Source organism: Ciconia boyciana, chromosome 18, assembly GCF_034638445.1.
Source record: "Ciconia boyciana chromosome 18, ASM3463844v1, whole genome shotgun sequence".
Taxonomy (NCBI): Eukaryota; Metazoa; Chordata; class Aves; order Ciconiiformes; family Ciconiidae; genus Ciconia; species Ciconia boyciana.
Genome location: NC_132951.1, coordinates 5821608 through 5960165, shown reverse-complemented (window position 1 = coordinate 5960165; position 138558 = coordinate 5821608). Strand labels below are relative to the sequence as shown.

The following is a 138558-nucleotide window of genomic DNA, read 5'->3' as shown; positions in this document are numbered from 1 at the left end:
CTTTCAGCCTCCGGCACAGGAAGCTGGTGGCCATCTCTGGGACAGGCAGGAGAGTTTGTGGCCACCAGTCCTGACTTGGCACATGGATATGCGTGGGCTCCCCTGCACCCTGATGTGTGCAGCGGCTCCTTGCCCCAGCCCGAGCTCCCTGAGCCTCGGGGCTTGCTTCCCAGTCTCTGCTTTTCTCCTGGCTCTTCCCCAGCTCCTCTGCAGACCCTGCTGGACCCCACGCTCGGGTTTCCAGTGGAGTCTTGTCCAGTCCCCGTGACTGCCCTGCTTGTGTCTGTCTCCTGTTAACACATCCAAGGCCGTAACGTTGCACCAAGCTCGTCTTCACCCCTGGTCCTTGCGTCCCTTCCCGAGCCGGAGCATCCCTCCGCAAATGTACCCTTATTCCTGCATGGTTCGTATATCTTGCCATGCCAAAAAGTGCCATTTGGTGCCTGGCACGTTGCTGTCAGACCTTTCCCGTAGCCGCCGGGCCCCGTTCTTGTCCCAGCTGCAGACCTTTTTATCGCTACCTTAATGCTTTCACTTGGGTTATGGAGGAAAAGTCCAACTGGCCCCTGCAGCCCCCCGGGACACAGCCCAGGACGAGTCCTCGCTCATGAGCTCCACCGAGTAATTGGTTTTTTTAACCCACGTAGTGCGTCCCTGCCAGCCTGCTCGTCTTGCTCAGTCCCAAGTCAGATGTCTTGTAGGTTTTCCAGCGTGGTTACCTGGGGAGCTTATTAAATAAGATATCGAATGAGTTGGACAAGACCTGTGTTTACCTGCATGCTGTTGATTGGCGTTAATTAGATTATCCTTCTTTAAATCTCTCTTCTCTGCGAGGTTTCAGCCATGCCGTTACAGTGCATCGGACTCAGAGCGGATCGATAATCCTGAGCGCCCGTGGCCATGCCCTGTCAGATGTCAGGGAGGAACCCAAAATATCCATAGGCTTGCAAAGGCAACAGGCACCGGGTAGCTCTCTGAATGCCAGCGGCACATGTCAGAATGTCGAGATCAGGCGATACCTGCACCTATGACTCTGACTCTGATTTTCCTGTGGGATGCGAGCCTGCGGCGGGCTCCCGGAGCTGAGGTCTGGGGGGGCCAGAGGTGGCTGGGGACCCGTAGGTGATGTGACCGTCCCGCACGCTCCTCTCTCCTCTCCAGGCTCCTTCGCCTGGAGTCCCTGGCACGGTACGAGCTGCAGTTTGGGCTCTGTGGGAGGCGGGTGAACACATCGTTCAGAGGACAGCACAGCTGGGAGAGCATCCCAGGGTCCTGGAGCTGTCACCCTCAGCCGCCTGCACACCCGCGCGGTGTCCCCATCCCATGGCACACCTGGCTTGGGGACACATCACACCTTCCCGAGCAGGAAAGGGGAGCCAACCAGCCCCGGTTATTTTCTGGATTTTTTTTTTTTCCCCCTAAGCAGAATTTGGCTGATTAAAAGGCCTGTCTGGGAAAAGCACGCGCTCCCTCGGCATGATTCCCTATGGCAGCGAGTTTCCTCCATCCCAGCTGGAGGGACCCCCCGGGCTCCCCCGGCCCAGCCGCCCCCTCCCCTCGCGCGGGGCCGTGTGGGGCAGGGGCTGTTTATTGACACAGCGTCGAGCTCCCTTCCTCTCCCAGAGGAAACTGCTCCGGGAGGCGACGGCCCTGACCTCGCTGTTTTAGTAGATGTGCCCCCCGGGACCGTGCTGTCTGGGAACCGGCGCCTGCTGGGTGTCCCCGCCTCGGGGTGCAGGGCAGGGGCACGCCCGCTGTCACCAGCCCAGAGGGGTCCCAGAGGGAGGTGAATTTGGGGAGAGGCACAGGGGAGCGTGGCAGAGGTGGGACAGCCCGGTTGCAAGGCCTTCTTGGCCCTCATCATCTCCGAGTGGGCTGCGAGCGGGTCTGTCTCCCTCCCCGGGTGCTCGGCCGGGTGCTCCCCGCATCCCTGATGGGAGACAGCTGCTTTTCCCAGCACCGGTAGCCGGGTTGCCTCGGCTCCCCCACAGGAAAGTCACAGCACATATGCGACAGTATTCATATGGGCCCAATTAAAGGCTTGTTTTCCTAGTCCCGGAATAACCCTTCTAACATTCCCAACTCATTATCTTTTCAAATAAAGCCAAAACCTTGCAGCTAATTGTTTTGTGCTGTCAGGAACGGTGCTGTTATGGAGCAATCCAGTCTTTGAGCTGGTCCTTCATCTCTGGCAATTAAGCGGTTCTGATGTTCACTTTGGTGTTTTCTTTCCCCCCTTTTTGCTAATTCTTTCAAGCGCTTTCAGAGCTGTGCCGGCTGCCCCGGCGATTGGCAGCCTCTCTTTGTCTTTATCCCAGCAAAGACGGCAGCGATGCCGGGTCCCGGCACGTGGCTCCCTGGGAAGGGACCGGCCTTGACCTTTTCCACCTCCCCATCCTTGTGGCACTGCTGCCCCGGGGATGCTGCTCAGCGCCGTGGGCCTGACTCTTCCCCACTGGCTGCTGGTTAGAGCCTGGCTTTGCAGCGGCTCCTCAGCCGTGCAACCCGCCCGGTGCATCCGTGCAAGGGGTGGGTGGCTGCACTGGGGCGAGAGCCAGTTTGGGGCTGATGCGGTTTGGGCTGCAGCAAGGTGGAGCGGGTTAAGGGCGGCTGGACGGGGATTTCTGCTTTGCATGAAAACGCTCCTCTTTTAGCTGTGGCGGGGAGAGGGGGACGGTGCCCACGGGGGGAGCAGCGGGATGCTGGCAGCCATGCAGGACGGGGCACCGGGATAATTTCAGCCCTGGTGCAGGCTGTGGTGCACATTGGGAAGCCGGGAGAGGGTGACAGCATGGCGGGTCTGTCCCCAGGCAAAGCCTATGAGATCACCTACGTGCGGCTGAAGTTTCATACCAGTCGCCCCGAGAGCTTCGCCATCTACAAGCGCAGCCGTGCCGAGGGGCCCTGGGTGCCCTTCCAGTACTACAGCGCGTCCTGCGAGAAGACCTACGGGAAGCGGCAGCGGCACTACCTGCGGCCGGGGGAGGACGAGCAAGTGGCCTTCTGCACCGACGAATTCAGCGACATCTCCCCGCTGAGCGGGGGCAACGTGGCCTTCTCCACCCTCGAGGGACGGCCCAGCGCCTACAATTTCGACGGGAGCCCCGCGCTGCAGGTGCTGTCAGGGCGGGAGCGGGGTGGGTGCATGGTGCCCCAGGACCGGGTGCGCTGATGCAGCCGGGGTAAAAGTGCCTGTGATGCCCTGCACCCCCATAGGAAAAGGTGCAGGATGCGTCCCGGTCGGGGTGGGGAGCTGGTGGCCCAGACCCCTCGCCAAGGCGCCCTCCCCGTGTCCCCTGCAGGAGTGGGTGACCGTCACCGACCTGCTCATCTCTTTGAACCGGCTCAACACATTCGGGGATGACATCTTCAAGGACCCCAAGGTGCTGCAGTCGTACTACTACGCCATCTCTGACTTCTCTGTTGGCGGCAGGTGAGGGGCAGCTGCATCAGGGGGAGGGCAGGAGGGGGGGACCTTCCCGGGGCCACGGGGCTGGGGCAGCTGCTCCCCACCTCGGTCTTGCTTTTGGGGCAAACCACTCAGATGTCGCTTCCTCCATCTGTAAACTGGAGCTGGCAGTGCAGCGACGGGTGATGAAACCTGGAGCCCTTTGAGTTGTGCACAAAGGAGGTCTTTTCCCCACAAGCCCTCTCCATTTGCCACCAGCTGTATTTGCTTTGCCCCCTCCCAGCTCCATGGCTTTTAATGGGACTGGGGCTCGTGTTGCTTCTCCTGTGGCCCTGCTTGGTCCCTGGGCACAGCAAAAGAGGGGTCCTGGGGGGCCAGCAGAGAGATGCCCCGAGGCCACGGAGGCTGGCGGAGGAGCTTGGAGTCGGCACGGCCACGGCCCGAGGAGCTGGAGCAGCTGCTGGCGGGACGGGGGAGCTGATGTGGGACAGAGACGTAGGTGGCACCCACTCGGTGCTGCCCGTGGGCTGTGCCGCCCGTGCCCTTCCCGGGCTGGGGGGAGTGGGCGATATCTCCACCCTGGTGAGAGCTGCTTCCCCCCGGGCAGCGGGGCCAGGGCTGCTCCCAGCCGGCCGGCAGCCCCCGTCACTGTCATCTCACAGCCCCGGGCCCCAGCAGCTGGAGCTGGTTAGCATCTCACACGGGCCACCCTCAGCGCGTGACCTCCCAGATGGCTGGGCCAGGAGCGCCTCGGGGACACAGCGGGCGGCCTCGATGCCGGCACAGCCCGAGCCGCTTTCTGCCCCGCTCCTTGCCCCATGGCCGCCCCAGGCGGGCCCGCCCGCCGACGGGGCCGCATGCTGCACAGCCCGGGCACCGTCCCGCTGCCAGCTGCTGCCCATGCCGGTGCTCAGAGAGGCTCCTCTGCGCACCGGGGTCTTGCTGCAGGTGCAAATGCAACGGCCACGCCAGTGAGTGCGTACTGGACGAGGCCGGGCAGCTGGTCTGCGTGTGCCAGCACAACACAGCCGGCACCGACTGCGAGCGCTGCCAGCCCTTCTACCAAGACCGGCCCTGGGCTCGCGGCACCGCCGAGGCCGCCAACGAGTGTCTCCGTGAGTATCGCCTGGGCTGGCTCCGTGGTCACGGTGTGCGGCCGGCCCCGATGGGCTGCGCTGGCGCTGCATCGGCTGGTCCAGCAGCTCCTGCCCTTCCTGCACGGGTGGGAAGTGCCTGCTCCATTTTGCAAGGCTGCTCCAGGCAGGGAGGGAGGATTTACATCCCAGGGCCCCCCTTCACAGCGTCACCCCGAGGATCCCCTGACATTTCCTTACCCCATGAGTGCAGCCGTCTGCTCCGTGCACGGTGCTGCACCCACCTCCACTCCCAATGGCAGAGGCACTGCTGAAAGCTCACGCAGCTGAGCCAAGCAGCCCCCCTGGCTCATCCAGCCCCCCGGGAGGTTGCTTTAACCCCTGGGTGAGCCCTGTGCCTCCCAGGTGCCACTGAGCTGCAGCCGACCACCCTTCCTGCCCCCCGCAGCTTGCAACTGCAGCGGCCGCTCAGACGAGTGCTTCTACGACCGGGAGCTGTACCGCCACAGCGGGCACGGGGGCCACTGCCGTAACTGCCGCGACAACACGGCCGGGCCCCACTGCGAGCGCTGCCGGCAGAACCACTACCGCTGGGAGCAGCAGGCGGCCTGCCAGCCCTGCCACTGCCACCCCGCAGGTGCGTGGGGCTGTGCCGAGCCAGGTTCTGGTGCAAAACCCCTGCCCTATCCAGGGCTCAGCTGGGAGGGATGGTTTTGGTCAGTTCTCCCTTGCCTGGGGTCTCCCCATCTCCCCCCGTGTCTCTCCCCGGCTGGGGCAGAGCCTCAGGGCTGGCCGGGGTCCCTGCAGGCTCCCTGCAACCCCAGTGCGACAGCTCGGGGACCTGCCTCTGCAAGGCCAACGTGACGGGCTGGAAGTGCGAGCGCTGCAAGGACGGCTACCACAGCCTCAGCGAAGGCGGCTGCAGGTGAGGAGGAGCCCGGCCCCAGGCAGGAGCAGCGGGATGGGACTGGGGCTCACCTCGCGCCTTTGTCTCGCCCCATCCAGACCCTGTGCCTGCGACCCCGCCGGCAGCGTGGGCACCTGCGACCCCAACACGGGGCATTGCACCTGCAAGGAAAGGGTGGAGGGGCACTTGTGCAACAGGTGAGCGCCCTGGGACGGGGATGAGACCACGGCCCCTTTCCAGACTGGGATCAATGCCAGGGCTCGGTGGTCGGTGCAGGGCAGGCGTCTTCGCTCCCGCCGGGCATCGCTGCTTCCCCAGCCCCTACGCGTGACCCCTCGCAGGGGCTTTGCCATGGGAATCCTGCAGGGTCGCTCCCTGCAGAGGCCCTGGCTGGCGAGGCCGTGGGGCTGCATCCCTCTGGACCGCTGGGACTGGGCTCACTCAGAGCTGCCACCAGTGTCCCCCCTGGGATGCTGCTGTGGTCCCCCACAGCTCTGCCTGCCCCATGCCGTGTGCTCCTGTTTCTTCCCCATGCCCAGGTGCCAGCCAGGCTGGTTTAACCTGCAGCCCCACAACCCTGCTGGCTGCACCAGCTGCTTCTGCCACGGCCACTCCACCGCCTGCGCGGCGGCAGACGGCTACGAGGTGACCCACATCCGCTCCGACTTCAGCCGAGGTACCGACCCCCCGGCCCCAGGTGAAACGGAGGGCACAGCCGCACCAACTCCAGCCAAAAAACTACGGCAGTTTGGGAAGGCTGGGGCTGAGCATCCTGCTCTGGGGCTGAGCATCCCCTTTTGGGGCTGACTGGTGGTGATGGCTGAGGGCGATTTCTCCGGCTTGCCTCTGTTTTGCTGTTAAACCTCTGCTTTTGCCCCCAGCTCTGTGGGAACGGGCTCTCCCTGGCTCCCCGTGGCATCCCTCCATGCCGACCCGCTCCCGTTGGCGCAGGGAGGGCTGCAGGGCCAGGCACGGCCGTCCCACCACACCGGGGACTGCAGGAGCACTAAAAATCAGCTCACAAAGACAAAAACTAAAAGGATGGAGCTGGTGGGAACTTTCCCCCTTATTCCCTCCTCTCCCCATCCTCGGCTGGGACGGGGCAGCGCAGATGGGGGCTGGGGGAGCGGGATGGGGTGCTCTTACCCAGCTGCAGCCAGGGCCGTGCATGGCAGGGCTGGGTGTGTGCGGGATGTTTGGGGAAACCCTGCCATCTGCCGCACAGCCCGACGTGTGCAGCCCCGGCTGCGGGCACTCTGCGGGCCCCGCTGCAGCCCCTGCTCGCTGGGACCCCCGCCTGCACCCCGGCAGGGTACGGGCACCCATCGCGGGCAGCCCGGCTCTCCGCCTTGCCTAGGGTGCACATGCCAGCGAGCAGATGGAGGCGAAGACGCCAGGCGCGGGTTTATCCTGATTGCCTTTAAACCACGCTGCCAATTGCTGTACTGCCGTAATGGCCTTGAAATGGAGCCAGGCTTGAAACCATGTCTTTTTTTCTGCCCTTCATGCAGCCAGTTTGGGGCTGCTCCTTTAGGGACAGATATTGCAGAGCCCTGGGCTGGGTTGCAAGAGGCTCAGCGTGGCCAGGCAGCGCGGGGCAGGGTGCAGCCACCCACCCTCCTACAGCCCCGCTCCTCAAAGCGCTCCCCAATCTGCAGCTGAGCTGGATCAGCTGGAAGTTTCCTGTGCTGGGTGAAAGAGCCCAAATTTGGGATGATTTGATAATCGAGTGCAGCCCACTCGATAGCCAGGGAGAGATTTCCAAGTGTTTGTCCTGTGGGTGCCCTGGGCTGGAAGAAATAACTAACCCTGGGGATTGGGGGGGAGTTTGATTTCCGAAGGAAACCAACTTAATGCAATTACACCCCGTCTCTCCCTGGTCTTCCTGCGCTCTCCAGCCCACAGTAATGTTGGAACCGCAGCACAGGCAGGGGGGCAAAAGTTTAAAGATAATAATTTCCTCCAAATCTAAGAAAATAAACAGACGGGGGGGCGGCGAGGGCCACTTTCCAGCGTGTGAGAGCTCGAGTGGAGCAGGGTACAAAGCGCTGGTCCCTTACAAGACCCTGGAGAGTCTCGGGAGGAGGGACAGAGCCCCCGAAAGCAGCACCCCGCTCTTGCTGGGCTGGCGGGGACTCGCTGCTCCCTTTCCCTGTGCACTGCTGCTGTGTGCCATCACGCAGGGCTGGAGGGCTGGGCTGCCGCAGCTCCGGGCTCCGTGGACCTGACTCTGCGTTGGGCTGATGGGGAGATTGTCACCGAGTGGGATGGAGAGGAGCCGGTGGATTTTCTTGCACCAGGTATTGTGTGTGGCAGGTCCCTGGGGTCCTGCTCTGCCGTGGGGACCCCCTGGTGCTCTCGTGGGACATCTCACTGCTATGCCGGTGCCTGAGGCGGTAGGCTCCATCCCGGAGCTGAGCGTGTTTCAATAACACGAGGCAGTGGGGGGGATTGGAGCGGTGGACCAGGACCCTGGGAGGGCAGGCTGGAGCTGGCACTGCTCTAGGAGGGTGACCGTGGCTCCCGGTGATGCTGGTGGGAACAGGACCATGCTGGGATTCCCAGCAGAGTTGGTGCATCCATATCCTACACATTTTCCTTCTCTTTCTCCTTGCAGAGAAGTTTCTGCAGAACCAGCGTCTCAGTTACGGGCAGCTCCTGTCCCTGCTGCTGGGAGTGGAGGGGAACGGGACGGGGATGGAGACCGGGGTGCCTCTGCTCCAGATCCAGCTGGTGCTGGAGGGCGAGGGGATGGAGTTCACCATGTCCAACAGCGAGAGCCAGCTCCAGCGTGGAAAGCAGGCTGTCACCTTCAGGTACCTGTCACAGCGCTTTGGGGAACCTCAGCTGGGTTTGGGACACAAGGTGTTTGATGCTGCCCTGTGCTGTGGGGTTCAGCCTTGCTCCCTGCCCCCCTCGGGGATTGAACTGTGGCCCCATCGCTGTGCCCGGGTCCCAGCTGGGGAGCCGAGCTGTCCTGCAGCATGCGGCTGTCAGGCTGGCCCTGTCCTTCCTCCCAACAGGCTGCACGAGGTAGAGGAGGGTGCAGAGCCTTCGCTGTCGGCCTTCAGCTTCCAGCGCCTGCTCTCTAACCTGACTGCCCTCCGCCTCCGCGTGAGCCGCGGCCCTGTGCAAGGTGGGTGGCTCCATGCAACGTCCCCATGGGGACCAAGCTTGGATGGAGCTGAGGACATTGAAGCAGCATCAGGCTCTCGGGGACGAGAGGCATTGCAGGGGGTGTGTTGGGGCAGGGTCTGGCTCCTCTCTGTGAACACTCCTGGGCTCCCCAGGAGGTATTTTGGGGTCTTCTACGTCTGTCTGGAGCATTTCCAGGCAGGACGGAGAGAGCAGGGCCAGGGGATGTGCCATCCCATTCTCACGCTGCTCTCCCTTCTCGCAGGCAGGCTGTCCCTGAGCGAGGTCCAGCTCACGTCCGCTCGCCCCGGGCCGGGGGCACGGGCGGGCTGGGTGGAGGAGTGCACGTGTCCCCCGGGCTACGCTGGGCAGTTCTGCCAGTCCTGCGCACCCGGCTTCAAGCGGGAGATCCCCTTCGGCGGCCCCTTCGTCAGCTGCGTGCCCTGCGCCTGCAACCAGCACGGGGACTGCCACCCCCTCACAGGTGCGCACCCCCCGGCCCCTCTGCTTGCCCCATCGCTGCGTGCATGGGTGACAAATTAATGTCTTTGCTTGTTTCTGAGCGATGCTGGAAACCATCCGTGAGGTTGTGGTACCCAAAACTTGCAAGTTGAATTGCTTGGCTGGTTATAAGGACTGGGTTCATAACCGTAGAGACAGAGATAATTAGCGAACTGCAAGAACGGTGGTAATTTATAATAAGAGGGCCATCTTTCATGGTACTTTATGATCTTAAAGGAGGAGAAAGGAAAGGTGCTGGTCCTCTGGGCAGGGGAGGCAGGGGTCAGGTCAGGAGAGAGGCAGAGGGTTTTGCCTGCCTCGCAGGCAGCATCGCTGCCCGAGGAGCGGAGCAGGACTGGGCACAGCCCACAGCCCTGGCGCCTGCAAACCGGGGGTGAACCTGAGCAGAGAAACAAGTAAAAGAGCCTGAAAATACAGCGGTGCCAGGCTTGTGGGAAGGCACCAGAGGAGCCGTCTCTCATGCTGCCAGCCAAGCCCTGGTCTGCCTCCAGATCCAGCTCAGAGGTGCGTGACTGCAGCAGGGACTGTGGCTTGAAGGGAGGAAAAAGCAACAGCAAAGCCTTCAGGGCAGCGTGGCTGTGTCTGGGGTGGTTCACGGGGTGTTGGCTCTCCTCTCTCCTGCCAGGCAAAGTGTCTGGATAGCTTTGGCTGGGGAAGAGGAGCAGGATTGCAAACCGCTGCCCTGCAGCTTGAGGTGGCTGTGTGAATCCAGCACCAGCCTCGCTGCTGTCAGCCCCGGGGAAAGGCAGATCAGAGCTGTGAGGGGCTCATGAGATGCTGCCTTGCTCCCTGTCCACCCCTGCAGAGAGCAGCAGCTCCCATCGGCGCTGAAAAGAGCTTGGAAATAAGATGATGCATTTGGTACCCGGACGGAGCCCCTGGGGCTCCTCGCTGGCCGGCTCCCCTCGGTGAGGAGCGACAGTAGCGTATGGCCGGGATGGAAAGGGCTGGAAGGGACGCTGTGCTCAGCAAGTGCCCCTGCCCTGCCAGCGGAAATGCGGCAGCCGCTCTGCACACTCGCCTCTCCTCTCGCAGAGCCAGGGCTGGTGCTGCCGACTGCGCAATCCCCAGGGACAAGGCTTTTGATGTCCTGGCCCGGGTGCTGCCAGCCCGAGCCAGCCCACACACTTCGTTTATTTTTCCACTTCTTCCTGCCACCCACTTTTCCTTTCTTTTCCATCGTCCGGCTCCGCCTGGATGTGGGGAAAATGGAAAAACGCCCGTTCTCTCTTGCACAATCTGCCTGGTATGACCCGACCCCACAAATCATGGGGAAAAATCCTCCCCGTGGCTCCTTCTCTCTCTCCAGTCGAGCAGATCATCTGCCTGGAGGTGGGGGGTTCCTTGAGCATCCTTCCTCCTCCTCCTCCTCCCAGCTGATTTCGGAAGGCCGTGACTCACCGGCTCGGCTCGCAAGGAGACGCTCGCACCCCGCTGCTTGTGTTTTCCATGACAGGCTGGAAACGACACGCCTCGTCGCTGAGAAATGTGTTGTCGATTATCGCAGGCGCCGACAGACTCCGTGCATGTTGACGGTGCTGCCTGCGTGTGCCAGCACCGCCTCATCCCCACGCTGCGGGGGAGCGCGGGGCTGGCACTGGGGCCCCAGCGTCCTCTCCAAAACCTTCTCTCTTGAGCAAGGACGGGGCAGGGAGGGAAAATGTTCCGAGTCCTGGTTGGGGATGTGCAATCCCAGCGTGATCCCTTGGCTGGAGCTGTGCGTCCCTCTGCACCCGTGATGTGCCATGCTCAGCACTTGGCTTTCCATCCTTCCCACGGTCCCTGCTGTTATTCGGGGCTGGGTTTTTGCAGACCCTCAGCTCTGTTTTCCTCCTCACAGGGCACTGCCAGTGCTTGCACAATACAGAAGGTCCCTTCTGCGAGCGCTGCAGCCCCGGGTTTTACGGCAACCCCTTCGTAGGGCGCTTTGATGACTGCAAGCCATGCCCCTGCCCCGGCCACTCGCCCTGCACCGAGGTGCCCAGCAGTGGGGAGGTGGTCTGCACCCACTGCCCTCCGGGGCAGAGAGGTGAGGCTGGGGGTGGGTGGGCGAGGGGGCCACGGGCAGCACCGGCACGGCCGGACCCTCCCCACCTTTTTGCCTTCCCCAGGAAAACGCTGCGAGCTCTGTGACGATGGGTTTTTTGGGGACCCCCTTGGCCAGAGGGGCCCCGTGCATCCCTGCGTCCCCTGCCAGTGTCACGGGAACGTGGATCTCAACGCTGTGGGGAACTGCGATCCCGTGTCCGGCCGGTGCCTGCGCTGCCTGTACAACACGACGGGCGAGCACTGCGAGAGGTGTCAGCCAGGCTTCTACGGGGACGCGCTGGCTCCCGACCCTGCTGGGAAGTGTGCGCGTACGTACAGCCCCGGGGGCTGGCCCTGCTCCCCTGGGTCTCGCTGCAGCCAAAATCCTCCCAGCAGTGGAGGCAGAGGGTGGAAAGAGGATGCCCAGTGGGTTTAGGGGCTGATTGATGGGCTGGGTTGGCCCCAAATGCTCAGGAATGGCCTTTGCCCCCTCTCTCCACTGCTGTCCTTCCCTGGAGATATCCTGGTCTGCAGGGTCTCAGCCTCTTGGAGTCCTGTTTGACGGGGGGGGGGGACGTGGCTCTCCACATTGTGGGGGGCTCAGCCCCGGTGACCCATTCCTGCCGTCCCATCTGCCAGCCCCATGCCGGGATGTAAGCGATATTTTGTCTCCCATAGCTTGTGATTGCAACCCAGACGGCTCAGCCCCGGGGCTGGAGGGCTGCGATCCCAGCACGGGCCAGTGCCGCTGCCTCCCGCACGTGACGGGCAGAGCCTGCGGGCTCTGCCAGCCTGGCTACTATGGCCTGCAGCCTGCTGTGGGGTGCAAGAGGTATGTGGGGCACGGCGTGGGGCTGCGAGGGGACAGCTGTGGCTCTGCGTCCCCGGCTTTGGTCTCTGCTCTTTGCACCCATTGCTCGCTCATCGCCCTCCACCTCTCGGTGCCAGCTGCGAGTGCCACCCGACGGGGTCGCAGGAGAGCAGGTGCCACGCGCTGACGGGACAGTGCTCCTGCCAGCCGGGCGTTGCGGGGAAGCAATGTGACCGATGCCACCATGGCTTCTTCGGCTTCTCTGCCAGGGGCTGCCGAGGTAACGGGGACAGGGACAGCGCCTCGGTCCCCAAACCGGGGCTGGCAGCTGCAGCATGATGCCTTTCTGCCACTGTTGCAGCCTGCAACTGCTCCCCGCTGGGCTCCGTCACCCCGCAGTGCCACGAGAACAGCACCTGCCTCTGCCGCCCCGGCTTCGTGGGCTACAAGTGTGACCGGTGCCAGGCCAACTTCTTCCCCGATCCGTCGAGCTCCCGCTGCCAGCAGTGCCCTGCCTGCTATGGGCTGGTGAAGGACGAGGTACGGCCCGTGCCCTGCCGAGGGGGGCACAGCACCCCGGCCCCCACGCTGCCTCACTGTCCCCCCGTGTCTCGCCCGCAGGCTGACCAGCTAAAGGCCAGGCTGCAGGAGATGGAGGAAAGGCTGCAAAACCCAGGCTGTGACGCCCACCCAGGCCAGTCCCCCATGCTGGGAGATGCACCCCGGGGAGACGGGCTGCCCAGCCCTCACCTCCTGCAAGGTTTGGGGGACACCCCTTCCCTGCACCATGGGGGGAGCCCCAGGTCACCTCTCTGCGGACCCTCTGCTCCCGCAGGGTGCTGTGGACATGCTGGGTGGGTGTAAGGAGATCCCAGGTCAGCGCTGGGCTCAGCACGGGTGTGGGGTGACCAAGATGGGGAGGGCAGCCGCGGGGGCCATGCCTTTTTGCACAGGACAGAGCACCACAGGGATGCTTGCACCCATGAGGTTTTGGAGCAGCTGGTGATAGGCATTACCGGGGGCTGAGCATTGACACACGGGGTGCCCTTTGGGTGCTGCACCCCTGGGTCCCTCCTGAGCATCCGGGAGGGACTGTCTTCCGCTTTCATTAGCAGGCAGAATAGGGGGTGCTGGGCCATGGGGCAGCCCCACAGGCAAGTGGGGAGCCCCGAGCACCTCCGTGGGCAACGAGCAGCTGCTTGTGCTGCCCACAGGTGCCCGGGCTGCCCTCTCGGCGCAGGTGGGGCAGCTGGCAGGGGCGCTGGGCACCGCACGGGGCCGTCTCAGCAACGCCAGCCAGGCCACCGGCTGCTCCGGCCACGGACCCCCCAAGACCTGCATCCTGCTGTCAGAGATCGGGGCTGTGCTGCAGTCGGCGCAGCGGGAGATCCTGCACGCTGCGGACACCCTGGCTACCACGGTGCGGGCTCCCACCGGCCCCGGGCTCCTGAGGGGGCTGGTCGCCATCCTGGGAGGCAGTGGGATGTGCAGGACTGGTGGGGTGGGATGTGACCAGCACCGCGGGTGAGTGGGAAAGCCGAGGGTCCACGTGGGTATAGCCCTTCTTGCAGCTAAGTCAAGAGGAGCTATTTCCCTTGCTCGCTCCTGTTTGCAAACCTCCTCCAGCCCTTCGGGAGGTTCTCATTGGTGCTGGGCTGGGGGGCTCCAGGGGTCCCTGCTCCCCTCCGGGGCCTCACTGCTGCTGCTTGTGTTTCAAGGAGATTCCCCAGGAAATCCCTCAGCAGCCCACAAATTGGAGCCGCCGGGCGCTGGAGGCACGGGAGCTGGCCGAGAGGTACACCTGCAAGTCCCGCACCACGGGCTGTATCAGCCAGGACAGCCGCTGTGCTGGGACCCTCCTTCCCTTCCTGGCTCTCTGCTCGTGGCTGGCAGTGATGGATGGAGATGTGGGAGCCCTGAGCCTGGGCTTCGTGGTCCCAAATTGCAGAGGGTCCGCATGAGCCTGACCCTGTCTGATCCCGGCATGCGCAGGCAGAGGAGGCTGCCTGCCCGGCTGGGGCTGTGGGATGGCCACTCCTTTCCCAGGAGGCTGATCCTAATATCATCTCTCTGCGTGTCCTTGTCCCTGCAGCCACGAGGACACCGTGGCACAGGTGGAGGCGGTGGTCAGGAGAGCACTGCATGCCTCCAATGCCAGCTCCAAGTTCCTGCAGAACCTGCTGGAGGGGAACGCGACGCAGGAGGTGCAGCGTGAGCTGGAGGCCGGGTGAGGGGCTGGCAGACATGGGGGGCTGGCAGCAAGGCGGGGGCTGGCAAGGCACCGCAGCCCCTTGTCTCTGGCCAGATCCCTGTTACAGGACTCGGTCATGGTGGTTTAGCACCTGCCCAACAGGGACATGACTGAGTCCCGTCAAACTCATTGCACCACAGTGTTGCAAAGCAGACAGCCAGGGTGCTCTGTGCTGGAGGTGTTTCGTGCCCTTTCACCCAGTGTTTCCCCGTACATCCGTATCCGGGGCCAGGTCCCAAGCCATCATCTCCAGCCTTTGAGGGACTGGAGGGCCCCGGGTGACTGTGGCGTCCTGTCCACGTAGGTACGAGGAAATCCAGCGGGCGCGGGAGGAGCTGGGCGCTGGCGTGGCAGAAGCCAGGAGAGCTTTCGCAGCCGTGCAGCAGGCAAACACAGACATGGCCGAGAAACTTCGGCAGGTGGCTGCACTGGGGCAGGTGAGCAGCGTCCAAGCTACGGCTCCTGCTTGCATCCCTACTCCTAGCTTTACTCGTTGGGCAGCGCTGCCTCCCGAGCTGGGAGATGCTCTCATGGAGCCTTTGGCATCCCTGACCCTGCAGCAGGCACTGCTGGCGCAGGCTGGAGCCCTGGCACAGGACCTGGCGGCGCTGGAGCAGGCAGCGGAGGCACAGGAGCCATCGGCTCGGCAGGCCGTCGAGGCGTCCCGCGCTCTGGCAGCCACATTGCGCCAGGAGCTGCAGAGGACTCGCGGCTTCAAGCAGGTAATTGCTGCTGGCTTGCGTGGGGTGGCCCTTCAAAATAAATGATGGGGACCCCCTGTTCCAGACAGAGCTGTCGGTGTGCCAGGTGCATCCCTCTCCTGCCTCCCACCCAGGGCACAGGGGGGTGGGTGAGTCCCAGCCCCTGTGCTCCAGCGACCGGAGGGGCCGTGCCTGCAGCCAGGGGGTTGGGAGCAGTTGCTCTGGGAGACATCTCCCCTCGGGCTCCCGGATCTCCCAAAGAGCTCGCCCGCCAAGCGGGAGCAGGCTGGGTCCCACATTTCCCAGCTGGGTGCAGCTCTTTGCCCCAGCCTCACTCCTGCTCTCCTCTGCCCAGCTGCGGGACCGGGCTGGCTCTGCCCACAGCACAGCCACCTCGGCCGTCTCACATGGAAAAGCCGTGCTCTCTGATGCAGAGTCTCTCCTGGCCAGCTTGGAAGGTAAAAGGCACCGGCCAGAGCATCTCTGGCCACAGCTCAGCTCTCACCACTCTGGCTCTGGATGCCAAAGGGAGAAAGAGCCAGTTCGGTGACAGCCAGGTTGTCCCCGCAGGCATGACGAAGGTGCTGGGGCATCGGAAGGGCCAGGCTGCCCTGAGCAGGAGGATGACACTTGTGCGGGACAGGGCGATGGTGGAGGCCCAGAGGAAGATTAAACAGGCAGAGAAGACGCTGGGGAGCTCCTTGTCCATCTCCACCGCAGCCGGGAGGATGGCTGGGGAGGCTGAGCAAGTCTCTGGGGAGAGTGCCAAGGTCTGAGCGGAGCGATGTGGGGTGCGGGGAGCCTGTGCCGGGCTGCGGGGCACAGCCAGGCTGGCAACCATCACAGGCAGAGCCCAGCCTGTTGCAGGCAGGGCCACAGGGCTCCCAAATACAGCTTCTGCTGCCCCTCCAGCACAGCCCACCCTTGTCTGTGAGCAGACTGGAGGCATGCACCCGATCAGGGCCCCAGCCTGGGACCCAGCCGTGGTCACCCTGCATGTCGCCAGGTGACTGTCCCCATCTCCGTCCCTTTGCAGAGGGCACACGCTGTGCTGCAGGAGAGCAAGCAGGCCCGCAAGCACACCAGCCAGCTTGCCACGCGTGCCAATGAGACCCGGCGGGAGATCTCCCGGCAGGAGCATGTGGCTGAGAAGCTCAGGGGGGACCTGGAGGAAGCACACCAGGTGAGTCGGGTCCCCTCAGACAGCTTGTGTACTCCAGAGCCTGGAATGGGCTTTGCCCACGGCCCAGAGCATAGGGAGCAACCAACCTTTTGGGCTCCACTGTACAGGGAATCCCTTGGGGCTGTTCCTGGGATCCCCTCCCCTCTCCTGTCCAGCCACGGGTCAATGATGTCCCTGATCTGGGTGTCTGTCTGTGTTGGAAGGTGGGGACAGAGGTGAGTGAGATGGCAAAAAGTCTCCAGGAAGCCCGGGGCTCGCTCATCTCGGACATCGAGACCCTGAACGACCTGCTGAGCAGTCTAGGTGAGACCCGGATGGGAGCAGGGTGCAGGCTCCCAGGGAAGGGCCAGGCCGTTGGGGGCTGGGGCTCTCCTGCTCGCTGGTGCTGGCTCTCCTGCTCGCTGGCCATCAGGGCTGAGCTGGGTGCCCTTCGGCTGAGATCGCTCAGGGTCTTAGCAAAGCTTCTTGAGGGCTCATGTCTCAAGTAAAGCCCTTGTGCAGAATGAATTGGGGCTTGCTGAATGTGTGTGCTCATGCCTGGTGTGGGGACACTGATCTCTCTTGGCGTCTCCAGGAGGAGCAGGGCTGGGTCAAGGGCTCAGTCCCTTTGGAGCGGAGGGAGGTGCTGGGCTGGGTTCACTCCTTGCTGCTGGTTGGTTTTGCTCCAGCTTCTCCTGCTTTGATCATCTGGGTATATTTCTGAGGACTCCTGCGTCCGAGAAGTTTTGCAAAGGGGTGGAAATCATCACCCATCTGTAAGAGAGAGCCATGCGCAGGCCCTCCCTGGAGCCACAGTCCTATTTGCTTATCTGTGATCACTGGGAAGCTGCAATGCCTCCATGCCCCGCTGCACCCACTCCCTCCAGTTTACCGGGTGCTGAGGGTCTGAGCCTCTGGAGCATGTCAGAGCCTCTCCTGCCCGGCTCTCTGCCTCTGATCCATGTCCTCTCCCCTTGCCCAGGCAACCTGGAGCAGGCGGCGCAGGTGGAGGCTGTGCTGAGCGCCGGGCGGCTGCAGCTGGAGCGGCTGTGGCTGCGCCTGGCTGCGTCGGGTGCCCTGGCCGGCCAGCTCAGCCTGCTGCGGCAGGAGGCAGCGCGGCAGCAAGAGAAGATCCAGGCGTTTGAGAGCGACTTGGCCGAGATCCGGGCTGACAAGCAGAACCTGGAGGACATTTTGCGGAGCCTCCCTGAGGGCTGCTCGAAGTGGCAGTGACAGGTCCCTGGCCACTGCCCCATTACCTCCGTGTCCCCCCCCATAGGGAATGGCAGAGCGAAGGACACCCTGCGTTCACCAGCATCAGTCCCTCCTGCTGCTCTTCACACTGCCCTCCGTACAACATCACACCCCAGGTCCTTATCTGCACCACTTCAGGCTCAGCATCCACTCTGTGTCATGACTTCAGCCACCAGCTCTGTCCTTGGGACAAGGGGACAACCAGCTACCAGGGACCACCGATGTTTCTGTGCAGGATATGGAGCCATCACAGGGTTTGTCTCTCACCATGGAGTGAACGAAGAATCATTGCAGATCTCCTCCGTGCTAGACACGTCCCTCCATCCCTCCTTCCCCACTGCAGCACAGCATACCGGGGAGGGACAGCTTATCAAGTAGGTACGCACCAAAGCTATAACACCCAGCAGTCCCTCCTGCCCCAGGAGATGCGAAAGGCTGTTGCACACGTGCTGGAAGCTGGTCCTGCTGCACAGCACCCTACAGTGCGATGCTCATGTGCTACAATCACAGAGGTGCACAGATGAATCCCGGTGAAGCCAGGCAGGGAGCTGCTCACCGGAGGGCATGCAGCTTGCCTGCTTCCCAGGAAAAGGGAGTTGGCACCAGGGAGGGCTAAACTGGGGCCAAGCAGAAGCAAAGCTGGACCCTTAGGCAGCTCCTGGCAGGCAGGTGGGGCATCCTCTGCCTGCTGCAGGGTAAGAGCAGCTCTGCTCTTGCCGTTCCCCTGCTCCAGGGTAGTGCAAGGTTGCTGCTGCCCACAGCTCTGGTCTTTGTGTCCTGTCCCAGCTCCGCGTGGCTTACTGGATGTCACCAGGTCTGGCTCTAAACCAGCCCAACTGCCAGCAGTCCCAGGGGCTGGGTGGCATAGCAATGCACCGGGCAGGGAGGTGGGAGAGCTGACACTTGCAGATGCATCACCCACAGCCCCACATCAGCACCCACACACCCTCCCCACTGGAGAGGAGCTGGCTGGTGGCACCAGGCTTTGCAGCCAGCGCGGGCTGGACGGGGAGCAGCTGGACACAGCCAGCCCCTGCCAGTGTCACTCCCACTGCGTGGCAGAGGTCGGTGGCTGTATCGCCTTTAAAGGAAAGGCATGTGCGTTCACCCCGTGCTCCCATGCGGGCTGGTCTGTGGGGCCACGCCAGCAGCAGAGCCAGGTCCTTGTTCAGCCCACCCTGCACTGGCTGTGCCGTGACTCCCGGTAGCAGTTGAAATCAATCCCATAAGACCAGAGACGAGTCCCCAGGCTGGAGCCCACTTCACTTTTTAACCTGTTTTTAACCTGTTTTTTTAACCTGTGTTCTTCTGCTCAAAGTGCTGGAAATCAGGTTTGCTAAAGTCTTTTGTGATGCTGTATGTAAAACTGCTGCCACAGACATTGGGTCGCCCCAGGGTTGTCTCCGGTGGGTCCAGTGGTTTGGAAGGGACACAGGATTTTCCTACCGTGAACAAACCCATCTCCCTCCTAATTCTGCATGAAAGCTGCCTAAGGAGTGGGGTGCCAGAGCTGCAGCGCTGCAGGAGTGTAATGGCAGGGGCTCCCCTCTCGCTGCCCAAGGACAGCTCTGCAAAAGCAAATCCATGTAGCAGTGAGAGCACAGCGTGATTTGGCTTGGCTGAGAGGCAGGGAGCCACAGCCACTTACCATCTCCCTGGGAAGACAATTATACATCTCCAATCAACACACAAATTTGCTGCTGTTACAGAAATGTCAAGCCTCTGCCTTGTGCCTGCTGCTGAAGATGTGGTTCATCCTCCCTCCCGCTCTCCCTGGAACTCTGTTTTTTTAGCTGGTGACACCTGCCTACAGCTGTATCCATTAAAAATTCTTAATATAATACATAGCTGCCCATCCGCCTGAGTGCGTGGCAGCAGGAGGGGCACACGCCGTACCTGCACTTTCTGCTTTCTCAAAGAGCAGGGGTAGCTGCACCCTGGGCTGAAATGCGGCTGGCTCTGGGGGGACGTGGGGCAACTGCCTGACATTTCCTACTAAAAACCACTTTAGTACAGGTCTTTAAAAAAAGACGTCTAGCTGAGATTGCAGGGGGAGTGAGGGGGCTGAGAGCAACCGCCCACATTAGATCCTGGCCAGGACACGCAGCAGCTTGGTCGTGCCTGTCCTGCCGTAGATGCCTTTTCCTGCTGCTCGTGCTCCAGGGCTTATCCGGCACCGACCTGCAAGCGGCCGTGCTTTATCACACCACGCACTTGCTCCCAAACAGCACCTTGCAACCGTGCCACCGGAATCAGGGCTCGGTACCCGAGCGGCGGTGCGGGGGGGGGGGGGGTGTGCAGCTGCCCCGGGGTGGCTCCGGAGCGGCTCCCGGGGGTGCCCCGGACCTGCGGGGGCCGCAGCCGCTGTGCAGGGCGGACTGTCCGTCCCTTCCCATCCGGCCGCCTCCCTCCCGGCCGGGGCTCGGCCGCTGGAAGCTGACCGGCACCGCTGCCGCTGCGCTGCTTCCCCACCTTGCTCGGGACCTTGCAGGTCTCCAGCAAGAGCCTGCCGAGCGGCTGCACCCCGCGGGTACCAGGCTTCCCCCCCCCCTCCGCCCCCGGAGGAGCAGCCCGGAGCGCGGCGGGCGCCCTCAGCCGCCCGTTCTCGGCGACGGGGCGGGGAAGGGGTTAACGGCGGGGGCGGAGGGCCCGCACCGCCCGCCCGGCACGGCCCGGCCCGGCCCGGCCCTGCCCGCCGCTACTTAAGGCGGCGGCGGGCGCAGGGCGGCTCCGTGAGATGGCGGCTCCGCGCCGGCCGAGCGGCGGGGGGCTGCGGCGGGCCCCGCAGGACGGGCGGCTGGAGGAGATCAACAAGGTGGGGCTGGGGCCGCCCCCCCCGACCACACCCGACCCGACCCGTGCGGGGGCAGCCCCGGGGGGACCGGGCGGAGGGCTCCGAGGGGCGGAGGTGCGGGATGGGGGCGGCCGTGCCGGGGCTGACCCGCGCCCGGCGGGGATGGGGGCTGCGGCGGTGCCGGGCGGGGGAGAGGAGGGAGAAGGCAGGGGCAGGTGGAGCTGTGCCCCCCTCGGGGGGGGATCCCCCTCGAGCAGGCAGGCGGTGGCTCTGCGCGGGGTTTGCTCTCCAGCCCCTCCGCCCCGGTGGTGCCCTCGCAGGCGGCTCCCCCCCACCCCCCGCCTCCAGCGCCCCGCAGCCCGGTCCGGGAGGGCCGGTCCGGGAGGGCCGCCGTGTGCCGGTGGGTGCTCGGTGGCCGGCTGCCATGAAAGTCCCTTTGGGAACGTGCTCCAGCAAGAATAGGAGCTATTGTTCTCCCGGAGGACTTCAGCCTCCCCTCTGCTGTATCCAGCGCTTCAATCTCTCCTCCCAGGAGCGAGGAGTTTCTGCTGCTCAGAAGAGCTGACTCAAGCCTTTCTAGTTTTTAATTGCAGCAAGTGAATGGGGAGCCCAGAACCGTTGGATGTCTCGTAAGCCTTGGGCAGGGGGAATGGCAGCTCCTGGATTAGTGCAGAAGTACTCTAGGCTGCGTGCCCTTCGTGCCGGGGTCAGGCAAGGTCCTCTCCCCGGAGCTTCGGGCTTGCCCCGTCCCGTGCGTGGCATGGCCTGCGGGAACAGCTCTGTTGGCATCCCTCCTGGCCAAGAGCGGTTCTGAGGGTGAAAAGAAGGTTTTAACCTTGAAACAATCAACGATGTGATTTCTAGAGTAATTTCTAGGTGGGTTTGGTGGTCACTTGCTGATATAGCCGGTGGCCCCTTGGTGTTACAGGTGGAGAAATCAGAGCTGCGCAAGGTGAGAGCCTGGAGGAGACAGTGGGCTTGCCTTGCTCTCGCATTAACTGGGCAGTGAAAAGTGCCAATATGTTTCTCCAGGCAGGGGTGAGACAGCGGAGGTGAAGTTTACGTAGGTCACTGGAGAGGGAATTACGTGATTAGAAACCAGGAGGTGCTGTGGAATAAGAGTAGAAAAAGAGGTGCTGTGGCATAAGGTGTAGAATAAGAGCACTTGGCTGAAAAGGAGCATTTGAAACCTGCTGTTGGAAGGCAGGCACGACACGCCTTGTGCCAAGGAGGTGTGTAAGTGGGTCTGACACGATCCCCCATAGCCAAGGTGGTGTTGACCCTTAGGTTGGGGAGGAAGGGAGCGTGTTGTACCTATTGCTGCGGTTTCTGCTGCTTCAGAGCTGTCCTCCTGCATCACTCGGGCACAGCGTGGATAGGTGATCCTTCAGCTGTAGGACTGAGTCTGGGAAGCTGTGCTTCCTGGGTCACTGCTGGTGTGCCACTGCTGTGCCCCACGGCTGGGGGTTCTTCCTCCCACGCAGGGGACAGGTTCCTATCTGTCCTCTAAGTAGCCATCACTTTGGGCAGGCTTTTTCTCTGGGTGAGGTTTGGATGACAAAAATGAAACAAGCTACATAACTTCCTGCTGATGGAGGTGGGAGCTACTTGTTTGTGTCCTTGCTGCCCTGTGTGTTGGCTCAGTGCTAGGAGAAGGGATTTAAGCAGCTAGAAATCAAGTTGCAGATAGCATGGGTAGCGGCTGCCCATGGATCCTGAGCAGCCGTTGTGCTGTAGCGGCTCTGAACAGCAAACCCCATGCTGCTGTGCTTTGCTTGCTCTGCCAGCTCTGCGTGGCAGCGGTGGGGGAGTTTGCTGTGTGCGGGCACACAGCGAAGCGGCTCACACCTCCCTATGACACAGAGCTGATCTGTAAACCTGGGCTGATACTGTGGCTGGAGCCAGGGAGGGGGTTTCCCAAGCCCTGAAGAGCCCCAGGGCTGCAAACCAGTGAAGTGCTCCTAATAAAACCTATCAGGCCAAATTCCTATCAGGCTTAATCTCATTGTCTCATCCTAACACTGAGCTCCCTCCCAGCCCTGTTTTCCTGGATGATTCCTACCCCAGAGCTCTCACTGGGATAAGGGTTTTTGGCAGGCAATGTCCTGAGTGCACATGTGCTGCTGAAGGACAGCTGAGTCCTACTATTGAATTCTCTCTTCCAGCCTGAAATGCTCCTCTGGGATCCCCTCTTGGCTGTTTCCCTCTTCCTGGGGAATGGCAATCACATTGTTCAGCCTCGTGCATCAAGGTGGCAAGTCTAATCCAGCACAGATTAGTTTCAATCTAGTTTTACCCTCTAATGCGCTGGGCTGTGGGGAAGGAATTCAGCCTGCCGGAGAGCAGGTGCCTGCTTCTCCCATCCAGGGCAGGCACGAGCATCCCTCGGCCCCTTCCCAGCCCCAGCAGGCAGGGTGGCTGGCATCGAGCACTTAAACAGCCCAGTGAGAGCTTGGTCTGCCAGTTGGAGCCACCTTTTTGGGGAGCGAGGAAGGATCTGGCTTTGCTCAGGCTGTCTTGCAGGTAGATGGGATTTTGTGGCTGAATTTATTGGCTTAGAGAAGTCTCTCTGCCCAAGAAAGGCTGTTCAGGACAGGAGCGGGGGAAAGGCTGGGGCTTATTTTTAAGCAGTTCTTATTAATAGAACATGCCCCTTAAAATGGGAGCTATAGCAAAGAGCTCTAGGAGGAACTTCAGCCACTTGGGCTGAGTCTGAGTCACTGGCCCTGGGGACTGAATTCCTGTGTGCTATTGTGAGTGTTTGCCTTATCACAGTCACAGCCCGGCTCGCATACAATGTGGAGGGTGGAATACCTTTGAAATATGCTCTCCTGTTGCTTCCTTTGGTCTGGAGCAGAGCTGTGATGCTGGTGGGCTGTCCAGTTCCCCTCCAGTTGAAATGCAAGGGGACTGGGTCCTAGGTGTGTGCCCAGTGTCACCCATCCTGCTCTCATACCATGCTGCCGGGGGCTGTTGGACCTCTGGGCACATGTCCCTCAGCTATGATGTATGGATATAGCATTCCCTTCAGTCTTCACCATTTCTGTGCCGCGTCTTGCTCCTGGAGAAATACTGCGCTCTGCTCTTGCGTCCCCTGTCCTGCTGATACGTGGAAGCTGTCTGTTGCTCCTGCAGGGCAGGAATGAAGCTGTGACCTGGTGGCCAGGAGGTGCTCTGGCCCTGTTTTGGTTCTCAGTGATATTTGGCAAGTTCCTTCTACAGAGGCGGTTCAGTGGCAATGGCAGTAGGTAACACTACTCTGCTCTCTGCTGCTGGCTGAGCCCAGGTCTCAAAGCTGAATTGGGCCCTTTGTGTTGGGCTGGCAAATGATACCCCTGGGTAGAAATAACTGAGATAAATAAAATTGAGTTGGCAAAGGAGAACGAAAGAAGGAACAGGAACATTGCTTTTCACCACAGCTCTCAATTTGAGTTGGTGTCCATGGTGATAAGGGAAGTCTGTGTCACGCTACTTCAGTGGGCATGATCGCTGGTGTCCCATCTGGAGTTTGTGAGATGGGAGGAGGGGTGACAGTCACTTCTGTCCTAGTGGGCTTCCTACAAAACCTTAGGTCAGCTGCACAGAAAGGACTCGCCAAAGTGGTAGTTAACTGGCAGTGAAGGTTTGAGGCATTTGGACTCCCTGGGCAGGTCCAGGCTCCTCTGTCCCAGCGAGGAAGGAGGGAGCGACTCCAGGGGTGGGGGCTGGAGGGGCCCGGAGCACGTGCTGCAGGGCTAGGGTGGCAGGCAGCGATTGAGCCTGGAAGGCTCGGGGCTGGCTGTGGCAGCAGGAACCAGGCATCGGCTTGGAGCTGCAGTGCTGCCAGAGCTGGCCCAGCAGCCAGACTGGCACAGCTCATCGCACCTGGGGACAGCTGGTTTTAATCTTCCTTCTGGAAGAAAGGAGAACATGCTCTGGAGGCTGGAGGGCATTTGGGTTACTGATGGCTGTGTGGACCTCCTGCAGTCCTGATGCCCTAGTGTCTGCAGATGGGGCTGCTTTGAGGGGGGGTGCATGTCTCATTAATCACAAATGATGCTGCCCCAGTATTACCAGTGCCGGAGATCCTAGTCTCTTGGGGACCCACTCCTGCCTTCCTTGTGAGCATGGGTAACAGTGGTGGGGAACACATGCCCAGAGTAGGGAACAGCCTCAGCCCTCTATCCACTCTAACCCCTGGAGGGGTTTTATCCTGGGCAGGCCATGCATAAGCTGTGCAGATGTTAATGATTTCGGCACTGAAGAATGTGGTGGTGTTGCTGAACACAGACCGAGTCATTAAGCTGTGCTGGGCTTGCTGGAGCTAGGCGGTGTGGGAGGGTAGAGACAGGAGCAAGACCCTGCTGCTCACAGCTGCAGGGGGGTGTTGCTGGCAGGGCATAGCAGTAGAGCTGGCTGTGCAAGTTGTGGTCTGTTCTCTTGGGTACCTGAAGGTTTTTGAGGTGGGACTAGGGACAAGTGACCAGAACTGACCCAGGATTTCCTCTCCAGCCTGAACAGGGTAGGGAGAAAAATGGATAGGCAATTTGAGAGAGTGAGAACCTGTTCCTTACCCCAAAATACCTGTTCTCTCTTGGGTGCGTGATGTTCTGCAAACTTTGCCTGTTCTATTTCCTAGCCCTCAGAGTTTATCCAAGAGTTTGAAGTCTGAGATCAGAGTGCTTTTTGTAAGGAATAGGAGACCTTGCTGGGAATAGGTGTCTGATCGATGTGCTGTGCATGCTTAAGCAGAGATCTGGGGAGCTGAAACCTTGGGTGAGCAAGAAGTTTCATGGAGTTATTCCAAAGGCACATGGGGTCCAGTCCTCCCTCAAGCTGTTGGTGGGAAATGTGAGACGCCAGAGGCATTCCCCTTGCACCGGAATGTTAATGACAAGGTGTGGAGCGATTCAAGCCTCCTGGCACTATTGCTCAGATGTGGCTCTCTGGGAATTGCATAGGTCTTCTGGGTAATGCTGCATTCTCTAGGGTGTTTTTCTTTATATCTTTAACCTTGGGGATACTCTTTTTTTTTCCTGTTTTAGGAATTTCTCTGTGACCCAAAGTTCAGTGATGAAGAAGATCTGGAGGAGAAGTTGGCAGTGTTCAAAGGTGAGAACTGGAGGGTTTCTGTGTCCTGTTTCAGCCTATTTGCTCTGAATAGATTATTTTCCTCAGCACTTGGATCTTACCAGCCTGAGATTCTCTGCCAAGTGACTGAGCTGGGATGGATGCCTCCCCCTTGCTTGTGGGACTCAGTGAAACTCCCCAGAGAGGTGGTTTTCCCATACGAGCCTTTGTGCTTCCCTCACTTGCAGGGCAGGGACATGTCACCCTGCAGACATCCTGCCTGGCGGCTGCTATTGCTGCAAAACCTGCTGCGTGGGCAAAACCCCGGGGAGCAGCAGAGGAGGACGGTTTCTGTCTAGATACCTAGACAAGCTAGCTGATATAATGGATGATGCAGTAGCTGGACTCTTTTTTTTTTTTTTCAGTCAGTAGGAGGACCTCTTCCCACAGAGCAGAGGTCTTGGCTGCTTCCTGAAGGAGCTGGGGCCTTTCTCTCCCCAAAAGTTTCTTCAGTCTGATCTGGTCCTTTTTGAGCCCCTTGGTACCAGAAGCAACAGCAGTAATGTGTCTCTAGTCCTGGCCAAAGCCTGTCTAACTCCAGAGGGTCAGCAGATCTGGGGCTTAGGTTTGAGCTGTTTGCTGGGATGGGGGATGGAGAAAAAGCCTGGGCTCTTCTGGAGCTTGTCCCCAAAGTGGTTACAGGACAAGATTCGGCAGGACTGTTCTGGGTGCATCCACTTCCTTTCCAAGCAGTGGCTGAAGGCAGTTGAGAAAACATGCCTTCTGCGTCAGTGCCCTCAAGGTTTGTCCTCAGCCTGGCTCTAACCAAATAAAGCCTGACCTTGCTTCCATTTCGGGCGTTGTCTGCTATTTCCCTTTGAATTTTGGCTTTGCAATCCAGCATGGAAGAATCTGGCTAGGTTTTTGTGATCCTTTACCCTGCTGGGGACAGAGGAGCCTCCTGTACTCCCCATTCTTTCTCCTTTGCCTTTTGTATGGTTTTGGCTTTTGGCTGCAGCCCTGCATTATTTTTCCCATCACAATTGGGGCTCTTCAAACATTGCAACTGTAGGTCACAGGCGCAGAATTCCCTGTAACGAGAGCCCTTGGCATCTCCTCCTGCTGCCTTGTGAGTTTGCCTCCGTGGCCTGTCCCGCTCTCCAACGCCTCCTCCGGCTCCTCCAACAATCGACTCATTGTGTGATGATGGGGGGAGTGCTTCTTCTCTGCTCTCCTTCCCGCTGCCCTCCCCAGCCGGGCCTGAAAAGCCCCCGTGCAGTATTTGTGTAAATGCATTTGTGAGGGGAGGGACCACGCATGGTTTTGCCCCGCCAAATCCCTGCAGCTGGGATGGGAGGGGAAGATGAATGTGCAAGCTGAGGCTCAGAGCACGATGATGTAAAGCTGCCTCTGTTCTGTGCGCGTTTGGCTAAGTGTCAGCTGAGAAGAAAAGAAAACATGTGCTGGGCAAGGACATGGCAGAGCAGGGTTTGTGTCCCTGAGCACATGCTGGGGTGCCTGACCCCTGCCCAGGGAGGCGGCAGTTCATTTGCACAAGGTCATTATGATGGGGCAGAGTGTGGGGAGAGCCAGTTCCACATCAAGCATCACTTTGGCCCCTAAGCACATGTGTGACAGCCCCAATTCCATCTAGGATCGGTTGCTTAATGCTTGAAGGGAGACATTTATTCCTGCCTGAAGCATGAACAGCTTCAGCTTGTACCTGGTACTCCCGTAGGTCTGTCCCGGTCAGCTTCTGACAGTAGTAATCCACCAGCTGAGACCCAGGTGAAGACATGCCAAGCCATTCCTCTGCCTCCTGCCTGTAGCTGCCCATTGGTCCAGTTAACCCAGCACTGTCCTTCAGAAGCACAGGTCCTGGGAAGGCTCCGATGTGTGAAATATCCACTCTTCCCTTTGGCTCCTTAAATTAGCCTGCCACTGCTCTGTTCACGCTCATCTGCTTGCTGGTGTCCCTGGAGCAAAAGGTCTTTTCCCCTGGGGAAAGCTCTCAATTTGAGTCCTCCGAGGCTGTTCTGGGGAGTGAGTGCTGACTGCAGGGCAAGCGGAGATTTCTCCAGCTCAGCGTGGATAGATGGTGGCAGCAGGCATCTTGCTCTTCTCATTTAGCAGAACTGAGATGATGGGGGGCCCCCTGCGGCACTAGGAGCTGTATGGTTTGTAAGACAGACAAATCCTTGCCTGAAGAGCTTAAAGTCTAAATGGGGCACAGCTAGCAAGGGAGGGGGAGGCAGGTAGGAAGCACAGGTGTGCCACTTCAGGTCAGAAGCAGCACAGGACTGAAGTCCTGATTTTTCTGACTCAAATCAGTGCTCTGTCTGTTACGGCATGCCAGCTTTTGTCCTGCAAAGCTAACCAAGCCTTCTTGAGCAGGCTCTGCCTTTCTCTGAGGATGCTGGAGTTGCCCGATTCAGCAATGTTTGACTGCAGGCTGGAAGGGCAAACAGGCTGCTCTGGCATAACTGCTCCTAGGCATGTTCTTGCCTTCACCCTCTTGATGTGGTCCTTGAGCATCTCTGCTGGCAGGTGCTGCTCTGGGAGTGCAGCACAGCGTTGGGAGGACTGTAGAGTCTGTCCCTTGCTATTGCAGGCAACTACGTCATTTAATCCCCCTCCTAATCCAATCAAGCTTAATTTTGGGAGTGCTCAGGGTTTTGTTTTTCTTGCTACTCCTTCTGGGAGGCTGTTCCAGAGCTTTATTTTTCTGGCTGGAAACCTTTTAACGCTATTCATGGGTAGCTGATACCTTGTTCTCATGCCAGTGTTTTTCTTCAGCTTAAAAAGCAGACACAATTAAAGAGCACTTAATTCTAGAGCCCTGGAATTGAGATAAGGTTGCTAAAACCAGGTCTTGAGATGGTCTCCTTCTGTTGCAACTGGAACTGTTTGCATTCAGCAGTATATCAGTCTTACCGCCGAATCTTGTATTTCGTTGCTCTAAGCAGGCAGTGCTCCAAAGCCCTGCATAGCCCCCACTCTAGTGTCCTGCTAACTTGCTTCTGTGTCTCTTCCAGAGAAGTACATGGAGTTTGACCTGAACAACCAAGGCGAGATTGGTGAGTGACTCTGAGGGATGCTGGTGCTGGGCTGGAAGAGCAACAGCCTGCTGAGGCAGTGTCTGCTGCTCTATCTGCTGCTTCCCTCTGCACACGTGTTACTGAGGAGGAAAACCTGTGGGCTTTTCCCATCTCCAGCCTTGCTTGGATCCTGATTGCCAGCCACGGGCTTCCTTGGCTTTCCAGCCCCTGCCTCTCAGCTTTCTCAGTCTCTCCTCACCTGCTTCAAGATCTAAGCTCTTCTCGGTCCTGTTCTCCTCCTCAGTCCCTGCTTAGCTCCTCCACTTCTTTCTGCTCTAAACGCTTTTTTTCTTCTCCCTGTTTCTCCACTGAGGCCTTCTTCTCAATCCTCAGCATTTCCAGAGCTGGGAAGCTGCAGGGCTTGGACAGTCCTGGGTTTTGCCTGGCTTGAGGCAGAAGCTGTATAAAACCATGAGCACTTCTAGTGCAGAGGAGCTCTTTGCTTTGCTGGGAGGGGAGCGGAGGGAAGCAGGGGACTTGGGTGTGAGTCTGGCTCAGCTGAACGGCCCTGGTTTGAGCCCAGAAAGCACCAGTTACATAAAGATCCAGCCTTCTGCAGGCCTGAAGCTGACACTGAAGTGTAAGCACTCGCATGCTGTGCCCTTCCAGGAGGCTGCTGCCTCGCTCCCCTCCTCCACCAGTCCTCGAGCTGAAGTAAAGCCCGTGGGGAGCTGGAGGAGGCCTGACTCAGGGCTGTGCTGCTGTTTCCGGGAGGGAAGGGGCCCGAAGGTCTCAGCGGGCGGCAGAGCAATGGAAGGAAGTGGCCTGTGGCGATGGGCAGGCGCCCTTGCTCCCCACGGCCTGTTTGTCTCCAGCTTTAACCCTGGTGTTACTTCCCTCTTCCCCATCCTTGTGATTCTTGGCACCACGCTCTGAGCTAGAGAGCAGTGTCCCCACCTGTCTCTGGAGCACTTGGAGCGTTGTCCCTCTTCTGCGTGAGTGGTGCTTTTAACTTGAGCTGCACAAATGGGAAGTGATACTCTATACTGGGCAGTACAGCAGTGGGCTGTACTGGAAGGCTTTTCTTGGCTTTCAGCAACAGCTTAGTGCTCTCAGCCTTGGAATCCACAGGTGAGGTGGTCTGAGGTGGGAACTCATGCCTGTATCCCTGGGGTTGGTCTGTGCTTGGTGTGGTCACCTCTTGACAGCACTGATTGCCTTGCTCTTGCAGATCTGATGTCTGTCAAAAGGATGATGGAGAAGATGGGGGCTCCAAAGACTCACCTAGAACTGAAGAAGATGATCTCTGAGGTGACTGGAGGGGTTAGCGAGACCATCTCGTACCAGGACTTTGTCAACGTGATGCTTGGGAAACGCTCCGCTGTGCTTAAACTGTGAGTGTCCCTGGGAGGGAGCGGGGCAGACGCAGGACCTGAGCTGGCGTGTTGGGGGAGCCGGGAAGCAGAAGCTGTTCTGCCTGGTGGAGGTGGAGCTGTGCGTGCTTGGTGTTCGTGGAGGGGAGACAAGGACCCTTGTGAAGGGGGAGTTTGCGAAGAGGCATGACGGGGTGTATAAGTCCATGTCTAGGCTGAGCAGTGGCGAGTGCTGACAGCGGAGCTGCGTGCTGCATGCTAGCACAGGCTTCCTCCCACGTGCTCCGTACGGAGCGATTCTCTCCCTTTCCTGAGGGTGTGCAGGCACTCAGCACTGTGGGACTTCTTCCCATCTCTTCCCTGTGGCCCCTGCTGGCTTTGGGGACACAGGCTTCCCCTGTGAATGGTGGCAGGACTTGAGGGGTGAACGATGGTCCTGTCAACACCAGTTGGCTGGCTCCTGTTTCCTGCAGGATGCTTCCTCGCTGCCTGATTTTGGAGAGATGGGCAGTAGTGGAGATGGAACACATGCTTGAAACAGCTGGCTTGTGCTGGGAGAGGTTTTCTGTGGTACAGGCTGCCAGCACTAGCCTCCCACGGCCCCCTCTGCCCTCTTGACAGGGCTCTGAAAGTCCTGCTGTAACAAATGGCTTCCGAACACTTGCTTGGCTCCATCTCCACCCCATTGAAGCCTGGCTTTTCCTTTCACAGCCACAGAGGCTGGCCCTGCTTTTGTGTCTGTAACCACCATGAATAGGAGCTGCTCCTCTCCATCCCCCTTACCCCTTTCTGAAGGCAGCTTTAGAAACACAGCCAGCTTTCAGGGCAGGTTGGGAAGAAGGATCTTGCTCCCACCTCTCACGTGGTCCCTCTAAGCCAGTACATGCTTGCTGGTGATGAGTGTCTCCTCTCCCCACTGAGTGCCCTGTGTCTGTGTGTTGGGATGCTCCTCTTCCAAGCACACACAGACTTCTGACACCCCCGTTCCACCTTTCTTTCTCCACAGAAGCAGGCTGAGCCTGCAGCCTGTCCCATATCTTCCATCCTTCCTCCCAACTGCAGCAGCTTTCACAGATGGGTCCCTTCTTTTGCTAACAGATGCCCCATTGTCTGTTGGACTCTTTAGAGCAGGAGCAGAAATGTAAAACTCGTCCCAAGAGCAGCGCAGTCCTTTGATCCAGCACGGCAGCTGGCATTCCCAGCGTAGCTGCAGTCCTCAGGGAGGAAGACAGTGCTGGTGGTTGCAAAATGCTTGGGATTCTTCTACCCAATGCCTTGCTCCTTGTCTCTGCCCTCTGTCCTGGCTGTTATTGCTGTTGCTTGTTTGGCGTTGGCTTTTGAATGTTCTGCTGTGTGGTTATGTACAAGGTGGGCCAGGGACAGTATTTACGCATCAGGAGCACTTGGCATGCAGTGTGTGCCCAGGGGATTTCGGAAGTGGCTGTCTAAATAAAATGTGCTAATCCTCTGGGCTCTGAGAGGAAAACCAGCAGGGGCTTTGGGAACCTACTCCTAGAAGCTCCTGGAAAAGCAAAGCTGCCTGCCAGGCTGGCAGCACTGCCCTCTGTTGTCTTTCCCTCCTCTGTTAATTATCAGATGCCCTTTGCGTAGAAGGCAGATGCTATTTTTTAGCAGATAAGATAATCCCACCCCCAATGATGAGTAAAGATGTACCTGCTTTTTTCATTCATGTTATCTGTTGTGTTTTGCAGGGTCATGATGTTTGAAGGAAAAGCCAATGAAAGCAACCCAAAACCTTCTGGGCCGCCTCCAGAGAGAGACATAGCCAGCCTCCCTTGAAGGGGACAGGCTGAAAAATTGGCACTGTTTGCTTTGCTGGTCTGTAACAGAGGTTACCTGTGCTTTGTTACTCTTTACTATGGACAGTCCTAGTTTTCGGCTAACCTGCCTTAGAGGAACAGCAAGGGAAGCTGGAGACCCCCAGCTCGCATCTTTCTGCTGCATCCCTTAGCCAACTTGATTTGTTAGACAGAAGCTGTAGCACCAAGTGTAACGTGAGACCAAAAAAAATAATCCTGTGATCTTACTCTTTCCTCTGCCCTTTCTGCATTTCTCAGACGAGGAGCTACTTTCCTCCCAGTGTATGGATTCAGAGCTGTGCCTGTCACAACAGGTTCCTAAAGGGCCTTGCTGCCAGACATTGAGCACTTCTCTGGCAGAGCCCCTGACAACAGCTTCATGGGTGCAAAGAAATAAGTGCCTTCTCTGCTCCGTCCTACGCTTCCTGACTTTGGACTAGTTCTTCCCCTCCTGACCTCACCAAAACACAAGTCAGGCTCCCACCTCTGTGGCCTAGTCGCATGCTAGGTGAACGGGGGAAGGTGCATGGACACAGAGGTCTGCCTGCAGGGCCTTTAGGCTTGGAGGTGAGCGTGGCTGACTGCAGGGACAGCTTCTGTCCTCTCTGTGGGTTCATCCTGCAGTCAGATCTCGGTAGGTCCAACACCAGCCACTGCAAGTGAGGATGATTAAAGCTACCTTAGGGGCCCCCTTCCTGATAAATCTCTACTTGGATCTGATCAGGAGCATAACCTCTGAACGGGTGGTTGTCCTGTCCATCAAGTGTAGAAACAAGCCTGCTGTAATGCCTTTGCAGCCCCTCAGGAAGGCCTAGGGAAAATTAAACCTTCAGGTGAAAGGAAGCTGGGTGACTAAACTGTGAGCCCTGCCAGACCAGTTGCAGATGAGGATCTGTCCTCACGCAGCTGCTCTGTCCCTCCGATTTTTGCAGACCTCCCTTTATGTCTTTCAGCTTGGTCCCCTGGGGCTATCGCGTACATTTCCCTGATGAATAAGCCCTCAAGTCTGCAAAATAAGAATGGCTGTAAGTGTGGAGTATGAGCTGGGATCCAGATGTAGCTGGGACTGTGCTATCCACACTCTGGTTACTGCCGTGATTCTTGCTCTATACGCAATTTCTGGAATCCAGATGTTTGCTCTTTGCCCTTTCCCTGCTCTTTTCTTAAATGTTCTTGGCAGCTTTTAACATTTTTTTAAAATCATGGTTTAATAAATAATTTTTTTAAAGGAAATACAGATGATTAACTCTACTAGGCTGATTGTTCCTGCCAAAGGCTGCACTGTTAAATAAAAACAAAACATTCTCACTACTGTTTGCATGAAAACCAAAACTGAGAGAAAAATTATGAGCAAAAGCAGCACCAGTCTACTTTAAGGACTGAAAATAAATCTTCTGAAGCTACACTGTGTGTCAGTGTATTTAGTTTAGCTCCTCTGAAGCTTGGTTCATATGACTGGTTGCAGATTAAGTGAGCTGGTTTCCAAGTCTGTTAATATAAACCCTTAAATAGATCCTAGAGATAGGTTTGGACTGTCTTGATCTGATCTTTATCTGTAATAACTGACTGAATGCCATGGAGTTTGTGTTACGAAATGCAGAGGCCACCTCCTGAAAACTGTCTCTTTTTTTTTTTTTGACTTACTGAAAGAAAGCAGGTGGTGGTGCTTGTTTTAAGGAATAACTTGTTTATCAAGAGCATACACTTGTAATGCTTCTCTTGAAAGACTTTGTTTTTTTCATCCTCTCTGCTCTTGAAGCAATTGCCTGAGGTTCTTGTCTGATGTGAGTTATCAAAATGGAGACCAGGCTTCCTGGGGGAATGACTGGGTACACTTTTTCCATATGTTCCTCAAAAGGACAGAATTGCCCTTAGATCAGAGCCCTGTGTCTGCTTTCTGGTGCCTGTTAGCCTCTGGGAATGCACCTGCTTTTCTGGGCTATGTGTGTTAAAGCTGTTGTTCAGTTAGAAAATAAAGGGAGCGTATTACATGAGGGAAATTTGGATGTGGTTTACCACATTTCAGGTCACTGCCCAAAGCTATCACTGCTTTTGTCTCTGTGGAAATCCTTGTCCTTTGAGTCCTGGAAAAGAGAAGTACAACCTGCTAGGGCAGGAGACAGCCCTTCTCAATGTGTCCTTGTCCTCACAGGGCTAAGTGCTAAGGAGATGCACCCCCTGTGCTGGCACTCTGAGTGGGGGCCGAACCTCCCCAAACTTAAGGCAGGAAGGAGCAAGGAAAGAAACCGAGGTCCTGCTGTGATGGAAAAAACACATGCCTCTTTTGCAGGGCCCTGGAGCACAATAAGGCTGTCCCCACTCACAGAGCTTCCGTGTTTCCAGCTCAACTGCATGTAACTGCAGGTGTACTGGGACTGACGCTGTGCATGGGACGACTACGCGTTCCCACTGCAGTCCATGCTAAGGGAGAGGGATTTGCTTAGAGCTGCAGCAACACTGGACCTCTGCTGTGGAAAAAGCATCGAAGCCCCTTACCGAGGGTTGATGGACAGGGTGGAGCAGCTGCCTGCCAGCCTCCGCCATCGCCCAGCCGGGACAGCTGCCTTGCTGGCAGCCACGGCCCATCCCAGTGGGGTCTGTCGCCTCAGGGCCTCCGGGGTGGATCTCCTCAGGGCAAGACAAGGGCCGGCGGGTGCGGCCTGCAGCACCGCCCGCGACCGGGTCAGGCCCCACCTCAGAACATAAGGAAAAAAGGGTTTATGAAACACAGCCGCTTGCTAAGCCTCGCCGTGCGGGCAGGCTCTCCGCCGTGAGGGCCAGGCGTTTATCCTCCCGCCCTCTGGGCCCCGCGGGGGCCGACCGCCGCAGCAGCCGCCACAAGGCGGGGCCCGCTGGAGGACCCCGCGGCCTCAGGCCGCCGCGGAGCATCGAGAGCTGTGGCTAGAGCGGCCCCGCCGGAAGCGGAAGTGATCTCACTGGCGGGCGCGCGGGGGTTTCCCGGCTGTACGCAGGGCGGCGGGGACCGCGGGCCTCGGGGCTGCCGGCGCCGCCATGGGGGACGATATGGACGTGATCCCGGAGCGGGAGATGAAGGTGAGGGGCAGGGGAAGAGCAGGCCTGTGAGGGGGCAGCCCGCAGTGGTGGGGGGGTTGGCTGGGGCGGCGGGGGAGTTGACAGGCGGTTTGGCCCGGGCCAGGGGCGGTGAGTTGGGCCCGCAGGGCGGGTGACAGGCCGTGGTGGGGGGTCGGCTCGGGCCGTGAGGGGAAGGGGGCTTGGGGAAGGCTTGGCCTGGGCTGTGAGGGGTGTAGGCTATGGGAGGGACTTGGCTTGGGCCGTGGGGCTGACAGGCCGGGTGTGTGGGGGGGTGTTGGCTGGGGTCACGGCGGGGCCCTTTTGAGGCATCCTTGCAGGGTTTGTGAAGGACTTGAGGACTTTTCAGCAGAGTCTGGCGCAAGCCTGTGGAGTGGAAGAGGGAGGGGCTGGTATGGCCTATGATGGAGAGGGGTCTTGGTAACGCCTGGGGGAGGAGAGGCAGAATGTGAGAGTTGGAGGAACCGTATTTTGGGAGAGGAGTGATGTGTTTCTAAGTCCTTCTGTCATCATGCCTTGTGCTGGGAATCTCCTGCTTTTGGGAACAGCATGTGTGGTTGTCTGCTATGGCACAGTGTAAACTGGGGTCTTGCTGTGTGGTGTCAGCCTAGCCCATCGCTGTGTCTCCTGGAGTGTTACTGTGAGGCTGTATAAGCAGGGACGTGGGGAGACAGATTCCTGAAGCCCACGTGGACCTCTGTGCAGCAGCTTTCTGCTCAGGCACCTTCTAAAACAAGAGGGTTGGGCTGTTTGTTTTGCAGAAGTTTCTGAGTTCCTGCAGCCTTCTCAGGTTGCAGGAATGTACTTACCCAGTGCTTTGGCAATAATTTGGAAATAAAACTCAGGTGCTTGATTTGACTTACTGGCATTAGATCTGGTGCTGCGTTCAACAATTGGCACCTTGGGAAAAGAGACTAATTCCTAAGGGGAACCTCAGGTTTTGCATGGTAATAGTGCAACTGCTGTTTCTTAATTCAGTTTGTGTTTTTGGAGTTTTTATCTCTCGCTCTGCTTTTCTCTTCATGCTTTTACAAAATGACAATGTAAATTATGAGAAAAACGAATGCAAAAAATAAGTCTGATTATACAAAGTAATTACTGGGGGTGGGTGGGAGGAATAACTGTATCTGTTCTGTGTGTCATAAATTACAGTAGCAAACACAGATGCATCTAAGCAGATGTGTGCTTTGTAGCTTTGAGGCAACAGGTTTTGTTCAATTGTGTTGTATCTCTGCTTTGTTCCCCTCTCTTTCATTTTTCTTCTGTATCTGTTGGCTAGTTTTGGTATGTTTCTGAGAAGGTTAGATGACAGATTCAACTCCTACAGGTTTTCTGTACATAGGCACTGGGTAGAAGAGAGATTCAGCGAATGGAAAAAATGTGGTGTGATCTCAGTCTTTCTTAGATGAGACAGAAAATGTGATGGGATGGCCAGTGACAGCGTGGGTGTGGACTCTGCCTTGGCAGGTGTTTTGCAGCTCTCATGGAGAAGCTTTTCAACTTACTGTCTTAGAGAAACTGAAGTAAACTATTCCTCTTCGCCAGCATATGTAGAGCTACTTCCTCACTTTCTTACAACAGGATTTTCAGTTCAGAGCACTGAAGAAGGTCCGCATCTTTGATGCTCCGGATGATCTTCCCAAAGAGCGCTCCAGTCTCCTTGCAGTGTCTAACAAATACGGGCTGGTCTTTGCTGGTGGAGGAACCAGCCTGCAGATCTTTCACACTAGAAATCTTCTCATGCAAAACCAGCTGGGAGAAGATCCTAATAAAATTGGTAAGGCACACTTACGTCTCATGGTCTTTGCAGAGACAGCTTCATATGGGTTTTTATGATATGGAGGTCTTGGCTTCTGATACAGTCCTTGTCATGCTCTTTTGTGCATTTGAAATTACCACGTTTTCTTGTGTGAGAAGGCAGGAACAATATTTGCTGTATTTCTAGCTGAAATGAAGTACAGTTGTTGGGAACACGTCACCAGGATGCTCTGTGGTAGCTGCTGTTCAAGTGTCGTTCAGGTTTGGTCACCTGTGTTCAGCGCCATACAGTGAGGCTGACTTTTCCGAACTGAGAATGTGCCCCCTTTCCTTGCAGCCACATAGTCTTGGTAGTCAGTCTTTGAGCTGTGAACCTGTGTGTGCATCAGGGATGTGTGTGAGTGGAGGGACAGAGTTCTCGCACCAAGTTATCCACTCTGACTAAACAGCTGTCCTGCAAGGGAGAAAGCAATCGCTGTTCCACCACCTAAGTGCAAAATACACCTAAGTGTTGTGGGATAACATAAGTGCAAAATGGTTTTCGTTCTCTTGTTGACCCTAGTAACTGTAGCACCTGAGGTGTTCATGTCCATACATAAGTAAAACCAAAACTCTGTCCACTTATTTTTCCTCCAGGTTACTGAGGAAGGAAAGTGGAGTTTTCTTTTCTTAGGAATTTGGCAACTCTTGAGACTGTATTGAGAGCGATGAAGGGGTTTGCTGTCGCTCAGAGTTTTTCTACATTAGCTTTGACAGCTGCTGTTAATAGGACCGGTGATTTTTGCATAAACTTGTTCTAACACTATTGTTTTACAAGAACAGTTCTTGCTATTTAAATTTGTCCCTTTCATTCCATCTTCCTTTCTTTTTGTGTTTTAAGTGGAGAATGTTCAGAGTACCTTAGTTCCCATGAAGTTTCCTGTGCAGCACCTGGCTCTAAGCTGTGATAATCTCACGCTGTCCGTCTGTATGATGTCCAGTGAGATCGGTTCCTTCATTGGCTTTTTTGATGTCCGCACATTCTTAAATCAGGTAAAGCATATGCAAAGTGGGGTTTGTTACAGCAAACCCCAAGTTACAGCAGGAGGAGAGGCATACCTTGGGTGGGATTTTGTGTCTCTCTGTGGAAGGTGTCTTGTAAAGGATTCGTTCAGTAAACTCAGAATCTGCTTCTTATTTTTATCGGTCATTAATTTATAGGAAGGTCAAAAATGCTTTGGATTATGACTTTGGTTTTGTGCTCAGCTTTGACTGTCTCATGTATTTGTCTGTCTTAAAAGGCAAAACAGCAGAAACGTGCATTTGCTTATCACAAGCTGGCCAAGGACTCGGGAAGCTCAGCAGTGGTCAATGACCTGAAGTGGAACCCTGCTAGTCCCGCCATGGTGGCCATCTGCCTGTCCGATGGCAGCATCTCTGTCCTGCAGGTCACAGACTCTGTGAAAGTGTATGCCACGCTGCCTTCCTCTGTAGCTGTTACATCTGGTGAGTGGCAACCTCGGATAGCGTACAGAATGTCAGACACTGAAGAATAGAAGGGGATTGATAGGTGTAAAAAGACAGGCTATTTGTCGGGGAAGGAGGTTTCTTAAAAAAAAAAAAATTGTTCACAAAAAGGAAAGATTTAAACTGTTCAAGACTCAGAAAATGTGTTGCAATGTAACTGCTCTTTTGCAGTTGACTGGAGGAGCTGCATCTTGTGAATTAGAGTCAAAAGTGACCACCTGTGGTTTGTGCGTCTCAGGCTTGACTGTTATTTCCAAGGAAGCATGCAACTAAGCGTCATCATCTGTTGGCTTTTGATCTGTGCAGTCTTACTTTCCCTGTGACTGGATGACTCCCTCTTTAACTCACATTCATGGTTTTTTGCAGGGGGAAAAAATTGCAGTTTTAATTTATTGGTCCTGCTTTTGTGGGGCCTTGTAACTCTCCAGTTCCTTAGTACTAATGAAATTATCTTTTTTGCTTAGTGTGTTGGAGCCCAAAGGGAAAACAACTGGCTGTAGGGAGGCAAAATGGCACCGTGGTACAATATCTGCCTGTAAGTATTGTTGCTAGTAAGGCCTTATGTCTGATCACTATTTTGCAATATGCTTTATTTTCTTTGCATCGCAAGCTATGCAGTTTGGTCAGGTGGCACATGGTATGAGCTGTGTGAAGCTGCCCAAGCACTTCAGTAATATTAAAGTATCTTGGACCAATGCTGCGTTTAGTTTAAGGTTTGCACCTGCCACTGAAAAGTCATGATTTCAGAGTAGCACATGATGAGTGTTAAAGAGTAAGTGAGTTGCTCTAAACCAGTTCTCTGGGCTTTCTGCAAAACTTACAGTTAGCTTTGTTTGTTGGCTTTTTCTTTGTGTTTAAGAGTAGTTTTATTTGCAGAATCTGCAGGAGAAGAAAGTAATCCCTTGTCCTCCCTTTTATGACTCGGACAATCCTGTTAAAGGTACTTCTTTTTATTTCTTTTTAACTTGTTTTCTCTTTTAAAATATTTGTACTCATTCCTCCTCATGTTGTTTTTAGTTACAGCAGCTGTATACTGCACTGGTTACGTAATTACAGTGTGATTTTTTTCTTTTAAAAAAATATTTGGAAAAAAATAATTATGTGCTTTATCTCTGGGTTGCATAGAAAAATTACCAGTCGGCCAGAGTCCTTGTCTGTTTCTAGAATGTTTTAAGTATGCATTTTAAAAGCTATTTTTTGCTCACTGATTTGATAGACAGTACTGTCACAAGTAATCCCCCTTTAGCGTGAAGATTTCTGGATATAAATCCTATTCTCATATTTCGTGTGAGTTTCATCTCATCATTTTGACTCTTCAATAAAATATCAAAGCAGTAAGTTTAGAAAAGCAGAAATGCTTCATGTGGGTATGACAAAACATCATCCATGTTTGGAAACACTGGCGTTTTCTTGCCTGTGGTATCATCAAACAAATCAATACATCCTTTTGGTTTGTGTTTGGAAATTTCTGGGATCAAATAGTTTTTCCCCCTAAGAAGATTGATGTTCTGCAGACAGATCGTTGACGTTCTTTATCTTGGTAGTTTAGAAGTTAGTGATTCCTTGTTTGTTTGTCATTTAATTTTGCATGCTGTGCACAGTTAAAATCAAGATACAAGGAGGTATCATTCTGAAGTGTTTCTGGCTGAGGTATTTGTTTCCTTCTCTTTCAGTTTTGGATGTACTGTGGATTGGCACATATGTCTTCACTATTGTGTATGCAGCGGCTGATGGGACACTGGAAACACCTCCAGAAGTGGTCGTAGCCATATTGCCTGTAAGTGCCAGCAAGTCACAACGACAGAAATGTTTGTTGCTTGTTTTTGACTTGTTTATTACAATGGCAAGTTTCTTTTATTATTCACATGTAGAATTCGAGTTTGGTACTACTGTAAATCATGGTTTTGGGGTTGGGGGGGATTGAGTGGATGTAGTAGTATCCACTTGAAAACCGATCAGTAACCTGTTCTCTGCCGAGATCAAATTATGACATGAAGACTTTTAGCCTCTGAAGTAAACACTTGGGAAGAAAACCTTACCTGCTGTAGAGTCCTGATGCCTATTTTTGTTCAGGTTAGGGAGATTTTTAGGCCTGATGATATGCTCTTATGTAGTATCAGGTTAGTTATTGCTGGGGGGGTTGTGAGATCTAAACTCCCTGGTATCCTCTTTCTTGTCTCTTTATCTTTTGGAGGAGGGTTTTGGTTTGTTTGCTTTGTTCTTTGCTTTTCAAGTGGTCTCATGATGCCTGTTCTCTCTTGAAGTAAGTGGCAATTATTGCTGTACCCTGATGCAGTCATATTTATGGGAGAGTACTTGATTTCTGCATTGGAAGGTAAATTATTAATGTTGGTCTTACAGAAAAAGGAAGAGAAGCGACCGGAGAAGTTTGTGAATTTTATGGAGCCTTGCTATGGGAGCTGCACAGAGAGACAGCATCATTACTTCCTCAACTATGTTGAGGAATGGTGAGTGGCAGGAATCATGGCAAAGAAGTCCTTCCCTTGTTACACATGTCCGAGTGGTCAATGCTTCTCAGTGTATTGTGTTCCTCCCTTTTGTAAACTGTCTAGTACCTGAATATGAGACAAATGAAATTGTTATTTTGAAAATGCTTTGTGTAAGTACAGCTAATGTCTCCTGCATGCTTTATCTCCATGCCAATATACTCATTCGTCTGATGAGAATACATATTGTTGTTTAAAATCTGTCATAACAATTTCCCTTGAGATTGTAAGTCATAGGTTGGGTAAAACATGGCCTTTTGTCTCGCTTAATCGTGTATCTGTATGAAGAAGTTGCTCCTAACTTTTCAACTACCTGACCTGGACCGTCATTATTTATGATGATACAGTGGCTGTCAAATCATTGGTTGGCAAAGGGTTTCAGCCTCTAGTGACTAGTTTTAAAGGGAAAAAAAAAAAGTTCTACAGTGATGTAGCAAATCATGTTTCATTCATCTTGGGAGGAAAAGTCAGTTTCCTATTGTTATAACTGTATTCCTAGTTACAAATTTGTATAGATGATAATGAATTGTGGAGCTGGGGACCTTGCTGTGGATTATGATGTTGGTTTTAACCTATTTGTGTCCATGTTTACAGGGATCTAGTTCTGGCAGCTTCAGCAGCTTCCACGGAAGTCAGCATTCTTGCCAGGCAAGGGGATCAGGTAATATTTTTGTTCCTGTTGTATTTGTGCATATGTACCTCCTCTTTCTTGAAAATCTAAGCAACTATAACCTATGTAAGACCTGGAATACAATGAGATGGTATATTTTTAAAAAACACCCCAAAAACAAACAAACCCCCTTTCTTTTTACATCTGAGTTGTACAGAATCTTAAGATAAAGATAATTCTTAAATGAACAAGAGAGCTGAGTGACGCAAAAAGAGAAAGGGTAAATGGAAACACAGTATGTTGTGAACCAAGTACCAGAAGTCTGTTTTTCATTATTTACTTGGCAGTCTCAAAATTTGGTCAAGCTCACTATAATAATTCATGTGAGGTGATCAGTTGAAGTTAAACATTAAAACTGTCTTACCTTAACTCTGACGTGCAATGACGTGTGAGAAGTCACACACAAATCTGTGAAAGGGCCCTGATACTTCTGGCATTTGTTAATATGACAAATTTAAGTAGATGCTCTCTAGCTTTTTTGTAGTCTTATCTTTCAACTGTAGTAGGCTAGAGTTCTGAAGAAGGCTGATCACAGGAAAGCAGTAGTCAAAATAATATTAATTTTTGCAGAACTGGGAATCGTGGGTTTTGGAGGACTCCAGCAGAGCAGAACTTCCTGTGACAGATAAGAGCGATGACACTCTGCCTGTTGGAGTTGCTGTAGACTACACCAGTAACATGCCTATCCCGATCAGTAAGTCTTGTTAGTCTTTCTTGTGGAATAGTCCAGTAATAGCAATATATGAGATATTTTTGAGGGGCAGCCTGGTTCTCAGGGTTCTAGGAGATTGTTCTGAAAGGGAGACTGACACAGAGAATCCGTCCTGCCTTTTTATACCAAGCGCGCAGCACGTGGGCTTACTTCTGTGTAAGGATTCAAATGGCAAAGTGTTAAATACAGTTCTTCATCAAAGTTCTCAGCAGCCTGGGATACTACACTAACAGACATGGCAAACAAAGCACCTGAGTTATGTCTATGTTTCACAGAGCCGGGATAATAGTGAGTTTAAAGGAGTTGTATTCTAACACTGGGGTATTCAGACTGCCTGCGAGGTTTTCTTTATTCTTGTAGCTTATGTCGTTTTGCAGAACTGTTTTGTATGAATTACATTTGCACTGATCTAAAGGAAAAGTGGGTTAGTTTCAAAGCCAGAAAAAGCAAAGATCATTGAGGTGAATGTGTAGGTTTTAATTCTTCATTAAAGCACAGGGCCTGTACTGACTGAACCCTGCTGTGCTCTACATCTAGCCAGTTGCATTATTGCTGTACCTTCTGTGCTGCCTGAAGGCTCTTCAAAGCACCTTGTCAGAGGCTGAAGCTGAAGATATATCTGAGCTATTGTGTTGTACCTTAGTGAATTCTGAAAACTCTCCCTTGAAACCCAGAGACAGATTGAAATAGAGATGCCTTCAGGCAGAGTGGAAGGTACTGCAGTCAAGGGTTCCTGAAGAGCTCAGGAGGGTGCCGATTAACTGAGAACTTTAACTGAATGAAAGCCTACAGAAGGGAATTGAGGTCAAACTTTGTACTTGAATGCAAAATTGAATTTGAAGCATTTTCTCTGTTAATCTAGACAGTTATTGGATTAAGGAATCTGTCAGGACAGCTTTTTTTAAGCCGAGGTTATATTGCCTTAGAGTTTTTAGAAAGGTTTTTGGAGAAGCTTTTTGCTAACACATTCTCTGTGTTCTCACAGAGTGCAGTCAGCTTGGTTTGGGCTGCGCATTAATTGCCTTTGCAGTTCACAGCAAGTTTGGATTGCAAAGACATCTCCTTTGTCCTGGAGCTTGTTCCCATGTAGAAACTGCCCTTCCCTAGCATGCTTTTCCTGAAGAACCAATAGGTAGAGAAACATGGCCATCCACTGCACTGCCTGACAAACAAAGCACCGTGATTATAGCAGATTTTTCCCGCATCCTAGATTTGTTGGGTTTTTTTGTTTAATTAAGCACAGTTGAAACATTCTAAAAATTTTTTTAGAAATATAGGGAGTGGTTTGGGGCCTTTAACTGTGCTGAGAATATTTGAACAGAAGCAGACTCTAGGCTCAAAGGTGCAGCTGTGCAAAACGCAAGTATTTTATATCAGAGGTTCAGATCATCAGGATGTTTGTTTGATGTTGGCTTTCTTTAAAGTCAAAAAGCTTCCTATCTAGCAATTCTCTTTCGTACTTTATGTATATGAATGTTAATGATGTGACAGGACCCAATGGAATGTGGGTATTGCTGAAAGGTATAGAGGATTGAAGGAGAGAGCAGCATATAGGTGAGGAAAAAGGACTGCTTCAAAATATGAGAAAGCTTGGCACAGGAATTCATGGGTGAAACTTGGGCTTTGCCATTGAGGAGATGACATTTGATTGTCAAAGTAACCCTTCATCTATGAATTTATGAAAGATGAAGTCAGGAATAGGAAGGAATAAAAGAAGGAATAAAAGGGATTTGGGTATTCACGGAGAAGCAAGGGAACAAAGATGCAAGTGAAAGCAAGAAGGGAGAAACGTAAGAAATAATATGCTGAGCAAGTCACATGAAGGTGCCAATGCCAGTAGGAACAGAACAGGAAACTTTGGCTGCAGAACTTACATATGTGGTCTCTGACAGGTGACGAGAAGACCCTTGCTCCAGCTCCAGTTCTGATCTTGCTCTCTACGGATGGTGTGCTCTGCCCATTTTACATGATCAACCAAAACCCAGGGGTCAGATCGCTTATCGTGACCCCAGAGCCGTTGATGTTAGTAGGGGAGAGAGTTCCAAAATCAGCAGGTAGGTACTCCAGTGGATTAGGGAAACACCTGGATTTGTGGATCTTTGTCATCTTCATCTGTAAGTTTGGTATTCAGACACGTATGTGGTCACAGAAAATAAATTTTTTTCTTTATAATGATAATGGGGACCAGTTCTTGAATGTTTTGTGCTCCCAGGACTGTTCTCTGTCTTTTGTGCATCAGTGTGAAATTATCTAGTCCTATTCATTATGTGGGATCTCAAGCACTTTGCAGACTGTGTACTTAGACTCTACTGTGCAATCAACCTTTGGGGAACAGGGCCAAAGCAATTCTAGGAGACCCTTTGCCCAGGTTTGGGGTGTATGACTGGAACTGCAGCAGTCACTGCAGGCTCTGCTTGGGGACAAGGATCAAGCACTGTGCAGACCCAGAGCATGGTCTGCATGCTGCAGAGAGGTGATGGTTTTCCTCCATGTATTTTGCCACAGGAGGCCATGATATGAACTAAGGTGTTTGGCTGCAGCAAAAGCTTATTTAAACAATAGCTTTCTGCAGCCCTGTGAAAATTGTGTTAGCAGGTGAAGAGTAGTAGCTTTATCTGCATTATATATGTGTTGCTGTACGCAGTGTGAAGGAGGCAGTTTCCTATGGTGGGGTAGGCAGGTAAGCTGATTGTTTTGCTTGTCTGCACGCATGCAATAATAATTGGAAACCCACCATTTTCTTCCCTAACCCCAAATTTGCTTCTCCTTCCCCAAACAGAATGCTTCTGTTTGGTAGCCTGCCTCTCTGCAGTGCTGGCTGACTTGCGGGCTGACAGCCTGTTTTATTTGAGATGGCAGGAACCTCATCAAAATCAATGGAGAAAGGTGAAGCCTTTGCACAGGAAATCCCAGACAACATTAACCTAGACAGACTGTAGTATTGATCGTGGCTTGGACTTTGTGCAGTTTCTGTATCACTTACTGGGTTTGGAGACTGGAAGCCCGGCTCTGTCTTCTCCCTTCCTCACTGTACCGTCTGTCCAGTGAGCGAGATAGTGCTGAACTGTCCCCATCAAATAGCATTTGGCCTTGCAATACCTTCTGCCGTTAGTCAATGCAGCCAAATGAGTCTCTTCTGTCCCCGTTTGTCTTTCTGCAGGAAGTACTGCCACAACTCCAACCACTCCTCCAACTTCTTTAAAGCCTGACACAACACCAGGTGTTGCTCCTACTGCGCCTGCCTCAAGTCAGCCTTCTGCAGGGAGTGGAGCAGCTACTTTTTCCTTTATGCCTTCAACTGTGAAGACGCCTGGCACTACGGGCAGCGATCCTCCGCCTTACCCCTTTGCCACTGATGCCTCCAGGCAAGCCCTGGCTCCCAGTCTGACTGGAGCAGCAACATTTGCTTTCTCCTCTTCTTCTCCTAAGGCATCTGTGACTCCTGCTCCTTCTGTAGGCACCACTACAGCTACTGCCACCTCCTTTTCGTTTGGATCCATGAACTTCAAACCAGCTGCAGACAGCTCACCTGGGCCACCACTCTCCACAACACCTGTTGTGCAGAAGTCATCTTTCGCCCCTTCAGCTTCTTCAGTCAAAGTTAACCTCAATGAGAAGTAAATAGATACAGTAGTTAATGCAGTGGCTGGATACTTGTTAAATTGCTTCAGGCACGGACAATGTATGGTAGTTCTGAAGATGGTTTCTGGCTTTTTGCCCTGACACCAGTTCCCCATGGAGCAAGAAAGCACTGAGGAAGCCTCTCTTTATCCAAGATATAGCCATCTTGGCTGTGAAACCCTTAGTGCTTCCTGTGCTAGAGGTTATATTCATGGGCAAAATATTAGTCAAGGGATGATGCCAAAAATTAGATGGATAATTTGTGACGTTGCCAGAGACCTAGTTTTTTCATGTCTTTGCTTCATAGGCATCAAATGGTAATTCCATGCCTTTGTTTGATGCAAATCATGATTAAAGACTCTTGGGGAACACTGGGATTTGAAATCCTTTATGTCTGGGACTGGTTTAGTGTGGTGGTGATAGCACAAGTTTCTTTGACTGTTTGAAGGTTCCTTACCCCCAATCTAAAGAGTAACTCGCAGAGCTGAGAGGAAGCTGTATCCATAGCTGATGGATTTCTTTTCCACTCCTGTGCTCAGTGAAGAAGGTGCCAGACCTTTTGGTTTTGTTCTTAAATGGGTGCTTGGTCACTGAACACAGGATCTGAAATCTTCAAAGCTTGTTCATGCCAACTGAAAGAAAACTAATACTGATTAGAAACTATGCAAAATGGATTTGAGTGATGAATATTCTCAGATTTCATATACGCACTCTTCCCTCCAACTCCTGAGACTTGCTCTCTTTTTTTAGAAAGAGTGGTTTAAGACACAGAGCTACGTTAATTGGAACTGCTTTCTATGGAGAGCAATTTTCATGTAAATGCATCATAAGAAATTTCTGATGGTTCAAATGATTATTTTTTAATTAGAAAAATCTTTGCTACACCAGGATCTGATGGTAGCTCTTGTGGCTTTTTAAATTTTATATTTTGTGTATAAAGCAAATGATACGCTTGTGAATTGGCTGAATATTTAAATTGGCTGCCTTGAGGAGCTGAGTTTGCAGATGAATGGAAATTCGTATTTTCTTGCAGAATTTCTGTTTGAGCCTTGCTGCAAGAATGACACTGAAGGGCAGCTCAGATTTGCTATAGTTGGTGCTTTGGTGCAAAATGATGAGGTGCATTTTGAATCAGGGTAGTACTTTTTGCTGGCATTTGGCTTTTGCTCACTGGGTGGGTGTAGGGTAGCAGTCTTTGTGGTTCCATGTATTCAGAAATGATCCTGGATGGCTCCTTCCCACTGTCTCCAGAAGCTACACTTGTAATTTTGTATCTGGAGCTCAAGTTGTTGCTGATCCCAGAGGATACTAATTCATTAGAACTTAGTCCTTCATTTTGGATGGAGGGAAACAGCCAGGACCCATTCAGAGCTGAAAGATGTTCTGCTTTCTGTTGCAGGTTCACTGCTGTAGACACTTCTTCTCCCACTAGCAGCACTGGTCAATGCACTTCCACAATGTTTTCATTCTCAACCACTTCAAAAACTGCTTCTGGAGGTCCTCTGAGCCAGTCCACACCCCTTGCAGCCTCTCCTACCACACCACTGAAGGCTTCAACCCCTGTGCCTGCCGCGGGTAGGAGTCTGATACATATTGTTGGGAATAATATAAACAATGTTCTAAAACCTTTAGGACATAGTCAGCTTAATTTGGCTTCTTTCTTCCTTGTTTTTCCTGCTGCTTTTACTGCAGTGGACCTCCTGATTTGCACACCGTAATGATGTGATGGACTTAGTACTGAAACTGAGAAGTTTTTCCATTTGTGTACTTTGTTCCCCAGAGAACATGAATATATTCAGCTTCTTAAGTATATCCAGAAGTTCTGGCATTTTCAGTGCTCTGTAATACAGCTCTGATTATGAAAGTTTCTGGCCAGTCACGCAAATCAGTGCCTTATCTTGCATCTGGAGTGACTAGAGTTCAAAATGGTCACAAGTGAGTTTAAATGAGATAGCACTCATTTGTTAGCAGAATAATATTCCATCTCTCAAACGTTTGTGTGACTGGGGATCTTGAGGTCCTTCAGGAGGGTCCTTCAGGAGTGGTACAGCCGCATATTGGAGAGTGACAGTTGTTAATATTAGCAGAGAAGTTGGATGGGAGTAAAACGGCACCTAAGGAAGGTGTGTTCTTGCACTGGGACCCATAGCACTATTGCTTTTGGATTTGACAGCGGTGGCTATGGTTGTGTCTGATCACAACCTGTTTTCTCAAGCTTTGTGTGAGTTCATAAATTACTGTTCCTCTTTTTAAATTCCAGTGGCACGTCCTGCTCAAAGTATGCCTTCAGCTTCTTTACTACAGAAGACAGCCAAAATCACGCCGTCTGCAGCAAAGCCAAGCTCTACTCAGGTAATGGGAACTTGAGTGAATTCTTTAGAGGGCGAATGTTTTACATGGGCTATGAATTGCTTAGAATTCATTGGACTGAATGACTATTCTTAGGTCAAAGAATTAGCTAGCTTTTGACATTAAAATAGTAGCAAATCTGTGGGACAAACTATGTTCTATGCATGTCTTGAGAGAGCCGTGTTTTGATGTCTGTTGTCATAATCAGAGTTGTAGAAACTAAGTCTTCCTGTTGTTATGGAAATGAGGTTTCACAGCTTTCCTAGCTAATAAGCAGTCAAGGATGCCTTGATCGTGTATTAAGAGAGACATTAAGTTTGTTGGATATTAAAATCAAAGCAGTAATACAGAGCAGCACACAAAGATTTCCGTTGCTTTCATAAAGCTTTAGCCACATATCTCCAGGTAATCTGCAGTCCTACTTCAAACATGCACATAGCAGTCTTAGTTTACTGTGGAACTAGTATTTATGCTTATGACAGTTGTCTCCCTGGTGACTGGTGTCTGAATGGAGTCTCTAACAGCAGGCCTTTTTTGATATTCTAAGCTTGCTGTTGCTAAGGATATATCCCTAATATTGTTTTTGGTTTTTTTGGGTTTGGTTTTTTTTTGTTTGGTTGTTTTTTTTCCAGGGCAAATCAGCACTCCCCAGCACAGCTTTAGAGAAACAGGCCCACCAGTGGAAGGATTCAGACCCTGTCATAGCAGGAATCAGAGAAGAGGTGAGATTTTCAAGGAGTTTTCTTCATTTTAGTATTGTAAGACCACTGTATAGGTATACAGACACTTATTTTCAGTTCACCTATGTTCTGATGGTGTGTGTCAGTAGTTCAGGAACCAGAATGGAAATTTTTCCCAGGATAATCAGCCTGGTTTGTAATTGCTGTTTGTGTGTCCTGTTCAGTCATCTTTAATTTCAGTCGCTGTGCTGGAAAAATTGAGTATTCTTTCCTGTTAATGTTCAAGAAGAATTTCCTGCTTTGGCTGCAAAGTGACAGGTGTTTATGGCGTAGTAGAAACATTATCCAAGAGCTGTGACATTTGTTCCAGAACCTGCTATGTTTCAGTGGCTGCGCTTTCTTCCACTTGACTTTGTAGATTGCACATTTTCAAAAGGAGATGGAGGAGCTGAAGGCCCGGACTTCCAAAGCCTGTTTCCAAGTTGGTACTCCAGAGGAAATGAAGATGTTGCGAACTGAGTCAGATGATCTTCACACCTTCCTCTTGGAAATTAAAGAGACAACAGAGGTGAGCAGAGTATCTTCAAACTGTTTAGCTCCTCAGCAATGACTGTTCCTCACCTGATGTTCCTACTTAACCTGCTAAAGCTGAACTGATGTAGATGGAACATCTGACTATGCTGCTTCAATGTGGGGGTGATGTTTGCATTTGTGCTTTCAGGCAGACACTTGCAGAAGCCCCTGTGCTAGAGATGACAATGAAAAAATGTTACTTTGAACCTGGTCCCATCTGTTTTATTTCTATTTGCAGTCACTTCACGGAGATATTAGTATTCTGAAGACAACCTTGCTGGAGGGATTTGCAGGGGTAGAAGAGGCTAGAGAACAGAACAAACGGAATTGTAGCTCGGGGTATTTACACTTGCTCTATAAGAAACCTTTGGATCCCAAGAGTAAAGCACAGCTTCAGGTATGAAGCATGTCAGCCAACTTCTAATCTAGAGTTTTAAATAAAATAAAACCGAGGCTTGTGTGGCCAAGTGCCCAGCAGTTTTGTTTTGCCCTAGGTATTTGCTGTTTCAACATAGTCTAGTAAAAGTGTGATGAGCTTTGTTTTCCATGAGTTTGCAAGACATGCTGAAAATCCTCTCCTAAAGCTCTCTGTGTTGTTGCCATTTGCAGTGATAATTCAAAACTCCTGCTGAAGGGAAGTAGTTCACCTGAGATCCAAGTCCATTCTAAGCTTAGAATGTGACTCTTGACATCCTGTTCCTTCTCAGCCTGTAGTGCTTGCTCAGGGATTTCAGTTAAAAGAATTTTTTTTTTTTCAACACTTTGTAGAAGAGTTCTTGGAATTATTTTTATCTTCAGCAAGTGCCTTATGGAAACATTTGATGATTTATTATGACTTACAGGATTGTGTGGTTAATTTCATGGATGGTGGAGCATAAAGCTAAATGATATTCTAAAAGCTGGGGCACAAAGGAAAATAACCAGCAGTACAGAAAGAGGCTTTCAAAGACATGAAGGGAACTAGGGGTGAAGCACTCTTTTTGTTACAGCTCTGGTGATGAGAGGGCTATTTAACCCTAAGCAAAATAGAGTGAATGTGCCCTACAAATGATACTTGGTCTTTTATACACTGATAAGTTCCCCTCCAGAAGTCTGACTAGCAGGCTGAAGGCATAATTGAATGTCATCTTTGTTACAGTAGGTATCAAGGGCATGCACACAGACTGTTACTAGAAGTCAGCTGACGTGAATTAATTTCTTTTACGTCTGATCTCTAATCTTCACCTGGATTCTGTAGATTGATTCACAGTCTTAGTTGTATGCCTGCTTTGATATCCAGTATGTCTCTGTGACATTTCAGTCTTATGCTTGTGATTTCAGAGAGATGATAATCTTGAAATGTTTGTTTCGCTGATCTAGGGATCAGAGCGGGAGAGAAATGGAAGTGGATCGGAATGTAAGGGAAGAGAGCTTTCAGGTCAACTTTCTGGCAGTTTACTAGAAAGACAGGTCTAGTCTGACTCTTAAATTTTGTTCAGTCTACATCATCCCCATTCTCCTGGGTGAGAAAAGCTCACTTAGTCAACTTTGTGTATTAGTTTTCAATGAACTTTTAAAGATCCTGAGGCTTTTCTGATGTCCAGCCATATCAATTTGCTGTCCAGAGAGTTGCTGCTATATAATGCTCATAGTTGCTGGAGAGAGGAAACCTGTGCTTGGTAGTGTGTAACACTAAGTGCACAGTAGGACTGGATTTGGTTTCAGGTTGGGTATGTCACATTAGAATTTCATGCTGGATCTTGACAATAGTTGCAGTGGAATTTTTCCCAAGCTGTGTTACTTGGCTGCTTCATCATTGTATTTAAGTGAGCATTCTGTTGAGATCAGCTGAAACCAACTGCAGTTTCCATTTCCATTTTACGAGATTGGAGTTCAAGACATGTTCATGCCATGACAGGCTGGAGGGATGGCAATAATGAGACTGAATGCTGGTTTTGTTTAGGGAGAAGGGCTTGCAGCCAGAGGTCTCTGACTTAGTTGTGCCAGTTGTGCAACTATGTGGTCGTGGATAAGTCACTTTACTCTCTCTGTGCTGCCTTTTTTTTTTTCCCCCTACCTATAAAAATCCAGTTAATTCCTTGGCTTAATGTGGTAGTTGTGAGCATTTGTGAATGCTTTAATGAATCAGTCTGTGAATGCTGGTATCCTAAAGCCATGTGAATAGCCTGCAAAGCTTTGATCACCTATCAAGTTAGAAGTTTCAACATTGTAAAATGGGAGCAAATGACTCGTGTTCTGGAAATGAGATTTGAAATATGATTTGTTTTGTATAATGCCTGGTGTTTGTAAAACCCTTTTTGTAAAGACCTGGCAATGTTTTGCAAACATTATGGAAAGTATTCTTTCTAGTTGAGAGCTGGGATAAAATGTCCAAGCCAAGCCCTGTGGTACCGCATTGATTGATCAGTAGATTTTCACTATGTTGGGTTCTGCTGTGCTGATAAAACTTTCCAGGCAGAAATATGGGATAGTGCCACATGGCTGGGACTGAATGAGCCCAAAGGGTCTTCAGCTTCTTCAGCTGAAACTGAGATTCCTGAAGTGAATTAAATCTGACTTTATTTTGCATGGTAGGAAATTCGACGCTTGCACCAGTATGTGAAATTTGCTGTTCAGGATGTGAATGACGTTCTGGATTTGGAGTGGGATCGGCACCTAGAACAGAAGAGAAAGCAGAAGTAAGTAACTGAAATTGGAATACAGAACAACTGTAAGGAACGTGTCAGTGAATCGGGCATTAGTCTCTAATCAACAGACAAAAGCCTTTTTCCACTTAACAGTAGTATCTTTTTCAAGGGGGTCTAGAAATAAAGCTTGACTGAGACACCTAATGGGAGCTATAGGTTCAGATTATTTGGCTTCATACATGTTACAAGCTTGCTGCATCTCTGTGTACAGTGTAAATAGTGCTTATAGAAAAAACTATAAAACAAGCTTTGTAGAAACCAAATGCATCCATTGGTGGTAGGTAATGAAACCTTTCTAATAAATAAAACATCCTGAAGTAAATGAGCTAAATGAATAAACTTGTGGCATATCCGAAGGAGAAATATGCATTTGAGATGAACTGAACTGCTTTGGTGTTCAAACCAAACCGTTTGACCTCATGGAGTTTCAGTAGCTAGAACCACTGAACTACTTTGTGTATGCATGCCTGCTTGTGGCCAGATATACAGAATGGTCCTTATCCCTGTCTCTTGATCTGATGTCTGAAGGCGTCTGATAGTTCCTGAGCGAGAGACTTTGTTTAACACGCTGGCTAATAACCGGGAAATAATCAATCAGCAGAGGAAGAGACTAAATCAGCTTGTGAACAGCCTGCAGCAGCTCCGACTGTATAATCAGACATCTCAGTGGAGTGTTCCCAGTGATACATCTTCTCTTAGCAGTGCTCAAAGGTATGTGAAACACGAGTTCGAGTGGTGTTAACACCACTTCTGTCTTGCCCCCAGCAATGTGTGAGGGTGCATCCTCCAAAGAATCATGTTTTGTGGATGTGGTATGGGAGGACAGGATGTCCTAAAAATGATACTAAACTATGCCCAGGTATTACAGAAGCTCATTGGTTATATTCTGTGACACACTGTTCGATGCTTATCAGAACTTTCCCCTAAAAGTTACATTTTTTTTATAGTAAACATGATAATAGAGCCTCCAGGCTGAGGTACTGCTGGTTGTCTGTCTGAATTCAGGGGAAGAAGTGAATGGCTCTTAGAGTTTCCAAAATAATTAAAGATGCATGTGTTTAAATAGCACAGTATCTAGAGCAGCCAATTGTTCTTCCAAATAAGCCAATGGTTCTAGTGCCTCCTTTGGCCCCCTTTTGTTCCTGATTTGGTTGGTTTCTTTCTGCTGATCATGGTTTTTCACTGTTCTGCCTTGTCCCAGTTTTGACAGTGACCTTGAAAGCCTGCGCAATGCCTTGATGAAAACTACCTTGGAATCACATGCCAAACCTCTGCCTAAAGTACCTGGTAATTTATTCGTTCTTCCTGGCATTCACACCATAAATGTGAATTACTTTTTTTGACTTGCAGTTTGATTATAGACTAATAGCTGTCTTTGGTTTTCCAGCTAAATTATCCCCCGTGAAACAGGCACAGTTGAGGAATTTCCTAGCCAAGAGGAAAACTCCACCAATTAGGTCTACAGCTCCAGGTAAACCTTTAGTTACCGTAGAAGTCTGAAATGCTTTCCAGGAGGGTGACTCACCTGCTGTGGGAACCAGTCCTGAAGTTAGCTTTTGGCTCTTCACTCCTCAGCCCTACTTCTCATTTCCTGTTGCCCCATCTGCTCTCAGTAAGAATTTCGTTCAGTTACTGTCTTGTTGAAGGCTGCCTTTCCTGGCAGTTAAGAAGTCAAATCCTATCAATACAGGATTAAAACAAACCAGAGAAGAGCATCCTAAAATAGGGTGTCTCTGTCTTGGCTGTTAGGCTGGATGGTTCCCTCAACTTAATACACACACGTGATTTTGTTTCTGATATTGCAGCAAGGTTGTCCCGATCTGCCTTTTTGTCCACAAGATATTATGAAGATTTGGATGAAGTCAGTTCAACATCCTCAGTTTCCCAGTCACTGGAGAATGATGATTCACAGGCAGTGGACCAGGAAGAAGAGGCTGCTCCAGTCCAAGTCCCTCGTCATGCTCCTGTGGTCCGTACTCCCTCTATCCAGCCTGGTTTGATGGCTCAGTCTCCGTCCTTTGGGAAACAGCACCTCTCCCTGGGTACTTTGCGTGAGTTGTTTTTGCAATGTCTCTCCTATTCTGCATGTGTTCTTGTCGGTATCTTTAACCACTGCATCCATTGTCAATGCTTCAGGTCCTGGAGAAATGAGATTGCAGCTTGCAGATATACATTGCCAAGTTTCCAGAAGCAGTTAGCAGAGTGGCATTATAACTTCATGAACTTGAGCTAAAAGCGCTAAAATATCTTGACTCATTGACTGTGTTTTTCTGATAGCCTGTTTCTTTCAGATAGTACTCACCATAGGTAGCATTGTCTTCCTTTTGTAATTTGCCTTAAGTGTATACAATTGTCATGGTTTAACCCCAGTTGGTAACTAGGCACCTCACAGCTGCTCACTCACCCGCCCCCCCCTCCCCCCCCCCCCCGGTGGGATGGGGGAGAGAATCAGGAAAAAAAAGTAAAACCCATGAGTTGAGATAAAGACAGTTTAATAGGACAGCAAAGGAAGAGAAAATAATAATAATAAAAGAATATACAAAACAAGTGATGCACAGTGCAATTGCTCACCACCTGCTGAACAATGCCCAGCCCGTCCCCAGGCAGTGATCGCCCCCCCCAGCAAACTCCCCCCAGTTTCTATACTGAGCATGACGCCATATGGTATGGAATAGCCCTTTGGCCAGTCTGGATCAGCTGTCCTGGCTGTGCCCCCTCCCAGCTTCTTGTGCACCTGGCAGAGCATGGGAAGCTGAGAAGTCCCTGACTTAGTATAAGCACTACTTAACACACTGATGTTTTAGTTGTTGCTATCGACATTATTCTCATCCTAAACCCAAAACACAGCACTATACCAGCTACTAGGAAGAAAATTAGTTCTATCCCAGCCAAAACCAGGATAATATCTAGCCCTTATTCTATACCATCTATGTCATGCCCAGGTCCTATACATTCCAATTAATCACCACCACTTTTCCTGTCTTTTGATATGTACACACAGATATCATTCCCTTCGTCTATGGGCCATCCCTCTAAAATGTCCGTTGAGTTCATTTAGTCCATGACTTTGGGCTCCAGCTGTCATAACAGTCCTTCAGGGCAGGAGAGATGGTGTGTAGTGCTCGATTGTTGCATACTGAAGCCAGTTCTGGTTCCATCACCGCTGCACTTTGCTTGGTTTCATCAAAGTTCATTCTTCATTAATCTGGGTGATTCTTACTGTAATACCATTGATATGGCATATAGCAACCATAGAAGTGATGACATACAGTATTATATAGCAATTAACATCATACAATTCAGTTCATTGGCTATTTTCACCCAAAATCAAATCCCCTTGAGGTACACATCGGACTTGCCCATCCTTCCGCATCACCCACCAAGTGCACCCAGGTCCTTGAGCAAAAGCAATCCCATGAATGGGTTTACCTTTGCCCGAGGCAGGAATAACCCAGACTGTCTTCCCCAGCATATTTTTTATGTGCATTACAGGGACTTTGTCCCCGTCTACAGTACGTAAAAGTTTTGATTGGGCAGGGCCAGCTCGATTGGCAGATGCCCTAGTGTTGACTAACCAGGTGGCTTTTGCTAAATGTGTATCCCAATGTTTGAATGTCGCACCACCCATTGCTCTCAGTGGGGTCTTTAACAGTCCGTTGTATCGTTCCATTTTCCCAGAGGCTGGTGCATGATGGGGGATGTGATATACCCACTGAATGCCATGCTCATTGGTCCAGGCGTCTATGAGGTTGTTTCGGAAATGAGTCCCGTTGTCTGACTCAGTTCTTTCTGGGATGCCATGTCGCCATAGGACTTGCTTTTCAAGACCTAGGATAGTGTTCTGGGCAGTGGCATGGGGCACGGAATATGTTTCCAGCCATCCAGTGGTTGCTTCCACCCTGGTGAGCACATAGCGCTTGCCTTGACAGGTTTGTGGGAATGTGATATAATCGATCTGCCAGGCCTCCCCATATTTATATTTCAGCCATTGTCCTCCATACAAAGAGGCTTTAACCGCTTGGCTTGTTTAATTGCAGTGCATGTTTCACATTCATGGATAACCTGTGCAGTAGTGTCCATGGTTAAATCCACCCCTTGATCACGAGCCCATCTATATGTTGCATCTCTTCCTTGATGGCCTGAGGTGTCATGGGCCCACAGAACCATAAATAATTCACCCTTATGTTGCCAGTCCGGATCCACCTGAGCCACTTCAATCTTAGCAGCCTGATCCACCTGCTGGGTGTTTCGATGTTTCAGTGGCCTGACTCTTGGGTACGTGAGCACCTACGTGACGTACTTTTACAACCAGGTTCTCTACCCAGGCAGCAATATCTTGCCACAGTTCTGCAGCCCAGATGCGTTTGCCTCTGTGCTGCCAGTTGTTCTGCTTCCATTGCTGCAACCACCCCCACAGGGCATTTTCCACCATTCATGAGTCAGTATGAAGATAGACCGCTGGCCACTTTTCTCAGTCAGCAATATCTAAAGCCAGCTGGATGGCTTTCACCTCTGCAAACTGACTTGATTCACTGTCTCCTTCAGCAGTTTCTGCGACTTGTATAGGACTCCATACAGCAGCCTTCCACCTCTGATGCTTTCCCACAAGATGACAGGACCCATCAGTGAACAGGGCATATTGTTTCTCATTTTCTGGCAGTTTATTATACAGTGGGGCCTCTTCAGCACGCGTCACCTCCTCCTCTGGGGATATTCCAAAATCTTTGCCTTCTAGCCAGTCCACGATCACTTCCAAGATTCCTGGGCGACTGGGGTTTCCTATCCAAGCCCGTTGTATGATCAGTGCGATCCATTTACTCCATGTAGCATCAGTTGCATGATGTATAGAGGGGACCCTCCCTTTGAACATCCAGCCCAGCACCGGCAGTCAGGGTGCCAGGAGGAGCTGTGCTTCAGTACCAACCACTTCTGAAGCAGCTCGAACCCCTTCATTTGCTGCCAATATCACTTTTTCAGTTGGAGTATAGCGGGCCTTGGATCCTCTCTATCCCCAACTCCAAAACCCTAGGGGTCGACCTTGAGACTCCCCTGGTGCTTTCTGCCAGAGGCTCCAGGTAGGGCCATTCTCCCCAGCTGCAGTCTATCCCAGCCAAAACCAGGACAGCCATTATTTCTTAAAATAATGCCCAAAGACCAGGAAACTGAAGTACTACTGCATTTGGTTGGTGTGGCCAAGGTTAGGAGTTTTGAGCCCAGTGAGTCACAGTAAGAACTCTATTTGCATACACTCAGTTTTCCTTGAGCGAGAGAGGGTTTTTTTTATCTCTGTAGCCAGAGAGAAAAATAAGGTGTCAGCAGAAGTGTCTGTAACAGCAAACTGAAAGTCCTCTAAAGCATTAAAATGACAGCTATTGAGACTTACTTGCTAAATTCATTGGGATATACAGAAACTGCCAGGGACAGATTGTGTTGATTGTTTAAAAGGCCTGTGCATCAGTCTTGTCAGAAGGAAGCTGTGTACTTAGAGGAACTGTATTTCAGCAAAGGCTTTAAAGTCTCCCTGATTTGTAGAGATATAGCGAACCGTAATACTTTTGTTCATTTGTTTTTTAGTGCCTACGTCTTCAAACAGAATCATACCACAAGGGGCAGACAGTACAATGCTTGCAACAAAGACTGTGAAACATGGAGCCCCTGCTCCCACTGTCACTGTTCCAGCACCACAAGCAGCTGCTGCTGCAGCTCTGCGGAGGCAGATGGCTAACCAGTCCCCAGGTAAAGGGATGGCTAATTGCCCAAGTGACCTCTGAGCAGTTGAATGTGGCTTTCACAGGAATTTAGTGGTCTCAAAGGAGAAGATCATCAAACAAAATGTGACATGGATCTGTATTTGTTGCACCTCTGAGTCTTTGTCTTTCATCTTCCTGTAAGCTACTAGTACAGAATGCCTGAGAAACTCCCACCTCGGGTTTCTTTGTACCCTTTCTCATCTGTGCAGTGGCAGAAATGTTGATGACTCTTAGGAAGATCCTCGTGTGGCAATTGATCTGTGTGCAAGAAACTCTGTTAGAGCAGAGAAAGGATGGCACAGGCCTATATTAAGTAACTCTTCATTATTAGCTATGCAATTAAAGATCTGAATTGTAAAACAATTTTAATATTGAAAAGTTAAAGGTGAACTGTTGAGTAAAGCCTTGGATCTGGCTGTAAGGTTTTGAGTTGACAGGAGAAAGGTTCCCCAGTTTAAGCTTTTCTTGTTTGTTTTTAGACATATCTCAGTATTTCCCCAGTATTGGAGAGTCAGTGCAGAAGAGAAACAAAATTCAGTTACTGGCGGAGGAATTGGATTAGTTTATTTTCCTTGCCCAAGGAGAGCATAAGTACAGAAAGTGGACTAACGACATTAATTCTGGCAGAGGCTGGGGTGTAACTGCACAGGTCATTTCTGTTAACCTAAGATGTTACAATGTAGGTAAGGGAAAATTCATAAGAATAATTAGGTTTGGTCAGCTAACAACGAAAAATGTACCAACTACATAGAAAGCTGTCCAGTTCTTTGTTGTCCTTATTGAAGGCTGAGATACCAAATGTTTTGGGCCAGATACACCACATACCTTCTAGAAACTTGGATGGATTTCTTCTGGAGTTACTCACAGGCACTATATTGAATGAAAAGCTTAATATGGAGATCATCTTTACATAATCCCCCCCCCCCCTTTTTTTTTCTCCCCCTTAAAGCTGTAAGCACCTCCTTGACGGAATCAACTCTGAAAAACGTTCCTCAGGTGGTGAATGTGCGAGAACTCAAGACTGGTGGATTGACTCCAGCTGTGTCTGCGGTAATAGGGTGAGTGGGTGCTCCCCTTCTTTCTGGTAGCCTTCGGTAGCACCTGCAATAGAGCACATCTGCCGGTGGGGAGCAGTAGTAGTGTTTTACGTAGTCTGACTATGTAAGACCTAAAGTGGATGCATTTAGAGAAGAGTATTGGGTTTGTGGAATGAAAGGAAAAAATATTTTCTTTCCAGGTCATTCAAGGATTTGCTAATGGCTTGTCCTGAACAAACGACAAGACCAGTATTAACCTCCTTCTCCATTAGTCTGTGAAATGCATTTAAGTGCATCCTCTCCTTTTGGGATCCAGTGGTTTTACTACTAATATGTATTTTGGATCTGGTATCTCTCTAGTCACTACCTCTGTTCTGCCTCTTTCTGTGAGGGCAGTGCACCCCTCTGTCGCTGAGTGTGGTCTGTGGCCTTAAGCTGTCCAAATGTTGTTCCTTCTGCTTCATCATCCATTACAGAGAAAACCTTCTCTGGAGTTATGCCTCTTCTGTCTGTTCCCAGATTCACCCCGAGGGAGAGAGAACTGTGCTCTGGCTTTTCTGGAAACTTGTCTCAAATTTTTTGACATCAGAATTTTGACTGAAGGGTTGGGTGTTCATAGGGGCCAATCACATTGGAAAAATACAGATCTGCAAGGCTGTCTTCCTCATGAGTAAATTATGAATGTTGTCTTCTGGTATTTAACCTTGAATTTGTTAAGATTTCTTGTGAGTTAGCTGTAACACTTGGCTTTCCTACTTCTCTGCCTCCTACAGACAACAGCCAGCTCAGCTCATTCCAGAGATTTCTGTCTTATCACCAGGCTCTGTCACCAGCCACAGAACTAGTCCTTTTCCCCTGTCGTTGTAACGACCTTGAAAATGTCTTTGCTTGAAGTTCGTACTATTGCTTAAGACCAAGATAACGCATGGCCATTTCTGGGCTGGGGAGGCAAGGGCACTACTGAAAAGCCTGAGCAAAGTTGGGCTTGCTGCATAAAGCAGGGTAAACTCACCACATACATCTGATTATAAGTCCACACGGGGTTGAAAATGCTTTATCTGTATAACTGTGGGCTATACGTGCAGCTCCTGGAACACTTTCTGTTGTTACATCATTTCTGGTTAGCATGCACGTGTGTATGCTGTTCACTGTCAAAGAAAAAACATGAAATTCCTTTGATGCAGCTTTTCAAAAAGGGAACAGAGTCTTACAGTGATGGTATTCAGCTGCTGACCTTGAAATTTACTTCATGGTTTCTTCTGCATTTTAATTGGGAAACAGTTTGGAAACTTTTTACTGTTTTATTTTCTCCTGGAAGTGATAAACTGAGAGGGGGAAGGGCAATGCTACATCTTTTGAAAGTAAAATTTGCAAGCAGCTCTGCTTGGGAAATTTTGCTAAAAGCAGTGTTATGACCAGGAAGAGTTCTCCATCAAACTCTGATGAAAAAACTTTTTCATCAAACTTTGATGAAAGAGTTTCATCAAAATTATGATGAAAAAAGTAAAGACTACTGGCTTATGTCTTACTACTTGTCTATGTACTACTGTACATAGACAAGGACATGAGCGAGCGATACATACCTGAGATTGGTTTTCACGTGAACTGTAGTTAAAGGCCTGTCTTACTTTCAAGTAGTTTTAGACTGGCAATATTGATTGATTTCTCTAATTTATAGAGCACCAGCTAGCTTGATATCTTGAAGACTTTTTACAGTCTTATTTTATAGCTGACCTCATAAAAATGTACTCTCTAAAAATTCTACCCAAATGAACCGTGCCTGCCAGTCAGATTCAGCATTAAAATAAAGCGCGTTCACCCAGCAAAGTTAATTCATCAGTTTTTGCTACTTCAGACATCCTGGCTCTCTTTTGCTGCCACAGCACACTCTTCGGGTTGTTAAGCAGTAATGATTTTTCAGTTGTTATCAGTTGTTCAATGGCCTGTGGCTAGGTGTGTTGGTGGTCCCAGTCCAGTTACTTATATATAGTTTTCAGTGCAAAAAACCCCTCTTTCCACAACTGAAGTCAAAACCAGCGTTTTCATAGCCTTGTCAGTGAAGCTGTGGGTCAAGTGATCTTGAGACTTTTCTGGGGAAAAGGTCCCACCCTATGATGAATTTCACAGACTTTCCATTGTTTTCTTCTTTGTTCGGGGTTCGTATGAACTTGAAATTTACAGCTGCACCTTCCCAACATGGACTCTTTCCAGTGTTAATCTGAAGTTTTCCTTGTTTGCTTTACTTTTGCTCGGGGCAGAGGGCAAATCCAGGCCATGCAACGTAGAGAGCGAGCGCTCACTGCTGGAAGGAAGGACTTACTAGTAATGCAAAGCTGTTTGAGGCACAAAACCCTATCCAAGAGCAAATGGCTAAGCAAAATTACTGCTTCATGTGTGTCCCCTTCCTTTGGAATATAGTAGGAAATTTCTGTGAGTTGGCCTGTAGCTGACCGAATAGTAAATGCAGCTGGGGAGTCCTCGTGCTTTAGGAGATATACAACTTTTGATGTCCAGATTCACTTACTGTCTGGGATTTGCAGCCTCAGCACTGTCTATAGTATAGAGATTGCTTATTGCCTTAGAGAACACCTGGCCTGAGTCAAGATGGAAAGAGCCTGCTAGGGTAAGAGAAAGCTGGCCCTTTGCCACCAAGAGAACACAATCAGTGTTGAATTTAAGCTTCCAAAAGCTTCTGGTATTGGCCATTTAAGCTGCTGAACTTAGTGAGGTACAGACTTGAGGAGATGCTAAAACTGGATGGCCGTTCCCAAGTTACGGTGATTTGATATGTTAATGGCCCACAGCATGTAGGTAGGATGTTTCACCTCAGGAGCAGCTGCAGTTCTGCAGCAATTGTCTGTGGGCTCTGATGTACAATTTATTTCATGGTCAAAATTCCCAAACCTATAATGTAGAATATAAGTTAATTTTATCACAGTTCTTGCCATGACTTCATTAATGTTTATACTATGCTTTAAAGACATGAAGCGCTCACCCCCACCCCCCCCCCAGCTTTGTCTCCTTGCTCAGCATTTCTGAGAGTTGCATGTACTTGTCTGGGCTCCACACTATAAAGGAGGCTTCTTAAATTTGTTATCCACTAGGCATAAAAATTGTAATCCTCTTACCTGCTGATTTTTCATCAACTTCCTGTAAAATAGAAAGGCCTGCTTCTCTTCAGAGACAAGAGTGTGTGAAGAAGACTTGATCATTTAAGTCTAGAGTTTAAACACATTTGCAGACTTCCTTTGTTAAATGTGGCTGATTCGTTTAAGAGGTTTATTCCCTAATCAGATTTGTGCATTTGGAGTTGTGTGTGGAATCTTTAATAGAGGCGGTTGTTCAAGACTTCTGGAAGCTGTGCTTTTTGAGAGGCGAGGAAGGCCTCTTTTAGACTAGTCATTCATTTAACATTTTAATTTTTCTTTTTAAGATCATCTGTACCTCACTCTGCAGCCCAGGCAGTCCACCAAGTTTTGGCAACTGTTGCTACAAATCAAGCTAAACAGGTATCTTGATATAGAACCCTTTCCCTGTGGAATACTGTACCTGGGCATGCTCAGCACAGTTTGGGGGTTTAATTGTTGGTGAACAGGTCATCTAAAAATCTCTTTTCACAGTTTGCCCTGCATTCTTGGCAAACCATTTATTTATCTGTGACCTCGACAGTGTGATGCCAGGCATATCTTTGTTATGTCTTGCCTTTTCTGTCTTTTGAAGACTTGCAGCTTTCTAATGGCCACAGGCTTGCAGCAGTAAAGGTTGCAACTAACAACAAAGGAAACTGTATTAGGTAGATATACCTAAATTTCACCCCCCAAAAAAAAGTGCTAGGCAATCAAGGGAGAGAGTAGTTTACCTATCCTGTTATTCTACTGAAAACATTTCATATTGGTTGACAAGCTGCTAGGTTTTATGTTCACACATCAAAAAACCACGCAGCAGTCTTTGTCCCCTGGAGTCATTGAGCTGTTGCCCATGGAGGCTTGCTGGCCTCTGCAAGAGTCTTGTTGAAAAAGTTAAGTATTGATCCTGTATTTAAGTATCAAGACATAATGGGCCCAAGATTGAAGGGCACTTCTAAGTGCTTCAGCCACCTTCCTCTAGTTTGTTCTTAAGTCATTGCCTGACTCTCATAATACTAGACCAAGGTTAGAAGGACCTTTGTTAATGGACAGAGTGCACTGACCTGAAGTGGTATTGTGTTTTTAGACACCTCTAACAAGCTCGCTTAAGGGACAGACTCCACCTTCCTCTCTGTGTGCACCCTGTCCTATGGCATCTACAGCTGGTCCAACATCATCTGGCAACAAAATCTCAGGTAAGTTGTCTTTAGTGGAGATGGAAATAAGGCCTGGATGTCTCTTGCCACCTGTCAGGGTGTGCAATCCAGAGAATGAAGACACTGAGGAAAAAAGATTTGCTTCCACTGAGAGGCTGCTGTGCCAGTCTTGAGGGAGAGAATTTGACAAACCAAGGTACAGAAGAGCAGGAGAGTGGTTTTGTATACAGCCCTGTGTTTTGTCTCTGTGCCTGCATCTAGAATTCAGTGATACAATTCCTTGTTCAGAGTGGACTCCGTATGTGTAACCCTTATCAAGAAGTGTTGAAAGCACATCTACCAAAGGCTACTGTGGTTTGACAGCAAATCAAAAGCAGCCACCTTTGCTGTTTTGTTTTTTAAACATGAAAATCATGCTGGTTTTAAACATTTTAAACATGCTGGTTTGGTTTCTAAACATGCAGCACCATAAGAGTACCTGAACTAGCTTGAAATGAACTAATTCAGGTACTGGGTCTGTTGAGCGTTGAGCTGTATGACCAACTTCAAAGCCAGTTCAGATACTGTGATCAGTTGCAGACAGTTTAGAAGCTTCTAAGGAAAGGAATGCTCAGTTTACATCATTTGGTACAAATGGGGAAAGAAGAAACACTTAGGGAAGGAAGAAATTGATTTTTAATGTGTATTAGATAATAATGCTTGCATTGGACATGGTTTTATAAGCCTCTTGCATAAATGCCTGAAATCCATCTCTGTTGGTCTTCTGCCTTTAATCCGTGGATGTAGGTTGCCTCTTAGCCAGGGGTAAGAAGCAGTAAAAATAGCTAGGAATCATATTTGACCTGGCAAATGCTTCTTAAATTTTGGTTTATTGAAAATGTCAGCTCCTGAATTTGATAGCACTTCTTTTTTATTTGAAATGTGTTTTGATATGTTGATGAGAGATTTTACCAAGGATTTCTTGATTTTATAGTTTAATTGTTATTGTCAAGATGATGACACCTATCTTTGCTCTAATCTGATATATGTTATTGCCTTAAATCTTTGAAATAATTCATGTGTTCTCTGGCGTTGTAGCAGTAGCAGGAATATTTCTGTGTGCAAATATCAGACCTGGTGTAAGTGGCGAAAAAGCTATGTTTCCAATTGATAAAATTGCAGGCTGTCTGTGCAAACTATTCCTTCCTTTTCCGATAGTTGGATGACAAGGTGCTTTTTTCTTTTTTTGTAATGGTTGTTCTTGTAACTTACAGGACAAGGGACAGTAAAAACAGTTACAGCTGTGACTTCTTCTACAGTGACATCAGTACAAGCAACAACTGCACAGCTCAACAAAGCATTCTCGTTTTCTTCTGTGGGGTCTGTATGAACATTAAGTTTTCTTTGTAGTTGACGTTAAATATTGAGTATCGGCTGTTACAGCAAGTGTTACCTACAAGCTGCATAATACTGTAAAATGGCACCTGCAAATGTTAGATTGGGAGGGCAGGAGTTGCACCAGAGTTCTTGGAAAACCTTCTTGTTTGTGGAAGCCTACCTGAGTGAGGTCTGAAGGTCTGTGAGAATTTGACACAATATCGTGTTGCTTTGAGATTTTTCAGTCTGTAACTAATCAAGAGTAAATAATGACTGGCTTTCTTTTCAGGTTTATCTATAGTGGACTATTGAACAAATCATGCACTGTGTGTACTGGTATTTTTCATCATCAGATGATGATGCAATATGAGTGCAATATTAGAGCAATATGACTGTGGTTAAAGCACCCACTCATGGTCTGATGCACTGGGTTCACTGACTGTCTTTGAGTGCACGTCACCACTTCTCATAGAGTCAGAGAGGAACATTTATGCTGTATCTTGTATGTTGGGGTTAAGGAAGAGCAAAAAGAGGCAGGCCATAGCTAGTTTTAAACCTTGTTCTTTATTTAGTGAACAAAGAGCAGTACTAGGAAAATGATCTCTAGCAAGTTGTGCAGAGGCATGTGAGAATGAACTTTGGCTTTACAGCAGCAGGAGAAGAGGTTGAACACTGGAAGCTTCTGCTCCCAGAGAAGAAGAAAGAACCTGAACATGGTCATATTAATGCTTGTCACCTCTGAAGATGGATTCCAAAGAGAATGATGTTCAGTTTTCTAACCTGGGTATATGGGTTTCAAATGCTGGCAGAGGTTTGAGAGACAGAAGTGCTGGAATTCCCAATTAGGACTTGAAATTTGTGCTTATGGTCAAACTTGCTGAATTAGTTACTTATTTTAGTACAACAGAATAAATTCCATGTTTTGGCTTGAAAAGTAGTCTGTTCATGACGGTGACTAGAGAGTCCCCATGCCATCTGGTGATTTCTGTTACATAACAATAACACAAAGCAAGGAGCATGTTATGAACATATAGTTATTCTGAAATGTCTCTCATGGAGTATTTTTTCAGGGGTGACAAAAATATTTCTTTGATCATATCTTATGTTGGGGGAAAGGGACGACTGCTTAGAAATGATTGTTTGAAATTCAGCATGTTTACCTATCTAATACTCAAGTGACTTTCTCTTTATGAAGTGGGTAACATTAAGTATTTCAGAACACACATACTTTCAAATGGCTGGTTTCTTTCAGTCTTAACCATTTCTCTGCAAGTTTGTCAAGTGGATGTTACCCAAACGCATTGCTGTGCTCTTCAAAGGACTAAAATAGGCCTTTTGAGAGACGGAAATTCAGATTCAAAAAGCAAACAAACCCTGCCTTTGTCCCAGGCTGCAGTGCCTCAGTCTGTAAACCATATGCTAAATACAGTGTCGTTGTCAGTGATGCCTTAGTTACACGGCCTGACTTCTGTATCAGCAGCTGGTCTTTGAGAATCAGAGAAAGCTTAAAAAGCCTCAGGGAATGAAGGTCTCTGGAGGACCCCAGTGCTTATTATGAAAGATCACAGTATTTTTGCAAGACAGAGTATTTTTAGTGTGAAATAGTCATGGAAACTTTTAATTTCTGTCTTGCTATGAGGGATCTCCTTTTTGATGGGTGGTAGTATCGTTATTCCCTTTTGTACATGCACTGTCTCCTACCTTTTAGCTCTTTTAAATAAACTTTAGTCACCACTGTGGCTTCTGCTCTTGCTAGTCTCCCAAAAGGTATCAGGATTTGGTGCATGGTGTTCTGCTGCCAAGCTGAATGGGGAAGAAATATACAGCAGAAAGGAAAGAATATGGGAGGATGAGGGATGGTCAACAGAACTTTGAACTCTGACTCTCTTTGACCCCCTAGAAGCCTCGTCAGAGGGGAAACAAATGGAGCCCAGTCTGCGTGCATGCTTCTCTCTGCTTGTTTAGTTCTTGGAGAAACCATTCTTGTGCCTGTGTGCCTGACTTTGTGCAAGTCTGTACTGGAAATCTGAGTCTCAAAGTTGTGTTAATCATGGGGTTGGAAGTTTCAACACTTTGAGCCAAGTGTCATTCTTTCCCTTTCTCCTCTTTCCTCCTAGGTCTGGATTTAATTTTGGTGTTGTCACATCAGCTGCTTCATCACCGACGCTGCCCAGCCTTGCTTCCTCGCAAGGTAGGTTTGGAAGAGTGTGCAAACAACATCTCTCCCCTGCTAAGAGAACGCTTACTCTTCCTAATTCTTGCGGTTCTTGTTTTATGTTGAAGTTCTATTATTAAAATTGCAGTAGCTGCAATAACATTATATACATATGCTGGATTATGCCCTGTAATGCACAGAAATCTAGGCCACCTGCCTTTCAATTAAGAGTAAGCAAAATATTTGCTGCCAAGAACATCTAGGAGGTACTAGTTTATGAAAAGAGTAACATCTGTAGTCATTTCCCCTGCTGTCTTTAATCTGTAGATTTAAGGTTGCCAAAGTGGTCCGACACAGAAAGCTGTCATTAAGTGGAATGAGCATTTAGTAATGGGAGGGGAATGCTTGGGATGGCTTTGTGTTGCTTCTAAAATTGAGTTGACAATATATAGGCTGCCTTTCCATTTCATAGGTAGACTATATTTGCCCGGTCTGGAAAAAGGGGACTTATACATCTGCTTTATAATATTCTTGAAGTTTTCTACCTCTAACTTCAGTCTTGCAAAAGAGATTGTATGGTCAAAAACTCACTTCCAATGTTATTGGTTGCTCTAATAAAAGATATCACCTCCTCTTACAAATCTTGGCTTGCTTATATCCTTAGACCATCAGTCACAGCAATGCTACTAATACTCTGTTGACATTAAGCAGAGAGAGCTAACTTGGCTTAAAACTTGAAGATTCAGTTAACGTAAAAGCTTAGGTAAATAACACTGATTAAAGGAGGAGTGGGAGGTGTGGGAGACAGACTTGTAAACCACAGCGTTGTGTACGGGCAGTTACTTCACGCTGCTCCATGAAATGGTAGGAGCACCTTTGCCTCTGTTAGCTGGTGATGGAAGAAAAGAGAAGGAATTTCAATGCCTCAGGAGGAAACAAATGCTACGTTATTCAGTGTCAGTTACTAATATACTTAAATATACTTAATATACTTATAGGGTAAAACACAAGGATAATACCAGCTGTGCTAAGAAGCTTTTGCTCTTTGTTATTTGATCTCCATGCAGATTTCCTGTACCTCGTCCAAATCAGCCCATAGTCCAAACAGCAATGCAATGTTTTCGAGTCAGAATTTGTGTGTGTTTGGTGCTCAGAAATGAAAGGACAATACATCAAATAAAACTAGTCCAGTCTCCCTTAAAACTTCAGCAGTTTCACACTGTTGGACAGCACTATATCTTATAAGTGGAGCTTCTTTGGGAATTACATTTGAGAGCTCTTCTCTAGTCTTTGAAAGATGAAAACAGGCTGAATAGAAACTGGTCAGTAATCTATAAATAGTTGAATTCGTAAAGAAAGATTTGATTCTGTAGAAGACTTTTTCAAGTGCCAGAAAATATTTTTATGACCCAAACTCTGTTCTGAGCCATTGGTTTAAACAGAATTCTGTAGTGAATGTCAGGAATCATTTAGCTGAACAAAGTAAGAAGGGGTAAAAATGGTGTTAACAGCAAATGGTCTGTAGTAACCAGGTCTTTTATGTTTTTATCAAACTGTTGAAAAAGAGATAGGAGCCAAAGGCTGAAAGTGTCTGTACTCAAAGAGAAGGATGGTTAAGTGGAGGCTATCACATGAAAGTAACAGTGTTTGTCACCACAACCCTGTCCGTAAAGGCTTCAGATGTCACCGTTGTCTCCGGAATGCACATGGAAGTGGCAGTTACCTGATGGTCAGAGGCTTTATAGTTTTGAGGCAAGAGCACTGTCTAACAATCTGTGAAGCACTAAAGCATGCTATTATTGTAAGAATTATAAATGAGCTTTGCATACCGTAACTCAATTTCTAACTTCTGTCTCTCTCACTGACAGCCCCTGCTAAAGAGTCCACCCAGACAGATTCATTTTCGCTTGCTGGGGGTTCCAAATTTGGAGTAGTCCCTGAGAGCTCCTTTGCTTTTGGGTCCCTCAAGCCAGCAAGTGCTCCAGGAGCCTTAGTAGGAAATAGCTCCTCAGCAGATGGCACCCAGTCAAACAAACCTGCTGCAACAACATCTGCTCCCTCCACAGCCTCTGGCAAGTTGGATATCCCTCAGTCTAAACCAGGAGATCACTTGTTTCAGAGCAATCTAGCTGGGGAAACTCTTGGGAGCTTCTCAGGACTACGGGTTGGTCAAGTAGATGATAATGCCAAGACCACCACTAAAGCACCACCTACCAGTGTTGCAGGAGCACAGTCAACAAAAGTATCTACAATACCTTCTGGGTTTACTTTTGGTGCTCCCCTGTCATTAGGAAAAGCTGGAGAAGCTGCTTCAACGTCTGTCATGTCGGCTGGCATGGCATCCGCGTCCATCAGCACTAGTGCCGCAGGCAGTCTCTTTGGCAATGTCCAGATAACCAGCACAGGGTCTTCTGGGGTATTTAATCTTGGAGGCTCTAGTGGCAACAAACCCACCTTTTCATTTGGTATTCAGCAAGCAAACAGTGTGAGCACATCCACCTCTACCCCTTCTACTCTCTCTGCTTCAACGTCCCTCTCATTTGGAAGTTTCTTGAGTTCATCACAAACTGCTGTCCCTGCTGCAACTTCTAATAAGGGTGCAGGGGATGCCAAATTACCGTCTGTGTCAGAAAAGCCATCTGAAAATGAAGCTGTAGCAGCTGGGTCTTCACCTCCAATGACGCAGTCGCCACAGCCACAGATACAGCTTTCAGAGCCCGTTAAAGAACCGGCTTTACCCCAGGCCACAGCCGGGGACACCGTCTCTGCGGGCTCTGGCACCACATCAGCAGCACCTCCCCCTGATGCCATTGCTACTCCTGCATCCACAGGTGATTTGAAGGCACCGGTGCCTCCTGCCGTCTCTGCATCTGCCCCAGCAGATCAGAATGTCTCAGCGACAACCTCGACAACAAACATTGCCTCTCCTGCAGAAGCCACAAGTGTATTGGCTGCTACCTCTGATGTTACTACATGTGTTCAGAGTCCAGCTGTTGGTGCCTCTGTGTTTGCCCCCACTTCTGCAGGCTCCTCGGTGTTCTCTCAGCCTCCCAGTTCCAGCTCTTCTGGCTCAGCATTTAGCCAACCTGCTGGTGATACAACTGCCGCTCCGTCCACACCACCTGTTTTTGGACAACTACCAGCAGGTACCACAGCATCTTCTCCGTTTGGGCAACTCACCACCAGCACCATGTCCACTGCCACCGCTACCACACAGGCTGCCAGCTCAGGTTTTGGTACTTCTGCTTTTGGCACCACCACTACTGGGGGATTTGGTCAGCCAACCTTTGGACAAGCACCGACCTTTGGGCAACCAGCGAGCAGTTCTTCAGGTGGTTTTACCTTTAGCCAGTCTGGGTTTGGGACAATGCTAGCCTTTGGCCAGCCAGCGGCTTCCACAGCAGCCTCGAGCAGTGCCAATGTTTTTGGAGCACCGGCTAGCACCAACAGCGCCAGCTCCTTTTCCTTTGGACAGCCATCTGCCAGCACTGGAGGTGGGTTGTTTGGACAAAGCAGCCCTCCAGTGTTTGGCCAGAACACCGGCTTTGGGCAAGGGGGATCCGTCTTTGGTAGCGCTGCCGCTGTTACTACTACAACGTCATCTGCTGGGTTCAGCTTCTGCCAAGCTTCAGGTAAGACCAAACTGCAGGGAGATGCGATATCCCAGCAGTGCTGTCTGGCTGAAGTACAGAGAGCAGTGTATCACTGGGGAAAGTAGGACTTTTTTAAAGCCTTTTTTTTTTTTTTCCCCCCTATGGCACTTGATGGTTTTTGGTTTGGGTGGGGTTTTTTTTTTTTTTTCAATTAGTAAGAGTAGGAGCTGCAGTGTGTGTGAGGGGGAGGCTAACGTTGGAGACCAAAGAAGCTTTTGCTCTGCTTCGCTATTCATCAGTAGGCCTCTGAATGTAGCCTTTTCAATCCAATCTTGCATTCATTTTATACTTACAAGTCTACCTTGACTTAATTTTGAATTATGTATTGACCTGCCTGTTGCACAATGAGTGGGTTGGATTCAGCATAATGTAGAAGATCTTAAACTAGTATGTTGTTGTAAATTGTTACACTGAAGTGGCAAGGCAGCTCTGAGACCATAATCAAGGCAATGAATACAGATGCAGCACTTCTTCAGTGGGCTGCATTGAGTACGTGCAACAGTGCATGTATAGCCAGGTATAGTACTGTATCATTATCTGGGATGGCAGAAAAAATTTAAGCCCTCAAAGTGATGGGCTAGCAAGGAACTAATCTGTTAAATCCGCTTTTGCATTTGGAAACATCTCAAAATTAGATATAGCAGTAACATGACCATCAGCTACCTGTCTACACAGTTAAATTGAATACTTGCACAGACCAAACCTTCTTTGTCAGTCTCCTTTTGTTCTCCACATTGCTACAATATATTGTTGGGGTTTTTTTCCAAAGCTTTGTCTGTACAATCTTCAGAGAGCTCCCAGGGAAAAGTGAAAAGTACATAGTAATAATAGGGAACATGTATTTCCAAGGAAGAAAAACTAATTAGGCTCATTTAATTAAAAATGATGGCACTGTAGGCAAACTGCTTGCTCATTTTAACTACAGTAACAGAGAACAGTTAAATTGGGGGAAGTGAACTCTGCTCGAGAAAGGTGTTCCTAATTATAGAAATGCAAGTTTTATTACAAAATGCACATTTAAGTGAACTGGGAAATGGAATGGGGAGTTCTTTTTTAATCAAAACATTTCATTATCTATAACAGGAATCTTTAGGTAACAAAGCTCAGATCCTCCCTACACAAGGGAAATCAGAATGCTACATTGCTTGTTCATGACTTGCAACATTATTATAGCAAGGTTAACAGAAATCCAATTCTCTTATATTGTTAGCAACAATCTCACAAGTGAAAAGGCCTTTTATTTTTTGTTTGTTTTTAAGTTGGCTGAAAAGGAGAATGACTTTCAAATAAACTTTCAATGGAATTTATTATTTGTGTGTTGGCATATACCTTAAATTTGCCCAACCTAGATACATTTGGTAACATCATTTGTATCCCTGTTTTGGCATGGGAGACCTGTCCTTTCCCTGTTCTGGACTAGTGTCACCTCCCTAAATTGTCTTATACCATAGTAATAGTTCTGGTGGTTTATTTTCCTTTTTTTTTCTTAGCAGGTTTTGGTTCTAGTAACACAGGCTCTGTGTTTGGGCAAGCAGCTAATACTGGAGGCACTGTCTTCGGCCAGGCAAGTATTTATTGCTTTTGTAGAAACAAGGGACTGTTATGTATAGTGGACTTGTTCAGGGTTCCCTAGCTATTTCTGATATATTTAAAAAAAAAAAAAAAGATACAATTTGACATGCTCAGTAAAAAGCGTCCCAGTCTGTACCAAATATATTTGCTATTGTAGTGGGCACCAAAGCAGCATCTGCGTGAATATTTTTCAAGGGGTACAGAGACACAAACATTTTTTCACATGCAAGATAAGATAGGGATGCAGTAAGTCACCGGCCTTTATTCCATGCTAAGTGGAAAGTGGACAGTGTAGGGCAAGTTTCAAGGGCATTATTCTGTACCATAGGCAGGGTTTAAGACAGACTTAAATAAGGTTTCACTGCATTACGTGTTGGAAGGTAATTGCTTGCTGGTTCATCAGCCCCTTCGTACACCCAAAGGAATAGGCCAGACAGAAAAATCAGCCTCAGGGGCGTGTGCTGCTTTGACTTTGCTTAAATCCCTTTTTTGTCTTTTTTGTGTTCTAGCAGCCATCTTCTTCCAGTGGAGGCTTGTTTGGAGCTGGAAGTGGTGGGAGAGGTGGAGGCTTCTTCAGCGGTTTGGGAGGAAAGCCAAGTCAGGATGCAGCCAATAAGAATCCTTTCAGTTCCTCCAGTGGAGGTTTTGGATCTGCAGCTTCCCAGAGTAAGTGAACAAAACAAGAATACAAAATGTGCTGTGATTTCCATCTGTTTTTGCGATCCCATCTGCTTTTCTGCTGTTAGTCGTCTTTGAGTAGATTCTGTGTTAACGTGAAAGGCTTCTAGTGGTAACAGAGACAGAGAGTATGCATGATGTGTAATCTGGAGTTTTTCTTTTAGGTTTATGGAAAACAAGTAGGGAAGCCATTGAAACAAACAAGCAGATGCAAGAAGTGTGACAAATATCTATATTCTGTAGGAAATTCTTGGCCAAATGCTTCTTTAGAATTGAATACTCTAAATTCTTGTCACTGAACTTCTGCTTCCAACTTAGTTGGAAGTTAGAAAGCTTTAATTATTTCTCATCTGCCCTAACACTGTAAAAATTGTTAAGAATCCTATGCTCAAGAGAAACCAAGTTAACAAGTATGTGACGGATAGCAGTTTCCTCAGCTTTGTCCTAAAAATGGCTATCTAAAATATCTACCTAAAAATGGCAGCACATGCAAGATATTTTATCAAAATTTGCTATAATATATGGATAAGCTCTCAGTCATTTTTCATGTCTAGGGGGAGATGTGAGCTTTTTCAGTCATGTGGATGTAGAAAAGAAAAATAAATATGCTCAGTGGCTGGTTTGGGGATCTGGCTATTTTGGTAAGGAAGCAGAATTACAGAGTTCCTTTTATCAGTTTTTATCCAGATTTGATAGACAGGGTCTCTCACAGATAAAGCATCATGAAAGCTGGGTAGATGAGAGGAATTGTGTTAAAGCCCTCTTTGGGAGGAGGGACTCAGCACTTGTCCTTTCTTTTGCTCCCGTTGTCAGCTAAAAGACATCAGTCCACACGCGTGTGTTTGCTAAATCAATCTGCTTGCGAGGTGCCACACCAGCCCTCCCACATGTTGCTTCTTGCCCAGCCAACCAACCTAACAAAAGGAGGCATGAAAAGTAGTTAAGAATACATTAAAGCTACCCGCAGGTTCCTTTGAACCAGGGACTTTAAGGAACTATCAGAAACTTTTTCTAGAAGCTGTAAAGGATTAACTGTAAAGGCAAGGATCAATCAGTCTACTAGTGTAAAGAATATTTTAAATTTTTTTTTTAATGCTAGAGTCAAGGTGAAAACACATTAGTCCTGAGTTTTCTGGGCTAACAGGTCTTGGTAATACTCTAAAATTTGAGCTGGGATGCACATATGCCATTGTCTGCTGTAGCAATTAGTTTGAAATACTAACAGGCTTTCTCGTGCCTTTTGTGTGCAGCTATTGCAGATCTGTGCTTGTTACATATATTTGTGTGTCACAAAAGCTATTCATAATGATTTCTTAACTGTGGCTTTTATTTAATGACTGCTCAGCTTCATTATTTCATCACTTGTGACTTGGGTTTGGCTGAAAGGGAAAGCAGAAGGGGTGGAGTCCAGCAGGTAGAAAGCACAAAGAAGGGGAAGCAGTGGCTGAGATGTAAAAGTAGGGGAACAAAGGAGAGCTGTAGAATGAGCTGCAAGTGGCTAGAAGTAGCACTTCAAGTCTTGGGAGAGCAAATCAATTTCTTTTATTACGTCTTTAATGATCCATTGGGATTAATGGTTGAGGTCAGTTCTCTAACCTTGCTAATTTAGTCCTCCTCTATTGCAGTGCTGGGTTTCATGATGAAATAAAACAGATGGTTCACTAGACAAAAGCTTTGGTTATTCTGTGTCCTGCCACTAGACGCTAAAGCTCTGTGTAGCCTTGTGAAAGATGAAAACTTGAGTTATTTCTCAGTAAGCTGGAAAAGTTTGGCTCCTACTTTAAGGTCCTGTCAGATAGTCATGTTAAGAAATACTGGCCATTGTCAAAATAGCTGAGAATCTTTAATTTGTGGTGGACTGATATTTGTGTTGTCAAGAGAGACTGGTTCTAGCTGCTGTGATTTCTCACTTGAGGGATTGTCTTTTAGTGACTGCGGCACAGGATGCAACTAAACAAATCATCCATCGCTGTGATTTGCTAGATTGCAGCAATAAAGGGTTGTTAGTGGTCCATCAGATCCAGAATGGATCTTGGTGGAACTACAAAGCCCTGTAGGAATAGGGGAAAACTAGGCTTCTGTCTGCAGAGTGCTGTTTTCAATGTGATGTTCATTTTGTGCTTGCGGGTTGGGGAAGTAAAAGGCGTTTCCCTTTCTCCTGATCCAGTAATGAAGTGTAATGTAGAATATTGTCTGTTATGAGCTTCACAAGTATTCTTCATCTCCCCAGATTCTTCTAGCTTATTTGGAAACAGCGGAGCAAAGACTTTTGGATTTGGCAGCTCATCTTTTGGAGAGCAGAAGCCTACGGGCACTTTCAGCTCTGGTGGTGGAAGCGTGGCATCTCAAGGCTTTGGGTTCTCCAGTCCGAACAAAGCAGGTACTTTGTTAATCCACCCACTATGAACACCCACGCTTATCTGTGAGATATTTAGGAGAGTATTCTACCATTTAGACATCTACAGCCTGGACTCAGCACATGTACAGGAATTGTCTGTCAACAATAAATAACAAGTAACTAATGGCTTAGTGAATTAAACTTTAGCCGGTGGATTCAAGGCTGAGATTTACAATCTCTTGTGCAGAAAAGCATGCAGTAAACTACATTTTCAGGTGTTCATTCCGGAAATTCATATTGCAGTTCAAGAGCAGAGAGCTGTGTGAATTAGTTCTGGTCTTATGTACTGTACAATGAAGAGTACAGAATATGGAACTGAATAAATTTTTCCTATTTTAGATACTTCCTTGGAATATTATCTTCCAAACTTCACTCTGGGTTTTTGTAACCCTTTTGTCCCCATTTCTTCATGTGAGTGAATGCACAGGTGTTAACAATGGGAAAGCTTCCTCATAAAATTCATATCAGACATGCTTGAGGTCCTTCTCTTTTGAAATCAATCTGACCTGTCATCATACTTTCTTCTGTGATTGAGCTGTTGTTCCTTCTGTCGATTGAGTTAATTGAATCAAATATTGGAAATTTCACAAAACCTCTTTTCTTTTTACTGTCATCTGCCCAAAGAAAGAGCCACAAAAGTAGTGGTGACTGTGATATGTTCATTAGAACTGAATGTTAATTACCAGGCAGAAATGGAGGCCCAAAGGGTCAGGCAGAGCAAAGCTTTTCTTCTCTATCCTCAGACTGTTCTTACAGTGAACATTGATGAAGATAGGTGTTTTGCTCCAAGTGTGTCTATTGAAGCTTCATCACTGGGGGAAGGAGGGGAGGCTTGGCCATCCTTGAAGTTGTCTTGAGACAGTGGTGCTCAAGAACTCCCTTTGGAGAAGCAGTGCTTTGAGAGGAAGCACTCCCTGCTTTGACGGTAGCTGTGCTCTCATGTTAGTGAAGTGGCTGAGAGCATAATGATGATGCTATCAGATCCAGCAGCTATTTTGTAAGGTGTCTCTCAAGTATTGCATTCCGCTTAGTAGCGGACTGAGTTTCTTGTCTCGGGCATACCTCCCATCCGTTATTTTTGCTAGAGGAGGAGAAAAGCATTGCTGAAGGAAGTTCTTCTTTCATTCACCCAATGACTCTTTCCTTGCTTTTGGTTACTTTGGTTTCAAATTCTTCTTGAGATAGGATTTTCAAGAGCTTTCTGCAGAAGGCACATCCACTCACACAGAGCCCCTCAGATCCTTCCCTCCTCTGGTTATATTTGCTAAATATTGAAATGAATGGTGTGTCTTCCTCTTCCAACTGCAGTGGAAGGGTTTACTTGATTTGAATCCCCCTTTGTCCTGGTTTCACTAACGTGTTTCACTTTCCTTTCTCCACGATTTGTTAATATGCATTGCAAAAGAGAGTGTATGTCAAGCAAAGCTTCAGCCCCTGTGATAAATACTCTTAACTTCCTAGAGACAGAGGTAACAAGATATCTGATCTGTGTTTAAATAATTCAGGCCTAGCATTTATTTTTTTCCAGACCTTTTGTGTTTACAGCCAAACAGTATCCATTACCTTGACATGGACTGGAATTTCACCCAGGGTATTAAAAAGTGTGGTGGTATCCCATCCTCATCCCTAGTCAAACAAAAGAGCAGGTGTCCTTCATGTCCCACAGTGTCAATTAGAAACAGGCCAATAATATCAGCAGATGAACATAGAATAAAATAATTTGGGTAGAATTCCATTCAGAGCTGCAGAAGGCAGCTAAACCCTGAACAGAAATTGCCAAGAGTGGAGTTCAGTTCTTGATTCCCTGCAGGAATCATGCAGTTCCACTGACCTGGCGTTTAATCATTGCATCTTAGTTTCTGCCACTTAAACCAGGATTAGATAATACCCTACCTCCTGAATCTTTTTGCATCACTGGAGCACCTAAAAAACAAGCTTGCTATCTACTCTCTGATCGTAAGAGATGGGGGAGACTTGCCCATTGCACTGGGGAGTTCTTCCAGTTTAAGCACTTGCATGCATGAAGTTCTGTCCACAGGACACTTGTATGTCCTTCCAGAGCTTTAGGTTAGAAGCTGGGGTAAAACACTGCAGCCAAACCACAGCAGCAAATGTTCACAAAGCTGACCTTTACAGGAGACTTTTCATTCAGCATTTTTATATGCAGTTCCTTTGGATAGTAGCTTGTTTAAAAGGTGATGAGCAGAGCTTTACTTTAAAACTGACTATGTAAGCTAAGCTTTTTTTTCTGGTAAGGAGTACTAGTTTTATGATGAAGGATGGGTATGTCTCTTTTTACAATAATAAAAGCATTAGTCTAGCACCTGTTGTATGTATTTTTACTATAACTTGGTTATTGTGCATGCTTGCTATCTCACAATTAAGATACTGGTCTTTTTTATATAAAGCAAGTCGACATTCCTTCACAGTGTGCAAGCACGTATGATATGTTACCACTTTCTAGTACAGCTCTGGGGATGGAATTGATTTTGTGCTCAAATGTTCAAGAGACCCAGAATGTGGTTTTCTTCTCGATAGTCTCTTAATTTGGTTGCAGTTTTTTGCATGCATTCAGGCACTTTCCATATCCATGTCTTCTGTAACAAAACACCCTGCAGTTTGGAAGCTTTGTGGCAGTTAGTTTTATAAATAATGCTGTGTCCATATGGTAAGATAAACAGCCCCATCATGGAGATTGTCTACTTGGAAGTCTAGTTCTTGTTTTCTCTTGTTCTTTCTGCATTATTGTTTACATGATGTTCTTGTTCCTTTTTTGCCTCTGTTTTGCTCAGGTGGCTTCGGTGCTGCTCCAGTGTTTGGCAGCCCTCCCACTTTTGGGGGATCCCCTGGGTTCGGAGGGGTGCCAGCATTCGGTTCAGCCCCAACGTTTTCAAGCCCTCTGGGCTCAACGGGAGGCAAAGTGTTCGGCGAGGGTACAGCAGCAGCCAGCGCTGGAGGATTTGGGTAAGTCATCAGGGTCCAGGGTTGGAAAAGCAATATTCTTGCACGACAAAAACTATTATGCTTAGTTTCCTCTGAATTAACGTAAAAACTGTATTCTGTGATTGATTGCTAAGCTCTAAGTGTCCTTGGTTTGTTTGTTCCTTTTGGTTTTTGGTTTTTTTTAAATTTAAAAAAAAAAAAGGCGTAAAGCAAAGACTTTAACCCCAAAGGAAATAATGTGTATGATCTAATTTTAATGCTGAAACTACTGTGTTGAATCTTTAGCTTTAGAGGTGGGGGGGAGGGGAGAATGTGAGTCATCTTGCAAGTGTCTAAGGGAATGCAAGAGTATTTTCTGTGTGCACACTTAATGAGTTCAAATCTAGGCCTACAAACTATGCCTAGCAAATAAAATAACAAATATCGTTATCTGTGACTCTGTCTAGCCACCTTATCCACTTGTGAGATTTGGGCTAGAGATGCTAATGAGAATTCGGTCTGTTCTCTCCCCTTTGAGGGGTGGGACGAAGCACTTGTAACAGCCTATGCTCCCAGAGCGATTTGTGTTTATCCCACACTGATTGTTTTTACCTGTTTCTCTACCCCTTAAGCCTGTGCGTGGCACCAGAGTAGACAGCACTTTATTCCTTGTTTTGTTCAGCAAATACAGAATTTCAAACCTTGCTAAGCAGTTTCTGCAATAGGCAGCAAATGCAATTTTTCAATATTGCACTACCAGCGAGCAAGTCTCCTTCACACCCTACAATTACATGCAGACTGAACAGACCCAATTAAAAAAAGAAAAATTTCCAGGGAAAAGAGGAAACTGGATATCTTCCCAATCTTACTGTTTACGTATTTCGCAAGTGTTTGTCTTCAGTTTCAGGAGGAACTGCCTTTATGTAAGGCACATTAGAACATCCAGAAGTGTAACTTGTTGATTGCTCATGAGTTTAGGCAGATACCCATCTGCCAGGGCACTCCTGAGCTGTGAGAGGCTTCAGCTAGGTTCTTCTGCTACGTCCTGAACTCTGGTGCAGCAAGTTGGAAAGTCCCTTTGGAAAGGGTAAAAATAGAGGCAGCTTAATTAAATCCCCGCAAAGAAGGAGGCACTTGTAGGGATGACTTAGCTTCAACTCAACTGATATTTTGTTAAGTTCCAACTTTCAGCCATTGTGGTGCAGGATTTTGTACTGAAACTGGATGCGCTCAGGGGCAATGTTGGAATCTTAAAGATAAAATGGGATTCGGAACAAGCAGCGCAGTGATGCAAACAGAAGGCTTGCATAAGGGGTCTGCAGACTCAAGAAAGAATTCAGTGGCTTAACTTGTGGGAAGTCTTGAGAATTTCTTCTCTATTAGAAAGGTGCAGACTCACTCTGATATTTTCAGAGTTGCCTGAGGAATTTGATTTTGATTTTAAAAACTTTAAAAAGTGTGCAAAATTCCCAGGCAGCTTTACAAAAATCCAAATCTCACCACAAAATTTTGAGCAATAGTTTTAATTCTTTAAAAATCCCAAATCCAGAGAAGTTACTTGCCAGTACGTTGTGCGGTATTAGCTCTGAGTTCCTGAGAACATCCTGCTAACTTAAATACATGTGATTCATTGCTGCTTCAATTCTGAAAAATCTGCATCACTTGATAAATGACTTAGGTAACAAAAAATAGAAGCCACTACACTTCTTCAAAGTCTGCAATTCCGACTGTTTGTGAGCAAATAATGTTTTGCTTTTATAAACTAACCTCAAGTGCCTCCCAATTCTGTTTTGTATAGGAGCTTTACAAAAGACCTGAAAATCTGGGCAAGATAGGTTTGATTAAATTGTTACCAGGCAATGACTGTATCTCGTGTCTTTTATACGGTTAAAAAAAAATCTGTCCGTAGCTTAAGCTGTTTTTCTACTCCTACTATGCTTAGCATTTTTCAACAGGCATATTCTTCTAGTTGCAATGAAAGAAGCAGTTTGAACCACAAGTTTCCTTGTCACTGTTTTCACCTCCACTTCTTTTCACTGGGTGGACATGATTTGTGTGTTTAGTGGCATAGTCCTGAGGAGATGGAGCACTGCAAAAACCTCTTGTTCTCAAATGCATCCCCCATCTTGCTGCTTTTAAAAAAGAACTACAAAACCTGTTCTGCCCTTGCTGAGAAGACCACATTTGTGGTTCTGAGCTGAAGTTGTCTGCAAGGTACATGGGTCAAGAGCCAAACCAGAGGCACAGGGAATGGTTAGCAAGGCCAAAGATGCAAAGTCACTGAACTGCCCATTGTCTCTAATGCTGTGTATGGAAGTAGTGTGTACAGTTGGCAGTGTCTGGGATAGGAGAGGTGATGTCCTTTACCAGGTGAATTGCTTGTCACACTGCTACAAGGGTTGTCTTTTATCTGGAGAGATATGTTTTGATGTGGGGGGGTTTTTTGTGGTTGTTTTTTGTTTTTTTTTTTTAAAGTCTACTAGATCTGGATGGATGGAGAGGTGGGTTAACGTGCTGTCAGTTCATGTTTTAAGTCAGAAATGACAGGAGCTAGTGTGCGGCACAGCCTTGCAAAGCTGGCACGCTATTTGACTTGCCCAACTGTCTGCTCGGGGAGGGCTGGTGCTGGGTTAGTACTAATAGCATTGTACACTTGCAGAGCTTTAGCGGAGCTTGTCATTTAAAAATTTCATGTCTGCATTTTGCCCAGTTTAAGTTAGAGAAACACTTGAAGCTCCTTTTTTGAGTGCACCTATTACATTCAGAATTGGGGGGGGGGGGGGCAGAGAACCATAATGCATATCATGGTCTCATTAGTGTGTCATGCTGATAGCTCTACAATGCCTGGTTGGACAGAGTGGGTGGAGAAAGGAGACCAATTTCCATATATAAAAGCATTTCTTAATTCAGTCCCCAAAAGCAATTAGGGAAGTAATCCAAAGGTGGTGGGGAGAAGTGCCAGGTAGGTGCAGATCTTCAGGAAAGCACTGGAACTGTATGTGGTTCAAAATAGGCTGAGGAGAGAAAAGAATTGAGAAATCTGTAGACAGTTTACGTGGGCAGTGGGTAAGGTACCATCTGAAAGTTGGGAGTCTGGGTTCTGTATCTGGGTTCTGCTTTGTGCTCTGGCCATGAGCAGCTCATACCAATTCTGTGTTTGCTGCCCTGTTTGCAAAACAAAACGATGTTGTACTTTTGAGCTGAAAGGGTGAAAACTACACACAGGGGTGAGTTAATATATTCCATTTGATGGCTGGAGTTGGTATTTCCAAGCACTTGAAAACGTACCCTGTGTAAGCATGAACATATTTGCCTTTCTGCGTGGTGTACATTAAGAATGGGAGCTGAACAGACGTTTGTATGTACAATAGTCTTTCCCAAACCAGAAAATCCGTTTCGAGAATGAACAATTATAATTATTCGTATCAGGTGGTCTCGCTTTTTTGATGTATCCTCGTTTAAGGATTGCACTGTTATCATTGTGGATATCGGGACAAACTTCCAGTGTAAGTGAGAAGATGCATGCAAACACAAATTTTCTCTTTAAACTGCAGGTTTGGTGGTACCAGTAGCAATACAGCGTCGTTTGGCACGCTAGCAAATCAAAATACCCCGACATTTGGATCGCTGTCGCAACAGGGTACTGGTTTCGGCACACAAAGCAGTGGATTCTCAGCTTTTGGGACAGGTGGAGGAGGTAGGAGAAGCTAAAGTACAATGAATGTAACAGGCCCCACGGCTCCAGTTTTCCTTGGAACTCAGGTGTGATTCCTCAGCTCCCTGTCAAAAATCTGCCTGGTCCTGGTCCTGCTATAGGGAAGGCACCATGGCCTGGAGAATTGGGCTGCAGGGTGGGGTGTAGCATCTTCTCAGACTTTATCTCATAATTGCATCACTGATTTGCTATGTGGCATGTCAATAAATCGCTCTTCTGCACACCTCATCAGATTATTGCTTTCAGCCCTTTTTGTGGAGTTGTTCTTTCTTCTCAAAGGAAAATGTTGAGAAATAATGAAGATCTCTTCAGTATCATATGCATGGGTATCTCTATGTAAGTACTTAGTGTCAAAAGAATATGCACTGCAAAATTGAGCTAATTGACCAATATCCACAAATTTTTATCTGATGTAATCAGCAAAGCTGCAGTGATTTACACAGGGCTGAGAACAGAGCCTTTGAGAGAGGATACGTTCATTGGTGGTCTGCCTGTCACCACTGGCTTGCGTTAAGCACAAACTCCATCTTCAGAAAGCAGCCCTCTTATTTTCATGGAGAGGTGAATAAACCAGGCACACTGTAGGCAGTTGCTACTAATGAATGGACCTAGCTGATTAGCAGTGAAAGCAAAGCCCTCTTAGGAACCGAGGCAAGTCACTTTTCTTCTAGATGGAGATTTGACTTTCATTGTTTGCCCATCACTCTTTCCCTGGCCTAAGGCAGGAAAGAAATGTTTTTCAATCTGTGTGTGGGAGGAGACATTGGCTACAAATCTTACGCGTTCATTTTACCTTTTAACAATTATTTTTCTAATCTTGCATTTCTTTCAGGGTTTGGTTTTGGATCATCTAACACGTAAGTACCATTTTGTGTCTAACTCTTCATTAAAAAACCAAATAGAACCAGAATAGAAGAGTTGAATGGTTTACAAGAGCAAGCTTTGAAAGTAGCAGTAACATACTAGTTCCGATTTCCTTTTTAGTGGCACTGCATAGAGCTCAAAGTCCAGGCTCTGAATGTGTGCTTTCCAGTGAGGTTAATCTTTCATATAAGAGAGAATTTTCAGTTACACCATGTTCTTTCTCCACCTCTCAGGCACGTGATGTGTGTGCTCGAGCTTTGTGTGTGAATCTAATATCTACTCCATTTGTCAGGTTGAAACAAGGAATGAAATAAATCGGTACCTTTCTGGCTGAATTGAGATGCTGATTTACAGTTAAAGAATGGGACTAAGATCTGAGGTTAACTCTGTCATCCACTCTGCCGCTGGCTTGCTGGATTACTTCTAGCAAGTTTCTTTTACTTAGTTTCCCTGTCAAGTAGAGAAAGCATGTGTATCTCCAGATGGTAGGCTCTAGAATAAGTATAATTATATCTAGTTAGTATGTGTTGATGCAGTCTCAGGTAAAAGATGCTGGACATACCAATGCGTTCTCATTGTAAGTTTCTGATAGTAGGGAGACTGGAAGTTTGTTTGAGATCTGCTGAATTAATAGTGCCTGAGGGAGACTCTAGCATTCATTCCTGTGTTGGTTTTTTTTCCTGCTCCACAGATCTTCCTCTGGATTTAGTGGATGGAGAAGCTAAGAACATCCTGAACTCTCCTGTAGAAGTGTGCTGTAGCTCCTGCATTCATGAGTCACCTACATGATCAATATCCAAACAGCTTTTCTTTTAAATACAAGTTCTCAGACTTTTTTTTAAGAAAAAGATTTTGCTTATTTTTATGCAACACTTGTTCTCGCTCTATATTAAACTATTTTATCTGCCTTGATGTTATTTGTGTTGGAAGGGTTTATCTCCCTGGATCTAGAAGAAATAGATGTGTGCTGCGGTTACCAGTCCCGTACTGGACTTAGCTTTCTGTTGTTCATCCCTTGCCTAGACAAGGGAGTAGCTCAAGTTGGTTCCTGATATAAACCAGCACATCTTTCATTGAAGAGAATGACTGATTATCCTAGGCTCTTAAAAAAGGGGCTGAAGTTTGCCCTGCTAATTTTAAGTATAGGATGGGGCACATGCTTATCTCACTGAAGTGCTAAAACTGAGTCATGTGTGAGCCAGAGGCTTAGTGGAGAAATAGGAAATTATCTGAGAAGAAACTGGCAGCATGCAGAACACGTTCCCATGGCAGTAACATTCAGCAAAGAGGTGGGAAGTAAAAGCTCTCCTATTTTTACCTTTCTGTAAATTTTACAGAACTCGGAAAATGGAACTCGAGTTATAGGGAAAACTTCTGGCCCTTGAATTAGAAGTGTGACCTCCATCCAGAGGCATTAGTGATTTTGCAGCTTGTGGCTTTGGCTGTGAAATTCTCGTATGTTTATACCTGAACATACTGAGCCCTGAAGGCATTCTGGACAAACACTTTTCCTATTTGATGCATCTGACTTCCATGAAACCTCTAAATGATGTAATGGGTTTTTGTTGTTCTGTGAAAAGCTTATGTATTAGTTGAATACATGCAGATTGGATGATTTTACCTTGTTGGTCCTATTAGGACATTTTGGGATACTTCTGCTTTTTCTATTTTCAGCAGAAACAAGTGTCACTTTCTGGTTTGGTGGGCATGTGGTCACTTTTTGGAATTGTAAATAGTTGATAACTGCTTGTTTTCATGTCTGGTTATAAACTAAATACGTATATCTATCAACAGTTCCTGAAGAAACTGCTTTTTTCAAGTCAACCGAAAATGTTAGCATTCGACCTAACTCCTGTCCTAGTTGTGGAAAGTATCCTTCCTATCTCTGCACCTGGGAATGTCATTAGGTAGATTCCCTTTAAAAAGGAAGACCACTGAAAGACGGGGAATATAGTGTACAAAGAGGGCTTATTTTCAGATGTGGAGAGGCTTTGCAAGGCTATAGGCTGTAAGGGTTTTACATGTGCCCTGGATTTCTGCACCCTAGCATGCTGCTGTATTAGAGACAGCACTGTTGTCAGGGTTTGGCTTATAACCTCCCTGGCCCTCTGATGGAAGAGAGCAGGGTGCCCGCGATCCTGGGACCACAGCACTAGAACAGAGGAGAAAATTTCCTGAAATTTGCTGGTTTGGAGATGGAAGAAAAAGCTGAAGATAGGTTGAAGTGTGCCCTCCCAGTATGATCTCCTTGACTATACTACATTTCTTAAGGCCTAGAGGTGATACTGCTGTTCTGCTTTCCTTCCTCTTTATAAATAGCAGCTGGCGCAAACCATTGACCTTAAATTCTTTGCATTAATCTCCCCTCGCTGTGGCATGCGACACCTCCTAGCAAGGCCGTATCAGCTGTGCTCCCCCAGATAGCTAATAAACCTCTTGCTATGGAGAAGATTGGCTTGGTAAGAATGTGATGTTGGCATGCTGAGCCATTTAAAGTTTCTTTTTTGGAATGATGGGAGCAGTTGGGGGTTGTCCCTGCTGTGCTGCTTGGTACCTGTTTAACTCCTTTACCCTCTGCAAGTGAAGGGCTGTAAGAATTACTCCAGATTCTGATTGAACATGCATTTTCTTGCAGTGCTTCCAAAATTACGGCTGCAAACCCAACCCCCTGAACTATCTGCCCTTGAGAAACAGGTGCTGCTCCTGGTTTCCATAGTAGCTGCTAGAGGAGTTGAGCAGTGTGGAAAGGCTGATCGTGACCATAAGCCTACGGGAATATGCACAAAACGTAGCAAAGTCGACTTTGAAAAATCTGCATTTTTATTAGATGACTCAAGGACTTGGCAAGTGCCTGTGACGCACGGTTGGTGGTTGCCAGAAGCTGTTACGGTCTGTCATCTGTGTTAGGTGGCCTGTGATCTCACAGCCTCTGTCCAGGTTTTTGTGGACAGATGTCCACCAAGGAATAAAGCTACTAACACAGAAAGTCCCCTTCTTGGCAGACTCGGTAAAGAAACCAAGGACTAGCTGCGCTTGGAGCCCTCCTTTCAGTAGCTATGTTATCCGTGCTGGTTAATCTTCAAATAACTAACAGCAACAGTTCCACGACTACTCTGAAGGAGCTTATCATTTTGTCTGTGCTGAGGTGGTGGTGCCTTTTTTTTTTTCCCTGCCATTTCAGTATGAGAAGAAATCTTCCAAGGCTTTTATCAAAGGTGGATTCTTAATTATTTCTAATGAAAGAACAGGCTTATTTTTCCCTCCCCTGAGACTACACCATGGCCTCGAGGCAGTGGAAAGCCGAGTGCTGGTGATGCTCTGCTATGGCAGAGCACTAACAATGGTGTTACAGACTTCGTGGGTAGAGGGGAGCCTGAGGCATAGAGAGGATATCCCCAAACCCGTGGAGAGACCAGACGGGGGATTTCTGCTTCCTCAAAGGCTAAAAGAGGAACAAAAAAAGAGCCTTTTTCTGAGAAAAGATGTTCTTCATCACAAAGAGGCACAAAAAGGAAGAAAAATTATTTAATCTCCTGTCTTAAAGGTTTTTACTGTATAATACTTGGTGTTCCAGAATACGGGTGTCTTGCAGAGTACCAGTGGTCTCGGCTGTACCGATCCATCTGGGAGGGGAGGTCATCGTTGCTCTGTCCCCAGCAGCCTTGGCCCTCTGTGCCACAACAGTGTGTTGGGGAGAGGCAACCAGGGGACAAATGCTGGAGGCATCCCTTTGCTGTCGAACCGAGGAAGGATCGCAGGGCTGAAGTTCATCCCATGCTGCCGGGTTATATCCCTCAGCTCACTGCTGCCGTGCCACTGACCAAAACCCTGGCGATGCTCCGTGGGAGAAACCAGACGTGTTTCTGACATGACTGTCGTGCTTGGGACGGGCTTATCAGCCTCAACAGCGAGCTGCTGTGGTGTGTTTGTGTGGATAAGCAAGATCCCCGTGAAAGATGGTGGAGATCGGAAATGTGCTGCTGAACATCTCAGACCCTTGCTCCAGCCGCTGGGAGCAGGGAGCGAGGCAGTGGAAAGGGGAAGGCAGGTGCTGCCACCACCTCTCCTCCCACCCCTGTGCCCAGGAACCAGGAGCCCAGTGTCGGCCGGCGCTGGTCTCTGCCCCTTGGGAGCAGTCCTGCGCAGAGCTGCCTCCCTTCGCCCCGTCAGCCCGTGTACGCATCCCTGCCGCTGCAGGCGTGGAGGCTGAAGTGACATTTTATTTATCCCTTCTTAGTTTTCATGTGTCCTGCCCTTCTGCATTGCTTTCAGCATTGCTTACAAGGAAAAATAGTCCTGCAATGAGGCTTTGGCATGAGCGTGTCTGGTAGCGCCGAGGGAGTTTTTGTTGCTAGATAAATGTCGCGTTGAGCCCCAGGGGCTGGGAAGAGGCGGCTGCAGCTCGGCGGGGATGAGAGCCCTCGGTCGGCAGCGAGACAAGCCCCATCCTTCCACCCTCTCGCAGCAGCAAGGCCCCAGGGTCTTGCAGCCATCAAGAAAAGACCGACTCTTCCTCGCCGAGGGATGAGCTTGGATGTGTTGGCACATTTTTTGACTCCGCACACCTACGTGTGCCCCTGGGCTTCTGTGTCAGCTCCCTGAGGGCCCCGCGGTTACGCTCAGCACGTTCCCTGTCTCGCACCATCCACACCTCGTTTTTCTGCAACTTTCAGTAGGTCACAAAGCTCCTTCTCTGCAAACACGTCTCTGGCTCCCGCTGCGGAGTCGGGACTTCTCTCTATGTGTCTTTATCGCACACAGGCACGCTTTGTGCTGCCAGTGCCTGTATCTGAACTCGTACCGTTCCCTGAATATGAGATAAAAATGAAGCTGTGTGTTGCCAGCAAGCGCGTTACTCAAACAATATGGCAGGGCTGTAACTCATCCCTGGTGCTGTGGCACTGTTCCTGGGTGCGTGCAACCGTGGGCCATGCTCTGACCTCGGGCTCCAGTCCTGCCTCGTCACGCATCCCATTCCAGCGCTGGAAGGGACGGGTCACCCCCCTTACACCACCCCCTCCGGCAGCAGGGTGCTGGAGTTGCTCCCGGGTCGGTGCTCCTTGCAGAACCTCTCTGCAGTTCTGCTCTGCAGGTGCCAGGAGCTTCAGCGCTTCAACTACGCTGTGCTTAAGTGATGTCAGAACGGCTTCTGCATCAAAGGTGAAATAAGCTATTGCTCTGTTTTGAGGGGAAACGTGGGACGACCCCAAAGTTACGAATCGTGGTAGGGTCGGACCTGACCCTGCAGTGCTGCTCTCCTGTGTTTGGACGTGTTGCCAGGACTCTGTACCCAATAGCTTTGTGGGGAGCAATGTACAAAGGTATTACTAAAGGTGGCCTTGGAAATCTTGATGCAGATTGTTTGAGGAGCTCTGTTACAACTACGTGCATGCAACACATGACGCAGTATTTTATTATTTTTTTTAATAGATGCTTCAAGGCTCTTCAGTGCATTGCTAAAAATATTTTGCTTTAAAACATGAAAACATGAAGGAATAAAATGAGTGTTTGCAGCTGCTGCACACAAACAGCTTAACGAGATGTGAGATAGAAGAAATGGGAAACAAAACCTGATTTGCATCAGCAGAGGGAAGTCCCTGCAAAAAGTTTTGAGCAGGGACCGTGGAGGCCAGGGGGTATTTCTTCAAACGAAGGAACTGTTGCCTCAGTCTGCTTAAAACTGAGGTTAGAAAATCACGAAGCCAAGTAACAAAACCTCTAGAAAGGTGAAGTTTGATTTCTGGCCTCAGCGTTCACAAATGCACTGCAATAAAGGATTGGCGTTGCTGTTACCTGAAGCACCAGAACTGGGCTCCACCATCACCCGGGCTCTGCAGCAGCCCGTGTCCTTCCCACCGTCCTCCTCATCCTTCTCAGGATGCTTTCGAATGTCTCTGTGCAGACAATAAGTGACCGAGCGCTTTCGGCTTTTTCAGGGTGTCACCCAAAACAGCTGTGAGTTGGCTGATGTCCCCTCTCCACCCCTCCCTCCCTCCCTCCAAAACTAGGACATCTAAATTTAACTTGCTATCAACAGATGAGGCTGGAGAGTTTCCACTGTGGAAAGGAATCCCACTCAGAACCTGTCCTCTCCTCTGCTCAGGCTCCATCCATGCACATTCCTTTCCTCGAGCCGTGACCTCCCATACGTTTCATTCCTCCCCTTCCCCTGCAGCGTTTGGATTTGTGTCACTGCTATGCGCTGGTGGAGCTTCCCAAACAGACTATGTGGCCGTTCGTGTTTTATGTGGGCACACACCCCAGTGGTTTGCGGATGATGGTACCAGGTCTCCCTGCTGCCCAGCAGCAGCCTGCAAAAGGCTCTTGAGCTCCAAAGGTTGGCTACAACCTTTAAGGGGCATAACAGGCTTGTAACAGGCTCTTGTTCGCTCCAGGCGGGACCCAGGGAGATGCAGCGAAGGGGAGACATCGGTGTGAGGTGCACCTCACTGGGGGTGCCCAGGTAAGGGTCCAGCCCCTGCGCTCAGGGCATGTGCCAGGAAAGCCCCGAGCGTGGCGTGGCTCCTCCAGCCCGACCAGGCAGGAGGCTCCGGGGGTGCTGGGTGGAAGCCGATGCAGCAGCAGGATCCTGCAGCAGACAGAGCAAGTCTTTGCTCTGCTGCTTTTTGAGAAGCCTTGAAGCTTCTTTGCAGGCTGGGTCAGAGAATGGAAAAACAGTAAAACCAATGAAGGAACAAAACAAACAAAAAAAAAAAAGAGAGAAACCTGTGTCTGCCTTGGGGCACAGCCGGTGGGAAGGGAGCCCGCGGTGGGATCGGCCCGTGGCAGGAGGACGTGGAGTGAGTACAGACCTGGAAGGTGCCAGGGCTGGGCCCTGTGGATTAACGGGTTAGCGTGGGAGCTGTGCCGGCCGCTCGGCCAGGCACCCCCCTGCTCTCTGAAAATAATTTTGACAGTTTCCTTTACTGAAAAGCAATCAGAACCTAAATATGAAAAATGTGGGGGAAAATAATGAAATTAATACAGCGTGGTATTTGAAAACCAGTCATCTACTGTAGCAGCTTTTAACCTCTCGTTTGCCCAGGTCTGAAAGGGCAGGGCTGCTCTGCTGCCTGGGGTACCGGCGCCTGGCTGAGAGGCTGCCTCTCTCCAGATGTGGTATTTACAGCTAACATCTGACCAGGCTTGTGCTAAATAAGCAAACAGCGTCAGGAAACTGAACCGTGCGGAAGTTCAGCTGCTGCCTGCGCCAACCAGCTCGGCTCTGTTCTGCCGTCACAAGATGCACAGCGGCCTGGTAATGAAAAATGCAGGATGTCGGCTGGTATTTTTAACCAGAAACCTCCGCTCTCTATCTGATGCAGCGTAAGAGCTGAAATGGAGAGAAAAGGCACTCATGGTAAATAGGGTGTTTATCGCCGCCTTGAAACGTGAGTGCAGAGGTGGTGGAGCCTTTCGTTTAAAAACAGCCACCGCCCAAACGACTCCAGGCAGACAGGTTTGAAAATTTCATTTTATTTCTCTGTCTGTTATAAAAGCAGGGTTTTGTTTTTTACATCTCTGTAAGTGTCCAGACTCGGTACATCTTGGTTTTGTTTTCACAGTATCTCTACAAGACCAAGGACGATTCTTATTGCTGCGCCAGGAGCCAGGGCAGGGAGGGATGGCGGTGCCGAGGCTCGGGCAGCCCTCGCCTTACCCCCCTGCTGCTGGACCCAGCCTTGCTCTCTGCTGCGCTGGCTCAACAGGTCTACCCCTCCACAACGCTGCTTAGTATCTTCGTTGGCTCTCCGAGGGGCTCTCCCTCTCTCGCCATGCTCGTCTCGGTGTCAAGGGTAGGAAATGAGAACCAAACGGCCCGTGACGCTGCTCGGCGTGTTGGCCGAGCTCGACAGTGTCTGCCAGCCCCTGCCCCGCTGCTGGCTGTGGGGGGAGAGGGTGCAGGCGAGGGGCTCGGCCAGGGCTCGCCCTGCTGCTTCCCACCCTGGACCACTATGGGATTTTGGCAGGGATGGTCAGGCTACGCTCTCAGCTCCTGTGGTGATTTGGGGCCATAAAGAGCTGAGCATCATTGATGAGAGAGGTGAGGCAGCAACAAGCTCAGATACATCAGTATCCCGTGTTGGTGCCCCATCAGCTTCCCAGCGCCTTTGCGCATTCCCGGTTCTGCAAAAGCTGCCAGAGAAGGAGCTGTATTTACCTCTGCTTATTTACCACCTTACTCGGTGCAGGATGCCCCGGGTCCCCAGACGTTTAAGTCCCTGTTGGGACCCTGTCAATCCTCGTTCCAACTACATGGCCATTAACCAGCCGTATCTATAGCGATGTCTATAGCACCTGTTACCTCCAGCCACCGTTCCTTTTATATTCAACCTCTCCCCATCAGTTTTGTAATGAAGCAGCATTGGAAAAACATCACTTTTAATCACAACGCATGAAATCTCAAAAGAGGCAGCATCACTTTTCTATGCCGTGTCTGGTGATGCAAATGGAGGTGGAGGGGCACGTTTCAACCTAGGCACGGGCTAAAGGCATTCTTTGGGAAGGGAGAAGTCCATGCAAAGCCGACCCCAATGTGAAATTTGAATTTCATATTTACCGCTTAGCTGGGTCTGTTCAGTGCAACAGGACGAATTAGCCAGGAGGTTACTATCAAATTGCATGGATGCATCCAGTCCACCAGGTAGAGGGAGCAGGAGGACCCAGATTTACTTAATGCACTGGGAGACTAAGTCCAACACAAAGCTAAGTGGAAAAGGACGTAGGTGTTCCCTGAATGTGGTTTTTGGTGACTGAGAAGAAATCTTTCCTTGGAATTCCTTCATGCAGCTAATTAAGACAACTGGGTCCGATTTCTTCGACCCATGCTGACATCAGTGAGAACTGTAAGTACTCAGCACCTGGAGACAAAGTGAATACCAGACAAAAATACCCCTTCTGCTCCCACCCGTGGGACTGCCCAGAAGTGCATCTAAGCGGTAGCCGAGATGCATGCAAGCGTTATCAGCTATTCACCCACAGCTCACATTTTGTCCTCTTCTGCATGTATTGCCTCGGAGAAAATACAGACAAGTCCCAAAGCGCTGTGCCAGTGGAGCTATAGTTAGGATTTGAATCCATGTAAGAAAATGGAGTTTCATACAGAGAGTGACTGTGCAAGTCAAAGTCTCCCTAGTTTCATCCTTTATAGTCCCAAAGCCTAGATTTAGGCAACCTTTGGCTCGTGGATTTGGGTTTGATGCAGTCCATTCGTTTGCAAGCTGCTTGTAATGCTGGACTCCCTACCTCAGAGATCTGCCCGTTGAAGAGAGCAGCTCTGTGGCCGAGCATCTCTGAAAACCGGTGCATGGAGGAGGGCGGTCTCCCCTGGAAATGGGGGTATGGTTGCAGGGACCCAGGATCCTTGTTTGCTGGTTTGAGACCGTCATGGTGGGGGGCATATCGTCTGGGCGTGCTTTCCCCAGGCAGGTGGTGATGTTGAACCTGTTGCCGAAGTAGATGGTGTGGCTTTGGGGAAGTTTCTTGCTGGTAATGGTCTATGTGGAAGATGAAGACGGCAATAGCAGCTAATTGGTGCCCCTCCGAGGGGAGAGCCTTTTGAGCAGCGTGTATGTGGTGGTGAGACCTGTTCAGACCAGTTCAGCAGGGCCAGGCTTGTACCTGGCATGCTGAGCTCTCTTCAGTCCTAGCTCTTGAGGCAGATTGTTAAGAAGAAGAAGAAGAAATGTTATCTAAGGGAAGGAGCTGCAGAGGAAAGGGGAAGTGATCTGCCTCAGGCCATGTGCTGGAGCAAGAGAGCAGATCCTCTGCTCCCCATCCTGTGCCCTGCCCTCCAGATGCCACCTCTACCGCAGAACTTCCTCTGCCAGCAAACCGTGCCCCTCCCCTTCAAACGGCTTTTCCATACCGCCTTCCTCTGCAGAAGTGCATGTGGTTATCTCTGAAGCCATCTGGGCAAGGTCCTTATTAAAACCTACAGGTTCCACCTCCTGCTCCAAATGCACCTTACTTACTGGAGGATCTACACCCAAGACTCAGGTGTTGCCCTGCTTGCACCTTCTCGTGCATTACCCTTTGCTACATAGGCGTTTGTGCCATAACCAGACAGGTACAGTATCATGGTCCTGTCTGGGCCCCATTCCTGACAGTCGTGTAGATCGTGAGGTCGTTTGGAAGAAAATTATCTACTAACCCCAATGTGATTTGATATCATGGGAGGAAGAGAGTTTTTCATAGCTTTTGCTTCTAGTGTTTGCTAGGAATGGGTGCCTGTTATTTTCAGACGTGGCTGTTCCTGAATTATGGATATTGCTGGGTAGACTTGGTAGATAAGATCTGCCCTCGCTTACACCCATGCATCTCCAATGACTTCAGAAGGATCCTTTTTATATCCTGCTCTTCTTACAGCACTGTCATTTGGATTTCATGGGAAAACGGGACAACGGAGCTTCACCCAACAACAGCCGGTGCATGAGCTGTTGGCTCTCATGCCACGAGAAGGTGAGACTGTGGGTTAGCTGGGCAGACATCTGCATGGCCTAAGGACAAACCCAGTGGGACACACGCACCCCCCCAATTTATCTTGACTCCCAGGGCCACAATTCCAGCTGTGAGATTATCCCATATTGTAATGCTAGCGGGAGGCTGAGATCACCAAGTGTAAGCAGCGCAAGCCTGCTTGCTACCCCTTCTGCTAAGCAGGGAGATGGCCTAGTAGCTCCCACTCAAGAGAAATCCCTACAGCAGGTTTATTTGCATTGCTTTGAAACTGAGATTATTTCCATGCTTCCTTGTTCCAGGTTTTAAAACCAGGAAGATTTTCTTTTTATCACGCTTCTTCCAATTTCATGCCCTTTTCGTCCATCAGCCTGTGACACACTGACAATCTATTCCTTCTTCCAAAACTTTCTCCCAAAAATTCTGTAGAAAGGACATTCTGCCTGATGGTGTGTTTGTTGTTTTTTTTTTTTTTTTCAAAGATAGCTTTAAGGCAAAAGTTTGGCAATGCAAAGCAAAGTCTACATAAGGCCGCATGACTTGGATTTGCAACTCAGAACCTTACAGCTTAAAAAAAAAAAAAAATTCCTTATCTTAAATAGTCAACTTTTTGCTCCAGGAACTTGTTTTGTTCTCAACCGAAAAAAAAAAAAAAAAGCCTCTTAAAATCCCAAATAAAATGTTCTTATTGTTCTGGGCAGTCTGGACAAGCTAATGAGACTGAAGTTCAAACAGTAACTAAAGTAGGGAAGAAAAAAAAATCTATACGGGTAGACATCAGTGTTAGTTTCTTCCCTTAGGAATCCAGTGATGAGACAGACCCCAGTCAAAGGTCTCCTCTTTAGCTTTAGCACAGTGAAATCCGTCCCAATGGGAGAAGGTAGAATGGTTGCATTTGTTGAATGAATAAAAAGTGCATTTTGATTTTGCTCAGATTATACGTGTGTATTCTAATACCTAAGTGATTGTTTTGCTTCGGGTTGTTTTTTGTTTTTTTTTCTCCCTTTTGGTGCCGGGACGCCAGGTTTATATTATCGGTGTTTTGGAGGTATCACCACAAGTGGTGGTCCATCCTTTGGCCTCCACATGAGTACCTGAGCATCATTGGCATTGGGTTTGACAAGGGCACTGGGTGGTATTGGCTCATTCTTGCTAAGGACCTGGGGCTGCTCTTGAGCAGAGGGCTCCTGCAGCTTGGCACGCTGCCCCAAGGGTCTGCTGGGATTTACCTCGATGCCCAGCCTCATGCGCCATTTGATAGTCTGCAAGGTCACCATTTCGTTGGTAGCCGTGTTGGTTGCAACCAGCCAGGTGGTGAAGCTTTGATCCCGGTGAATGCTTGTGAGTTTGGCCACGTTGCTCTCGCTGACGGGCACTGCCCACGTGACGCTTGGGTAAAAGTTGTCGTTCATGCTGATGTTGAACTTGGACTCCTTCTTTGTGGGACCCACGATGGTGCAGGTTTCTGTCGTGTTTCCATACCAGGGATAGTTCACTCCATCTGAGTCACTGATGGCCTGGATTTTACCATCCAGTAGGTCTGGAAGCTCCCAACTTGACCTGCCATAATCAACAACAAATTACGGATAATGCATTAATTAATTAGTTTAGAAACATGCCGGACTTCAAGGAAGGAGAAGAAGGAATTCTGAATGCATTCCCCCTTTAGCTTGTACCGGAATTTGTGCCTTTCACGCCATCCTGCCGAAAGAGCTCATCCCTGCCATTAAAACTGTCTGCGAATTGCCAGGACTGATCATGAAAGTCTGTCCTGCTGCTAAACACCACTGAGGAACCATCACCCTGCAGGGCCAGGGCTTTCCTTGCAGGGACCGGTGGCTACCTGGAGTGCTTCAAACTATGTCAGTGTTTAAGTAAGGCTGCAAAGGGTGGGTGCTCAGGAAAGCTCCAGTGCTGGAGAAAATCCAGTGATGCAGGTATCTTCTTGCAGCTCCTTGGCTGTCTGAGCATGGCTGAACAGAAGGACTCGCTCCAGCGCCGCGTTCAGGATCTCAACTCTTGTGCCGGTGAGAGCAGGGCTCAGGGCTGAGTTTCTTTCTCTCAATAGCACAAAATCTCCCGAAGAACGGGCAAGCTCAGAGCTGGCCCTGGGGGTGAGGCGACAGGAGAGCCGACCTAAGCAGTGGAAGTAAGATCAAGGACTCAACTGGACCATAAAGCTTCCCATTGCCCCATTCTGTTCTTTCTTTCCACAGTCTCTACCTGCCAATGCTCATTTTCTCTCTGGATAAGCCCCTGTCCCTCCCCGCTGTCTGCCTGGCGCTGGAAGTGTAACCCATCCTTCTCCAGCCCTAGGAAGGACCCCGTTCAAAGGCTGTGCACCAGGCTCCGGGCTAGGGATGGTATTACAGTAATCAGAGAAACTGAGGTCAGCCAGCTTGTAAAACTGCCCGAGCCGATCGTTTGTGCGCCGTGTGCTGTGCTTGAGAGACTGACAGAAAGGTCAGTCTTGCTAGCAAGAAAGTAAGTGAAAATGGTCCTCCGCTACCTTGTAATGCTGATGCGCAACTTGGAATTTTTTTTTTATTGACTTCCAATTTAATTTTTAAGATTAGATTTGCCAATAGAAGCAAACTACTGTCAGCGTCTCAGAAAAAGGGTTAGATATTTGCGGGGTAAAGGCACTAAGATGGCGTAACCATAGACCATGTGCTCAGCGCGTGCCAGGTATTTTAAGGACGTTCTTTTAAAAACCAGGGTGGTAGAGCTGGCTCTAATTTACCTTCTCCCTCTTGCTTACGAATCGGCCCCTTCCGCCAACCAGAGACGATGTCCCCGCTGTTGAAGTGGCAGAAGGGGCTGTGCGGCGGCAGCAGCAGCAGCTCACTCCCCGCGTGGCATTTGCACTTGACCCCGCCGTGGGGCTGGGACGCTGGGCTCTGCACCAGCCCCCCAAGCCCTGCGGCTCCCTGCTGCGGGCTGTGCCACGGGACACGGTTTATCTTGGGAGGGAGACAGAGGGGACGCGCTGAGGCTCGCCGGGGTAACTGTCCAAGTCTTTAATAAGTCCAGTGCTGCGGCTTAAAATAGCCCCTTGACTGCAGCGGGGGCTGCGGCCGGGCGCAGGCCGGGGGGGCACGCGTTGGGCCCGGCCGGGCTCTGTCGCAGCTTTGGGATGAGCTGCTCCTCTCCGCTGGCCAGGACTAATGTGACTGTCTCAGAAGGCTGTTCTGATTGTTAATTAGTTAATGACCGTGAAGTGCCTCCATGTTTGTAACTACTGGATCACTCAGCAGTTAGCTGTGAATGTCTGGCTGTAGCTAGAAGATACCGTGGGGGTTTAAAGATCTCATTTATCTTTTTTTCGCGCGAGCGGGGGTCCTAGCAAAAACCTCCCCTGTGCCATGGCAGGCGTTGGGCCGCACTGCGCAGGGGCGGCCGGTTTGCGGGTCGGGCGGCCTGGCAGGAACCCGGGAGGTTTAAGTGCAAGGCAGGACGCGGGCTGCTGCGGGGGATGCAGGGATGCTCCGAGCAGCAGGACGGGGGTCAGCAGCAGCCGGGGGTCAGGCAAGCGTGAGATCTCCCCACGCAGATTTACGGGCTGCTGTCAGCTATGGCACCGCGGCTGCAGCAATCCTCCCTCCTGAGCTCGTAGCCAGCAGGCAGAGGGAGTCCTTTCCCTGGAAGAAAATTTTTCGCGAAGGCAGCCAAAAGGAGATCTCTGAGCAGTCCTGCCAGGACCCCCGGCCACCGGAGAGATGGTTATGCGCTCTGCTCTCTAAATCGGAGTCTCCCACGTCTCCTATGCTCTTCAAGGAGAGCTGAGAAGAGAAAAGCCCCAGGGATGTTGGATGAAGCCAGCCCTCGGCGGGCGGGTGAGCGGAGGTCGTGCTCTGCAGCCCCCCACCTCCTCCCCGCCGCACAGCCCCGCTCTGAAACACCATCTGGGGGCTCTTTCCCTCCCTTTCAGCAGACGGTTTAAGATTACTTGCCGTTCAGGCAGTGGCTGGTACTCAGCTTGGCTGTCACCCGGGGATGAGATGTGACAATTTCCTGGAGGTTCACGCTGTGACAGGCGTGATGCTGAGGTGCAGCCACAGCATCTCTGTGGGTGTGGAGGTGCCAAACGGGGACCTGAGATGCCACGCGAGGTTGATAACCCCCCCGGGCTGCTCCAGCCTACTGGGATCAGAGGCTGGTGGGCGAACGGCAGGACAATCAGGTAGAGGATGCTCAGAAACTGCAGGTCAACCAAGATCTGCTTGTCCCCATCCTCATTCCCACTAGCCTTATCTGACTCCAGACCAGTACAGAATTGCAGGACCTTCTTGGGATTTGCCCAGGGTTCAAATGAGAGCAAAAAGGTGAAGCTGTGCCAGGGCCTGGGCCGGTCGCTGAAGGCAGGATGCTGCCTGCAGAGCCTGAGAAACCCCACCGCAAAGCTGAGCGTGTTCGTGAGCAGCGTGGCTGAGCTCAGGGCGGCTCAGAGGTGCACCCTGCTTAAGAAAAGGCGTGGGCAGGAACGGGAAAGAAGAAACTGGCCTGTGTTTCTTTGTGGAGCACGCTGTGCCTAATTCTAGCGAGTGTGGTTAACCCTGGAGTTTCAAAACCATCACGCGTTATCTGCGCAGCTTAGGAACGAGAAGAAAAATGAGGCCTTATGATGGTCCCGTGACTGGAGCAAAAGCAGAGGCTGCGCGATGGTTGCTGCTGGTGGTGGCTGCCCCTCGCCTGCTGCTACAGCAAAGCCTCTGTGCCAGCCAGGTTAGTAGCCCTCGCTTGCATAGTGTGTCCCTGTTTAAATAATATGCCAACAACTGCCCTTTTGGATGATTTTGGAAGGAACGCTGTGGAATGATCTTTGGCTGCATCAGCATCTTTCTGTGGTGGTGTCGAGCCAAGGAAAGACCAGAAAGTGCCCAGTAAACACTTCGCTGACAATAGCAGAGAAGAGGCATGAAAAGAAACCAACCGATCTGGTTTCATGGATTCACTATAGCTGATCAGCTCCAAAATCAGTAGGTTCTGGCTTGTAATACTGACAAGCTTGTTTCTGCCGCTTCTGAAACGTTCAGAGTCAGTATGGGCATCACCAGAGACTAGAGCTGCCAACAAGCCTCTCTTAACAAATGTCTTCTTGCTACCAGGAGAAGGAACTTTGAGCTATTTCTTGTGGCATAACTGCAGCCCTGCTGCTGACAGCCAAGCAGCTTTATGTAGGTTTTAGCCTCCTAGTTCTCATTCAGATAAATTTCTTCCTATTCTGTCACACAAAACGAAGCCCCAGCTTATCCCGAGCCCTCCAGATGGCTGCCCCACAGCCCAGACCGAAGCAATCACTGCAGCGGCCTGCGCAGTGACAGCAAATCCAAGCGCAGCAGCCTCCAGCCCTGTGCACCCAGCAGTGACACGGGTACATCCAGCTAACCTTTTCGGACAGGCATCGGGCACTATTGCAGCCTCAGCCTCAATTCCTCAAAGCCAGCTCCTAATTAGTCACAGGCCAGATGGACTTGCATAACCTTGTGCTTTCCAACACCCTTCCTTTCCACCAGCTCCCTAAATAAGAGAAGCCCCGCTCAGACGCAGACTGTGCTCGGTGCAGGTACCAGTGCAATGTGTGGGCGCGGTGAAAAGCCGTCTCGGGTATTTCACATCCCTGCTCCTACCTGCCTCCCTCCACCGCTGCTCCTGTGCTGGCGACTAGCTGAAAGAAAGCAAACCTGATATTCGGAGCTGCTTAATTTTAAATTGTCCTTTACAGCGTCTCTCTCACCTACTCCGGCACGTCAAGCAATTCAAGCCAGGGTCATAGCAAAGAACAGGAAGGAAATTTAAGATGTTGTTCCCCAGCTGTCGGAGCCATGCTGCTGTGGTCCCTCTTCCCCCCATCCTCCAGCTGCGTGTTCCTGCCTCGTCGCTTGAACCGGCAGTGATGTTTGATGCACGGTGGTTCAGGGAGTAAAACTAGCAGAAAACTGGCATTAAGAAAAAGGGACGGATTTCTGCTGGTTTAGCTGAGCAGGCTCAAGTCAGACTGGACCATTTAACTGGGCTGAGGTGCGTGCTTACAGCGCAGGTAAGGGCCAGGGGCCACATAAGGGCAGCGAAGCCTTTTCCTCTCAACCCCCGGAGGGATATCTCAGTAAATTCCCATGGTGAATCGACCTCCCTTCGCTTCCCATGGAAAGCGTAACCTTTTTTTTCTTTGGTGAATCTCTTTTTGATTGTGTTTTCCCTCCCAAGGACTGGGGGTTTATTCTCTTGACAAGTCAATTTCTCGAGTTCATTGTGTCTCTGCTGCAGGGCACGGAAGATTTAATCTCGCAAGAGAGAGATGCCTGGTAACGTAAAGCGATGATGTAATGCTGCCCAGCTGCCCCATCGGGTCCTCCTGGGGAGAAATATCTACCTGAAACTTCTCCAGATTCTTGGCTGATCGTATTCAAACTCTGATTTATTTATCTCTGTTTTGCATATCTCCATCTGCACCGCTTCTTGCACATCTCCATGGAGATGAAGAAACAAGGCTGGATAATGCCACGCTGGCGTTGCCCAGCCGCTGACACGGGTCCCACCAGGTGCTGCACAACCGGGTGCAGAAACCAGCGCCCACCCCAGGACACCCCAGCGGGGACCTGGTCCAGCGTGTCCTGCACAGGTCAGAGCTCTGCGGCCTGATCCGGATGCCTCCCGCTGCGCAGCGGCATCCTTCCCTAAGGGTACAGGGCAAAACCCTGCTTGGGGGAGCAGTAAAACCAGCCGTGGGCTGAACGGGAGTTTGCCCCAGTTCTGCACGGAGCGGGGGGGGCAGGCAGCACATCCACATCCTCGTGCTGGGGGTTTTCATGTTCCCAGCAGCATCTTCTGACTTACGCGTAAAATAATGCCAGCATTTACATGTTATCCGAGTTTTAATTATTTTCCTTTACATTTAAAAAAGCTGCCTTTAGCCCCAAAATTGTCAGTGCCGCTTTAAACGCATGTGTCGAAATTATCCCCTCTGTAGCTAACATCCCTATAGGAGCGTTATGCACAGCTCCATCTGCTCCAGTATTTCTCAGCTGTTTCTATCCTCAACGTAATGGCCAGCTTATACACGGCTAACAACTTGGGGGCATACAAGTGAAAAATTAATCCAAAGCCTGCTGTAAGTATTGATCCTCCAACTGACCAACTGATTTTGTATTATTTGGGGTTTTCTGTTTGCCTGTCACCACAGTGATTAAAAATATGTATGTTGCAGTAGTCTCTTCATCATGGAAAGTTGCGACAAATACTCTGTTGGCATAAATCAATGCAGCTCCGTGGAGGTCAGCGGGATTATGTTGTTACACCAGCTAAAGGCTTGGCCCATTCTTTCAGATAGGTTTGTGTCCTGTCTCTCTCTCTATAAAGGTCTTCCAAGAGCATGTTTCAATGGCATTAAAAGAGGCCTTTCCTCCCAAACGCCTTTATTTATAGCTTTCAGATGGCGACGGGTCTATAGAAAGAGAGTGGAGGAGCAGACAGATTCCTACTTATGTTTGGGTAACTCTTTTTTTTATATCAGTTAAATGTCAATGAACCTCCTAGGGAAAAATCTTTGTTTCCATGATTTTCTGGCTAATAGCTCTCATACATAGCTGCAGTGTTTAATTCTGACTACCTGTTTACAGCACTTAACTTGTAGATACAACTTTTTTTGCCTCAAAGCATTCCAGCAAGGGAAGACTGGACCAAATCCTCATTTTAAACCCAGGGAAACTCAGGTGCAGAGAAATAAAAGGACATGTCGAGGTTTGCAGCCCACAGCAGCACTGGCAGAATAGCTCTCTGCCCAGTCCTTTTTATTTCAGTGGATGTGAGCTGTATTTATATACAGTGGACTTTTCTGTTTTCCTTTGCAGCTGGTCGTTAAAGACAGGATTTCTAAATGAGCCTGAGAATTACACATGCAAATCCCAAAGGCCTGGAATTGGGAACATCTGAGCAACAAATTGTCCTTGCTAAAGATGTTGTTGGAGCCAAAAAGCCTGCAGATTTTGGGCCTGTTGTAAGTACTTTTAAAATCAAGATAAGCTGGTCTTCTCCCTTGCTGAGCCTCACTGCTGGTGTTTGCCAGGTGCTAGTTTGCTTCTCAAGGCACTTTCTGCTTGAGCAGAGAGGGGACGTGGGGACAGAACGGGGGGGACACTCTGTCACTTACAGCTGCTCCTCAGCGTACCCTTCCCTCTGGTCCACATCTTACAACACGTATTCGCTTTATGTCTGAGATGCTGAACCCGCGTCCTCATCTGGGCTGACAGGCAGAAGGGAGGGAAGAAGGGCCGGGCTGTGCGTGCAGATGTTGAGGCCTTCAGGAAGGCACTGCATTAAGGCAGAGTTTGTCCTGCTCTCCAGCCCTACTTCGTGTTCCCATCCTCCCTCAGCCTTCCTCCTTCACCATTTTTTAAGCCACCCAGAATGAGCCTTGAGGGGCTGAGCCGGCATCCCCCTGACACAGGGCACCTGGCATGAGCAGACGGGAGGGTTGCTTAAACCTGACCTTCCCGTCCTTTCTCCCTTGCCCCCAGAGACCGGGCAGCATCAGCACCTCCAGCCACCAAACCTTCTGCCAGCACCGGGCTCTGCGGTCAGGTTTTGTCCCCGTGGCTACACAGACAGATTTCTGCTGCGCCAGGAGGCTGCACCCGGTGCTGCCCAGTGCCGTGAGTTGCAGAATTGCTGTTCTGTGCAGGCATTTGGAGATCAGGTGCCGTTGCTGATTTAACTACGGGCCAAAGCCTGCAACAACATTTGGTGAACAAACTGGTGGGGGACTGGGGAGAGATTACTTTTCACAATAGGGAGGTGACATTTTAATTTGACTCATTCCTGTCTCACTATGACTGTCTGACCAGTAACGTGGGGGGTGTGGTGTGCAAACAGCCCCTAGATTCCCCCGACCTCACATCTATTACCTCTATATTCCTACTCTTACATTACCCGAAAGGAGGGTAATGTGAGATTTTCACCCTGCTCCAAGGTGGTGCAAAGGGTTTAATTATCAGTGGGTTAAATCCGTCTTGTCCTTCCCCTGTGGGCTGCCTGCTACCGTGGGCAAAGCAAGCAGGATTCCTCCTGTGATGCTGAAGTCTGCTCCCAGAGCTGGTGGGCTACGGAGCTCACAGCCATGGCCCACTGCAGCAGCAGTTACAGCACGCTGGGGACGGCACCGTGCCACAAGTGTCAGCCCTCGCATTTCCCTGGGGCTCGTCAAGGCGCAGTTTTACCCCATAAGGGATGGGGAGGGATGCCGAAGAGAGGAGCTGGGGGTCAGGGGAACCCCTCGTGCAAAATGTGTATCAAAACAGGGGTGCCTGTCGCGGCAGGGCTGACCTGGGATTTCAGGATCTCCAGTGCTGCTCAAAAGCTGTTGTGAAATACAGTATTGCTTTTGGGTTCCTAACAGAACAAGGGGGTTTTGGTTAGGGCTTGGGCACGTTCCCATCAGAAGAGAACACCTACTCCTTTAAAAGGGCAGGGACATGCTCTCCTGTATCTTAAATGTATGAGAAAGTCCTGTTAAGTTTCAGAAGAGCTGGGTTTTAAAATCAAGCCAACTGGATGATAATTTTTGGCTTAATCCAGTATTTCCCAGCCAGGCCGTGGTCCTCCCGCTTTTTCTACCTGTACCCGCTCGCACGCGCTCTTGGAAATACTTACATTCCCTGTTCCCCGTAGTGATTGTAAAATTCCATGTGGCTGCAAGCCTGGATCCAGCCCACGATCCAGGTCTCCTTCTTGGGAATAGGGGGCACCAACACTTGCGCAGAGGCTCGGAAGTGAGGGGTCCGGTAGCGCAGGACCACGCTGGAGGACTCGTCGATGCTGGTGGGAATGGGATCGATGGAGGCTTTGACTTCAATCACTGAAATACTTTCCCGGAAAACTTTGGATTTGCAGCTAATACTCTGAATACAGCCCATGGCATACCCCGAATACAGTCCGATGCAGCTCCTAGGGTACTCCAGCAATCCTGGGGAATATTAGGCATTGAAATTATCTGGTGCTAGATCAATTACAGATCTTCTTGGTTTGTAATCTCAAAACCGATATCCATAGGATAGAAAATTCATCACGTAAAGCCTTAATCTGAGTATCTGTCTTACAAGTACTGCTCCTATTTTGAGGTTAGCTGCACTTCAGAAGCAAAAGGGCCTTTAAAATTTTTTTCCCCTTTTAATGACCCATTAAATCTCTCGCTCAGTCTTTGGGTTAAAAAAAAGGTCTCTTGAGTTCAATAAATAACGGTGGTGTTCTTAGCTGATATACTTAGTCCTTCCTTTCCTCAGATGCGGTCTGTCATTCACCGTCAAACATAGGACTAGCCGGTATTTCCCTTGATTCTTTGGATGAAAAGCAGAATGTTGATAGACACATCTATATAAATAATGAAATAGTTTTTAGCCCCAGCTTGTCACAACCGGTGTGGATTTCCACTTCCTGACTTGCAGTTGTTCATAACTTCCTTTCGCACAAAATTACAATAATAACAGAAAGAAACGACGGGTGGAAAAATGCAAAAAGTAGCCAAATCTCCGATGTCGGAGGCTCCTCCACCAGCGATGCCAGGGCTTTGGGGCTGAGGATTTTTTTTTTTTTCCCCCCCCTTAGAAATAGCCGAAACCATACAGAAGAACAAGCCGGCGCTGCTGGGCACGCAGCGGGCTGCGGGGGCTGCGCAGCGGGGCAGGAGGCGGCGGCGAGCCTCCCCCGCTCCCCGCTCCCCGCTCCCGCCGGGGCCGCGCCGCTCCGCGCCCGCTCAGCGCCGCGGACTCGCCGCCCGTGACATCCCGCCGCCACGCACCGGCCCGGGGGGCGCCGGCCCCGCCGCTCCCCTTCCTCCTCTTCGGCGAGCGGCTCTCCGTAGGGGTGTCCGACCTTCCTCCTCCTCCTCCCGCTGCCGCCGCCGCTCCCGGGCGAGCCGGCTGTGGCTCAGCCGGCGGGGCTCATGGGCGGGCGGCGGGGCTGCCCCGCACACGCGTGGGCCCCGCGGTCCTGCAGGGCGTCACAGCATCCCGCGGCGGCGGGGAGCAGCGCCGAGCACCGGCCGAGCCCCGGCCGCCGCGCACCGCGCCGGGCTCCCTGCGCTGCGCGGGGGCGAGGTGCGGCGGGGGGGGGGGGGGGAGGCTCCTTCTCTCGCTCGTTTTTTTTTTTTTTTTCCTTCGCCTCTTTGCTAGATGCTCGGGGAGGTGAGATGAGCAGGATCGGTGCCTCCGCCTCCCGGCTGCCGCAGGCTTCCTCTCTCGCAATACATTCATGCATACGGGGACGGCGCCGGCCCCGGGTCTCAGCCTCGCCGGTGGAGCAGGGGGGTGCGGGGGGGCTCCCGCTCCGCTCGCCGCCGCAGCATCAAAAAGGCAACCGGGTCAAACTTTGCAGAAACTCGCTCGTAGCCGTTCCCTGCCCCCGGGCGTGCCCGGCCGCTCCCGCCGGCTGCCCGGGCAGGGACCGCCGCATGCCCGCGGCTCGGCCGGCCCGGCGGCGGGATGGGCGGCAGGTCTCAGCCTCCCCCCCCGCTCTCCCTGCCTCCCTGTCCTCCCTCCTTCGCCCAGTCCCATCCCTCCCCCTGTATTTCGCTTTTAAACTGCAGCTGTAGAAGCTAAACCTCCTTTGCAAAAACAGCATTTCCTCCCACATGTCCGTGAATTGTGGGTAATGTAGTTTTTTTTTTTTGAAACGTCTTTTTTACTTTTTTTTTTTTTTTTTTTAATTTAACTGCAGTGTATCTTCTCTTGGTTTTTTTCACATTAAGATTTTCTTCTCCCGGCTGGAGCGTGGCTGGTAGCTTCAGTAAAGTCTCCTCATTTTTAAAACCTGTAGCCCCAGGCTGGGTGGGCTGTGACTCAAGCAACTAGAAACGCAAAGCTCTCCATAGCAGCAAAGGGTCTAAGGAGTAGCTGGAACAGAGGGAGAAGCGTCTGAGGCAGCAATGGCCTGTGGGAAAGTTGTAAACTTCTATTACAGATAGTTTTACTTCTATTGCAGATAGCTGGCTGGTCCTGCTGACCATCAGCCGGTTGAGGATCCGAATTTCAAGAGCTGAGCACCAGGTGAGTGCCTGTGTCCAGCTTTTTGGTAATAGCTGCTGTACGCAGCGCTCTGGGTGCGTGTCCTCTGTGACTTGTTTCTAAATAGGAAACCTGGGGAACTGAGAGGTAAAAATTGCTTTGCCGGTGCCACTTGCGGTATGGTACAGTGGCGCAGAGCTAAGTAAATGTCTTTTAGTCCTTCCCACCCCGCACTGACAGCAGGCTCCATTAGCTCACGCCGTGCCTGGCGTGCACTTGCTGTCTGCCCTCCGGCAGGTAGGAGAGACCGGAGCTACTGGGTGATCCTGACAAGTGAACGCCACAGGACGAGGGGAGGCAGATTTGCTCCTTTCCACCCCCTTGGCAAGGGGTGGAGAAAACACAGTATATTGTTACGTTTTCCTTCTGTGTGTTTCTCAAAGCATTGGCTAAGTATTTATTTTAAACTTCCCAATCTCCGCGAAGGGCACAATTATAGTCACTAGCCCTGCAACAGATATAAAAACTAAGAATGCACTTAAGTTACAAGCAAGCAACTTACTATCACGTAGTACAAGAAAGAATGAAATGAGCATCTCCAAATGAAATATCCAGTTGCTTCAGCAGCCTCCAGAAGGTGCTGAAATCCTTTGACATTTCCAAGACTCTTTCACACTTTTCAAACAAGCTTGTCACAGTTTCTCAGAGCATTATGAATCTGGTGAAACTGCATATTCTGCAACTCTAGTCTCGCTGAAGCTTTAGCCAGGTCTTGCTTCAACTTGGCTGTCTCTGGTGTTCTGGTCAACTAGGAAATTGCATTATCTCATTCTAATTAAATCAGCTTTTCCTCTTCAGCTGGAGTTTTCTTTGGGTTTTGGTTGTGCCTGTCTCCGTCGCGCTGCTGTGAGTGATTAAGGCATTAGCACACTCCACCCCAGAGTGGCTGCACTAAGCCGTGCACAGAACGGTTCCTGTGCCCGAGAGTGTGGTGCTCGCTGATGGAATTGCTGGAGATGTGCGGCCAAGCTGCGATAAGTAAGAATTAGGAGTGTCTGGTGATGCTGTGAGTTGTGTTTCCTTCTGCTGCTCATTTGATGCACTTGTCTGTGTCTCATCGTAGCATGGCCATGCTCTGTTCCTGCTATTGCTCCCCCCAGCATCATGGCCTGCACTCTGCCTCCATGTCCTTCCAGCACGGTTTGCAGGTTTACTGAAAGGCAGGGTCTCCCCGTCATCACCTGAGCAGCAGCAAATAAAACCAGCCCACCAGGGGCTATGCTATGCTGTGCTAATGGGCCTGACTGGCACTGCTGCGTGTGCCATAAATGCAGCAGAATATTATCTTTTATTTTGTCCAGTCTTTCTTTTTCTCCCCTAGAAGAATCCCACCCAGGAACGCTGCAGGTTTGCTTGCGGGCACTTTGGCTGCAAGTGCTGCTTCTTGGCCAGCTGCTGCCAGAGGCTGGGGTGCACCAAAGCTGCCAGTGAGCTGCAGCAAAAGGGGACGTTGCTGTCCCTCCCATCCCACCCGCATCTCCAGCGTGGTCTGCATGGCCATGCCAGCAGCTTACACCGTGCATGGCCACGGCTATGTGGGGAATTGTAGCCGGCAGCCCCCAGCCCCGGGGACTGCAGCACTACACGCAGGCAGGGGTGGGCAGGCAGGCGGGGAGCACAGCCAGGGCCGAGCGGACATGGTGTGTGGAGCATGCCAGATTTGTCTGTCCGGATTTGTCCGTCTGGGCGTTCTCCGAGGCGTTCGATGACCCGCGTGGATCGGGTGTCAGGCCTGGAATAGCCCCGCCGGAGCAGGGAGCCTGTCTAGAGGTTTAGTGAGGATATTTATAACCCCCTGGTTTTGTGGCTGTTCTGTGAGCAGAGCGCGTCTCCTTCTCCGAGCTCGCTGCGTCCCTTCCTCTGTGTGTGCAGCAGGACAGTGCTCGGCATGGTCCCAGTGCAGGGATCGGGGACGTTTCCCCCTCCAAGCTCGGTTTCTCTGGCTGGGACCGTCGGTGACAGCCTGCCTGGCTGCAGGAGAGACCAAATTGCTTTCCTTTCCTGCTGCACTTTTGACAGGGGTTTGCTGGCACTGCCTCCATCCCGCGCTGCCCTTCCTCCTCTGTCCCCTTCCCACTGGGGACTCGTGCTGGGGTGCGAGGCTGGATTCCCACAGGGAGGCTGGAGCAGCTCTGCGTATAAGGCAGAGAAATTCCCCCATATTGGTGTCAGCAGAAGAGACAGGCACCAGATTAAATTAACTCCCAGGGCTTTCAAGGTATTTTTATTCCCCAGCGACAACTCCTGAGGAACATGCTCAGCAACAGCTCAGCATCCCCGGCACAGGAGGGAGAGACGAGTCTCCCTATTTCTGCAGGCTCCTGGCCACCAGCGCTTTAACCCTCTGCTCACAGACGTTTGCAAGGAGCCCCACACAACAGCAGCCCTGCATGGAGCGGGAGAAACGGGAGGCCGTCCAGCGGGGAGGTGACAGCCATAGCCAAGTTAAAGCAGTGACAGCGGTTATCTGGCTGGCTGATGTCAGGTGGGCTGAGATTTTCCGCATGCCTCGGAGCCAGGCAGTGCGATGAGGGCAGGCAAATAGGTACGGGGCGCTGAATTCCCCGATAGCGTGAGAATGCTGCTGCACAGCCGGTGATCAGGCGAGAGCTGGTGGGTGTCGGTGATGTGGCAGCGTCTGTGCACGCTGCCGCAGCCCCGAGTGGTGCCTGAGCTGAACGGGGTTGTGGTTCATGGGCTGGGTGAGGGTGCCTGAGGAGGGGACAAGCTCTTCCCCTGGCTAGGATTATCATTGCAGACTAGGGGTAGGTTCCTGGAGGGTGTGATTCAGAAATAAATTGCTGTGTATTATTTTCCTTTGATTCATTAGGGGGGGAAATATGAGCAAAGCCCCGGGGCGAGGGCTCCTCAGGACCTCTGGCACTTGCTTGGCCACACAGGCCCCTCGCCTCTGGCCAGTCTGTCTGTGAGATGGGCACAGGCTGGATGCGTAGTTCGTCTAGAGGATTTTGAGATCTATGGATAAAAAGTGTGAAGAAGGTGCAAAATTTTTCTTATTATCTTAGAAAGCCAAGAACCACCTTTCATTTAGCACTTAAGCTCTCCAGTGGATTTTGGACAAGACTTTTGAAGATGCCTGGGCTAGGGTACCTGTAGAAATACTACAGGTTACTCTGTAACCGGGCATTTGTGTAGGCAAATGTCACTGGCACTAAGAGACGTGCCTGTTCTGCTCCTCGGTGCAATACTCATCTTCTCCACTTCTCTGTCCATGGGGGATTTCCAGCCTATTTGCATAGGAATAATCCTATTTCTTGAGCGTGTGGGTGGTGTGGAACCGCGACAGCCCGTTGCTCAGGGAAGGTGGCAGCCCGGGTGGATCTGGCTCAGGCGGTTGCTGCAGTGGGCTGCTGTCCTTCAGGCAGGAGGAGCCGAGATGGACAGTCTCTCCCAGCGGTGCTTGAGGCTTAGATCCACACAGCTGCGGTTCAGGGACTGTAGCAAGATCATTCAGACCTGTAAACTGGAGCTGCGAGCGCAGACGGGATGTTCTCGTGGGGGCTCGCCAGCGCTGGTGATCGGCGGGTGGGAGATGTCTCAGAGGGGCTCACCCCAGCTGCGGTGGGGAGCGGGGAGGTGGGAGGCTGACGGCTGCCGTGCACAGATGAAGCGGTGGAGCACAACGTGCCGTGGCAGGAGGGACGGCAGTTCTTCCCTCTCCTTTGCAGGAGGACTCCCCAGGGCCTGGCATGAGCCTTCCTCCTCCCCACCCCGCGATGCCCGCTCCCCTGGGGCCAGTACCTGTGCTGCTGATCACACCCGCAGCTCCGGGACGCGGGTACCGCCTGTCACCCGCTCTCAGCATGGGATCTGCGATGCTGGATGACACGGCAGAAACGTGCGCGGTATTGAGGCCACGCTCGGCGCTGGGGGCAGGGGGATGGGAATTCATTAGCGGCGCCGTGTCTCTTTTAATCAGGAGGCAGGTGATGCTTCTCCTTGGGTCCAGGGATGAGGTGAGTGATGGAAGTCGCTGCAGGGACGCACCCTGAGCGGGGAAAGAGGATGTGGCTAGTGATGTTTGAAAGGTATCCATACCAGGGAGAGGAAGGTGGTCTTTAGGGTGCCCTAGCAGGGGTGAGATGTTGCAGAACAGGCAAACTGAGAAGATACCCGGGGAAAGCCCCTTAGGGAAAAGCCCCCCGAGCAACGCCCAGCCGTGGAGCTTGCAAAGCCAGGTGGCACAGTCCACCGCAGGAGCAATACCAGCTGCCGTGGGGAGGGGGGCATGCCGTGACCTCCTCCAGCTCTGACTCTCCGACACTGAAATGTGAATTGTAGGGCAAAAAACTACATTTCCCAGTTTCCCTTGCAGCCCAGGGGAATAAGCAATTGGAAGATTTAAATAGACCAGGCCAGAAGCAACCAACCTTTGGCACAACGCTTTTCCCTCCTCTTCTTCCAATCTATTGGCTGTTTCACCTTTTTCCCTGGCACTGGAGTGGCTGCCAAGCCTGGCATTAATTTTCCTTCCAAGCTTGCTAGGCCCATGAAGTAAACAGCCATGTGCATTCCTTACTCTATATTTAACAGCTGCAGTAAGTGCTGGGGGCAACTGCAACAGAGGGGAACCTTTGTAGCTTCCCAAATTCACGGCTCGTGAGGGTGGGAGTGGGGGAAGCTTTCTGCAGGGAGAAGAGGGATTTCTCTCCTTCCCGGTGTTTGCAAAGCAGGTTGCGTTAGAGAGAGACTGCAATGCCAGCATCCCAGCCGCGGTCCAGGGCAAGAGACAGGAACAATGTCCTCAACAGGGCTGAGTTCCTCTCCCTGAATCAGCCCTTGAAAGTGAACCAGGAGAGCAGGAGCTCTGGCAGAAAGCAGAGCGGCCAGGCCGGGGCAGCTGGTGCCCAGAACAGCAACCCCAAGGAGCGGAGGCAGTCGCAGCAGCTGCCCGAAGAGGACTGCATGCAGCTCAACCCCTCCTTCAAGGGAATCGCCTTCAACTCCCTGCTGGCCATTGATATCTGCATGTCCAAGAGGCTGGGAGTGTGTGCCAACAGAGCTTCCTCCTGGGGTGGTGCCCGCTCCATGATTAACCTCCTGGGGATAACGGGGCACGGGATCCCCTGGATCGCGGGTACACTCATCTGCCTGGTGAAGAGCAGCACGCTGGCAGGCCAAGAGGTCCTCATGAACCTGCTGCTAGGTGAGTGGCAAACCTCCCTCCCCACCGGGAAAGCCCAGCCCTGGTCACAAGGGACAGCGGCACTGGGACTCCTCCTCTGACTGCTCCCAGCCACCGATGTGGTCAGGAAGCAGGGAGTGACCTTTAGGGTGAATGCTGCACTTATTGGCCGTCTCGGTCCTGGGTACCATGGGTGATGGATGTGGCAAAAAGTTGTCTAAAAGGGATGGAGTAATCCTGGTGGCTGGTGACACCCACGGAGTAGGGGCAGGTCCCCAGTCCTGCATGGGGCAGGGTTGTCCCATCAGACCAAGGAAGTGTCTGTGATGTGCAGGTGGATACCAGCAGCGATGTCTTTTATTTAATTTATGGTCATCTGCCTTGGTGGTTTGATAGGTGGGGAAAACAAAGATTTTAATCTTTGATATCTGGATCAATTCCTGAGGATATCCTTGAGAAAAAAAATATTTCCATCCCCTCATCACCTTCTTGAACAGACCCTGGCTCCACGTCTCAGCCGCCGCATGATGGAGTCCTGTCTCCTGCCCTGCTGCGGTTTGATCTCGCATCCTCCTTCCCATGAGGACCTTCCTTGCTGCTGTCCCCATTTCCATGAGCTAATTTGACCCAGAGGCTGTGCAGATGGGCTGGGATCTCTCTGGCTCTCCTGCTAGTCCTTTCTTGTGCGGTGGTCAGTGTCCTTGTTTCTGGAGGTTGGGACGTGTTAAAGGAGTTGCCTTCTCAGTTGAGCAGGGCCCATCCCACCCGTGTGGACCGATGTCCCACCAGTGACCAGTCTGAGCTCTAGGCTTGACTTGCCTTAGATCCTGGCCCCAGCCCACCCTGGCCGCGTCTACCTGAGGACCTTGCTCTTCTCTCTCTTCTGCCTTTGGCATGGGGCCCAGTTATCATATTTTTCCTTGTGACTAGTTACTATCTCATCTGTCTGTGATCAGCCCCAGTGTTTCACCCACCCCAAAAAACCAGCGATTGGAACTCCCGCTTTCGATTGGTAAGAGAAATCGACAACATTGGATTTAGGCCTTTGCTTCTCAGGGAGTCTTTTGAGGGGACGTAGGGACATTTTATTGCAGAGGCACCTCAGGAGAGGGACGTCCTGTCTGCAGTGGCTGACTGTGATGCAGTGCGGGCTCTGCATCGTGGTCCCAGGTTTTTTTTTCACAAGTTCATCCTTTGGAGAGGGTGAAGATTGCACTGAACTGGCTTGAAAAGCACAGTGGTAGCTGCCTTTTCTCCCCTCTGCCTTTGAAAGAGACTGTCCTCGTGCTGTGACATCTAATGAAGGGAGGCCATCGCGGGGAAGAAGCCAGAATAGCATCTGCGTGATGCAGAGCCCGCCGACGTCAGCAGTTCTTCCAGGGGCTCCTCGGTGCGCTGGGTCAACCTCTCACTGAGAAAAGAAGCTCCATTTAAAAGGGCACGAGAACGAAATAGTAGGTGGCTAACACCAACCAGCACGGTTTCCAGATGTCTCTTGACCCGAGAGCCTTTGACAGTTTTGAAGCCTGAAAACTGACCTCTTTGACTCCAAAATATTTGAGATCCTTATAAAGAGCTAATGCCACCTTTGGCTTAAAAACAAGAAAGGTTTTCTCGCTCTTCTGTTGCCGTGTGAGGAGGCCAAATGCAAAGCCACCTCTGGGTTGCATTGAAACTTTTGAGTATCAGGTGGTCGCTGGGAGGGCTCAGCCCTGCACCGCTGCCTGCATCTCCAGGTCTCCTGAGCTCAAATGTGGTGCCCGGGGATGACTCGGGGGGGTTCTGAAGTCTTGCTTCCTTGCCTAGACACACTACTCCCATCCCTCTTCTCCACCTGCCAAGAAAGAAAATAGTTAAATTGTGTGAAGGACTAGTTCACGACGTGACTTGACAGCTCCGTAGGTCTGGCAGCCGCCAAAGAGCTCCACTTTGCCCTCCGAGTAGACAACACTGACTGGTGGGACTGACCAAGGTGCCCTGAGCCTCTCTGGCCAGAGCTTCCTCAGCAGGACTTCTGTCACCCCACAGAGCAGATCTCTGCTGTGAGTGTGGCCTTGGTTTGATATTTAAGATTGCAGTCAGGAACTCCGAATATCCGAGTAGCTGCTGCCATAATACCTGCATTGCTGGTGGAGGAAGGAGTCTGGCCGGGCAGTGTGGGGCTGGTGGACCTAGACAGATCCCGTGAGAAGTGGGGTCTCATGAGTAAACAGGAAGGGTATGGCATGACTGCTGCATCTGGCATCCTTGGTCCCTCTCAGTGCTGCTTTCCTGTGGATCAAATCCATCAGGATGTGGTGTAAAGCCCTCCTGGGGAGGGACAGGTCAAAGGGAAGGGAACCTCCTGGTGCTTCGCTGGTCTCCTGGGAAGAGGGAAGCAGGGAAGTTGGGGTTGTCTATGGACCCCTTCCTTACCTCCCCTGGCTCTCCTCCCTTCCCCCTCCTCGCTGAGAGTTTGATACATCAAGCAGAATTTCTGATGCAGTCTCTGGGCAGGGAGCCAGCCCATCATAGAGCACTTGTTTAGGATTTGCAATCAGGCTTTCAAGGCGAGGAGACAGGAGACTGCTGAAATGGGACCAGGAACCTGGCAGAAGCACCACTGCAGATGGAGGGGGGGCACTTGCGCCTGAGGAGCTCTTGGCAGGAGCTTTGCCAACACATGTGGGAGCATTTCGGGTGAGGGGGTCTGACCCTGGGATGCTCCATCCATCCCAACTGCAGATGTTGATTAGCAACCCCAAGCAATGTTTTCCCTCCATGTTTGTCATCTGTGATGGAATTTATTGATTCTCCTCATCGTAATCTTTTCCAGCAAATACCAAACAGCCAGAGAAGCACGCTCACAGCCTGTTACTGAAAAGATGGAAGAAATCAGATATCTGTGCCCACTATAAAAATCCCTCTGCCAGAATGTGCTTTCAGGAAGACTATCTCAGCATTGCCAACCCTGGCTGTTGAAGAGTCAGGAAGAAAGACTGCACCCCCCAGCCAAATCGAGAAAATCACAACTCAGGAAACCCCCCAAGTTTAGAGTTCATTTTATTTGTCTGTCAGTGTTGGAACTTTTAGGACCGTTCAAGCTTTTCTCTGCAACCACAAGGATTCCATAAAAACTGAGGTGCTTAGAAAATCATTTGAACCTTGCAGTCGGGCTTTCAGGGGGAAAACAGATATAAAACTTTCACTAAAATTCCAGGATCTGCTTCAGAACCAGACAGAAACTCCATTAAACCCTGGGGGAAGCTGAACCTCGGTTTCTGGTTCTGATCCATCTGGTGAGGATGTGGATCCAAATTTAGTGATTCATTGACTGCAAAGCCAGCAAAGAACATTTGGATCATTGATCTAACCCACGGCAAAATACAGGCTGTAGCACATCCCTTAATTTATTTCTGTTCAATTCGTTAAGGGAAAAAACCCAAACACTCAATCTGATGTACAATTACAAGTGAGGGTGAACTTGTCAAAACCATTTCTATATTACTGCAGTGGTAGGTAGTCTCACAAGCGCCTTGCTTTTAGTTTGACTCGTCTCTTCCCTTCATTGCGTCTGCATAACCTTGTCTCTTCAGCTGAATAGCTCTTTTAAGCCAACATCTCTTCTGCCTTTCAATATTTTGGATAGGGCTCAAGTCATTTCTTCACCTCCTATTTATTAAGCTAAACAGATTGATCTCGTTAGACTGATGGTCCTTCCAGGTCCAGGCACCTTCTTACTGCGATGGGGATGGAATATGGTCATCTGCCCAAAGTGGTCGCTCCGTTGAAGCCCACCTATTGTGTTTAGAGCCAAATCGCCACCTTGTGTAGTTATCTGCAGTCCAGCCATGTGCCTTTGCTGTCGGAAGGTATCTGCTTGGTTAACCCTTGCACGTAAAATAACATATTTGTGCTCGGTTTGAAATACCAGCCGTTAACTGGTTCTGCTTTGGTCATGGCTTTCTGAAATAGGTATTCGTACTAGGAGGAGAGAAAGCCCTGGTCTTCTCTTTGCCTGCAGTCTCAGTGACACAGGTCCCAGTCCTCATCCATCACCAGCTGGCTCTGCATCCCGCTTCCGAGGGGCGGGTTGGCTCTTTGGTGCTGTCACTAAGCATTTATTGCCATCAAATAAAGCAGTGCCGCAGGGTGTGGACGTATCATCGCGAGCAGCGTGGCAGGCTGAGGATGGGTGGCTTGCCACAGGAGGAGGAAAGGAGGGGAGCCCAGCGTCGCTTCTCCACTCCTGAAGGTCAGCAAGAAGGCAGTTCTTGCTCTCTCCAGCCTTCTCCCTGAATACTGACCTAGCTTTAGTCTGACCAGGATCCAAGCCGTGATATTCTGAGGCATAGTCCCCTGCAGAGCTGTGACTTTATCCTGAACCACATATATATTTATTTTAAAATATATATATATTTATAAATACATATATAGGACTTCCACCCTGGCAGCTTCCAAGCAAGACCAGATTGGCAGGAAAGTGGTGGGTTAGGAAGGAAAGGGAGCGAGAAATGCCTTCACCAGGCCCCTCGAGACCCCGCTGACCCTGCTGTAACAATACGGAGGTGCTTCAGGTACTGTCATGCTTTTCTTTGGAGCCTGTGTGGTGAAAATCCAGCTAGTACAGCCCATTGCTGGTAAAGGTCACCGAGTAGATTAAATGCCCAGGCTGTACAGACAAGCTCATCCTGTCGAGCCTCAGGGCTCAGCAGCCCAGACCCAGCAGAGAGGCCGGGGAGTTGCCTGGCAGATGGATCAGTCCGTCTGCAGCAGAGCTTGCTAAGCCAAGAGCCCCAGAGATGGTTTGGGGCCAGATGTGTCCATTTTTTCCCCTTTCATTTTCCCACTGTGAGGCTGGGGATTTCCTGAGCTAGACAGGGCAGATGAGGTTGCGGCAGGGAAGGGGAGAGCAGCTCGGGAACTGGCGCCCTGCGTGAGCCATCCCCTCCTTGTAAAACCTGGCACATGGAGGAGGTTCAGCCCCTCTCCTGCTCCCGTCCCAGCCCTGCCAGTGCTCACTGAGATCTCAGCAAGTTTGCAGCACATCTGCCCAGCGAGGTGGAAACGTTTAAATGTCAAGTACCCCAACATGACTGACCCATGGTGGGTGCCAGGCAGAGGGAACAACACAGATGCCCGCTCCCTGCATCCAGCATCTAGACATAGGTCAGGCTTGGCATTAAATATTCCTCTTCATCACATCAGGCTGCTAATCTGCCTCTTTTTGTCGTGCCCAGATACAGCAGTTAAAGTCCTTGGTCCTTCGGTGGGTGCCATCTTCACCCTTCATCCCTTCAGAGCTGATGAGCCGAGGCATCTCTGAACAGCAAGCAATGCCCAGCTCTCCTGGCTTCCCTGCCCCCCTTCCCTTCCTCGCCTGCTGCCTCTATAGCAGATGTATACTGTTCACTGCAGGGCAGGCTTGCAAGTCTGCAGTGTCCCTTCAGATAAAGGACAGTCAGTGACAGGCTGGGACCCATTTGACTGTGGCTGGAGGGGGCGTGGGGGTATTTCCAGGGACCTGCGCAGGGTCTCTGTCAGACCCATGGTCCGATCAGCCCCTTGTAGTGGGCAGCATCGAGGAGCTCAGGTCCTGGCCAGCTGCTTGGTGCTGAGGATGCTGCAAGCCCTGCAGCCATCAGCGTGCAGCCCTTGGGGAAACTGCAGTAAGCTGAAATCCAACCCTCGCGCAGAGCGAGCAGGCAAAATGTTCCAGAGCCTGAATGCAGAGTGAAAGAGGAAAGAAGCGTGAGGGTTGTTGAATGGGAAGAGGGGGAATAAACATGGGAAATGAGTCATCCTTATGTCTGTCACTCGGAGAACAGTTTCCCAGTGCCCCTGCCTGGGGCTCAAAGGGGACGGTAGCTGTTTCGCTCAGGCAGAGCCAGCCCTGCCGGAGGAGCTTAGACAGGCTCTGGCCCGGAGGGAGATCCCGAGAAATGGGTGAGTGTGTTTGCCTCTGACGCGCCCTGACAGGAGCAGTGGTTGGGAGGAGGAAGGTGGAGGAGCGTTGGGCAGCGAGGTGAGTCGCTGGGAAGAGCGGCGGGCAGGGAGAGCCCATCGGGTACCCCGCTCCGGGCTAGGCTCAGTGGAGGATAGGGGCGGGAGAGAGGAATCAGATGAACTGTCTCTTTTTCCTCCTCTTGGAAGAAATCTCCATGTTTTCACCTGGAACGCAGTTCTGGTCTCGCCCTCCATTTCTGTCTATACAGGGATGCTGGCAGACGTACCTGATCCGGGTCTAACGCGCTGTGAGGTGTGATGGTTGGATGCCCTCGGAGCACCACAGAATCAGCCCCAAGGTTTTTTTGCTGATTTGCCTTACTGAAGGCAGTGGGGTGTAAACACAAGCCTAAGCAGCGCTGAGTCCAAGCGAGGAGCCCAGCCTTTGTGGGCTGCGAGATGCTGTTGGTCATCAGCCCAAGGCAGTTTTCTTCCTCCAGCTCATCCCGTACGGTGCCGTTGTGCTTGTGCGTGTTGCAGCGCACGGTTCTGGGGTGCACTGATGTTACCGGCACCGCTGCCATGGCATACAGGGGCATTGCACGCTGTCGGAGGCCTTCTGGGAGGCAGCTGAGCCTGGGAGGCTGCTCAGCTCATTTTCCCCATCAGCACGAGCCCTTCTCTCTGCGCTCACCCTCTCGCCTGCGTCTCGTCCCCAGGCCGTGCAGACCCCCAGCGAGGCAGCCCCGCTCAGTAACTGATGCTGAGATACAAACTGTCCAGCTCCCAGGGCACAGTATTTCCAAGGGGAGAACTCCAGGCAGCCTGTGTTTGCACTCGGGGCTGTTTCTAATAATCTAGGATATAGCAGGTCTATTTTTAGTTGTTGGGGTTTTTTTTAATTAATTGCACAATGCTGCTTTCCACCATTTTTTTCACCTCCCCGTGGCCACTTACCCCACTCTGCTGCTTGTTCAGCCAAAAAATAACCTCCCCCCAAAACGCTGCAGTGTCTGATTCATTGGTTCTTCAATGTGTCATGCCATCTGTGCCTTTTGTCAGGTCTTACACCTAATAGTACCACATTTGGGGAAGAAAATGGAGCAGAGGAGTTCACTTCCAGAGGAGTGGAGCTCTTCCAGCTGCCACCGACTCCACCGGAGAGAGGGTGAAGATGCTTTTGAAACCTGCATCTTTCCTTAATGTCAACTAGTCAAGGCTGCAAACGGCTCATTTTCCAGGTCAGGGAGCCTAATGCCTGCAGGAGATTTGGGAAGTTCAGAACCAGTAGGATGGGGCATGTAACTAAGAAAAAAAAAAAAAGGGGGAAAAAGAAAACTAATTCTAATTGTGAAGCAAAAGGAGCTGTTTGCTGGGTTCACTCCTGAGTGAGGTTGGCTAATTTGGGAAATACAGGACCTTCAAAGCCAGCCTTGGCCCTACGCGTGGCCTCGGGAGCTGTGTCAGGGAGCACATGCCATCTCAGGGGGGTTGGCGTGGGCCTCCAGCACAGTGGGACCCGGGTCAGAGCAGGCTGCAGGCTCTGAAGCCCAGGCGATGAGTTACTGCCAGCTTGGCTCTGCTTTGAAATGGTTCTGGGGCTGGGCAGAGGGGGTTGTCCAATGCACATCTGCTCCCACCCTTGGGTGCCGCCTGAGCTCACGGGATGGGCTCACTCTTCGTTCCTGGGCATTTACCTCCCCCTTTTCCTCTCCCCGTGTGCTCAGCCGCAGCGCTGGGAGGCTGAGTCCAGCTTGTGACTCTGTTTCTGATCCCGATCTCACAGGCTGGACTCTGGAGAGCTGCCTTGTCTCGTCCAAGCAGCCCCATGTGCATGAAGTCATGTGAATCACGGCTGCAGGAGCAGACGAGGCCAAGGGCTTTTTTGGCTTGCTCCTTCCCCCCCCGCCCCGCCCCTAGCACTGCACCCAGGTTGTTTTTCAGCTGTGGTTTTGATAACATGTTTATATAAACATCTCAGCTGGAATCTGCCTCCATCCGTGGAGATGCTGCCTGGCTCTGACCTGGGGCAGGCGATGTCCCCGAGGGTGCTCTCCCCATCCTCAGCCTCTTTCAGCCCCCCCTCCGTAAGGGATGGCTGCAGAGATGGCACCTCGGGTGCTGGGACAGAAAGGACCTTACAGTGACAGGGGACGTCCAACTGTGTCGACTTCCCTTAAACACCAGCTTTGGGGTTTGGCTCGGTTCTGCTGCGGCGATGCTTCGGGTTCGTCCTTGTGCCCTGCCTGCGCAGGGCTCGCCTCTCCGCTCGCCTCTCCACTCTTAATGGGCTCCTAACATTTGGTGGTAGGGGAAAGGCAGATAATTGTTTTCCTTTTCTTATTAATAGATATAAAACGTCTGCCCAGGGGGCTCACTTTCAGCTCATTTACTGTGCATCTGATGCCAGATGTTGGCTATTTACAATACCAAGGTGATCTCTGATGCTAAAATTGTCGCAGGCAGACAAGGCTCGCTCTTTGGGTTTGCGCTTTAAGGAATTTTTAGATGTTAATAGAGCTTTTTGCGATCGGATGGTTTTGCAGTGGAAATCTAAAGGATTGTTTCCCTTAGCAGCCAGGTCAAAGGGGAAATTCTGGATCTTTTTCAGAAAAATGTGAAAGGAGCAATGGGCAAGAGCTAATCCTTCCTTTGCTCTTTTAAATCCAATGCTACCTGGATTTTAAATCCAAGGCTGCCTGTGTTTTAAATCCAATGCTACCTGGATCTGGGGGAAGGGCATGATGAAAAAATGCTTAAAATTACAATTTCTTGCTCCTCTCATCTCACCCCTTGGTCAGGTGGCACTCTGCCATCTCTGCTATGCCTCTGACAGCCCTGTCCGTCTCCAGAGAGCAGCGTTGTGGGAGTGCAGGCTGGTAAATCAGCTGCAGGCTCCCTCTGCGGTCTCTCTCAGGGCTATATTTCCTCCAGCCTTCAGTTGTGTCGGTCTGAAGGATTTGCACGTCTCTGCATTAGGGACAGGGAAAGGGCAGACCGAAGGTGGAGATGCCGATTTGCAGGTGGCTGGGGCTGCACTGGCAGGTGCAAGGCTAAGGGGCTTCGGATGCAACCGCTTCAGTAGCCAGCAGGCACCTTTCCCAGTGCAGAGCCACCCACCTGCAGCTGGACCCACCACGGATGCCTATGAGAAAGGTAACCCTTAGCTGCGTAACGCCGGCGCGGATGTGCCCAGCTGAGGAGGGAGGACTTGGTTTGCATTGAGCTGAAACAGCGGAGGGGAGAAAGCAAGCGAGCTGAAGTCCAAGCGGGTATGTAGGTCAAGGAATTGCAAGGGAATAGGGCCCGGGCCGGGGCTGCTGAGCGACGGCACCGTCTGTATCTGTTTCTGAAGGATGGGCCGTTGGCAGCACCGTCGGCAGCAGTGCTGCGTGCTGATTCACTCTGGCAGCGCCTGGCCACCGGCAGCAGCCGCAGCAGCAGCAGCAGCAGCAGCAGGAGAGGGCAGGGGCGCAGCGTGGCCCCCCCGGGGCTTTGCAGGGGCTCTGCTGAGACCCAGAGCTGGGCGAGGGCGGTGGGACCCCCCGTGCCTCGGGGGCCGGGGCAGGGCAGGCTGCTGGGGCTGTTTCATAAAGAAGTTGCTTCATGGAAGGAACAGAAAGTGCAGGGGGAAGTGACAGAAAAAGCACCAGACGGAGGGATCTTTGGTTTTTGTCTTTTAACGGCAAATTAACCCTCGGTTTTAATGCTGTCATGCCTTCAGATCTTGAAATGTGGGCAAATGAGGCTTTCTGCTTTCTGTGCATCATTTGACGAAAATCAAACCTAGCAGTACTGAAGGCCCATTTTATTCATCTTCTGAATGAAAGGATTATTAAAACAGCTCTTTGGCTTGTTCTCCATGCTCTGGACACCTCCGTGTGCACACGCCAGCATCCCTCAAGTTGCCCTGACATCACCTTTGACCGGAAAAAAATCTTGTAAATGCAAAATACTGATGGGCAATGGTGAACACCACGCGTCGCTAAAGCACACGACGTTTGTTCTACTGATCTACAGGTGGGTTTGGTGGGCAATGGTCTGTAGTGGGTGTACTGAACACCATGGGAGACACTGGGGATCCTTCGGGGTGCCCAGACTGGTTCCCGAGTCCTGGCTGGGCGCCTCAGCAATGCAATAAGCTGCTGACTTCAGCAGGAGCAGCTTGGGCCAGAGTCTTCTCTTGGCAGCGCTGGTGCATCATCTCTCTGAAATGAATGTGCGAGTCTGGGCTCCCGAGATTGTGCCCCAGAGCTTCGGCTCTCACCCAGCTCTTGTCCAGGGTGAGATGGGACTGATGGGCAATGCAGCCGATGAGCTCTAAAAATTGGCTCCTGAAGCACTTTGCTGAATCGGGGCCGTGGGGGGTCACCTTGGTGGGGTGAGGAGCTGGGCTGGGGCTTATTTAGGAAGCCCAGTGTGAGCAGAGCCCCGTAATGGCCGGCCAGCCCCAGCGCTTCGTTGCCCTCGGCGGCTGCGAGCCGTGCTGACGGCATTCGGCCTTGACAGGAAACCGCGGTGAGTGGCTGCTCCAGGGCTCTGCAGCCTGTGTTTGAAATTCACCTCTCCCTTTTCCCACCCTAGCCAGCCCTGTAAAATAATATCAGCAAATCTTAAAGTGCAGAGAACTGCTCTGCTCAAACAGCATTATGGTCCCCTGCCGTGGGCTGCAGCCCTCCCCCTGCTCTCTCCCCATCTGCCCGTCCCGTCGGGTGGGCTCTGTGCAGAGTCCCTGGCTGTCCTTGTCCTCCTAAGCCCATCGCTACCGCTACAGGGCCAGTGTTGTGACCAGCCTCCTTGCATCCCTCTGCCACCTGGAGCCTCACCACCTTGTTTCAGATGCCACCTATGAACCTTTCCTTCATGTCAGCCTCCTGCTTCTTCTTGTGTTTAAGCTGGAGTCCCACTGCTGCCTGTGCCGCTGTTCCTGCTAGCGAGGAGCTGGTGCCCAGACCTTTTCCTCTGCTCCGTCTCCCCTCCACAGCTCTGAGAGCTCAGGAGTGGCTCAGGCAGGACGTGGTGGGCAGAAGGTCCAGGGACGTCCTGCTGTCTGCCGTCCCCACGCAAGATGCCCTGCAGATGGGGAAGAAAAGTAGCCCTCCCATAAGGAGAGAGTTTGGCCAGGATAAATACCAGCTCCTTCCCAAAGCGATGCCGGGGGCTGGCCGCGCAGAGGTGGCACGCTGCGGGAGGTGGGCGAGCAGAGCCGCCGTGACAGATCCTCGCTTCCCAGCTCCTGCCAGGTGCCAAGCAGGCAGGAGGAGCCGCCTGCCTCCGATGTGCCGTCTCATTTCCCGTCCCCGCCGCTGCCACGCTCCCATCCATCCTCCTGAAACCTTGTCAGCTCTCAAGGAATGGTCTTTATCAGGGCCCGGGAACCAGTAACTAGCCTCTCGCATTCCTGCCGAGGGAGCAGGCTGTGCTTATGACGGTATATATTTCCTTGTCATTGCTGCGAGGAGCTGAAATCAGCACTCTGACTAATTAGGAGGGCTGGGGAAAAGTAGATGAGGGGATTAAAGAAAAATAAAATCAAGGCTAGGAAATAGAAATGACAGTACCTGTTGGCTGGGGTGAAGGGGGTGGGATGAAGAGGAGGATGATGAAGACAAGTGCTGACGGGTTTCACTCCCGAAGCAGTTAGGGAAGAAAGGTGATTTGGTGTTGATACCTGCAGCAGAAGCCCTTTTTATTAATTGTATAGCTTTCCCCTTGGCTTACTGTCTCTTAATGCTCTTTCCTTAGTGAAATCTGCCAGTGCAGTGCGGTCCTGCTGGCTGGGTCTGGGCAGGAGGGAGGTGGTGGGCTTGGGGGAGGACAAGGGACGACACCAGAAAGTGCTGCGGGGCACCTTTCTTCCCACCGACTGCTCACTGCAGCCTGGCCACCCCAGCAGAGAGCCACCCCGGGCAGGGGTACTCTCACTTGCTGCATGAGGTTTCTAAAGCGTGGGGGGGAGGACAGAAACAGAGACACCCAGCCTGGTGGTTTGAGGGCCAAAAGAGTTTTAATTTTAGCTTTGCCAGTTGCTCTCTTCCTCCCCAGGCGGGTCACTTGCCTCTGCAGTTTGGGTTTCTCCTCTGTGAGATGGTGATAGTGGTACTTGCCTTCGCCATGGGTGAACTGGGAGGGTTAATTAACATTTGGGTGGTGATCTGAGGATGAGGGGGGTTGCATGCAGCTGAGCCGTGGACACCTGGCTGGAACTGAATCCAAACCTTTATTTAAAGACAGCGACAATCCTTGAATGGTCTGCCTTGAAAATTGCCCTTGACTGCTTCTGTCTGTGACCTTTCCCTCCTCGTCTCTCCTTTTGTAGCCCTGCTCCTGGACATCATGATTGTGGCTGGTTTGCAGAAGCTGGCCAAGCGGAAGGGCCCATACGACATCAACCCTGGCTTGTTGGACTACCTGACCATGGACACCTACGCGTTTCCAGCCGGGCATGCCAGCCGAGCGGCCATGCTCTCCAAGTTCTTCCTCAACCACCTGGTCTTGGCCATCCCTCTCCGGATCCTGCTGGTCCTCTGGGCCCTCTGTGTGGGCTTTTCCCGCGTCATGATCGGACGGCACCACATCACAGATGTCCTGTCTGGCTTTGTTTTTGGCTACTTACAGTTCAGGCTGGTGGAGTTGATATGGATGTCTTCCAACACATGTCAGATGTTGATATCCATCTGGTGAACATGGGGGACTTGATGCCTTTCCACTGGAAACTAGCAGATACTTTCAGAGTCTCCCTCCCAGTATTTTTTACATGTTGTTTGTTGGAAGCCGTTGTAACTTCCATGAGTAGTGGCGTTTTTTAATGTTGCTTCCCCACCTGAAAAAAAAAAAAGTTTATTGCAATGGATTGGGTTTTAGCCATCAAGGGCCATACCTGCATTTTGGCCATATTCTCAAACTGTGTTTGGACAGCAACCTAATTGAGCTTTACGGGTGAGAGAAATGAGCTACATGTCTGCCTAGTTTGGGTGGTTCACATCAGCACCTTGATATGTCCTCAGGATGGGCAGCGCCTGAGAGCTTCCTGAGAACACGTTTGTTAACTTTTCTGAGGCTAAATGATTTTGGCCACAGTGCTTTTTCTTTTTGTAAGCCCAGCAGTTGTGTCTTGTACAGAGTCAGGACACTGCTGGCACTTCACAGATAATAAATAATCATAAAAATCCTGCTCTGTTTGGTTCCTATCATGAGGGAAGGGACAAAAGCCAGTTCAGTGTAGCTTTGAGATACGTGTTCAACTAGGAGCAAGTCCTGCAGTCTTGCTGACCGAGGGGATGCAAGCGATCACTTCAGTGGTTTGCTTTGGATGGGGTGGACCTAGATGGGTGCTCAGGCTGCTGAAGGTGGCCTGCTGAAGCCGGCCTTTCATCTGCTGTTCAAAAAATCTGCTCTGTGAGGGTGTGTGTGGGGGCGTTTGGTCTGCTAAAGGACAAATACAAGTTGCCCATTTTCATCTTAGTAGGGAGTAACTGAATAGGCAATGTGCTGGATCGTGGTGATTTTGCAAAGCAGGTCTAGGTACACAGCAAAGAGTCTTTTCCTATCTCTTCACGGCCGTGATTTTATAATTATGCCAAATGATGCTGTAGATGGGAATTTCCAAGGTAAGTCTCTTACAGCATTGCCTGCTTTCTGGTACGCCCAGCAGTGTTGGTGAGCTAGAGGGCAGGGAGGCAGGACTGCCCGTACCCCTGCCTCTGCTCGCTTGGCTGTAACCTTGTTACAGGGGGAAATAGTGAACGTTTCTGCCTCACCTCGTATGAAATGAGGAGAGTGCTCGTGACCTTCCTTGATTGCAAAGCTGAGCTAATTGATGTCTGTGAACCGGTCTGAGATTACTGAATGTAGAGTTTGATGCCCAGACACGGTGCCGTAGCTTCCCATTATTGACAAGCAGCCACCCTGAAACCTGGCTGATCTTTACCCAGTTGATGGCCATGCTCATGATCCTGAAACGGATCACCCCTCACAACTGTCTAAGAAAATCCCGTATTTTGCACAGAACCTTCCAGTTCTCTGTGGTTTCTCTGTCTTTAGAAGAGAGTTTGATGTTTGATGGGTGATGGACACTACCAGACTCAGCAGCTTCCCAGGCTGGATGCATCCTGCAGAATGAAGGGATCCCATCATTCCTGTCCTCCTGTCTATCCCAAGTGAGCAACATGCACCTGGCTTGCAAGGCCAGGGAGCAACCAGCCAGGTCTTGTGCTCTCATCTATCCCTGCGTGTTGGGGAGCCTCTTCCTACAGGGGCTGCTGGTGAGAAGGAGAAGACATTCAGATAATGACTGTTGCAAGCTGCTAGCATTTGTTGCTCTTTGATAATTAATATGAAAAGAAGCTAAACGGAAAATCTATCCCTGGCATGCGTCTCCAGCTGGGATGTCAGCGCAGAGCCCTGGGAGCTGCTGACTTCCTGTGCTGCTTGCTCCGAGGCTGGAGACGAAGTGCGATAAGGAGGGCTTCCATGTCCTTTAAAGACGAGCCTCCCGCGGAGCTCCCCGGAGGTGGGCTGTGCGAGGGTCCCTTGGGAAGGGCTGTCACGAGTGTGTTCAGGAAAGGGGAGAGCTCTGGGTCTTGCCGGTTATCCCCACAGGCTGGCAGGTTGGTGCAGCAGCAGGCAGAGCAGCGGGGGGGTGATCGGCGTGGCCCCGCTCCCCTGCTGCTGCTCGTTTAAATGGGGAGCACTGCTGCGGGTGGGAGCAGAGATGTGCTACTGCGCCTGGCCTCTGCCAGGGTTTTTCTTTGCCAACCTCCTTCTCCTGCAAAGACTTATGCGAAGACCTGAGCTATGGCGCTTTCTCTTTCTTCCAGGCATTATTACACTTGGCAGAGTTTATCCTCACCCCTAGGAAGGATGGAGGCACGTTACTGCAGCTCTGATAGCGTGCGTATGCACCTATGCATAGCTGGTGGGTACCTGAAGAGGCAGGGAGCAGGGGGAAACTTTGCCCTGATTGCTCTGTAGGAAGCTCACACTTTGCGGCTCTGGGTTTTATTGAACCTTTGCAATTAGACTGGATGCACCTACAGCCATGTCTCTGGGTCCAGGTCTCCTTGCACTTGCGTTGTCTTCTCCTGGTATATCCAGGGTGGCTTTGGAAGAGTTACTCTTGGTCTTTGCTGGTGTAATCAGGAGAGCATGGCCTGGAGAGCTGCCGTGGTGGGTAACATCAGCTGAGCTGGTCTCATCCCAGCACGCGGTTGCAAAGCGAGGCAGGAGGGCAGGAAGAGGTGAGTTGGGGTGACTCACTGGGGTAAGTTGGGGTTCGCAGGACAGGGCTCGCTCCCACACAGGGTTTCTCCCGGGAGCCTTCCTCTTTGGCACCCCCACAGCCTGCACCCCTTCTCTCCCCCAGTGCTTCAGTGCCCAGAGCGGGGGAGCCCCGGCACTCACGTGCTCGGCAGGGAGGGTTTGGGGAGAAGCCCCCCCAAGGTTAGTGCAGATCTGGGCGCAGAGGCACCAGGAAAGGCCCGGCAGAGCCTTGCCTCAGCCATGCCCAGCCCTCCCGGCAAGGCAAGCAGCACGGCACCGCACAGCATCCCTCGTCCCTCTCTCCCGGCTGCCTGCCATGCTGAAGGTACCGCTCAGAAACAACCAGCATCGCTGCTACGAAAACCAGCTTCTGTCTCTATAGCAACAGCGAGGGATGGCAGTACCCACCGTGGGGCTGCCTGGCCCGTGTCCTGTGTCCCTACCCATCCCTGTCACCCACCAAGCAGGACAGGCTGTGGCTGGGTTAGCTATTACCCCTTGGGGGAAGGCGGGAGACCCCCAGCCCAGTGGCCCCAGGGACACAGCCACGTGGGTGGGGGCACAGGGACAGCGGTGACAGGACGACCCGGCTCTTCCACCGACAAGGTACAATCTGCCGGGACTGTCCTCAGCTTTCAGTCTGAGTAACACAGCCCTGTCCATCCCGCTGCGGGCCGTGCCGGGGAGCCAAGAGGCAGCGTGGGGAGAGATTCAGCCCCCGGTGCTGCACTCACAGACAGCCAGGGCTGGATCCTGAGTGTTTTGGCTCAGAGGCAAGGAAGGCACAGCAGCACGAGGGAAAGGACAATCTCCCTGGGCTTTGGGCTTTAGATCTGTGCGGATGCCATCTGCCTTCCAGCCCTCAGTTCCCGCTTGCGAGGAGGAGCATGGATGCAGCATGCCTGTCCCTAAAGCCCTGCAGCCTGAGGAGGGTTTTCCCCTCCTCAGAGGGTGTTAGAGGGATGGGGCTGGGTCTCAGCCCTGGCAGCACTGCCGGATCTCAGGCTCCTGTGTAATGTGCTGGAGACATCACCCGGTTGTGCTCTCCGCTGGTCTCACATTCAGCAGTGGCTGTAAGAAACACCAGTGGGTCTTGCAGGCGCGTGTTACTTGTAAGCCAGCGGCTGAGGCCAATAATTTTTGTGCCTCATTCTCCACTCTCCTGGAGCTCGTGCTGATGCTCGTGCAGAAGTTTGGCCCCGGCTGCCCTGGGTGAGCTGGTGCAGGACACCGGGACTGCTCTGTGCAGATGCCCACCATGGCCATGTGGCTGCGGGGAGGCAAAAGGCCAAATGGTTTGAGATCCTTCAGGATTGCCCAGGAACGTGAGTGTTTTTCCTGAACCTTCAGAGCCCCAAATTGAGCCATGCAAGGCTCAGCATGAGGTTCAGGGGAGGAGTGGTCCTTCCCAAGCCAGGACACCTCTCCACCCCCCTGACTGGGGCATCTTCTGCCTTTCAGTTCATCTAACAGATGAATTAAGAAAACGTCCCAGAGGAGGCAAGCGCAGCGCATGGGTTCGGAGGCTGCTGCCATCAGTGCTGCATGTGTCCATGCAGCCAGGAGAGTCCCAGGCTGTGGTGGCAGTGATTTCATTTGTGATTCTGCTGTGTACAGTGAAAGGCCCCTCCTCCCCTCGTGCTGATTGTGCTCAGCAGCAAAAAGAGATTTTAATTTATTTATTTTTTTAAAAAAAAAAGGGTGCCAGGGCAAATAGCAAATCTGGATTATATCTTTGGGCATATGTGGGAATCACAGCTGGGGTGTTTAGTTCCCCCCTCCCCAACCTAAGCTGGTGTTTTATTCCAACAAGCTGTTTTGTACATTTGTGCTGAAATGAAGGTGGGACAAATCCCTTCCCGCGTCAGGGCTGTGCTGCCCTCCCTGCCATGGGGGTCCCAGGGGGGTCCTCTCTGCTGTCCCCCAGGAAGGGGTGACTCAGGCCCCGTGTCCCCCCGGGATGAGGCAGGAGGGGCGCATGGGTGCTGGCTGGCACCCAGAGAGCAGGTTGGCGGATTTGAGGACTCGGGGGGAATTAGGAAGGCTCTTACACGAGGTCTCCCTGCGGCAGCACAGGTGTGGCTCTAGTTCACCCCGTGCTGGGTTTTCTTGAGCAAACGCACCCCTTTTATTCACTCAGGGGTGTTTCTGATGGGGGTGAAAGGAACCAAGGGCTTAACCGGCTCCCAGCAGCTTGGTGCCGCAGGCACAGCTCCAGCACCGCTCCCTGCAGCACCAAGTCTCGCAGGATGGCCGCAGCAGCCACAAACTCCTTTCTGGGGCTCAAAGGTCTCTCCCCAGTTAGGGAGAATCACCTGCACGATTTTCAGTTAAGTTTTTGTATTAAAGCGATAAAGAACCTGTAGCTTCCAGGTTAAAAGTTTAATATATTGGGCAAAGCCTAAAGAAATGGGAAGGTTCCTCCCTTTCACACGCGTGTACCATGGAGGGTGCTGTCAGAGCGGGTGATGCTGCAGATGGAAGATGCATGAACACAGCCGATGCTGTTTATGTGTGTTTGGCCATCTGAAATAAAGACATGGCCAGTTCTTGCCTCGGCACGGCGGGCTGCAGGCCTGGGCATGGACATGTTGGCTGCAGGGTGGGAGCAGATAACCAAAGAGGTATTTTTCTCCGGTGTAGACCCAAGAGTCCCTGGCTGATGTGCCTATGTCTGAATACAGTGCCTGATTTAAGGTGGTGCTGTGGGTTCTGCCCCCCAGGCAGGCAGGGACGGGGTTGCTTCATTCCCCACCTCGCTGGGACTCGGAGGCAGCAAAGATCTCCGCGTTCGTTCCCTGGGACGCAAGAGTCAAAGCGGATTAAGGGTCCCTTGGCTGATCACATTTATTTCATTATTTGAGTGAAATCCCTTGTAAATACCACCCCCCCCACCCCCCCCTTTTCTTTTTATAAAAATAGAAGGCAGGGAAGAATTGGAGATTTAGGAAAAGTTAATCGCAGGAGTTGCATGAAAACCATTAACCTCTCGTAGCCCGAGCGAGGCTGAGCAGTGCCTGAGCCCAGCTGCAGCGGAGAGATGCTGAATGGCCTGGGCGGGCAGTGGTTTCCCCAGCTCCCCCAGAGCAGGGTTTCCCCCAGAAAATCCCTGGTTCTTAGCAGGGGAGGCCTCTCCGGCTGGGTGGTATTACAGCCGCTTTGTTCACGGTTTGGCGACGATGAACTGCTAATTGTGGTGTCGGAACAAATTGGCTCAAGCGCCCAGGCAACTCCAGGGCGCTCGGCGAGCAGGGTCACGTCTCGGCAGCCAGGAAGCCCTGCGGCAAATGCTGCTGGCCCTGGCACCATGGGCTCAGGGCCATTGGAAATGCCAATGCTCTTCCCTTTACAGTGTGGTTACTCTGAGCCTCTCCGGAGGATGGCGATGGGTCTGGGGACCTGGGCACTGCATGGGGATATCTCCCAGTTTAAGTATTTCTAACAAATTTCTAACAGGTGGAGCTGGCTTGGTCTCCCCAGAAACTGCCCTGTTCTTGCAGAGTCCCCATCCCTCCGATACACCCTCGCCCATGAGACCCTCTCTGACTTTCCCACCTCTCCCAGGACCAGCAGCCTTGTGCAAGACTATTGGTGCTGGAAAGTCAGACCTGCAGAGATTAATTAAAATAAGAGCAATGGGAAGAGAAGCTGAGAGCTACAATGATGGATGTTCACGAAACACTTGCCCAGAGACCAAAGTGCTCTGGGTGTTTGGTGATGTTTGCTTCCAGCCAAGGAGCTGTGCAATAGTTAAATACCCTTGATGTGGCGGTGCTTAAGGAATGAGCCTCTGACATCTGGGTGCTGGTCCACTGCGAGGAGCTGTGATGCACCCAGCGCTGACGCCCTCTCCCCGCTGGGATTTGCACCTTGGAGCTGCCAGCGCCGGTTTGTCATGGTTTGCTTCCCCTGGCTGCGAGGGGGTTTTTATTTGCTTTAAATCCTAAACCTAAAGTTGTGTATTAATAGCATGGTAATGCATAGCTTTTGTGTCCAGCACAAGCCAGGGGTTATATAAAACACAGATTAATGGAAATCAGCAAAATAGAGGAGCACATGGAGGGATGCGGTGAAGATGTCTTGGGAGGGGAGGCGGGGGGGAGCTGCAGGTCCAGAGGGGAGAGAAGGTGGCTGAGCAGATTCAGAGTGCTTCCTGGCAGGATTTGCTCCAGTTATTGTTCTGCAGTCCCTGATTCAGGACATTTCCTGAGCCAGCGTTACTGCGATGTGGGGTCTTTTGTCCCTGGGTGATCACAAGGAGGCAGAAAGGGGGTCTGTGAATTTGACTGGAAAGGGCTCTTTTTTTTTTTTTTGGATGACATACATCATTTCTGCACCTGCAAACAAGCAAACAAACCACAGGCCGGAAGATAAAGTAGCAAGCAGTCATCCAAAGGAAAGGCATGTTTTTCACTAGGTTGTAAATAACCCCCCCCACAACGTGGCTTGTTTCCCCTCTCCCATCCCAAAAAGCAAGGTGATACTTGGGTTAAGAAAGGCTGGGGACTGTCAAAAGCTCTTCCTACTCTTGCTCCTTGGTGATAGGTGGGAGATCAGTGCTGGTTTCCAAGGACCCCATGCACAACTCAGAAGAGCAGTGCCACAGTTTTGGACAGAAAAGTTCCGTCTTGCAGACTCCTCAGCCCAGAAACATTCACAATGTGCTGAAGGGGCAGCAGGGATGCTAAACCAAACCCCTCATTTTGCAGCTCCTTGGAGCAGGAGCAGGGCAGGAGAGACAAGCAAGAGAGGGAAAGCAACAGGTTTTTGGGCACCTGATTGTGACCTTCCCTGGGAGAGCAGGACCATCTCGACAGCTCTCCCCTCTGCCGTACGGGAAGATGCCTCCCACCCCGGGAGGAAGGCACAGCTGGACTCCAACCATCAATCATGTCCCGCCGGGAAGGGCTTGTATGGGTTGTGGGATTCCTGGTGGGGTTACTTTTTTTCAAAGCCTCCTGCAATAACAGCAACTGTTGCTCAGCTTCCTTTCTAGATAACCTTTTTCCTGCTGCCCAACATGCTTATCTGCTGCAGACAGACTGGCAAGATGAACCGGAAAGCTGATACCTTATCTCTCCCTCTCAAGGAGCTTATTTAAGTGCTGGAATGTGTCGCGATGGTAAATGATTGTTAAAATCCAAGTGAGGTACATGGACCTGAGGACAGGTCCCGCTGGGAGGGAGCACCTAGTCAAAAAGGAGACTCGCGGGACTACAGCCTTTCTGGGCTTTTCCATCTTTTATCTGCCAAAAGATGCAGCGCCTAAAACGTGAAGTGTTTGTTTAAAACCAAAAGGCATAGACTAGGTTTCTTGCTAATCTGTGGGTTAATGCTGCAGGCTGCTCCCAGCTCCGTGAGGTTCACCGTGTCCCTTCGATACGGCTTTATCTCTGTCTCAGTTTATTCATTGTAGGAAATATAGTGCTGCGGGACAGCCTTGCAAGGGGTGCAGCGGGGGTTAACAGTCAGCGTGTGATATCGCATGGCACGTATTCCTTGCTCACCCTTTAATCTGGACCCGGTGTGGGAAGCAGTCAGATGCTAACACATCCATAAAGGTAAACAGGATTTGAGAGCTATCGGGCTAATTGAAATGAACGGGGCTCGGCTGCTCAGACAGCCTGATACAATGAAATGAGACCTCTCCCGGGACACGGAAGTCGAGCAGAGCTTCAGCACTTCACTTATTTCAGCCACTGCAAGTGGCAGCTACAGCAATAGCAATTGCAGGTGCCGGGGTTTGAGCGCTGTGACAGCAGAGGGGCCAGGGAAAAACGGCGTGGCTGGGGTGATGTCCACAACAGCTGCTGAGGAGGGGTAAGACAGACTTATTTTGGTCTTGTCCTGGGTGGAAAAACAGACGGTGGTGCCGTGTGCCAGCCTGGAGCACGCCGCCAGCAAAAGCAGGGGTGCTCTCCCTCCCAATAGGCAACTGTGTCCCAGCGCACCCGAGGGGTAGGATGGGGGAAAGGGGAGCGGGGCCAGGCAAAACCACAGGGGAGCAACCCCACACCAGTGGGTTGTGTGGCCCTAAAGAGCTCTAGGTGTCAGTGTCTGGATCCCAGCGCACAGACCAGTGACCGATGGGTGCTCGCGTGCATATGAGGGGTCCCTGCACCTCCCCTGCCCCGAGAGCACCACTGAGGGCCAGGCTCAGACTTGGGGATGGCTCTTGCCGCTCCAGCCGCTCTTGCACGGTAGTTGCTAGAGAAACTGTACATTGGCAATGCACACTGCTACCACGGGCTGCTGCATCTGAAAGTTAATCTGTTCCACATCACCGACTACTTTTCCATAGCAATGCATAAGGAATCGCCATCCCAGAGCAGACCTCAGCTCATCTGTGTGACGCTGCCGAGTTCTTCAACGGAAACACAGGTGACCCTGTGGCAGCCAGGATGGCACAACGCACTTTCTGGGAGGTCTGATCCAGTCCAGTGCTAGCTAGAGCTGACCCATCCCCTGAGGCTTTTAATCCCTTGTAAAACTCCTGCAATTAGACACTGCGACGTGAGTGTCTGCAAGATCCCCCAAAGTCTCTTTGCATCTTACAAGGTCCTTGGCTCCATCCCTTTGGGTAGCAGCAGGACACCAGCCCCAGTCACAGCCTTTTTGGGGGCTGCAGAGAGAACTCTGCAGGGAAGCAGGACTGACAGCGAAGCCTATGGTACTCATTTTTCTCCCCACAATGTGATTTGATTATGCTGATGAGGAACAGGGCTGGTATAGCAGCTACGTCCTGACATAGCTGATCAATGCTGTGTGTCTGCCCCAGCCCTCCTTGCTTAATTCCTTTAGGGCAGCTCTCGTATTTTTGGGACATCGCAGCTCCAGTCCTCACCCTGCATCCCTGCTGGGCACAGTGACTGTTAGGATGGGGCCGGGCTGCCCTGCAGATAGAGCGAGGCCCGAAGGCGTCCAGCTCCCACTGCAGCCCCCACCCAGCCTAGCAGTTGTCCCTGTCAATGTAGAAAGGAGGAATGGGGGGGATCCATCTGAGCCGCTCGGCGTCTGTGTCTTGTGATCCTGAAACCCAAGAGCCCCCCCTGACTCAGCAGGTTATTAATAACCCCCTGGCTGTGCTCCTGTCTCAGCGCCTGCCAGCCCTGGCATCGCCTGTCTCTCCTCCACGGTGAGGCAAGACGCATACCCTGGGCAAGGTCAGGGGCTCCTTCCCACTGGCCCCCGCACCCCATCCGCACCCACAGTGCTGGGCAGAAGTGGTGTGAGCCTTGTGGAGGGGCCCGGAGAGACCCCGAGGTCCCTGCACCTCCCACCAGCACAGGAGAGGCTCCTGGTGCTGCTGAAATTAGCCTCATGGCACCCTTGTCCCAGGTCCTCTGTTTTCTTGTACCTAAAATCAGCCCTGGTCCAAGCTGCAGGGCAGGTGAGTTGGGCTTCCTGGACCGTAGCATAAGTACTGCTGCCTGCCCCTTCCCCGGGCTGGGACACACCGGGTGTCCCCAGGCTGCTGCAGAGCCTCGTGGTGCTTGGCCCCCATGTCCGTTTGGACAGGATGGGGTCTGCCAGCCACCGGGTTTCCATCTGTTGCTGCTGAACCTCTTCTTTGGCCACAGCCTTTGCCTTTGCCCATGCTTCTTCCCTGGATTGCGAGGGTGAAGCAGAGGAGCCACAGGTCCCTCGGAGACCCTCCAGGTATGTGTGGGACCTGAGGGGAAAGAATAGCACATTCAGCAAAACTGCGGCGATGATGCAATCTGGGTTTGGGCTATTCCGGGGGGAGCACACAAGCTGCAGGCAGCCTTCTGGGGGTCCGTGAGCACTGGGGGTCCCTGCCAGCCCTGGGGCACACACACCAGAGCTGCCCAGGTCTCCTCCTGTCCTCCCAAATCCCCACCACATTATACAAACAACCCTGGCCCCAGGGGGCTCAGCAAAGCTGCAAGGTGATTTGGTGTGAGGATGAGCCAGGCTGTGTTTACCAGGGCTGGTGCTCATTAGCCAGGTTCATTAGCACTCCCTGGGCAGGTTTTAAATAGCAAAGCGGGAACTGCCCTCCAGGCCTGGGGCAGCCCTGGCTGCAGCTGGAGCACTGATTCCTTCCCCTTCTCTCTTCCTTCCCTCTTGCTCTGGCTCTTCCTTCTCTGCTCACAGACCCCCATGTGCTGCAGCCGTCCCTGCTGGGAACTCACTCTGCAACACCCCGACAAAGAGGTCGAGGCTTTGCTCTCACCACTGTAAATCTCCCAGCACTAGAAACAGTGTCCCAAACTCCTCTGGCCTTCCCATCTCCCCCCAAGAAGGCTGTGTCCTCTCCAGCCCTGCAGCTCACTGGCAGAGCTGGGGTTCTGCTGAGCTGGTTCTGCTGAGCCCTGGGGAAGCTCCCAGAGCCCTGCCAGCTCCGTCCATGGTTTATTCCCCTCTTAGCCTCCCCCTTCTCCCTCATCCTTGGCCCTTTTCTCTTGCTCTCCTGCTGAGCCCAGTGTACAGACTTGTCCCTGCTGTTGGTAGGGACCAGAGCTGGGACAGGGGCTGGAGCCAGGGAAGGGGACAGCACTGACTTCTCCACCTGTACCCTCGACTGCGCCAGCACCTTGGCTCTGCTTCATGTCCCGAGACAGAGCACTTGGGCTCCCTATCACTGGTGTGGCTGTTTCCATCCCGCCGTGCCCTGTTGTGAGGCCACGTGGATAGAAAAGGGAACTTCTCTGCAACATGGATTTATTTCATCAGTGTGGCCACTTCCCTTCTCTCCTCTTGCTCTTTCATCCCCTTCTCCTTTCTTATTTCCCTCCCAGGGCTCTCCCCCTCTTTTCCCATCTCCTCCAGCTTTCTCGCCCCCATTTCCCATCACCTCCTCTCCCCTCATGTCCCCCCACATCTTGGCCCTGCAGCGGGTGAAGGGTTTCAGTCCACCGCATCAGGCAAAAACCCGCTCTCACGTGGCGGAGCATCTACCTGATGCCTCGGCCTCCTCTCTGAGTACCAGCGGTACGTGCGGGACCACCGCACAGCAGGTAAGCCGAGCTGTTCCCCCCATCACCACCACCCCAACACAGGCCTCTTGCTCCCGGGGAGAGATGCAAGGGACGGGGCTGGCTGCTGCCAGATCCCTGCCCGCGGGATGCGGCTCCTCGGAGCTCCCCGAGGCCGGGCACGCCGGCCTCGCAGCCCGGGGCTGGGGGAGGCTGGGGCCGGAGCCCGCCCTGCGCCGGCTCCCAGGCTGGATTTGTCGCTCCCTCTAGTGGGGACGCGGCAGGATGTCGCCGCCGCCCGGGATCGCGGCCCCGGGAGCCGCGGGGCTGCTGCCGCTCGGCCAGCGGTGCCCCGGGCCGTGTTACACCCCGTGCCCGTGTTACTCCCCTGGGGAGCTGTGTCCTGTGCTTTATGCCCCACGGCAAGTGAAAGCCCTGCGGGAAGTTACAGCCCGTGCCTTGCAGCTATTCCCAAAGGACTCCCCAGCAGCACCCGGGGAACGAAGGGCCTTCGGCGGCTGGATCTTTTTGGGCTGAGGCTGCGTTTTCCTCAGCAGAGACAGTGCAAAAGACTGGCCAGGTAGCCAGGCCCAAAGGTTTGTGGTGAATGGAGTTAAATTCAGTCGGTGGCCTGTCACAAGTGGTGTTCCCCAGGGCGCTGTGTTGGGGCCAGTTCTGTTTAATGTCCTTATCAATGATCTGGACGAGGGGATCGAGCACACCCTCAGTAAGTCTGCAGATGACATGAAGCTGGGCGGGAGTGTTGATCTGCTGGAGGGCAGGAAGGCTCTGCAGAGGGACCTGGACAGGCTGGATCGATGGGCTGGGGCCAGTTGTATGAGGTTCAACAAAAGCTCAGTGCTGGGTCCTGCACTTGGGTCACAACAACCCCATGCAACGCTACAGGCTTGGGGAAGAGTGGCTGGAAAGCTGCCTGGCAGAAAAGGACCTGGGGGTGTTGGTCAACAACTGCCTGAATATGAGCCAGCAGTGTGCCCAGGTGGCCAAGAAGGCCAATAGCGTCCTGGCTTGTATCAGGAATAGTGTGGCCAGCAGGAGTAGGGCAGTGATCGTCCCCCTGTACTTGGCATTGGTGAGGCCGCACCTCGAATGCTGTGTTCGGTTTTGGGCCCCTCACTACAAGAAGGACATTGAGGGGCTGGAGCGTGTCCAGAGAAGGGCAACGGAGCTGGGGAAGGGTCTGGAGCACAAGGCTGATGGGGAGCGGCTGAGGGACCTGGGGTTGTTCAGCCTGGAGAAAAGAAGGCTGAGGGGAGACCTCATCGCTCTCTACAACTGCCTGAAAGGAGGGTGTAGAGAGGTGGGGTCGGTCTCTTCTCCCAAGTAACAAGTGATAGGATGAGAGGAAATGGCCTCAAGTTGTGCCAGGGGAGGTTTAGACTGGATATTAGGAAAACTTTCTTCACCGAAAGGGCTGTCAAGCATTGGAACAGGCTGCCCAGGGAAGCGGTTGAGTCGCCATCCCTGGAGGTATTTACAAGATGTGTAGATGTGATGCTTAGGGGCATGGTTTAGTGGTGGACTTGGCAGTGCCAGGTTAACGGTGATGATCTCAAAGGTCTTTTGCAACCTAAACGATTCTATGATTCTATTCTATGAAATATTTAGGAATTGTGTTAATAATTAAAGAAGAGACTGAACTCAAAAGGGACTTTGTGTGATCTCATGAGACAGAAGGGACAAATCTAGTAATGAGAAAAACTGCTCACTAAAGCGTAGCATTATTTCATAAATTCTCCAAGAAAAAGGGAATGCTGCAACTCTGGAGATGTTCCAGACAATGGCCTTTGCTTGGGGGCTCTGGAAGTGAATCCTGCAGCCCCTGTAATCGCAAGTTACCATTTCTGTCTCTGCACGTGTGTAGGATTCACACATTGGCTGGGCTGTGATCATCGCATTGCAGATCAAAGCCATGCTTGTCAGGGACAGCGAGAGTCTGTTTGCTTACAGCAGGGGTTGCAGTTCTACAAAAATCACTTTTTCTCATCAGCTTCATTGCATTCAGAAGCAGCTGATAGTTCCCTTTGGTGGGGTGAAGCGAGATATTTTTGAACTGTGAAACAACAGCTGTCTCGCAACACATGGAGCGGAGGAATCAGATGGTTGTGATTGAAGGTTGGAACCGTGAAATCAAACGTGTCCATGAACTTACATTCCTGCCACATCTGTGGTCATTATGAGGGTTTCAAGATAGGAAACAAAATTATGTGTTTGTTTACATCTGGACTGAATATTAGGCATTGCAAAATCAATTAAAGTACCTTAAAACTCCTTCAATAAATTTGGGGAAGTATGGATTTGTCTCTCCTTGTTTTCTGTTTCGGGGAGGTTTCCCCGTAACCTTGTGGCTAACTCCAGCCTCAAATATTTGGCTGAGTTTGTCCCCAAAGTAGGCTGTGGTTTTCATGACTGGATGTACTAGAGTGAATGAAATGGCGTTTTCAAAAGAGAGTGAGCTTTGTTGCTAAAATATCTGGATCAGCTCTGCAGAGGTTTAGCTCTAGTGTTGTTTGGGACAACTGCTGATCTTCAGATTTAGAGTGAAATAAGACTGATATATACTTGCATAATCCAGTGATCTGCCTATGAATTGCCATAAAAGTCAGACAGGTTGATTTAACACAGGCATGCGTTGCCTTTCTCAGAAATATTCCTTGTGTTTTGAGATATGCCTTCTAGGCCCCTATGTCAAATAACTGGATTCCCTTATTTGCCTTGATTTTTTTTTTTCCCCCTAACCTCTTTGAAAAAGGGGCTTTGACAGAGCAAACAAAGGTGCTAACTAGAAAAGCAGATGCTCCTAGCAGTGTGTTTTGGCGTGTTCTGGGAGTGAGTGTTGCATTGAAAGAACAGGTCTTCACCTGGCAAAACTTGAGTACTTGCATCTCCATCTCCCTGTTTTCTCCTCCTCGGTGTGCTGAAAACTCAGCATGTCACCACCAACAATCTTTGGAGTCTTTTGAAGAACACAAACTGCCACAATGCGAGAAAGATGCATGGTGCTTCTTGAATTTTTCTTGAACCTCTTGCTATTTAGGCAACCAAGGCTGTGCGAGGGCTTCGAAGTGGATGTAATAAGAAAGAGTTTGGGCTTTAAAAGCTGCCCTAAGAACAACTTTGTTAGCTTCTGAACAGCACAGCCAAAGGAAAAATCACCAAGGCAGGATGAGCAGAGGCAGTAGTCTTGTTTTGCAGTTACACACAGGGAAACACTGAAGTGCCTCCAAAACACTTGCAAAACACTGATGAAGTGCCTCCAAAATACTTGCAGTATCAGGCAACTGGTATTTGGTTCTCATTGCAGGCAAAGCTCAGCGCTAAAGCCAGCTGAAAGCAATTCACTTCTCATTGGAAGAATAGTTTCTTCCTTTTAATCAGCTCTGTTCTAAATGATTTCCTTTTTTAGTGCCTTAAATAGTCATTTTGGTTTGTCCTTCAGGCAGCCAGCATTCGCTCATGAAGAATGGCGTGGGTCTGCAGACTTTAAAAGGACAAACAATAGTCTGGCAAACAGAAATGCTTCAATGGCATCTCATTTGTATACAGAGCCTGTGACTCCCACAGGCCACAAAGGATTAAAGAAAAAGAACAGCCTCTACCTGATGCAGCAGCTACAAGGAGCAATAACTACTTGAATCTGCTCTCATCTGGGAAATTGGGGGGGGGAAATAGCAAATAAGATCACAGCTGGGGGCACCCAGTCTCCCCTGCAGCAGGAAGGAGCTGGAGTGGTGGAGCATCAAGGTGGCTCTGTTCTGCCTCGATGGTGAAATTTGGTGGAGAGTGAGAATGGGATCATCTTAACTAAAGAACATTTTTTCACACCCACTTGTAAAGTAAATTTTTGAACGTATAATGGTTCAGTAATCTCACGGCCAGAGATGGATTCGATACCCTGTGAACTGGTCAGCTATTCAACAGATGCTGGGGAAAAAAACTAAGAAACTCTACAAACCGACTCTGAAAGCAGAGCTATCATCATTGCTCTGCATGACACCAGATACTTAAAGCAGATGCACAGAGGGGACTGTGCCATGAGTTAGTGTGAGTTAGAGTGAGCATAGTGTTGCAGTCTTTGCTTTCCCTGATCACATTTAACTCAGTTTGGAGTAAAGGCCAAGATGCCTGGGTTTTCATACTCTATTTCAGCTTAGAGAGGTGAGAGGCTCCAGCTTCCCCTCTTATCAGAACACCTCTTTATTCTTCTTAAAAACAATGTTATGAAAACATCTCTATTGATATTAGATCTTAAATAAGAGCAGGGAAAAAAATAAACCTTTTATATTTGAGACCCAATGTCCCTTTGTTCCCTTTGAGGTCTCGTTTTCAAAGCATTTCCTTATATTTGGATAACACAGCATCATACATGGGATGAGAGAGAACTGCCAGAGCTACTCATGTGTTGTCTCCCACCTCTCATATATGACAGCTCAACTCTATTGATGTTCTTGCTGGCTGGGTTGTGGGTCCTAAGGCCCTGTTCACTTAGTTGCAGGCTTGAATTTCCCTGTAGCTGTCTCAGATGAGCTAATGAAGTCAGTGAGTGGAGGCATGAGGCACTCTTGATTTAGACACAACCGAATTTGAAATGGATTTTCACGCTTCAGGACATAAACCAGCTCCTACCTTATGGGATTAGGAAGCATATTCTCCCATGGACAGGTTACTCCACAACTGTCCACTGCGTGTTTCTTCTGGAGCAGCTGATGTTGGCTGCTGTCTGAGATAGATGGAAAACTAGAAGGACCATGACCTGACCGAGTAAAAGTAAATGCGTACTTTGCATGCGCTGAATGGCCTCTGGATGGGCAACAGAGCAGGATCGCTTTGCTTTTTCCAAAGGGCTTGTGGAGCTTTGTGAATGACTGTGAGGGCAGTAAGGCCCTGTCTTGTGCTGCAGGCTGCCAC

General features: G+C 50.6%; 5 protein-coding genes across 13 annotated transcripts in view; 4 read left to right on the top strand and 1 right to left on the bottom strand.

Moving 5' to 3' along the window:
* LAMC3 (laminin subunit gamma 3) overlaps window positions 1-17253 on the top strand; it is an 18879-nt gene extending 1626 nt beyond the window's left edge. The window contains exons 2-28 of the mRNA XM_072883121.1: window positions 2811-3115; window positions 3303-3433; window positions 4358-4524; window positions 4952-5140; window positions 5311-5428; window positions 5509-5607; window positions 5950-6086; window positions 7594-7710; window positions 8028-8226; window positions 8434-8546; window positions 8811-9029; window positions 10908-11096; window positions 11179-11424; window positions 11774-11927; window positions 12044-12186; window positions 12268-12446; window positions 12528-12666; window positions 13121-13326; window positions 13625-13701; window positions 13999-14133; window positions 14462-14594; window positions 14718-14879; window positions 15214-15316; window positions 15429-15628; window positions 15895-16041; window positions 16245-16344; window positions 17003-17253. Of these exons, the coding sequence (XP_072739222.1) occupies window positions 2811-3115; window positions 3303-3433; window positions 4358-4524; window positions 4952-5140; window positions 5311-5428; window positions 5509-5607; window positions 5950-6086; window positions 7594-7710; window positions 8028-8226; window positions 8434-8546; window positions 8811-9029; window positions 10908-11096; window positions 11179-11424; window positions 11774-11927; window positions 12044-12186; window positions 12268-12446; window positions 12528-12666; window positions 13121-13326; window positions 13625-13701; window positions 13999-14133; window positions 14462-14594; window positions 14718-14879; window positions 15214-15316; window positions 15429-15628; window positions 15895-16041; window positions 16245-16344; window positions 17003-17253 (4358 nt within the window). The remainder of the gene's footprint in view (window positions 1-2810; window positions 3116-3302; window positions 3434-4357; window positions 4525-4951; window positions 5141-5310; window positions 5429-5508; window positions 5608-5949; window positions 6087-7593; window positions 7711-8027; window positions 8227-8433; window positions 8547-8810; window positions 9030-10907; window positions 11097-11178; window positions 11425-11773; window positions 11928-12043; window positions 12187-12267; window positions 12447-12527; window positions 12667-13120; window positions 13327-13624; window positions 13702-13998; window positions 14134-14461; window positions 14595-14717; window positions 14880-15213; window positions 15317-15428; window positions 15629-15894; window positions 16042-16244; window positions 16345-17002) is intronic.
* A 2654-nt stretch (window positions 17254-19907) lies between these two features.
* Window positions 19908-32862, top strand: AIF1L (allograft inflammatory factor 1 like). Its single transcript, XM_072882975.1, has 5 exons — window positions 19908-20089; window positions 25093-25159; window positions 28153-28194; window positions 29387-29549; window positions 31241-32862. Exons 1-5 carry the CDS (start codon window positions 20012-20014, stop codon window positions 31326-31328), a joined length of 438 nt encoding a protein of 145 aa, XP_072739076.1. The 5' UTR covers window positions 19908-20011; the 3' UTR covers window positions 31329-32862.
* Window positions 32863-34266: 1404 nt separating this feature from the next.
* Window positions 34267-83585, top strand: NUP214 (nucleoporin 214). Of its 8 annotated transcripts, none has more exons than XM_072882985.1 (36): window positions 34267-34402; window positions 35981-36176; window positions 37038-37189; window positions 37438-37642; window positions 38128-38198; window positions 38540-38603; window positions 39337-39440; window positions 40025-40131; window positions 40765-40831; window positions 41411-41534; window positions 43445-43606; window positions 44713-45169; window positions 46573-46748; window positions 47434-47525; window positions 48155-48244; window positions 48621-48770; window positions 49014-49172; window positions 51350-51453; window positions 51991-52173; window positions 52664-52749; window positions 52850-52933; window positions 53268-53504; window positions 57037-57198; window positions 58162-58270; window positions 61683-61758; window positions 62462-62570; window positions 63785-63890; window positions 66005-66078; window positions 67911-69674; window positions 71189-71259; window positions 71777-71933; window positions 74176-74325; window positions 77136-77307; window positions 80820-80962; window positions 81813-81837; window positions 82536-83585. In XM_072882985.1, the coding sequence occupies exons 1-36, from the start codon at window positions 34361-34363 to the stop codon at window positions 82567-82569; spliced, it is 6264 nt and encodes a 2087-aa protein (XP_072739086.1). In that variant the 5' UTR covers window positions 34267-34360; the 3' UTR covers window positions 82570-83585. The 8 variants fall into 8 exon arrangements, with proteins under 8 accessions (XP_072739086.1, XP_072739085.1, XP_072739088.1 ...); XM_072882984.1 differs by having other exon boundaries at window positions 71186-71259; XM_072882987.1 differs by having other exon boundaries at window positions 53268-53513; window positions 68874-69674; window positions 71186-71259.
* A 5750-nt stretch (window positions 83586-89335) lies between these two features.
* On the bottom strand, window positions 89336-103408 carry FAM78A (family with sequence similarity 78 member A). 2 transcript variants are annotated; one of them, XM_072883280.1, is made up of 3 exons: window positions 102560-103408; window positions 101951-102263; window positions 89336-93862 (listed from the first exon to the last, which is right to left on the bottom strand). In XM_072883280.1, the coding sequence occupies exons 2-3, from the start codon at window positions 102211-102213 to the stop codon at window positions 93334-93336; spliced, it is 792 nt and encodes a 263-aa protein (XP_072739381.1). In that variant the 5' UTR covers window positions 102214-102263; window positions 102560-103408; the 3' UTR covers window positions 89336-93333. The 2 variants fall into 2 exon arrangements, with proteins under 2 accessions (XP_072739381.1, XP_072739382.1); XM_072883281.1 differs by having other exon boundaries at window positions 103095-103408.
* Window positions 103409-109071: 5663 nt separating this feature from the next.
* Window positions 109072-122552, top strand: PLPP7 (phospholipid phosphatase 7 (inactive)). Its single transcript, XM_072883136.1, has 2 exons — window positions 109072-109525; window positions 121749-122552. The coding sequence occupies exons 1-2, from the start codon at window positions 109075-109077 to the stop codon at window positions 122111-122113; spliced, it is 816 nt and encodes a 271-aa protein (XP_072739237.1). The 5' UTR covers window positions 109072-109074; the 3' UTR covers window positions 122114-122552.
* Window positions 122553-138558: the final 16006 nt, after the last annotated feature.

Coding starts and splice junctions, on each gene's coding strand:
- NUP214 (XM_072882979.1), top strand. CDS start 34,361: ATGGGGGACGATATGGACGTGATCCCGGAGCGGGAGATGAAG. Junction 45,170..46,572: donor AAAGTTAACCTCAATGAGAA/GTAAATAGATAC, acceptor TTTCTGTTGCAG/GTTCACTGCTGTAGACACTT. Junction 80,963..81,812: donor TTTTGGGACAGGTGGAGGAG/GTAGGAGAAGCT, acceptor CATTTCTTTCAG/GGTTTGGTTTTGGATCATCT.
- PLPP7 (XM_072883136.1), top strand. CDS start 109,075: ATGCCAGCATCCCAGCCGCGGTCCAGGGCAAGAGACAGGAACAATGTC. Junction 109,526..121,748: donor CCTCATGAACCTGCTGCTAG/GTGAGTGGCAAA, acceptor CTCCTTTTGTAG/CCCTGCTCCTGGACATCATG.
- AIF1L (XM_072882975.1), top strand. CDS start 20,012: ATGGCGGCTCCGCGCCGGCCGAGCGGCGGGGGGCTGCGGCGGGCCCCG. Junction 28,195..29,386: donor GAACAACCAAGGCGAGATTG/GTGAGTGACTCT, acceptor TTGCTCTTGCAG/ATCTGATGTCTGTCAAAAGG. Junction 29,550..31,240: donor CGCTCCGCTGTGCTTAAACT/GTGAGTGTCCCT, acceptor TGTGTTTTGCAG/GGTCATGATGTTTGAAGGAA.
- FAM78A (XM_072883280.1), bottom strand. CDS start 102,213: ATGGGCTGTATTCAGAGTATTAGCTGCAAATCCAAAGTTTTCCGGGAA. Junction 93,863..101,950: donor CACTACGGGGAACAGGGAAT/GTAAGTATTTCC, acceptor TGATTATGGCAG/GTCAAGTTGGGAGCTTCCAG.